The 144,179-nt window shown below is 46.1% G+C and overlaps 3 protein-coding genes and 3 pseudogenes across 4 annotated transcripts; 3 read left to right on the top strand and 3 right to left on the bottom strand.

The window, feature by feature from the left end:
- The first annotated feature begins 42,330 nt into the window (after positions 1 to 42,330).
- Positions 42,331 to 44,038, top strand: LOC136514183 (dirigent protein 10-like). The gene is made up of 2 exons (XM_066508175.1): positions 42,331 to 43,045; positions 43,932 to 44,038. The coding sequence occupies exons 1-2, from the start codon at positions 42,469 to 42,471 to the stop codon at positions 44,000 to 44,002; spliced, it is 648 nt and encodes a 215-aa protein (XP_066364272.1). The 5' UTR covers positions 42,331 to 42,468; the 3' UTR covers positions 44,003 to 44,038.
- Positions 44,039 to 58,618: 14,580 nt separating this feature from the next.
- On the top strand, positions 58,619 to 109,008 carry LOC136509930 (uncharacterized). Of its 2 annotated transcripts, none has more exons than XM_066504518.1 (8): positions 58,619 to 59,333; positions 72,190 to 72,266; positions 78,338 to 78,506; positions 79,742 to 79,830; positions 81,166 to 81,330; positions 81,410 to 81,487; positions 100,899 to 101,002; positions 108,391 to 109,008. In XM_066504518.1, the coding sequence occupies exons 1-8, from the start codon at positions 58,757 to 58,759 to the stop codon at positions 108,494 to 108,496; spliced, it is 1,365 nt and encodes a 454-aa protein (XP_066360615.1). In that variant the 5' UTR covers positions 58,619 to 58,756; the 3' UTR covers positions 108,497 to 109,008. The 2 variants fall into 2 exon arrangements, with proteins under 2 accessions (XP_066360615.1, XP_066360616.1); XM_066504519.1 differs by lacking the exon at positions 58,619 to 59,333 and adding an exon at positions 62,673 to 63,378.
- LOC136513510 (uncharacterized) lies at positions 64,780 to 68,924 on the bottom strand (annotated as a pseudogene).
- Positions 65,364 to 68,125, bottom strand: LOC136509903 (uncharacterized; annotated as a pseudogene).
- Positions 69,103 to 70,519, bottom strand: LOC136513509 (protein ALP1-like; annotated as a pseudogene).
- Positions 109,009 to 118,400: 9,392 nt separating the features above from the next.
- Positions 118,401 to 119,240, top strand: LOC136509876 (uncharacterized). The gene has a single exon (XM_066504457.1). It carries the CDS (start codon positions 118,409 to 118,411, stop codon positions 119,093 to 119,095), a length of 687 nt encoding a protein of 228 aa, XP_066360554.1. The 5' UTR covers positions 118,401 to 118,408; the 3' UTR covers positions 119,096 to 119,240.
- The last annotated feature ends 24,939 nt before the right edge of the window (positions 119,241 to 144,179 follow it).

The raw sequence follows: 144,179 nt of genomic DNA, 5'->3' as shown, positions 1-144,179 counted from the left end.
GACATTTATTCAATATTGTTGTCTGTCACTGACTTGTGTGCCACATATACATATTTGTTCTTTTGTGTGCCTCCCAAGCTCCACATATACTTCCGATCGGTACAGAAAAAGACCCTTGCAATCTCGGTACCACTGCCTCACAGGTATCACAAACCAGCCGCTGGTTGTACCGCCACTGCTTGCGTTGGTAAGAACTTTGTAAGAGCTTGGTAAGACGCTTCCACTTGTTGTGAAAAGTGACACCACTGCAACCACGTAGTCATTTGGTAGGGATAACTTTCACCGTTTGTTCCTTGTTTTTGTGTTTACAATGACAGGTTGTTCGTATCCACCGACTTATGATGGTATAGGTGCTGATGAGTACATGGAGTGGGAAATTGCCATCGATAACATATTTGCTACCCGCTTTATGTGTCCAAGGAGAAAGGTAAAAAATGCAGTTAGTGTTTTGCGACATTCTGCTTTATCTTGGTGGGAGTCTTTAGATCCTTCTGATAAGCCTCAAACTTGGAATGATATGAAACTTCTTATGCGAGAAACCTTTGTTAATCCACCTCCTATTTTGACTTCATATGATGAGGTGCACCATTTAGAGGAAGAGTCTGTTGTTATTCCTCCTACTATGCCTAACCTTTTGCAGGATAATGTAGAAAAGAGCAAAGATGACATGATAGAAAATGAGAAGCTCACAGCCTCATGTGAAAATTCAGAACCATCAACTATTACCCCTGCTGAACATGAGAGCAAAGGTAATGCCCATGATGCTAAACTCACAGAAGGTGAGAGTTCTCTTGATGTGCTGAATTTTTCCACCAATCATGCTATGATAGAGCAAATTTTAGTGAAGCATTCGCTTGATTTACCTTTGTCACAAGATGATTTGCTTGATGTTTCTTATGACGAAGATGAGTTGCATGATGATATTTATGTTATACCCATGCAATCATTGAAGAATGATCACGCTATATGTGTGCTAAAAATGAGCACTTGTGCTAAAAATAGACTTGTTATTCATAATGCTAGTGAAGTTGATGAGCTAAAATTGTTGTCTTCTTTAAATACTTTGGGTTACATTGAATTTGATGTTCCGTGTAATCTTAGTTCTTTAGAGGAGAAACTTTATGCATATGCTGATTTGCCATGGTTCTCTAGACATACATATCATTTTATTGGAAAATATAATTGTAAAGGAGAGTATATGGTGCATCGTGTCTATATTTGTTCAAATCTGAAATCTCCTTATATTGTGCAAAAGTATGATCAACCAAAGGATTGCAACTGCTATAATCTTGTCATGTCAAGTTCCCCTAGTTTTGTTATAAAGAAATATGTTAAATTTCAAGAAGGGGAGCAATGTTGGCTACTACCGACAACTTGTCCACCAGCTAAGCTCAAACCGAGGATGGTTTGTTGTCAAGAAGGGGAGGATGATGAGGACATGGCACCTTCGGATACAAACAATGATTATAAGGTGCGCTCGTTCCTACATTTGCATAGTGGCTTTGGTTATAATTCACTTGGTTCCACATGTACATGTCACTATTTGATTGTAGGTTCAAATGTGTTTCATAATGGAAGTTCATCAAAGTTGAACTTTCGGTTCGTCGGTAGCCCGATAGTGCCTCATTGGGAAGGCCATAACTCATCCATCCGGAGTGCGATCGAGGTCAATGAGCACTTGATGGAAATATTGTTTGATAAGCTTTCAAATAGATCTAGTTCCATCTCAATATCACATCAGCAAGGCCTCCAAATCACCAATATATTCTGTCGCTATTTCTGGCGGGAGCTATACTGTTGTCATGGGCTTGTTATTCATCCTTGGGACCCTGGCCCAAGTGGAAGCACACCCCAAGGACTTGGAGAACCCACCAAGAAAGCCCTTGGACGTCCTCCTCCTTGGCCACCACCTTAGGAGGCCAGCAAAGACGTCCAAGCCAAGCCAGAGGCCCAGTCCAATCCGAGTTCGAGTCTGCCTCGGCCTCCAGGAATAGTCTGCCTTAAACTGGTCGCCTAGGACGCATCCGGACTCCGTTTTTGATGATCCACATATGGATGGAAAGCTAATTTGATAAGGAAGCCAATACAAGTGGTTTCATGTCAAAAGCTATTCGGAATCAACAGGAATCGTCGAAACAAGTTAGCGTCCAGAATCTGCCAGGGTGCTACGACACCGTCTTTTGGTCCGTTGGACCATGTATCGAGTTTGGACCCATTAGGGGCGCATCCAGGGGTCTTGCACGACCCTAGAGTCTTCATAAACAGCCGCTGCCCCTCCATTAGGGTTTGGGGTTTTGCTTAGATTATTTTGTTAAGAAACAATTTCGCCGTTCTTCGGTTTGTGAGACCCCAACTCGTGAGATTAATCATTCATCTGCAATTTGGTTGCTATCTTTCTTGTTCTTGCTTGTGTTCTTCGTTGCGTAGGCAGGGATTAGCCTTCTTGGCGAGGTCAACCTAGTCCATGACTTGGTTGATAACCAGAGGAGCTGTGGTGCTAAGATTGCAGGGTTTGATCTTTCTATCTGAAGCCGGATCGGTGTGTCATTCTCCGCCACAACGATAGTTACCATCACCTGACGGAAGATCGGGATCCCCGTCCCCACTAAGTTCAATTTCGCTTAATAGAATGCTTGACTTGGATTGATCGATCGTTTGATCTTTGGAATGAAAAATTCATGAAGAGATGTTATCCTGACATCTGAATTTGATAGCCGATTCGTTCTTGGCTCCAACAGTCGGTACCAGGAGGGTATCGCCTCTAGTTCAAAAGGTAAAAATCTTCAAAGATAGTAAAAGCCGATATGATATGTATCGCCTATAGAGCAAGAAACATTCACAATCATACACAAAGGCATGGCATTAAAGCATATCCATAGAAGAACAGGGATCTTTGTTCAATGGATTACCCTAAGAACAAACTAATCAAAGACCTTGTTCACTACATCTTGAGCGGATGTGATGTCCACTGTGGCCTCTGCTGCCATGATGAACTCTTCTAGTAGGTCCTTGTGCTCCTTAGGGCCGTCGCCTACCAGGAAGCCGGTCTCCATGGCGTAAAGCTCGTGTCCTGTCTGAACCTACGCCGCGGTCAGCGCCACTGATGTGCCGTGGTGAACGCCATGGAGGGTGATTTCCTGAACATGGGCCAAGACGTCTTAGAGACAAGCATCGACAGAGGAGCCCCGGGCATTGATGGTGTTCATGGCCACGTTCGCTGCCAGTTGGAGATACTCCAATTGCGCTATCAGGGCTGATGATCACAGAAGAGGAAAAGTTATCAAGATAAAAATAACCAAAATCAGAATAAGGGCATCCCTGAGGCTCATCTTACCTGCCACCACAGCATTCGATTTAGTTAACCATGCTCGAGTGGCATTAGCCTCTTCCTCGGTCGCATGAAGAGCGGACTAGGAAACCCTGAGGCGAATCTCCAGTTGGCCGATCTCCCAAGTCACCTTGGAGTAATGGTTCTGAGCCATCCTCCACTCATGAAGGTAGCATCGGGCATCGTCGCCGTTGTAGGAGTCAGAAGAGTCCGACGACGAGGTCGGCAAAGAAGGTGTGGCGTTAGAAGGTTCGTCAGCCCTGGGAAGAGGATGGAGACTATCATTCACAACAAACCTATAGGTGAGTCAGAACTGCTCATCATCATAAACAAGAAATGTCAATCTCACCTCATGCGTCGGAGACGCTAGTTCATCGGCATATTCTCTTCTGGGATTTCCTCCACTGCGCGCTTGCCTCGGTTGTCTTTGCCGTCCATGAAGAATGATTGGATCTACGAAAAGGAGAAGAAAAACTGCAATAGGGTTTTTGGTAGGCGGAGAAGAGTAAAGGAATAGTTGCGAATAGAGATGTGTTCGAGGCAGAAGCCATCGGCTAGTATTTGAAGACATAAAGTGAAGGGACGGACGCCTCGGAATGCACAAAAGGCAACCGCAATTAATAGGAGGCAAAGCGTCACTTCACCAATGATGAAGAGAATACGGCACCAGATGACTAAGGATAGAAGATCAAAGGGCTCTCTTAATGAAAGCTGTGTTTTTAGACTTAATTAAATTTAGATCAGAGGTCTAGGATCGACTGTATCGAATTAGCTCTTTAGCCGAAACAAAAAATGCAATTAGACTACGGGGAATATGATCAATTCCACACAAGCTGGTGATCTCAAGGCTGATTTAGATAGCTCAACCCATTCTGACCTTGGCCAGCAGTTCTCATTTCTCTTGTTGAATGGCATCAGGCATCTTAGCCAGAATGGACTTGTGACAATCAGTGGCAGTAAGATTCTAGAAAAGACCTGGCATGGACTACTTTTGAGAGCCAAGAGCAGAGGGGCCAAATGATTTATCAACCGAAGACTACAAGAATTTTGTAATGGACAACTTAGAAGATTTGAATTACTTTCGGTTGCGTATTCTCAAAAACTTTGAAGCCGATAAACTAAGGATTAAGGGTCAAAATTAAGCAATTTTCTTAAGGAGACTTAGTCTGGAAAATAAAATCGTCGATCGAGTCAGGGAGCAATAGGTTTGGTGAAAAGTCACCCAACCGGGAAGGACCTTATCGGATCGAATGTTATGCGCCTGGCAATACTTGTATTTTGAAGATACTAAGAAGTGAAATGAAATTCGGCAGAGCAATCAAATGGGAAATATTTGAAGGAATATTACCCTAGCATTTGGATTGATACTTAACAACTGATTTGCTCGGCCATCAGTTTTAGTAGCCGATACCAGAAGGGTATCATTGCTAGCGAGAGGGTAAACCCAAAGGAGTGAGAGCCGGTGCAATGCGTATCAATTATGCCGATAGAGTGATGCGTGTAAAATGAAGCACAAAACAAAGGGAAATCACTCAAAGCAAGAAAGTTGTTTGCCAAATGTCACCTATTACAAGCTATGGGCTGGAAAATACTTTGCCTACTATATCATCGGCTAGGGTATTGAAATCTACGGAGTTGGTGGCCCTCATAAAATCCTCAACCAAGCACTCGTGCTCCCTAGAATACGTTGTGCCTGGAAAACCATGGGGAAGATACCGAAGATTATGACCCGAACAGGCTTGGGCAGCAGCCAACGCCACGGTAGCTCCATGATGAACTCCATGAAGGGTGACCTCCCTGACACGATTCGGGATGTCGTGCAAGCGAACCATAGGAACGGCACCCCTAGCATTGACAAATCCCGCTGCCTGATCCACGGCTGATCGAAGACTCTCCAACTAAGCGGTTAGATCTAAAATATTCAAGAAAAGAGTGATCAGAAATCTTGAGGATGAAATCAAGGAAAAAGAACAGAGAAATAATGGCAGAACATCTTACCCATGATTCTAGCCTTAGCCCTAGCCAACCTTTCTCTCATAAGGCTGATCTCAGGGGGTGATCGGTCTTCAATCATGGCCAGAGCTGATTCCGCTAAGGAGAGGCAGTTGGCTAGATGCTGGTCGGTCCAATCAATGGAGGCTAGTAGATCGTCGTTACTAATATGTTGCCTCATATGACGAGGAAGTTGGCGGTGGATTAGTGCCAAAGATGACCCCAAGGGCTTGGCGGAGTTTGCCCTTTGATCCAAAGCGATGTGAGCGCCCCAAGATGCATCCTCTTGACGACAAGGGCATTCACGTGATGATGTGGATTCGTTGAGGGCTTCTTTAGTAGACCTCTTGTTGTTCTCCATGACATCGAACCCACGAAAAGGCAGGAGATATGCTAAAGACGAAGAAGGGTTGAGACGAAGAGGGTTGTTTTTTGACTCACAGCCATAACCTGTATATGTAACCCGGAAGAGCGAGAAGATGGAGGCGTGAAATTGAAATCGGAAATAGAAATGGATCAACGCTCCAGAAATTCAGGGGACGGATAACAAAAAGATAACGGACTCGAATTTATTACTTCCCCAAATTACAAAATATCATGGGGTGGATACATTTACCAGGGATTAACTCACCAGAACTTCTTTGGATTGAAGGGAGTCCGAATTTCCACAAGGCCGAAACTCATTGTGAACTAAGTCACATCGGCCCATCAATAAAGTTATATCCAAGAGGAAGAAAGGTCGCCCACCTAACATGTGCTCAACAGATTTCTCAATAAATTGAGGAACTATGGGAAAGAAGCCTGAGGCTTTTCCGGTGGGCGTTTGGAGGAATAACAAGGGGAAGGTGATCACACATTCTAGCCCTCGCAAACACTAGAACAGCTTTGTGAGAATGGAGAGAAGACTCAGATGATATCACAAGAATTCTTCTAACCATAATGACTGGTCTTCTCGCTCAATGAGGTGCTAGGATAAGTAACGCAATCACCCTATGCATAAGAATGCTTCTAGCCGCTCAAGATCTTCATAACAAGAGGGCAGACCATGGAGGATCTGGTGGAACTAGAGGCACTTGAGAGAGTAGATGAAAACAAAGCATGGCTAAAGTGTCGAATTGCTCTCGCTAGGGTCAGACGAGCGTTTTATAGCCGGTCTGGGAAGATGAATCCAAATGCCCATGAAACAGTGGAGCTCTTACAAAAGTTTTGAGGCATGGGCTCGTGAATGGACGTAAGCGGCGACAAATGGTGGACCCTAGATCAAGGTTCTCTACCCATGACTGTGGACCAATCAGGGATGCAGATAGGATAATTTTGCAATAAAATTACTTTTATCCCAAAATTGGGGGGCATGTGTTTACACCAGAATTTGGAAGGAAGATCTCAGAAGCTCGAGAACTCCCAAAATCATGTCAGCAAGGAATCGATTGCGTGCAGATCAGAACCAGCTGATTCAGATATAGCACTAGAATCGGCTTTCATTAAATAGCGCCAGCAGATAACGATAGAGGCTATGATTGGCACTAGGACAAGACATGCTAGACTCTACAAAAAGGGAAAGATTAGTGTCCAAGTTATCTTAAATTCGGAATATTTTCATTTTATGCCAAAGGTTGTAACAAATCGTGCTTGAGTAGGATTCATATTTAGACTCCGGGTATAAATACCAAACCCTAGCTATTGTAAAAAACAACAATCAATCAAATACAAGTCAATTACTTTTTTCGACTCTGGCCACCCCTTAGGAGTAGGAGTAGAGTAGATCTCAGTGAGTTCTTCAGCGAGTACAACTGCATTAATCCGGTCGACCTTCACTGCTTGTCTGTAAGTACCGTCATGGTTTATACCTCTGTTCGTATGGCTGCATTGATTCGGTCAACCCCCACTGCGACTCTGGTATGACTAGTTATCGACTCTTGTCTAATTCAAGTATGGCCTGTGTGATTCTGCCTCACACCCCACTACTTGAATTAGATCGAGGGCAAGTTATCGGCTCTACCTTGGTATGGCAGTCTTTGGTAGATTTATTAAGTTACCGATATTGCTTATTGCTTTCATTGTTTATCTAATTACAGCAATATCACTCTGCCCGATTGAGATTGATCTAGATCAGCCTTATATCTTGTTTAACCTATCATTTGCTAATCTAAAATTGATCTAATCTACACCTTAAACGATGAGTTATGTTTTATCGGTTGTTTTATATCAATCTTAATCGTGCATAGCGTGCAGTTAAGGCATGTTCGATCTTGAGTAGATCTATTGGTTAGCAAGAACCATTTCATGGCCCGTTATCATAGCCTATGGGATTCTACCTCTCACCCCACTGTTAGCACCATGGAGTGGGATCGTTAGTTGGTAGATCCGTTCCTAAGAAGGCATGACCTTAACTATGCGCTATGCCTGAATTGGCTGTTTAGCCGATATCGAGCGCTTTCATGAACAGTTCACATTACAAGATCATTGAAGTAAAGATAAGTTGAAAGATATGTTAGCCCTATGATCTTATTATTGTATTATGGCCTGCATGATTCTGCCTCATGCCCCACTGATATTAGTAATGAGTTAGGGCCGTCGAGTCTATTGTTGTTTCTACGGCCTGCATGATTCTGCCTCATGCCCCACTGGTCATGACGATAGATGAGATCTAACATGTTCATTAGATTTATCTTTATTAAATGGTTAAGTGGTGTTGAATTGTTTCTTTATATAAAAAGAGTTCTTTTACTTGTAATCATTGGCTTAGTATAAACCGATCATCATTGATATCTTATTGCCATTGATTAATATTTGCTTAAATAATATTTATCCTGAATGATAACCGACTCTTCCTATACAACCCCATGAGCTTTAATCGATTTATTCTTATGAATATGCTGGAATTGACTATTTAGTCGATCTCCTCTCATATCGGCTCTCAGAGCCACACATTCGGGACTGTTTGGCAACACCGGCATGTTCCACCCTTAATTACTGATAAGCTTTCTCTCCTTGTCTATTGCAGGGTCAAATTGACTGGCATGTCTCGGGAGGATTGCGTAGGATTGACCACCCTTGTGCTGAAGCTGGGCGGATCTGCTCCATTAAGCGGACCCTTCTGGCTTGCTGTGTGTGTCCTCGGCATGAAGACGAAAATTCTATGTCCATAGGTCTTGAGGAGCCATCCACTAGAGTGGTGGCTCACCCCGCATGGGCGAGCGGCTGCCCCCGACATTAGGGCCAAGGGCGATCTCCTGCCGGTCCTCTCCACCACTGCCATGGCGCCTAAGGACCCTCCGACTGTGTCCTCCTCCATCCGGCCCACCTCGAGCTCCATCGCTTGGGCCACCAGAGGCGCAGATTGCGCCGCCCCCTCAGACACCACCATGGCCACGTCTGGCTGCTCCTAACTTGGCGCGATCATGGCCACCTCCGCTTGCGACACTGGGACCTCGACTTGCGACACCGCGCCCATCGTAGAGGGCACCACAAGCACGGGCGGTAGCCCCATCCGCTCTAATGTAGGCAGCGGTGTCACCTCCGCCGTCGTCTGCTCGGTAACCCCTGAGGGTGCTTCTTCAGCCCCAGTGCCTACTTGACCCACCGAGGGCACGGATGGCACCACAGGCGGCACTGGACTAGCCAACGAGGCTGCAACATCGGTTCCGCTCCTGCCCAAAATAGGGGCGACATCGAGCGACGGCGTCCCTCCCGCCTAAAGAGCAACGCTCTTCTTGGGCACCAGCGCCAAAGAATGGCCCCGTCCCAAGAATCTACAAGAGGTAAAAGGCATAAGGTCAAAATAGAAAAACAAAAAAAAGAAAAGGGGGGAACAGGGGAATCGGTGACCTACTCTGGCGCTTTTGGGTGGTAGGAACATTTTAGGGACGAACCCCCAGATCCCGCTCCAACTCGTCTAGGCGGGACCGTTTTGAGCCTGCCCCTTGCTCCCGAACAGGGGGGCTCATCTCCCTTATCTCCGAGGGCACAGCGATGGAGCCACCCCTCTCTGTCGATACCTTGGGCATGGTAGTAGGTCTGCCCACTCCCATCGGCTTATGGGACACGGCAGTGGAGCCACCCCCCTTCATCAGCACCTTGGGGGTGGCGGCAGATCTGCCTCCCCCCATCCACCGATCCTCTGCCAGCACCCCGGGAGACGCGATGGATCCTCTGGCTCCTACCGGACCCAAGGATAGCCCGGCTCCACCAGCCTCATGGACTCACTTCCCCCCATGTGGAACGGGAAGGGTCCCTATGTGGACAATTGGGTACCTATCAGCGAATCCTCACCCTCCAGGACATCCCAATCCATGTCGGCTGCTACCTCATCAAACTCATCGTTGTCACTGCCTATCACCTCTCCTCGATCTCGTGCTTGCTACTTCTGTATCATCTCCTTCTTCTTAAGCTCCCTTGTCCTCTTATCCCACTTGGCCACGATGCAATTCACTGCTGCCAGGATCTGGTCCTTCGGCAGTAGAGCTAGGCTATCCCTGAGGATGAGTCTCTTTGGCTGGTCCTGCTATCCCGAGGTTAGCATCAAGGGGTCAGAAATTCAAGTAAAGAGAAGGCGCGGGAAAGGGCAACTTACAAAATCGATGAACCCCGGTTCTAGCCGCATTGGAGGATGTCCTGACACCGGATACATGAAGTCAAGGACAACGCCAGCGGTGTCCTTCGAAGTCTCCATCGCCTCCTTGATCTACTACGCCACTTCGGTGGGGGGGAGCGCTTTGTCGGAGAGTGTCGTCCCTTCAGGCGATGCCCCGGGCGCCATCAGGTACAGGGGGAGCACGCGGCTCATCAGCGGTGCCACCCTCCACGTGTGGTAGGCACTAATGATCCCTGATCCCTTCACACCCCTATGCTTTAGAATTTGGAGGGTGATGAGATGGTCCTTGATCCTCTTTTTATCTTTGTCCTGGACACCCCACTTCCACGACCCTAGGACCTCTTCGATAAGGCGCCCAGAGTACACCGGCAAGGGGGTGGCCACGTCATCCTTGACGTAAAACCACTACGAATGCCACCCCTTGTTGGAGGTCGACAGACACATCAACGAGTAGTCATTCGCTTAGTTGTTGCGCAGATGAATGCTGGCACATCCCATCGGCATGCTCAGCTCCTACTTCCCAACCCGCTTCTTCGATAGGTTGATGACAAAGAAATGCTGCCATAGATCAAAGTGGTGACTAATCCCTAGGAACCCCTCACACAGGGCAACGAACTCCGCAATATGCTGGACCCCATTGGGATTAAGGTGCTGCAACTCCACCTGATAGTACTCCAATAGCCCCCAAACGAACTTATGTGCAGGTACGGTGAATCCCCGCTCATGGAAGAGAGCAAAGGACACGACATACCCTTTAGGTGGCAATGGCACGTCCTCATCACCAGGCAGCCACCACTCCTCGACGACGAACAACGGGCGAAGGAGGCCACGGTGGACGAGGCCCTCCAGGCGCTGAGGGGTAATGCTAGATCTATACCATGGCTCCATTGAAACGATGGGAACGGGGGTGGATGCAAGCTCGACGGTGGCTACAATGCTGATGCGAGCCTAACGGCGGCAGTAGTATAGGTGTGGGAGGCTCAGGCGATTGGCAGCGGACATTGGTAGATACAAAGGCGAGGAGACAAAGTATGGAACCATGGGGGCAAACCCCACAGTTTTATAGGGGCGATAGATGCGAGAAGGGTAACCATCCACCTTGATCTTCGAACCCACCACGACACACCACCATGTCACATCATGGGATACGCGCCCGCGATCCCTATCCTTTCCCACCAAAATCATGCCGGATGGTTCGCCTGCCCCAAGCAAACCAGGACTCTTTTCCCACCGAGGGAATACAGGTCAAAGGGCCTTTTCTCTGGCCCACCTAGGCCCAGAAGTCCAAGGGTCGGCCCAACAGTCTCAACGGCTATCCCAACAAGGGATGGGCCCACAAGCAACCACGACTCAGGAACACAAGCATCAGTGGGGCCTCGACCCATAGTCGAGCCCAAGCCAGGCTAACCCTGGACAAAATCCCTGTGAATGGGATATCAGGGTTCCCTTAAAACTATCCAGTTGACAAAAACCAAATCTCATAGCCTTACCCACGAAGGGTCCAAAATTACCCCCCAGGCGATTCTGCCCAAATCACCTGGGGGCTCGGGGGCTACACCCTCTAGCAAAATATCTCTGGCAGGTCAAAACACCCCCCGGGCAATTCTGTCCGAATCACTCGGGGCTCAGGGGCTACTATCGGGGACCTAATACCGGGGTACCCAATGAGGTGGAACTAATAACCATCGAACGTTGACACTTCCGGTCAGACAAGAACACTACTGCGCTTCTTGCTCGAACGATAGAAGATTGGTTTCGCCTCGCCCGATGGCTAAGGGCTGGCTCTGCTACGTTCGATGCCCGAGGATGGGCTCTGCCTCACCCAACCCTCGAGGGCTAGGCTCCATCTCACTCGATGGCTAAGGGTGGGCTCCGCCTCGCCCGGTGTCCGAGGGCTAGGCTCCACCTCGCCCGATGGCTAATGGCGGGCTCCGCCTCACCCGATGTTCGGGGGCGAGCTCCGCCTTGCCTGATGGCTAAGGGTGGGCTCCACCTCGCCTGACATCCAGGGGTGGGCTCCTCCTCACCCGATGGCTAAGGGCTAGACTCCACCTCGCCTGACGCCCGAGGGCGGGCTCGACCTCACCCGACGACTGAGGGCTAGCTCCGCCTCGCCCGACAACTACACCCGGATCCTTCGTAAAGATGAGCACAGGGTATGACAGGACATTCGAGTCAACCGCAGTATCGAGGGCCATGCCCTGTGTGCCTGCAGGAAGGTACCGTCAGGATATGATGGGACAAGCACTTTAAGCCCTTTCTGACATAACAGTGCCCGAATAGTGTTGTAGGCGCCGACTTTTGTCCCATAGTGTAGTAGGCACCGCCTTCAGCCCTCGGGCGCGGATACTAACACAGGCATACGACAACTGCTACAATCTAAGGAAGAACTCACATCATCTACAGTAATAGGCGTATAGTCATTTCCCCGTCTACCCCACGCAGAGTCATGGCTCGGCACCCTAACACCCTACACCATCTACCAGGGGAGGACGGGATGTAACCACTCGCTGAAGCAAGGCTAGGGCATGGTCCTGTTAGGGTTAGCGGACACACAATCCCTACCATGATATGCCATGATAGTGGAACAGGCTCAAGGGAAAAGGAAAGGTTGGCACCTCCGAAGGGCGACCACTATCATAGGTTTTTTCCTCTTTCTCCCAGCTGTAAACCCCCTGCTCCCCCTTGGTCTATAAAAGGGAGGGCAGGACACCCCATGTGGGAGGGATTAGTTCGACACACATACAGCCAAGCAGCGACTGAGCTCTTGGCATCCTTTCGACCATTCCATCAGAGACTTGGGACCTTTCCCTCTCTCGACCGTTTGTACCCCCTACTATGAACCTTTTTCGGTACTAATAACATGAGCAGTAGTAGACTAGACGTAGGGACATTCATCTCGAACCAGTGTAAACCTTGTGTCCTTTAGTGCACCATTCGGGCCTAACGCGCAACAATTATAAATTTACTAGCCGGTGTTTGTTCGAAACACCGACAACCATTCTATCTTGCAACCGCACATGAACTTGGAAAAGCTATACGCCCCACAGGGATCAAGATAAAGCGTGGATAAAATGCCAACTTATTTAAATTGTGGAAGAATATTGTGTTATAGGCATGGCACTTGTAAATTGTATCAGCATAGTAGCAACTCCTAATCAACAACCAAGTACTTAGCTATTTGCTCAGGACAAGCAAAGGTTAAGCTTGGGGGATTTGTTTGCGGTCACTAACGATCGAATCCGACCGCCAAATAATGTCCAAAACATGAGAATTAAACAATCTTTCAACACATATGCTTTTACTTTGACATAGTTCCACTTGTATTGGAAGAAATATGTTTTGCAGGACTCATATTCAAATACAAGTGGAAAACCAAGCAAAAGGCGCAAAGCAGAAAGTGTAAAGCAGAAATTCACAAGAGAAACGAATATACAAGCCCACATACACAACTTATCTGGGTAGAACACCACCAAGGAAGCGACCTAGACCTAGCCAGCAGCCCACCAGAGCAAGGCAGTGGTGAGCAGGCTAGGCCACCGCCCCCAGCACACCTCGGCCCCACCTCGCTCTAGCGGTAGCATGCCACCATGCTACGGTGGTTCCTGGGTGTTTCCTATTTTTCCCACGCCAAACCATCTTCACTTCACTATATAAGAAGGGGTGGAGCTCATTCTCAAAACACACACCATTTGGAGCTACACACCTCACCTCTCTCTACTTATACTCTCTTAGTTTTAGTAGTAGTATTTGGAGTTAGCAAAGATATCAAGGAGGGCTTTGCTCCTTGGAAGAAGAGTGACATCTTGGTATGAATAATACTATGAAGAGTTCCTCCATAGTCATGCTCTCATATCATTTATATAGTAGTGCATATGGACTAGAGTATAGTTGCCTTATTATAATCATGATATATGAACTGGCATATAGTTTTGTGTGTTATGATCTTAACATGTTCAACTTCATGCTTAATCATTCATATGGTTTGTATGACTAGAAGTTGGGTTAAGTTGAGGTGGTGATACGTCGTTCCTTCAGGTTTGCCCATATCCTTTACCTGTCGATCCATAGGGTCGGGGACCTAGGGGGATATGGATAGCTTCTCTATACATGGGCGTGGTGCTTGGGTGCATGGGAACCTTCGCATATGGTAGTACCCCATGGTTGAGGGGTAGGTGGCAGGTGGTGACAGCCCTGTCTGTCCCTTGCAATCCCCCACGTTCAGGTATAGTGTAGGAGTTTTAAAGTCTCTCACGCTTGCTAGCAGACCAGTGCTCGGAGATCTCCCCGTCCATCTTAAACTTAGTTCTAACTCTAATCATATAACTTGTATGATCATTAACTGTTCCTTGCATGGCTATATTTGAACATGTCGGTTGGATGTAGGAACATTCTTTTATTCTTTGTTTTCTACTTTATCCTTGAGGTTGGCTCAGATGTGTGTCCACTATCCTTAAAATACCATTTTTACCCCTGTCATGAACTATTGGTCCACTATGCAAGTATGTAATCTCGTTCATGCTCATGCTAGACTCTTATACCTTGCCCTCCTTTGGGAAAATATAAATAATGATACCCTGAATATGATGAGGACATCACTACTTCATCGCATACAAGCCAAGGAGAGGAGGAGGTCCAGCATGGGTGTCCAATTCATCTTTCTCATGGTGGAGGCCCAGTCCAACTAAAGTTGGAGCCCATCTCGGGTTCCAGGACCAGTCTATAATAAAACTGGTCACACGGGCGCATCCGGGCTCCATTTTCGACGATCCACATATGGATGGAAAGCTAATTTGATAAGGAAGCCAATGCAAGTGGTCTCATGTCAAAATCCCTTCGGAATAAACAGAAATCGTCGAAACAAGTCAGCGTCCAGAATCTGCCTAGGTGCTGCGACATCGTCTTTTGGTCTGTTGGACCGTGTATCGTGTTTGGGCCCATTATGGGGCATGTCTAGGGGGTGATGCCCAAGACTCTACAATTAGCAGTCGTCACTCTCCTTAGGGTTTGGGTTTTGTTTAGTTCTTGATTTCCTCGTGAAACAGACATCGTTTTGCTGCAACTGTGCCGCTAGGGCTGCTTGCAGTGAACCAGGGCCCCAGTTCTTGATCTTGTTCGCCTATGGCGATTAGTCCTTTCGAATAAAGACTTGAACTCCTTCTTGTTTTCATAATCCTAATACTTATTTGCAATTTCAGATTGCGTTCATCCTGTTCTTGCTTGTGTTCTTGATTCGCTTGCAGGAAAGCCTTCTCGGCGAGGTCAATCGCGTTCGTGTGGTTGATAACAAACGAAGTAGTGGTGTAACGGTTGCGGGGGTCTGAATCAGTCTTGGTTCGAAGCCTAGATCAAGAACATCGAGTCTCGACCAATCAACGCTATCATACCTATTGGAAGATCAGGCCTTGTCTTCATCAAGTGATATCAGAGCCCTTGTTGCCCGTTAGATATAACTTTGTTTCCCCCGTTAGATTGTTACTGTTTTTGCATTACCTATAGTCCACAAAAAGCCAAAAAAATATACCACCATATATACCCTATCCTATAACCTCGTTGTGCCATGCAATTTTGTCTCTGTTTCATGTTGTTGAGTTTGTGTCCTAGGGCAAGTTCTGGTTGCTGGTTTTAGATCGTTTTTAGTCCAGTTTGTGTCTTTCCCTTTGTTTTTCATCATAATCCATGAACACCTTCAAGTCTTATTGTGTTTCCTTTGTATCCATCAAACCCTAGTCCACGCCTTCTAATTTGTTACACTTATCTTCACTGTTTGCATCTATCCATAGCCGCCGCAACAACTTTTGCATGCATGGTTCCCGTTTTGTCCTCTAATTCGGAGTCAATTTTTAAAACTAGTCTAGTTTTCATATACGAACTCGGATTTTGATGTTCCATATATCAAAATCGATGAGAAAAAAATTTTGGATCCGTCTGTCCCCAATCTTACTGAGTTCAGAAAATTTTATTTTGGCCAAAAACTGGTCACAAGATCCTCTTTTCGTGGTCACAAGTTTTTTGTCGATTTTGAGCATGACTTCTGAATTTTCCACAGGCCACGCATTTCACTTATTTAAGCTCATATTTTCTGTGATTACTTCTTTTGTGCTCCTAAGTGAAGAAAAAATATAAAAAAAATAAAAAAGTCAAAGAATCCCAAAAAAACAACGACAACCCAAAAATAGAGAAAAAAGAGAGGGGCAAAAGTGGAATAATATCTAGAGGAGCACATAGAGAGCGTCATTTGAGCTGTGTTTGCATGTGCTAATTTCCACCTTGTTCCTAATCATATTCCTGTTGTTCACATCACTTGATACATCTAGTACTTGGAACGTTAATAGACCAGCAACTAAGACAAGTACTCGGAATACTTATTCAACTTTGCTATTTAGTTGCGAATATTGATATTCCTTGCTACTATATTATGCCTGTCCAAGCTCCACTTTCTTCTAACCAAGTACAGGTTCGCCTTGCAACTATTACATTCAAGCTACAATGGTATCATAGTCACCGACCGATTGCATCGCCTGTTGCTTTGGTAAGAACATTTGTAAGACCGTGGTAAGACACTTGAGAGTTGAGTGCTTTGTTTTTCCTTGTCCACAACCTAAGTAGTTGGTAGGGATAATACTATTTGTGTTGTCTTCTCCTTTCTACTAACCATGTCAGGAAAAGCCAGAGGCAGCGGCAAAGAAAACGGGGACACACCTATAGATTTCAATGACTGTGTTTCCAAGAATGAGCTTCGTGTCATTCTTGATGACAAGTTCAATGAGATCCTTCAACAAATCACCAACTTAGCCAAGAGGATTGAAGATGTTGAACAACGACATCCTGAACCATGTCCTAAAGATCATGATGATGATGATGATCTCTCTGAGGAGGAGGATGGCGACACGGAGGCTGAAGCCGAAGCTCGACGATATGCTGAGGATGCACGTAACCGTAATCGGTTGAACTTTAACCGACGCGGTATGGGAGGTAATAACCAAGGTAATAATGATTCTTTCTCTAAAACCAAGTTTAAGATACCTCCTTTTTCTGGTTCTGCTGATCCTAAAGCATATTTAGATTGGAAGATGGTTGTAGATCAAAAATTTAGCACCCATCAAGTACCTGAAGAATATAGAGTTAGACTTGCTACTAGTGAGTTTACTAGTTTTGCTCTTTTCTGGTGGAATGATATTTGCAATAATGTTAATGCTAATGCTAATGCTAATGCTCAAATACCTCAAACTTGGACTGTACTTAAACGATGAATGAAATCAAGATTTGTTCCTCCATACTATCAGCGTGATCTACAATTAAAACTACAACATTTAAATCAAGGTAGTAAGACTGTTGAGGAATATTATCAGGAGCTTTTAATTGGTCTAGCATGTAGTAACATACAGGAAGAGAAAATGGATAGGTGTTCTAGATTTTTTGGAGGTTTGCATCGTAAAATATAGGATGTTCTTGACTATAAAGAATGGACTAGATTTTCCCAAATATATCATTATGCTCTTAAAGCTGAAAGGGAAGTACAGGGACAACAACCTAGGCGTTCCATGACTCCGTCCACTCCTTCACATCCAACCAAGGTGAGTAAATTTTCTAATGTGCAGACACCACCAGCGCCTGTAAAGAAGAGTTCTCCGATCACACCTTCTTCCAGTGGATCAGCTACACCTTCCTCTAGTAGCTCTTCTAAAGTTGTTTGCCACCGCTGCAAGGGCATGAGACATATTGCTAAAGAATGCCCCAGCAAACGCACATATATTGCTACTAATGATGGTGGGTATGCTAGTGCTATTGATGAAGAAAATGAATTTGCACTTGCAACTGATCTTTATGTAGATAAATATGCGGATAGTGTTGAAGATCCTGGTGTTGTTGAAGATCCTGATGAGGTAATTGATAGTGTGGCATGCACTGCAAACTATAAATCAATCCTTATTCAGCGTGTTTTGAGTACACAAGTTGAGCCAGTAGACAAGCTACAACGCCATAATTTGTTTTAAATGTTCCTCATTGTCAATAATTTCTATGTTCATACTATAATTGATGGAGGGAGCAGCAATAACTTGGTAAGCTCTGAGCTTGTCAAGACCCTTGGTTTATCTACACGTGCTCTTCCACATTCATACCATGTTCAGTGGTTCAATAATAGTGATAAGGCAAAGGTAACATAATCTGCTTGTGTGATTTTTCTATCGGATCATACCATGATTATGCTGATTTTGATGTCGTGACTATGCAAGCTTATTCACTTTTGTTAGGCCGCCCTTGGCAATATGATAATAATGTTGTACATCATGGTAGGCAAAATAGACATGCTTTTATGTTTAAAGGAAAGACCATTACTTTACCTCCTTTAACTCCTGCTGAAATTATGCAATATGAAAAGGAGCTTGCTGAAAAGAAAAATAAAGGCCATGATAAAGACTTTAGCAAACCAGCACATGAACCATCAAGTAACATAAAAGAAGTTTTATTTGCTCTTAAATCTGCTCTTGCTGATCATGACGAACCATGTTATGCTTTAACTTGTATATCGACTATATGTCCACTTGGTCCTGCTTCTAGTGCTATGCCTCTTATTGGTACTAACCTTTTGTAGGAGAAGGAGGATGAATTTCCAGCAGGGAGGCTACCATGGCAGCCGCCTTTGCGAAGGATTGGGCGCCAAGATGAACGTCTTCTTTCGGGGGCCATCATTGTTGTCATCCAATGGAGGAGACGATCTACTTTAGTCGAGGATGACTTCAATTCAAGAAAGGGAGGATGATGAGGACATCACTACTTCATTGCATACAAGCCAAGGAGAGGAGGAGGTCCAGCATGGGCGTCCAATTCATCTATCTCATGGTGGAGGCCCAGTCCAACTGAAGTTGGAGCCCATCTCGGGTTCTAGGACTAGTCTATCATAAAACTTGTCACACAGGCGCATCTGTGCTCCATTTTCAACGATCCACATATGGATGGAAAGCTAATTCGATAAGGAATCCAATGCAAGTGGTCTCACATCAAAAGCCCTTCAGAATCAATAGAAATTGTCGAAACAATTCAGCATCTAGAATCTACCAGGGTGCTGCGACACTGTCTTTTGGTCCGTTGGACCACGTATCGTGTTTGGGCCTATTAGGGGGCGCATCCAGGGGGTGATGCCCAAGACTCTATAATTAGCAGCTGTCACTCTCCTTAGGGTTTGGGTTTTGTTTAGTTCTTGATTTCCTCATGAAATAGACATCGTTTTGCTGCAACTGTGCCGCCAAGGCTCCTTGCTATAAAACAGGGCCCCAGTTCTTGATCATGTTCGCCTATGGCAATTAGTCCTTTTGAATAAAGACTTGAACTCCTTCTTGTTTTCATAAGCCTCATATTTATTTGCAATTTTAGATTCCATTCATCCCGTTCTTGCTTGTGTTCTCGATTCACTTGCAGGAAAGCCTTCTCGGCGAGGTCAATCGCGTTTGCGTGGTTGATAACCAACGAAGCAGTGGTGTAACGGTTGTGGGGGTCTAAATCAGTCTTGGTTCGAAGCCTAGATCGTGGATCTCGAGTCTCCACCAATCGATGCTACCATACCTATCGGAAGATCGGGCCTTGTCTACATCAGAATACTTCTAGGTGAAATGCTACTATTGACACAAAAATGTGGCGATGTGATCAACACACAGCAAGTCAAAAGATCTGAGTGGAACGAGGCCAGAGATTTTCTTGGCTTCAACACAGAACCAGTCGATTCTGAAAACTCAACGACGTGCCAGTCAATTTGACCTGCAATTGACAAGTAGAGAAAATCTTAACAGTAATTTAAGGTGGAACATGTCGGTGTTGCACCAAATAGTTCCAAATGTGCTGCTAGATAGCCAATTCAAAGAGGCTATCGACTAAATAGTTGATATCCGACGTATCCATAAGAAGCGATATAAGAAAGCATCATCGGCTAAATGAAACATGATCGATATAAAGTGCCGAGCCGATAAGTTTGATGAAAAGAGTATAACATGTAAACAAATTGACTGCCTAATATAAATTCATCTACAAATAGTTTGAATCTAATCTATTATCATCAATAGTGAGGTTCGATCGGATTGATGCAACTATGATAATGATGATAAACTAAAGCCAAAGAATCTATAAAACCATCTATATGTTGACAGATTCATGAAAACATGCTATATGCGTGAGAGTATACGCAAAATCAGCTAAAATAGCCGATTGCAGTCATAGCAAACAAACAGAGTATATATCTTGATCATGAAAAGACCACTAATCGATAACTTCTAATCTAAAGTCTTACCAATGAGGTTCGACCAGATCGATGCAGCTATGGTAGTGTCATTCAATTAGATCTCATTAACTAGTGAGTTTATTCAAGATTGAAACATGTCTTTGGATGCATACTATGTTTGACTGGAATAAAGATAAAACAGTCGATCTAGCGGAATTAAGCCATCAATTATAAGATTTAAAGCATGACCAGATCAAAGGACGACCAATTAAGATGATACGATGCTGATCTATCTCTATCTCAATCGAGTGATTTTGTTATAATTAATAAAACATTAATTATAGCAAGATCGATAACTGGTGAATCAACCAAAAACAACAAGGAAGATCTTACAAATCTTAGCAGATTCGATAACTGGTGATATTGTATTAAACAACAAGTTATTTAACACAAGATTGATAACTTTGATCTATATTATGATTTGTAAGAGATCAATCAGCTGATGCAGCCTTACAAACTATGATACATATCGATAACTAACTTACATTATAGCTCATAAAAGATCAATCAGCTAATGCAGCTTCACCAGCACCATACAAGTCGTGATGGTACTCACAAGCAAGCTAGAGGTCGATCAGTCGATGCAGCCCTATTTGCTGAAGAACTCGCTGAGATCTACAGTACTCCAACTCCTAATGCGATGGTGAAAGCCAAAAAGATTGTGTTGATTGAGTGTTTGTCCTTTTTTACAATAACCAGGGTCTAATATTTAAACCTGGAACCTAAACATGAATTCTACTCAAATACAACTCACTACAATTCTTGGAATAAAAGAAAACTTCCTAACTTAATAATAACCTGGACCCTAATTTTCCTTATTTGTAGAGTCCGACACATCTTCCTAGCGCCACCCAAGTATAGCCCATTAACGCCGTCTACTGACGTCATCCATAAAATAGCCGATTCTAACATCACATCTAAATCAGCTGATACCGATTCACATCTAATCGATTCCTTGATGACACAATCCTAGATGCTTTGAGTTCTCGCATTCTTGTTCCTAAATTGTGCTGTAAACACATGCCCCCCAATTTTGAGATAAAAATGATTTTATTCCAAAATTCATATTCATCTGTTCACCGTGTTGCAACCACTCATTCTAAAATAAACGCATGGCTCCTAATTTCTCAGGCCAAATTCTATATAATGCCCTAATAATATTATTTCCAGCTCGCTCGGCCTGCTTACTTTCCCCTTCTTTCTCAAGCAAACTTCAACAGTCAAAGCTACCACCGCCAAAGCCTTAACCCTAGCAAATCCTCTATTCTACCAAACTACCGTTCAAGTAACCTTCCTCAGATTCAGGTCCATTTTGGCTACAATGGCAACCAGCGACCACGTTCCTTAGGTATGCCCTCAAACTTCTCTCTTTAAAGTATTAACCGCTACTCTTCACTTTCCTTTTTCTTAAATTCATCCCGACTGGTTTCTAGGAAATGAGGAATGAAATTTTGATTCCATCAACTATTGTTCCTAATGCCTATTATCTTGGACCCATGAGTGACCCTGATCCATCTGATTTTATCAATCAACAAACCAACTGAATCCCCTTCAAACAATCTATAGTAGATTTGTCTTCTTGGAACACCAAAACTCCCTTTAGAAACTGGCCCAAAATGCCTAAGGGATGGAGGGATTGGTTACATAGGGTATCAGAGAAAAAGGCTAGAGATTGAGAAATTTATGACTTGAATCAATGCCTAATACTATCACTGTCTGGAATGGAAAGGAATGACTCACTTCTGATTTCTACATCTTACTTTTGGTCCAACACTTTGAATGCCTTTGTTTTTTGTCATGGTCCAATGACCATCACTCTGGCCAATATTTACAAGTTGACCGGCCTTAGAATAACAGAATCAATGTAACCCTATGATTTCTTAAGTGTTGGGTCCAAGAAATTAGCCAAAATATCAGACTACATAGGATGGGCAAGCTATATTCTGAACCATATTGGGGATGGGTCGATTATTGATGAAAGAGAGCATGTAGCTTTCCTGAACATGTGGCTAGAAAAATTCATCTTTTGTGGGTCATCTTGTGGACCAACTTATAATCACAAATACATGGCAGAACGTCTAGCAACTGGCAATGGAATCCCCCTGGGAAAATATCTGCTGGGGTCTGCTTATCACCTGATGCACCAAGTATCTATTCAATTACTAAAAAATGAACCAGTGCATACCATCAGTGGCCCTTGGTGGTTAATACAATTGTGGCTGAATCTGTACATGCATAAAATTGTAAGACCCAATCTTAGGAATCTAAGCTTCCCTTCTTCCAACTTTGCTGAAGATTATAAAGGAAAAGAAGGAAGAGCTCGACAGTGTATGAATTATGGTGAAGCTGCATCAGCCATAATAATTATTGTTGATATAGGCCACCTTTTCAAGAAATTTTTCAGAGGGTTTGATGCAAACATCTTGACTTGGCTGCCTTATGATGAGGATGAAGAAAATGAACTAGTTCTGCCAGTCAAATTTTGGTTTGAAACAGGTTGCTCAGATGAAACAGCTACTGCAATCTTTAGTTGTATTATCAAACCCTATGTACTGCCAGCCGAATTTCGCCATGGCCGTGGGAAAATGGATACTGGTTCTTTTCTCCCAGATAACCTCCCAACTTATGAATTCTATAATCCTTCTTTTGTGACCCGTCAATTCGGCCTTGGTCAACTACCTCCTCAGCTATTCTTTAGGAACACTCTAAAGCCAAGAGAAGGTATCAGTGAGATGACGGAAGCTTCTAGAGTTTTTCAACTAGGATCAGACATTCCTTCTCTTTACCTGCATGAATGGACAAGAGCTACCTTCTCCTCAAATTTGTTTGATTCCTGGTGGCAAGAATGGCACTCGCACCTCTTCTGTAGTCCAATTCATCCCAACTGTTTAGCCCTAGATGAAGAATTTGCATCTCATAGTGAGGTAATTTACTACTTTTCTTTTAGAAGGATTATCCAACAAGTTCTCCTATTATTTCATCTAACAAACTCTTTTGCAGGATACCGACTTTGATCCACCAAGTGTGGACAGGAAAGGGCATCTCATAGAATATTATCCACCATGACCCGCCTCAAGAATGGGATCAACTGCACCCACTATAAAAAATTGATGAAAACCCCAGCTGCCCCAACAATACTCACATATTAGTCTTTAAAACACAAGACAACCTAAGGTGTAACTCAGAAAACCACCACTAGGAAGAGACTTTGTAGAACAAAATCATCAATTGCTCAGGTAACTTAACTTGTCCTCCCTCTTAAGATGATATCCAACTTCTAATTCAATTCCTTTCTTGCAGCCATTGACTATTGCATCTCAATCTGCCTTGGGTGCTGAATTGTTGTCCTAGGCATTTGAATCGGCATCTACCAACCTCTCATCGGCTAATCCCCCTAAGGAGCCGATCATAAATGAAATAACCGATGTTTCTAATAGACCCAAAACAATAGAAGATGAGAACCAATCTACTTCACCTCCTGATGCTACCAAGGTATCTCCTCAAGCCTTTTAATCTCATGTAATCCTCAATCTTCTCTTATCAGTCTCCTTTATCAGACACCACCTGAGAAAACAACTGCACAAGAGCAAAGGTCTAACAAACCAATAGTTGAAGATGATCATGTTGATGCTGATACCCAACTCATTGACTCTCCAACTCAACAAACAATCGATGGTAAGAAATTCGTATGCTTATTCTTGTCCTTCTATAACAAACATAAACCGAAAAACTTCTTGGTGCCTGCAGACACCAGCATCAAAATTCTAGAACCAATTCAACCAAATGTTGAAAAAGATGTTGGCACATCATCGGTTGTTCCTTCTCCTCAGCTAGAGTTTCTTCTAGAAAAGGTACTATGTTCTCCTCACCATTCATCTCATTCTCAACCCATCTACCATTTCTAATAAACCTCCTTTTGTTCACAGGTAGGCACTTAATTCTCTAGCTCTGAGCTACTCCTTTAACTTTGAAGAATACATAGATGAAAGTAAGATTAGCTCATCAGCCATTTCTTCCCAAGAGACTTTATCAGATGAGACCAAAAATCGGCTAGCCAATGCTCGAGGGAAACAAAACCAATTTGGATCAGGATGTAGACCCAATGAGAAGAATCTTCTTGGCCATCAAGGATAATTTGACTCCAAATCTTATTGAGGCCTTGATACCTATATCCAATATTGAAGACAAGGCTCTGAAGGTGAAAAAGGCTCAAAAAAATCTAACAAACAAGAAGCCAAAGAATTAGCACAACTGATCGACAATTTGAAGAACTCTTCTTCCAAAATTGAACTAGAACTAAATCAGCTGAGAGTTAGGCGTGCTGAGCTTAAAAAAGAACTGGAAAGTATGAAAGCCACCATCGAACGTCATGAGTCTAACTTGACTCAGATCCCCAATGCTATCAAACAGAAGAAGCAAGAAATGATAACCAAGGTCAAAGAAGGCAAAGCTATTCATAGCGGTCTTGATAGCATTCCCGTATCAGTCGAAGAAGATAAACAACAAATTGTAGAAGTTGATGCTAATCGGCTGAAAGCACTACGAGCAATTCATGATGCTCTTAACTTGTAATTCACATTCTAGTATCTGTAGGACATAAACCTGATGATAACTGTTACTTTTTGGTTCAGCTAGAAGAGCCAATTTGAATTAGCCGATTTTCGATTTCTGACTTTACTCTGGCTTAACTGAATCTAAAAACGGCTTTTATCACAAAACCCTTTCAATTCCTTCTTAGTCATCAACGCGCATTCCCCTCGGTATTAGTGAAGCGGTGCTTCCCCTTCCATCAATTGGGGTTGCTTTCACACGTCCCAAGATATCTACCATCTTGCCTTCGTGGCTATAAATACCAGCCAAGGGCTTTGGCCTCGAACACATCTATATTTGTATTTGCTCCCATTCTCTTGCATCCTTCCATCTTCATAGACCCTATAGCAGTTTCCTCTTCTCCTCCCAAGATCTAACAGCTCCCATGGCAGGCAAGGACAACCGTGGTAAGCGTGCGGCAGAAGATCTCCCAAAGGAGGAGATGCCGGTGACCAGCGGCTCCGCCACATGAGGTAGGACCAAATGACTCCTACTCCTATCAACATATCACCTTCTGACGTGTTTGCAGGTTTGTCTTGAACAACAGGCTTCCTCCCCCTCCTCCCAAAGCCAGCAAGCCCTCCAATGCTGCATCCACCGCCATCCCCACACTAGATTTGTCATCGGACTCCTTCAACTCCAACACCGACGATGACGACCGGCGCTTCCTCCAAGAATGCAGGGCGGCCAAGGACCGTTACTCCAAGGCAACTTGGGAGAATGGTCAGCTTGAGATCTGCCTCAAGGCCTCTCAAGTTGCCCTCCTCGCTGCTGAGGAAGAAACAAACACCCCCAGGCGCGGTTGGCTGAGTCCGACGCCATGGTGGCGGATAAGATAGATTTCAAGAAAACTTTTGTTCTTATTTTCTATACCTTTATCTTGATAGTTTCTTTGTTTCTGTGATTGCCAACCCTGACGATGCAGTTGGAGAACCTCCAACTAGCGACAAACGCGGCTATTGCGGCCATCAATGCCCGTAGCCCCTTACTCATCAACCGCCTACACGACGTCCCGATGCATGCCTAGGAGATTGCCCTCCACAGTGTCCATCGTAGCGCACCAATGGCCCTGGTCGCGGCACAGGTCTAGATTGGGCACGAGCTTCGCACCATGGAGCCAGGCTTCCCTATGGCTGATGACCCTGACATGCACGAGGAGTTGATCAAGGACTTCGATGATGCGGCTACGGCCATCGTGGACATTACATCCACCCAGGATGTGATTAATAAAGTTTTTGTTTAGTTTGTACTAGGAACAAACTATCAATGAATAAAATTTCTGCTTCTCTTTATGAATGCGTTTCCGAATCTACTGAAATATAAATATGATTGTCTTTGTGTGTGCTTTTGCTCTATAGGCAATACATATCATATCAGCTTTTACCCCTTTGGTTTAATCTTTCTTTTTGAACTAAAGGCGATACCATCCTAGTACCGGCTATTAGAGCCGATGACCAAACAAATCGACTATCAAGTATTAATCCAAACGCTAGGATAATACTTCTTTAGGAATTTTCCATTGATTGCTCTATCGAACTCCTCTTTCCCTTCTAGTGTTTCCAAAATATAAGCATTACAAGGTGCACAACGTTTAATCCGATAAGGACCTTCCCAATTAGGCGACCATTTGCCAAACCTGCTATCTTTAGACCCAATCGGCAATCTTACTTTCCAAACTAACTCTCCTTTGCAAAACTGTTTGTTCTTGACCTTTTTATTATAATGCCTTGCAACCCATAATTTATTGGCCTCAATATTTTCAAGAGCGCGCAGCCGATGACAACTTAAGTCTTCCAAATTATCCATCATAAGGTTTTTATAGACTTTGGTTGTCAAATTATTTTGCAATGTAACATGTCTTGATCCAGTCTGAATCTCCCAAGGAAGAACTACATTATGCCCATATACTAATTCATAAGATGATGATTTAATCGATCCATGGCAAGCCATCCTATATGCTCACAATGCTTCATTAAGTGTCAAGTACCACTTCCTTGGTTGCTCTTCAATTTTCTTCTTAATCAACTTAATCAAAATTTGATTGGATGCCTCTGCCTGGCCATTAGCTTGAGCATAATAAAAAGAAGAATTTAGTAATTTAATTCCCATACTAGCAGCAAAATCTTTGAATTCCTCTGATGTTAACATTGTCCCTTGATCAGTAGTAATGGTTTGAGGAATCCCAAAACGATAAACAATATGCTCCCTGACAAAATCAACCATATTCTTTGAAGTTATTGTTTTCAAAGGAATCGCCTCAACCCACTTAGTAAAATAATTTATTGCTACCAATATAAACTTGTGCTCTCTACTTGAAGGTGGAAAAATCTGGCCAATCAAATCAATTCCTCAGCCTCGAAATGGCCATGGCTTAATTATCGGGTTCATAGTTGATGCAGGCGATTTTTGAACATTACCAAAATGCTGACAACCCTAACACCCCTTGTAATATTCAAAATAATCTTCTAATATTATTGGCCAAAAATATCCAAACCTACGACTAACCCATTTTAATTAATAAGCCGATTGATGAGCTCCACATATTCCTTCATGCACTTCTCCCATCAATACTTTTACTTCTTCTGGACTTAAACATTTACGCAAAACTCCATCGACTGTTTTGTAATACAACTGATCATCCAATAAAACATACTTAGTCAATTTATACCTCAATTTTCTGGTAACTCTCTGTGATGGATTCCTGAGGTAATTGGCTATCTCAACTCTCCAATCATTAACCAAAGTTTCACTGCTTAAAATTTCTTGGAACACTTGATAGCCTAACGCATTCTAAGCTAACCTATTGGCCTCTTGATTCTGTGCTCTTGGAATATGCTGAAGGGAAACAAGAGGAAACCCCTCAAGTAACTTTTGACATTCATCAAGGTAACCCTTCAGAATATCATCTTTACATTCATACAGGCCAATCAACTGATTAATAATTAACTGTGAATCTCCAAATATTTCAATTGACTCAGCCTTTACTTCCTGAAGAAGTTGAAGTCTCTTAAGAATAGCTTCATACTCTGCTTGATCATTGGTGGTCATTGGTTTAGTCTGAAAGAAAAACTCAAAACTTGTCCCTTGAGGTGAAATAAAAACAATACCAATGCCACCCCCTTGCTTACATGATGATCCATCAAAGAATAATGTCCAAGGCATAGGTTCCACATAGCTGATGCTTGGTTTATGATGTTGAGTAATAAAATCAGCCATCACTTGCCCTTTGACTGCTTTAGCTGATTCATACCTCAAATCAAATTCTGATAATGCAAGAATCCACTTTCACATTCTCCCATTTAATATCAGCATTAACAACATGTGTTTGATCACATCAGCTTTAGACACAACTGTACACTTAGCCGATAATAAATAATATCATAACTTAGTGTAGGAGAAATACAAACATAAGCATAACTTTTTAATAGGAGAATATCTTGTTTCTGGATCCAAAAGCGTTCTACTTAAATAGAAAACAACCCGTTCCTTTCCTTCAAACTCTTGCATTAAGGCCGATCCAATTATTTGGCTATCGACCGACACATACAACTTAAAAGGCTTACCATGCTGAAGAGGAACTAGCACAGGTGGAGATTTCATATACTCTTTTATCTCCTCAAATGCTTTTTGTTGTATGTCACCCCATTTAAATTCTTGATCATTTTCAACTTCAACAAAGGAGAAAATGGTAGAATCCTTTCTAACATACTTGAAATAAACCTTCTGATGAAATTAATCTTACCGAGCAGAGATTGTAATTCTATTTTATTAGTTGGAGGTATTGCCTCATCAATTGCTCTCATACTTTTCTGACCAATCTCAATTCCTCTCTCGTGAACCATAAAACCCAAAAATTGTCCAACTGACACTCCAAAAGCACACTTATTAGGATTCATCTTTGAACCATGTTTTCTTGTGCACTCCAAAGTCTCCCGTAGATCAGCCAGATAGTCTTTGTACCCTTTGGATTTCACCACCATGTCATCAATATAGATTTCAATAATCTTGCGGATCAACTTATCAAAAATATAATTCACCGCCCTCTGATAAATTGCACCAGCATTCTTCAATCCAAAAGTCATCACAACACATTCAAATAAGCCGATTGCGTCGAGGCACCTAAAGGCTGTTTTTGCTATGTCTTCTTAAGCCATAAAAATTTGATTATAACCTACATTACCATCCATAAAACTAATTACCTTGTACCCAGCTGCTGTATCTACCAACATATCGGCTATTGGCATCAGATATCCATCCATCGGTGTAGCCTTATTCAAATCTCTGAAATCAATACAGACTCTCAACTTCCTATTTTTCTTATACACAGGAACTACACTCAATATCCACTCTATATATCGACAAGGTCGGATAAATTTTGCTTCTAGTAGTCTTTCATTCTCCTTCTTAATGTCATCAAGAACATTTGGATTGAATCTCCTTGGAGCTTGTTTAAATGGCAGATATCTAGGTTTGATTGGCAACCGATATTCAACAATTGACCGATCTAAACCAGGCATTTCATAATATTCCCAAGCAAAACAATCTTTAAATTCATTTAACAAACCTATCAATTCTTGCTTATACTCAGTATCCAACTTAGCAATTACATACGTTGGCCTAGGCCTATCTCCAGGACCAATATTCATTTCTTCTAACTCATTGGCCGACGTAAAGCCATGTCCTAATTTACCACCTATACCATCTATTGGATTATCCATTAAAACAAACATTCAGAACCGACTGCTCGGATCGGTTGTTGGCCTTCATCATTGATCTTAATAAAGTGTCCTTCCCATTGTTCGCCAGAAAAATACTCAAAATCTTCTAGTTCCCAATACATTGGATCAGTTGTTGCTATACTCACAGAATCATCAGCATGAACTAGCTCAACATTGTCTCCATGCCACTAAATCAAGCATTGATGCATAGTCGATGGTACACAACAATTGGCATGAATCCAATCATGACCAAGGAGTAAACTATATGAACCCTTTTTGTCAATGACAAAGAATGTAGTGAGCAAAGTCTTGCTTTCAATTGTCAATTCAACATTTATTGCCCCCTGGTCTTCGACGCATTACCCCAAAATCCTTAAGTATCATGTCAGTCTTAATCAGATCTTCTGGTCCTTTACTAAGCTTGTTAAAAGTAGTATAAGGCATTAGATTAATAGAAGCACCTCCATCAACTAACATTTTACTCATCGGCTTCCCATCAACAAAACATTTCACATATAAAGCCATTAAACGCCTATGCTTAATTGGTTTATCAAATATAGCTTGCTGTATCAATGTCAACTGGGCTGCCATCTCTTCATACTCTGATTCATCAAAATCCGAATAGACTTCTTGATTGCTGGAGCTTTAAATTCAAATGGTAAAAGAAAAGTCATTTGAATATTAGCCAATGGTTGACCCTTATCGGTTGTTTCTTTAGCACGTCATACTTGCGGTTTATTAGATTTATGAGCCTGTTCTAATTCTATACTCCTTAGGCATTGTACTCTTCTCTTCTGACTTCTTGTTAAACCTCCTAGACACCACTGTCCTTCCTAGCAAACATACTTTTCATTCTCTTCTTCTTCGTAATCAGCCCAATTCTAATCAACAACTCGCTTTCCAAGCCGATCATGAATGCTTCTATTTTTTAAGCGCTGATCCACATCATTACGTTGATATTCAATTCGATCATGGATAAACCGGCAGTTGACTTGAGATTACCTAAACTCTCAATATTGTTTGTTAAATTCTAGGCAATTATTCCTAGTAGGCAATCTCAAACCTTCGTTCCAACAATGTCTGAAGAAATGGCAATTCCAATGTGACTCAGCTTGTTCACTTTCATATCTGTCTTCTTCTTGTTGACGTTGATATTCCTTTTCTTCTAAACAATATTAATAATCTTTCTCCTTCTGTCATTGTCATTTATTCAATAGAATTCGAGATGTAACATGTGGTCTCATCGCACCATCTCTCGACGTTTCTCCCTTCTCATATCGGTTCTTTTGTTGATCACGACGCTTTTTGATTTCTCTATATTCATCAGCCAATATTTACATCTCCAGATCAACTATTCTAGTTTCTCTTGCTCTGGTTGATGTTAAAACTTTAACTTTCCCTTTGATCAACTTAGCATCAACCATATTCTGATCCTTTGGGAAAGGATTATCATTAACTTTTATTTTTCGAGCTGTATCAAATTTAAGCTTCCCTTGTTGAATAGCCCTCTATATATGCTGCTGAAAAATCCTACAATCATTAATAGTATGAGAAGTAGTGTTATGGTACTTGCTGAACTTCTTATTCTTCAACTGATCGGGAGGTAATATAACATGATTGGTAGGTAGTTTAATCTGTCCCTTCTCAAGCAAGAAATCAAAAAGTTTGTCTGCTTTTGTAACATCAAAATCATAGCTTTCTTCAACTTCTTTTCCCCAAGGATTTGGAACCATTACTATCTTTTTACCTCAATTCCAATCAGCTACAACAATCTCCTCTTCTTCATCACCATCATTGACTAAATATGGATTATAAGCATCAGCAATTGTAGCATTCTTCTAGAATCAGGTATCTCTACGCATATTCTAGAATTGGCTATTAAGTGTTGCCACCCATTGAGCCAACGGACCTAAATTATCAAATTCTTGCCCAAACAACTTTTCTCTCCATATCGATAACATTCCTTGAATGACCAATACAGCTAGTTGATCATTAGTCAAATTGAACAAAAAGCATAAGTTTCTTATTTCTCGGAATCTCTGAAGGAACTCAGCACCCGATTCATTAGCCCTTTGCTTTATAGTTGTCAAATATGTGATCTTTCTTTCCCTTGTCCTGGTGTAGAAATATGTACAAAATTTCTTTTCAAGATCACTCCAATTGGTAATAGAATTAACTGCTAGTGATGAAAACCAAGTGAAAGCTGGTCCTAATAGGGACAAAGAAAAGAAACAAACTCAATGCGCTTCCTCAATAGAGGCTTCACCCAACTGAGTAAGATATCAACTGACATGTTTTATTGTGCTTGTGCTATCTTAACCAGTGAACTTAGCAAATTCTAGAAGCTTGTAATTCGTATGAAGGGCCACTAAATCATACCACTCTGGATATGGACGTTTGTATGAAAAGTCTGCCCTTTTGGTTTTAAACCAAACTAATTTTTCATCATTTTAGTTACTCTGAGCAATAATTCATCAGCATTTAAGTTTGAATTTCTTGGCAATTGCTGACCCATTTGCAGATTGAAATTCTGACTACCTTGATATCCTGGATTTGGAATCATATTGAGAGTATTATAATCTGAATCATAATGATATTCTTGTGGAATATCTATCAGTCGAGCCCCTTGCTGATTTACTGCTTGAAATCTCTGATTGAAAACATTAGGATCTATATCTCTATGAATCCTTTAAACTGATGGTGCTATTTTTTGAGCCGACGGTGATATTTGGCCTGACGTACCAAAATTAACCATCTAAGTCTGAACTTGCCCTGTCGGTTGTTGCACATGCTGCATTGAAGATCCATGATTATATTGCATTTGATTAGTAGTAGCACCCTGAATTTGCTCAGATAAATTCTAAATTGCCTGGGCATCATCACTCTTAGCTAGTACTGCTTCTTGATGGCTAGTACCGCTTGATTAGTCCCCTAAGTCAACGGATGTGGAATATTGTAATAGGCCGGTCCAACTTGATTAAGTGGAAATCCATAAAACACCTGGTATTGTGAAATGTATTAAAGAAGGCTATATTATGATTCAACATTGCATCATGAATAGATTTGTTGACAGCTTCTACAAAGAAACACCTATCATCAGCTTCGTCTGTATCTGACTGTCTATTCATCAAAACTCTCGGCAGTGGATATTTCTAGATAACTTTATTATCACGTGTTTTGGTGTATGACAACAAACACTTATTCTGAAACACCTCTATAGCCTTACTAATGATATCTTTATCCTCATCAGGTAAGTCTTCATAAGGTACCATAAGAATGTTCTTGTTGTTGTGAACCGCCATGACGATAGTGGTCCCACCGGGCGTGCCAAAAAGTATGTTGACACAAAAATGTGGCGATGTGATCAACACACAGCAAGCCAGAAGATCTAAGTGGAACGAGACCAGAGATCTACTTGGCTTCAACATAGAACCAGCCGATTCTAAAAACCCAACGACGTGCCAGTCAATTTGACCTACAATTGACAAGGAGAGAAAATCTTATCAGTAATTTAAGGTGGAACATGTCGGTGTTGCACCAAACAGTTCTAAATGTATGGCTAGATAGCCGATTCAATGAGGCTATCGACTAAATAGTCGATATCCAGCGTATCCATGAAACGAAGATCTTTAACTCAAGGATTATCGGCTAATATTAAATGATAATGATACAAATCAAAATAACCAATACTCATAGAACATCAGAAAAGTGTCATCAGCTAGATGGGACATGATTGATGTAAAGCGTCGAGCCAATAAGTTTGAAGGAAACATGCGAACAAATCAATTGTCTAATATAAATGATTCTACAAACAATTTTGACTCTAATCTATTATCATCAACAGTGAGATTCGACCGGATCAATGCAGCTATGATAATGATAATAAGCTAAAGCCAAAGAATCTATAAAACCATCTATATATTGACAGATTCATGAAAACATACTATATGCGTGAGAGTATAGGCAAATCGGCTAAAATAGCTGATGCAGTCATAGCAAACAAACAGAGTACATATCTTAATCATGAACAAGACCAATAATCGATAATTTCTAATCTAAAGTCTTACTAGTGAGGTTCGATCGGATCGATGCAGCAATGGTAGTGTCATTGGATTAGATCTCATTAACTAGTGAGTTCATTTAAGATTGAGACATGTGTTTGGATGCATACTATGTTTGACTATAATAGAGATAAAACAGTCGATCTAGCGGAATTAAGCCATCAATTATAAGACTTGAAGCGTGACCAGATCAAAGGACGACTAATTAAGATGATATGATATCGATCTATCTCTATCTCAATCGGGTGATTTTGTTATAATTAATAAAATATTAATTATAGCAAGATCGATAACTGGTGAATCAACCAAAAACTGCAAGGAAAATTTTACTGATCTTAGCAGATTCAATAACTGTTGATATTGTATTAAATAATAGGTTATTTAACATAAGATCGATAAATTTGATCTATATTATGATTGGTAAGAGATCAATCAGCTGATGTAGCCTTACAAACTATGATAGAGATCGATAACTAACTTATACTATGGCTCATAAAAGATCAATCAGCTGATGTAGCTTTACAAGCATAATACAAGTCGTGCCGGTGTTCACAAGCAAGCTGGAGGTCGATCAATCGATGTAGCTCTGTTTGCTGAAGAACTCGTCGAGATCTACAGTACTCCTACTACTACTGCGATGACGAAAGCCAAAAAGATTGTATTGGTTGAATGTTCGTCCTTTCTTACAATAACCAGGGTCTAATATTTATACCCAGAACCTAAATATGAATCCTATTCAAATACGACTCATTATAATTCTTGGAATAAAAGAAAATTTTCTAATTTAATAATAACTTGGACCCCAATTTCCCTTATTCGTAGAGTCCGACACATCTCTTTAGCGCCACTCAAGTATAGCCCATTGACGTCGTCTACTGACATCATCCATAAAATAGCCGATTCCGATATTACATCTAAATTAGCTGATACCGATTCTCATCTAATCAATTTCTCGATGACACAATCCTAGAAGCTTTGAGTTTCCGTGTTCTTCTTCCCAAATTTTGGTGTAAACAGTGATATTTTCAGATAACGGTTCATTTTTTCAATGCTATTTCACGGATGAATAAACTTTTGATGGTATTTTTCGGATGTCGCAATCTTTTAATGCTATGGAACCAGTTTTCCCTTTATGATTCTGTGGATCTTTCGGTGCAACCAATTTTTTTTGCCAACATAATTTTTTTTGATTTGGTACAACTTGGATGCATATAACCCACACAGCTTCACACGCACACCACACGCACACACACGTGCGCACCATACACACGCAAAGAAAAGATTAGGAGACATGTTGCCTCCAGTGCATGGAAAATGGGCAGTACTACTGAACGCGTATGCGTACGTGTACCTTAAATTTTCTAAAAAAAAATCTAGAAAGAGGTGCACCCCACTAGACAGCCACTCGCCCACATGCCCATTCGCTTTGCCAACGTAAATGGGCAGAGGGTGCTATGGTGAAATTTTTTATTTTTAACACTTTTTATAAATTAATTTTAAATCTAACACTATTTTATTTTTTCCAAAACTAACGCTTTTACCTGCGCCTATTTTCCTGACGCAGTGAAACGCTTGTGCCGCGCCATGCATGGTGGTGCGGTGAGAGGGATGAAGTGGCAACGACCGGGGCACTGACCGGTGACGTGGCAGGGTCTGCCGCGCCACCGATCTTGCACGGCAGTGACGCGCCCTGATCGGTGGCGTAGCAGAGCTAGCTAAATATCGCCCACGAGCCACCCTCCCTTTGTCTACCTTAATGTGGTGGACCACTTCCGCGCTGCGCCCTTCCACCACTCCCAAGTGTTGTCGGCGCTTGGCCCTCCGTTGCCGTCTCCCTCCCTCTCTTCCCTTCTATTCCCTGGCCGCCTCCCTCCCTCTTCGGTCTCGTTCAAGGTAATGACCCACTTTTTATTTTTGTTTGAATGGTGGATTGAAATATTATGAATGGGAGTTAAGGTTAGGAGAAAAATTATGTTTGGAAACTATGGGCTATGGTTTGGAGGAAGATATTAGTTTGATTTTGTCAATGTTAAGGTTAATTATTTAGTTAGAAGTATGTTTACCATGTATATTTTTATTGCTATAAGTGTTGGTTATATTATTTAAGTTGCAATGCAAATGATTATATTTTACATTAATTTATGTTTGTTTTGATTGATGTTTAATTTGAACCATTTTATTAGATGGAAGACATGTTTTAGGAGCAGTTATGGCGAAAACGGGGTCATCCTAGAGAATTGTACCCCGATGAGTCTAGCAAAGATGCCCCCGTCCCTCCTAACTTCCCTATCCCTAACTGTGACTATGGTCGTCTAGCTGACGTGTTTCAATCGAGACATCCGAACACAACGGCTCATTACTTCTACACATATAGTCGTTTTAATGTAAGTAATTGTTTTTGTATATTTTTTTCTTCATTTGTATTACTAGGTTACTAATATTTTGTTGGAATTTTGTTGTGTAGGCCCATGAGAGGTGCTTTTTCTTTCAGTGGATCAACGGTGCAGACAAGTTTGACCCCAGGTACCTCCTTTTCGATGATTGGTGGAGAGGGCGACATCAACGAGAGCACTTCGAGCGGTGGGTTCCACCTCCCCCTAACCCCCCTCCAATGACGGCTAAAGAGAAGTACTTAGCCATAGTTAGATGACTCGAGGAACCTCCTCTGTGTGATTGCGGAGATCGAGCTGTGATAAACCCTGAGAATATGTTGGAGTCTGTGTGTCCAAACAAGCATGAAGTAAGTGCAAAGTGTATGTGTTAAAATGTTGAGCTATATGTGTTCATATACTAATGTCACCTTATTTAGGTGTTTTAATGGCAAAGTGTCGGTTTCATGGAGTGGTGTATGGTCCTAAGAACCAATGGCCAGAAGAACCGCCAAAGGTTAAGGAAAAGAAGAAAGAAAAGGTAATTTACAAAGCACCTCCTGTTATATGCGAATGTGGTGTTAAATCCAACTATGGCCTAGTCCCTTTGGAGCTTGGAATAGGCCATTATTGTGGCCATATGGTTGACTATGATGAGGTTGGTTATTGTTGTTGAAAACCTGAAATTATATTTTATGGATATTTTGAAGAATTATGATATAATTTTTCGTTTGAACAGAGCACTAGGAAATGCAAGTGGGAATCTTATGATGGTCAAGATAAGTTCTTGGATGACTTGAAGGGGATGCAAGTAATTGTACGGAAGAGGGGATATGGACGTGACTATATCGACCACTTTATTAAACTACGAAAGAAGAACATGCGTGAGTTTGCTAGAAAGAGCGGTATTCGTAACCCGATCGATGTCAGGCTTAACAAATGGGGGGCGGAGAGATGGAGGGCATTAGAGGAGGATAGGGCAAGGAAGGCTGCAATGGAGGAGGAAATAGTATAGATGCAGGTCTTGAACGACCATGTTGTTGCATTGTGTGCAAGTGAGGCATTGGAAGCCTTCTACTTTCGTTGTTTGCTTTTAAATGTACTATAATCACATTGGTAACTTGTTGCATTTTATATATGAAGGGATTGGATGCAGCGGGGACCATGCCGCAGAGGTGGCCCGTGCAAGTTATGTGGAAAACAAGTTACATGAGCACAGATTCCAAGCCAGTCGTAGCGTTCTATGTCTGATTGTGTTAGACAATGAGGGGACGGGGATGAGGACGACATTGCTAGGTTAAGTGATCTTATTGCTCTAGCGGAGGCGGGCTTACAGGTGGAGAAGGATAAGGACGACACTGGCAGACTAAGCGAGCTCATCGCTCTAGCAGAGGCGGGTTTGAAGGCGGAGGGGGATGAGGAAGTTTTCTTCTCTCAAGCCGTAGAGGCCGCAGATAAAGCGAAGGCCGCTTAGTACATGTGACAGGCATATTAGGGCAATACAGGTGAGCCTAGCCACATGAATGAGGAGGAAGAGAACGTGTTCTTATCTTAGGCCGTAGATGAAGCGGAGGCCACTTACTACAAGCGAAAGGTAGATCAGGGCAATGCAGGTGACCCTAGCCACAACAACAGGGTTGTGGTAGAGGATTGGTACTCGGACGATGAGTTGCTTACTCAGTATGTTTCTGACTGAGGGTTTTTGATTGCGCTGTCTGTTAGTTCCATGCTTTATTAATAATCAATGTAGCTATGTACTAGAACTTTCATTGTGTTGTCTTGTTTTCCATTTGAACTATTGATGTATTGTATCGATGTATTATGTACTCGGATTACCCATGGTCTATCTTAAGTGATCCCATTTGTTTGTCACCTTTCGACTCCATCCGTTTGTCGCTCTCCGATGCATCCAAGTTTTTTTAAAACGAACAAAATCGAGTGAAATTATTTCGAATACGGTTGGCTGGCATATATATCTTGCATGTTTCCTAGGTTCTGCCGCGCCATAGCCTATGGCGTGGTAGGACCTGGACGCAGATAGAAGCCGACCAGCCTTAATTGCAATTGAACGGGAGCTGCTGTCGGTGCTGTAAGCAACTACAAGTGCTGTCATGACGCATTGAAATGAATATGAAGCAAATAAATGGAGTCCGTGCGCAAGTTGATAAGTTGCCACATAACATTTTCATTGGTTCATGAGTCTACAAGTTTCGAACAACAATATTCGTTCAACATAACCAACTAAGTCCCAGGTGGTGTGCGTGCGGGGCCTCAAAGGAGGCAAGGGCACCTCTGCGTCGGTATTAGTCAAGAAGTGTGCTCGATGCGGGTCGTCATACTCCACCTCAAGAAGGGGGTACAACTGGTGCTGCGTGGGAGGAGCCATCCTGTTACAAATTGATAAACAAAGGGTTAGAGTATTCAAATTAACAATATTCAAATTAACATTATGTAGCATTGCAAAATTTGAAATACTTGTTATGCAATACGAACACAATATGAAAGCACAGGTATATATTCAAAAGTAACATAAATAGACATATTAAACAACTTCACTAGAAAAATAAGCAACTTCTATGTATGGACCTACTGCCCTCGTCTTCTATGCCTGCTAGCCTTGTGACCAGGGTCTTTGCAAATGGAGCAAAGATTCATGCTATGGGTCTCATTGAAGTCTCCCCCCGTACAAGTCTTCGCCGTACCCTCTCATAGCGTCCATGTCCCCCTTGAGTCGTTTCTTCTTCCCCTAACCTTCCCTACCTTCATTAGATCCGTATGCGGCACATAGTCATAACCATTATAAGGTGGCCACTATGTCGGGTCAAGGTATGGCTCAAAGCTCATCTCCCAAATACTAACGGTGTTCGAACGGAGATACAAGGGTAACATATATGGTAGATCCTCATAGTTGTACCCACGAACCCTACAGGCCGTGATCATCTGAGAGCAAGGGGCATGCATGATCTGAGGGACGTTGCAACAGCACTCTACCTTTTTAAGATCAACTCGGTAGTTTCATCCACCATAACATTTGCAACCCAAGCTTGTGTCACCCTTGCCCTGTACACTAAAGATATGGCAGTGGGGTCTATACGGCTTGGCAGTGTGCTGCTTGGCCAATTCCTCGGCCTCCTTCAAATGTTCTACTCCGACCTTTTCAAAATGCCCCTGCTCAGCTATATTCCTCTACACAAGTTCTCACCTCTTGACAAAATATTCATTGCACTTATGAAAGGAGAACTCAACAATTCTAGAAATAGGCAACGATCGAACTCCAGTGAATACACGGTTGAAGGACTCCGAGGAGTTAGTGGTCATGATGTCATACCTAAAATCCCCCTCATCATATGCTAACGCCCACTGAGCCTTCTGTTCCATCTGTGCCTCTAACCAGGCCTTTCCTGCTTCATTTAGCATCTTGTCTAGTTCTCTCTTTGTCTCCTTGAACTAGTGCTTTGTACGTACACAACATAGAGCCTTTACCTTGTCACATACCTCCTATTTCCTCTAACGTCGCAAGAAATTAGTGGTAAAGTGTCTCATGCACCATCTATGCACTAGAGGCGGGAACCCATCTACATGCTCAGCTACAGCATTAAGAAGCCCTAGGTGACGGTCTGAGATCAAACATATAATGCGAGATGGGCCAAGCACTTGTACACGTAGAAGTCGCATGAACCATGACCACGATTCATTGTTCTCTCCCTCTGCCAAAACAAAAGCCATGTGTACTATCTAGTCCTCAGGATCAACAGCAGCAGCCATCATCAAGGTGCCCCTGTACTTTTCTGTCAAGAAAGTGCCATCAACTAGTACGACTGGCTGACAAAACTGGAATGCATGTTCCGTTTGTGCGAATGACCATAACACACAATAGAGGACATGCCTCAACGGGTCCCAAAAATACATCCCTCCGGTGTCCACAAACTATTTCAAGCCAGGGTTATAGTAATGTATTACACATAAGATGCGAGGCACCCTGTTGTATGCTTCCTCCCAACTATCCCATCGAATCGTTAGGGTAATTTGCTTAGCATGCCAAGCCTTTCCGTACTTCATATCGTACTTAACAAATCCAGATATGGACTGTTGTAAAGAAGACACCGAAATGTCGTTATTGTCATCAACGAGCCCCAATATACGATGGGCAATGTAACGTGTAGTGAGCTGCTGATTATTTTCCTTCCCCCTATTTGTTAGGTAAGTGTGGGGTTCGACAACTTTACTTATCCTCCACTTGTCATCACTCTGTCTCTTTCGTGCATTTAACCTCCACATATAACCATTTTTGCATATCACGTGATACCTCAACTCCTGGTCCGAATGAGTGACGTTGTACGGCCTATGGTGATACACAACATAGTCCTGAAGGAAGAGCTTCATCTCTGACATTGTATTGAATATCATCCCCTTCCTAAGGGTTTCTTTCTCATGGTCATACAATGATTTCCTACACATCTGTAGACCGGTGTCACAAACTGTCATATCCGTCATGCTAACATCCCTATAGTTTAGAACGCCCCTGAAAGGTACGTTCATCGACCTTAGTTGCTCAAGCTCAGTCGCTGTGTAAGGTGGTGGTGGAACATACTGCTGCGCTTCGCCAATTCTGCCCTATGAATCGTAGGGGGTATCATCTGCTGGCAAATCTATGACTAGTCTATCCTGAGCCTAGATAGCATGCAAAATCTCAGTTGGTACTGGTAATAGCATACCATAAACAGGTACTGGTATGGCATCAACCGGTGTGGGCATAACATGTCTATCTCCCTAGTCACCATCTAAATCGTCCGAATCACTGCTAACTACATCACCGATCCTGTCCTCGTCCTCCTGCGCTTCCTCTTCCAGTTCGAACTCGTTCACATCAAAATCATTGCTTATACAACCTACTTGACTTGAATGAAACTGTTCCTGCGTCAACTGACCGTTCAAATCTATATTACCCTGAGCTGCTTCCCCTTCGACCCCCAATTCTTGCTCATTGCCTCCAACACCGTAAATGGACGACTCGTCCAGGACACCCTGTATCATGTACCCATTCTCCACCACCACCTCAGCCATGGGCACATTGGAACCTTGGAGCACCCTAGTGTAGCAGGACTAGTGAGCAGGGTCGCACAAGGGCATGAGGACATAGTGTGCCCTAGTCTTTCCAGTATCAAACCCCCCCTTCAGTGTGAAATCACCACCAAACTTTACATTCAAATGGACACGAAGGTCGTTGAAGCTAGGAGGTTCATCAAACCATTCAAATTCTTCTTCCATATCCTCAAACATACCATCTTCTCTCCTAACACTTTCTCCATAAAAAACTCTAACACAACAATACATCTACAAAAGCATTTCAAGAAACTTTATCAAGTCGTCGAAATCGTCGTATGTAATGTCTATAGTAATATTAATACCTATTCTAACTATAACTATACTAACTAATATAATATTAACATCTATACAAGGCTAACTACAACAACTAATTATACTAAATACAATATATAACTAGACTCACTAACTGTACTAACTAAACTAACTTTACTATCTATACTAACTTACTATATTGCCTATACTAACTAAACTAACTAGCTTTACTAACTATACTTTATTTATTTTACTAACTTACTATACTAACAATGTCGATTCAATCAACAAATATAGTAGGGGAGTACCTCGCGGCAGTGGCGCTCGTCCTTGCGGCAGTGTGCGCTCGTCCTCGCGGCGGTGGCGCGCTGGACCAGGCCGGGAGGCGCGGGCGCTGGCCTCGGCGGCGGCGGCGGCGGGTGGACACGGGATAGAGAGAAGGGCGTACGATAGTTGGGAGCGGTGTACAGCGCGGTGGTGAGGGCGGTGGCGGGCGCGGTGGGCGTCCATGGTGCGGCGGGCAGCCGCCGTGCGTGGCCGCAGGGCGCAGCGGGCGGCCGGCGGCTGTGGCGCTCCTGCGTTCATGGCGCGGCCGGTGCGGCGTGCGGCCACGGCGGCAGACGCGGCGGGCAGGCGCGGCGGCGGGCACGCATGGCGGGCAGGCAGGCGGCAGGCGGGCGCGAAGGTGCGGCGGGTGCGGTAGGCAGGCGGCCAGGCGCGGCGGCCGCGTGCGGGCAGGCGGGCGGGCGCGGGCGTGCGTGCGGTGGGCGATATTTATCTGGGACTGCCGCGCCGTGAGGGATGGCGCGGCAGACCCTGCCAAGTCACCGGTCAGCGCCCCGGTCGTCGCCACGTCATCCCTCTCGCCGCGCCACCATGCATGACGCGGCACAGGCCTTTTGCCGCGATAAGGAAAATAGCGCGCGGCCAAAAATGTTAATTTTGAAAAAAAATTTAAACAGTATTAGATTTAAAAATGTTAGATTTAAAATTAGTTTAAAAAAGTGTTAAAAATAAAAAATTCGCTATGGTGAAGGCAGACGCCGAAGCAAAACAGAAGGCGAAGAAGACCAACCCAAGAAAAGCCAACGTGATCTCCAAATCTCCCGTTCCAGAGGTCGTCTCCGCGTCGTCGGGCCCGCTCCGCGTGCGACGCCGGCATATAGGGTTTCGCCGGCGACGGCGATGGACCCACCGGCTGGGGGCTCCGATCGCCGGGGACCCAGTCAGAGCGCTGGCGTCGCGCCCTCTGGCCTCCGCCGATATGGCCTCAATTTCTCCGCCTCCAGCCTCCTCCAGGCCCCCCTCGCGGCCCTCCTCGAGTACTCCGGCGTCGTCCAGTCCGGCCCTGCCCTGGCAGCGCACCACCCGTCCGCGGGGCCCTCGTCGCCGTTGTCGGCGTCGGAGGTCGATGGCCTTCTCTCCGCCGCCGCCGCCGCCGCTGTGGACGGGGAGGTTTCGATCCGGATCCAGGGCGGCCCAGGCGACACGGAGGCCACGGGCGGGCCGGCCGCGGGGACCTCGTTGGAGGACTTGATCGAGACGACCGCCGGCCCGGAGGTTGACCAGGCGTCCGCTGCGGGCAGGGGAGCAGGCGCTACGGACGCGGAGGCAAACGGTGGTGGGGCCGGCACGTCGGGGAACGGGGGCGGGGACCGTGCGTACCAGCGGTACGACGTGCACCACGTTGCGCGGTGGATTGAACAGATATTGCCGTTCTCGCTGCTTCTACTCGTCGTCTTCATACGGCAGCATCTCCAAGGTTTGCTTCATATCTCTCTCGTTCTAAAGGTGCGTTTGGTACTTCTGGAACGTTGTGCACTTGTGCGACCTCACTGTGGCAACTCTAGTTGTTAACAAGTGGTAAGACTGTTAAACAAACGAGGAATTTGGTCTTAAATCCACAAGAACTTTGTTTGCTTATGTTTTAGTTTTTCATTAGGCTAGACTACTTTCTGCTATGAATTCTAAGGATGTAGATGTAGTTGAAGGAGCTTAGTCCACTTTTATTAATGTTTGAAGTTAGCCTGTGCTATCCTGTTGCCCTACTATGGTAGGGCATATAATCTATTTTGTATGTTGTGGTTTCAATAATCCATGGCTGTGGGTTTTACTTCTGTTGTTTTCAGCTGCATTGGTTGGGCTCCTAATGTTGTTAGAAATTATGTTTGTTGTGCTGATCTTTGATCTTATTCGGCTAATGAGTCCAATGTGGAAAAGCATTGGAGTTTGGTCTGGAATGTTAGCTGTGCTAGCGTAGCAATTGGACTTTCTGAAATCAGGCTCCTGTATAGTTAGGAGTTGTTGATTCTCCTTCCTTATCTGATCGAGCTTCTCTGCATCTCTGAAGTGATGGCTTGAAGGAGCACATCTACATTTACCACAATAGGCATTCCTTGTATGTGCTCATATCTTTCTAGCTTCGCAATGTAGATCAGATGCATGAACCTTTCCATGCATTTAATTTGTCTGTCGGGTCTGTTGCACCATACTTAGGTGTTTGGTTCCAAGAACTAAACTTTAGTCCCCGTCACATCGGATGTTTGGACACTAATTTGGAGTATTAAACATAGATTAATTACAAAACTAATTACACATATCGAGACTAATTTGCGAGATGAATCTATTAAGGCTCTGTTTGGATGTAGATATTGAGGCTGAGGAATTGAATTGGCCCAGAATACCAAAGCTGAGGGGAATTGGAAATGACCTCAAATAGCAATGCCATTTTTTGGATGTGCAAGTAGTTGATTGCTGGAATCAACCAATTCCAATTCCTGTTTGGATGTACAAACGTTGAATTGTAGTCTGGGTTGTCTACAATGATGTAAATGCATTGTAATATGTATTTCACAACTTGCACATTTATTGGATGATTATATTATCACTTTACACAAAAAAACATGAAAATATTCAGAAAAAATAGTAGAAACTGAAATAATATCATTAAAAACGTGGAAAATAATCGATGACAGCAGCACATAAATGTTGATCACAAGCATCTATTATAGAGTCAATACTTGATGATCAATATTCCAACTCTCTTACAAGTACCACGACATTTCACAACACCTAATTTAAAAGGGGCCATAACAGCAAGCGTACATAGGCAGTTCCATATTACATAACAGCAAGCGTACATTACATCCCTTGATTAGCCACCATTGCTCTAATTCAACGTAAGGAGCCATTCTTTCCTGAAGTCCATAGGCAGTTCCATAAGCGCTTGGAATAAACATTCATTAAGGATCAGCTTCCCATAAGCCCACAAAAGGTCACATCTAGCTAAATCTGGTATTTGTTCAAGTGCAGCAAGTATTTCAGCAGGAGGAGTGACCTGAGGCAATGGTAATGGCTCGGTGGATTTTAGAGCATCTCGAAATGAAGTCTTCATATCTCCAAGCATGCAAAGAATTGCTTCACCAGTTCACTGCTTTTTTTGTGGTAAATCTGGGGATGCTTGATTACATTCTTCAGGTGAATCTTGTGCTAAATTGCACGGATACGCGGATACGGATACCGGTACGCGATACGGCGATACTCCGATACGCCATTTTCCCCAAAATGCAGATACGGGGATACGGCAATATATATAAAAAATAAAAAATAAAACATACCATAAATATTACATAACATAACATGGTTCAGGGCATAACGTTCAACAGTTCAAGGCATAACGTTCAGGCCATCAAGCCATAATTCAAACTTAGGTACGACACACACACACATAACATAGCAACTAGATTAAGGACATGACATGATGAAATGATAAAACGATAACTGATAAAGTGATGAAATGATGATGCATGAACAGCAGCTGGCCATGGCAAACTGGCAATCATCCATCAATCCATCGATCCAACATCTTCAGTCAGACCCAGCAGCAACACCAGAGCTTTCAGTTATTCCTAGCGCCCCAAGATCTTCTAGAACTCTTTCAAGGTCTGGTTCATCAAGTGACAGATCAGCATGCTCAAGAAAATCAGCACCACCCTCAAAATCAGCCTCAAAAGTATCAGCTCCAATATCCCACATTGCTGATGGACCATGGTGGTATTCTTCAGTTTTCCTTGAAAGAAGGCGCAAGTTCCTATTTTTCTTATACACAGGAACTACACTCAATATCCACTCTATATATCGACAAGGTCGGATAAATTTTGCTTCTAGTAGTCTTTCATTCTCCTTCTTAATGTCATCAAGAACATTTGGATTGAATCTCCTTGGAGCTTGTTTAAATGGCAGATATCTAGGTTTGATTGGCAACCGATATTCAACAATTGACCGATCTAAACCAGGCATTTCATAATATTCCCAAGCAAAACAATCTTTAAATTCATTTAACAAACCTATCAATTCTTGCTTATACTCAGTATCCAACTTAGCAATTACATACGTTGGCCTAGGCCTATCTCCAGGACCAATATTCATTTCTTCTAACTCATTGGCCGACGTAAAGCCATGTCCTAATTTACCACCTATACCATCTATTGGATTATCCATTAAAACAAACATTCAGAACCGACTGCTCGGATCGGTTGTTGGCCTTCATCATTGATCTTAATAAAGTGTCCTTCCCATTGTTCGCCAGAAAAATACTCAAAATCTTCTAGTTCCCAATACATTGGATCAGTTGTTGCTATACTCACAGAATCATCAGCATGAACTAGCTCAACATTGTCTCCATGCCACTAAATCAAGCATTGATGCATAGTCGATGGTACACAACAATTGGCATGAATCCAATCATGACCAAGGAGTAAACTATATGAACCCTTTTTGTCAATGACAAAGAATGTAGTGAGCAAAGTCTTGCTTTCAATTGTCAATTCAACATTTATTGCCCCCTGGTCTTCGACGCATTACCCCAAAATCCTTAAGTATCATGTCAGTCTTAATCAGATCTTCTGGTCCTTTACTAAGCTTGTTAAAAGTAGTATAAGGCATTAGATTAATAGAAGCACCTCCATCAACTAACATTTTACTCATCGGCTTCCCATCAACAAAACATTTCACATATAAAGCCATTAAACGCCTATGCTTAATTGGTTTATCAAATATAGCTTGCTGTATCAATGTCAACTGGGCTGCCATCTCTTCATACTCTGATTCATCAAAATCCGAATAGACTTCTTGATTGCTGGAGCTTTAAATTCAAATGGTAAAAGAAAAGTCATTTGAATATTAGCCAATGGTTGACCCTTATCGGTTGTTTCTTTAGCACGTCATACTTGCGGTTTATTAGATTTATGAGCCTGTTCTAATTCTATACTCCTTAGGCATTGTACTCTTCTCTTCTGACTTCTTGTTAAACCTCCTAGACACCACTGTCCTTCCTAGCAAACATACTTTTCATTCTCTTCTTCTTCGTAATCAGCCCAATTCTAATCAACAACTCGCTTTCCAAGCCGATCATGAATGCTTCTATTTTTTAAGCGCTGATCCACATCATTACGTTGATATTCAATTCGATCATGGATAAACCGGCAGTTGACTTGAGATTACCTAAACTCTCAATATTGTTTGTTAAATTCTAGGCAATTATTCCTAGTAGGCAATCTCAAACCTTCGTTCCAACAATGTCTGAAGAAATGGCAATTCCAATGTGACTCAGCTTGTTCACTTTCATATCTGTCTTCTTCTTGTTGACGTTGATATTCCTTTTCTTCTAAACAATATTAATAATCTTTCTCCTTCTGTCATTGTCATTTATTCAATAGAATTCGAGATGTAACATGTGGTCTCATCGCACCATCTCTCGACGTTTCTCCCTTCTCATATCGGTTCTTTTGTTGATCACGACGCTTTTTGATTTCTCTATATTCATCAGCCAATATTTACATCTCCAGATCAACTATTCTAGTTTCTCTTGCTCTGGTTGATGTTAAAACTTTAACTTTCCCTTTGATCAACTTAGCATCAACCATATTCTGATCCTTTGGGAAAGGATTATCATTAACTTTTATTTTTCGAGCTGTATCAAATTTAAGCTTCCCTTGTTGAATAGCCCTCTATATATGCTGCTGAAAAATCCTACAATCATTAATAGTATGAGAAGTAGTGTTATGGTACTTGCTGAACTTCTTATTCTTCAACTGATCGGGAGGTAATATAACATGATTGGTAGGTAGTTTAATCTGTCCCTTCTCAAGCAAGAAATCAAAAAGTTTGTCTGCTTTTGTAACATCAAAATCATAGCTTTCTTCAACTTCTTTTCCCCAAGGATTTGGAACCATTACTATCTTTTTACCTCAATTCCAATCAGCTACAACAATCTCCTCTTCTTCATCACCATCATTGACTAAATATGGATTATAAGCATCAGCAATTGTAGCATTCTTCTAGAATCAGGTATCTCTACGCATATTCTAGAATTGGCTATTAAGTGTTGCCACCCATTGAGCCAACGGACCTAAATTATCAAATTCTTGCCCAAACAACTTTTCTCTCCATATCGATAACATTCCTTGAATGACCAATACAGCTAGTTGATCATTAGTCAAATTGAACAAAAAGCATAAGTTTCTTATTTCTCGGAATCTCTGAAGGAACTCAGCACCCGATTCATTAGCCCTTTGCTTTATAGTTGTCAAATATGTGATCTTTCTTTCCCTTGTCCTGGTGTAGAAATATGTACAAAATTTCTTTTCAAGATCACTCCAATTGGTAATAGAATTAACTGCTAGTGATGAAAACCAAGTGAAAGCTGGTCCTAATAGGGACAAAGAAAAGAAACAAACTCAATGCGCTTCCTCAATAGAGGCTTCACCCAACTGAGTAAGATATCAACTGACATGTTTTATTGTGCTTGTGCTATCTTAACCAGTGAACTTAGCAAATTCTAGAAGCTTGTAATTCGTATGAAGGGCCACTAAATCATACCACTCTGGATATGGACGTTTGTATGAAAAGTCTGCCCTTTTGGTTTTAAACCAAACTAATTTTTCATCATTTTAGTTACTCTGAGCAATAATTCATCAGCATTTAAGTTTGAATTTCTTGGCAATTGCTGACCCATTTGCAGATTGAAATTCTGACTACCTTGATATCCTGGATTTGGAATCATATTGAGAGTATTATAATCTGAATCATAATGATATTCTTGTGGAATATCTATCAGTCGAGCCCCTTGCTGATTTACTGCTTGAAATCTCTGATTGAAAACATTAGGATCTATATCTCTATGAATCCTTTAAACTGATGGTGCTATTTTTTGAGCCGACGGTGATATTTGGCCTGACGTACCAAAATTAACCATCTAAGTCTGAACTTGCCCTGTCGGTTGTTGCACATGCTGCATTGAAGATCCATGATTATATTGCATTTGATTAGTAGTAGCACCCTGAATTTGCTCAGATAAATTCTAAATTGCCTGGGCATCATCACTCTTAGCTAGTACTGCTTCTTGATGGCTAGTACCGCTTGATTAGTCCCCTAAGTCAACGGATGTGGAATATTGTAATAGGCCGGTCCAACTTGATTAAGTGGAAATCCATAAAACACCTGGTATTGTGAAATGTATTAAAGAAGGCTATATTATGATTCAACATTGCATCATGAATAGATTTGTTGACAGCTTCTACAAAGAAACACCTATCATCAGCTTCGTCTGTATCTGACTGTCTATTCATCAAAACTCTCGGCAGTGGATATTTCTAGATAACTTTATTATCACGTGTTTTGGTGTATGACAACAAACACTTATTCTGAAACACCTCTATAGCCTTACTAATGATATCTTTATCCTCATCAGGTAAGTCTTCATAAGGTACCATAAGAATGTTCTTGTTGTTGTGAACCGCCATGACGATAGTGGTCCCACCGGGCGTGCCAAAAAGTATGTTGACACAAAAATGTGGCGATGTGATCAACACACAGCAAGCCAGAAGATCTAAGTGGAACGAGACCAGAGATCTACTTGGCTTCAACATAGAACCAGCCGATTCTAAAAACCCAACGACGTGCCAGTCAATTTGACCTACAATTGACAAGGAGAGAAAATCTTATCAGTAATTTAAGGTGGAACATGTCGGTGTTGCACCAAACAGTTCTAAATGTATGGCTAGATAGCCGATTCAATGAGGCTATCGACTAAATAGTCGATATCCAGCGTATCCATGAAACGAAGATCTTTAACTCAAGGATTATCGGCTAATATTAAATGATAATGATACAAATCAAAATAACCAATACTCATAGAACATCAGAAAAGTGTCATCAGCTAGATGGGACATGATTGATGTAAAGCGTCGAGCCAATAAGTTTGAAGGAAACATGCGAACAAATCAATTGTCTAATATAAATGATTCTACAAACAATTTTGACTCTAATCTATTATCATCAACAGTGAGATTCGACCGGATCAATGCAGCTATGATAATGATAATAAGCTAAAGCCAAAGAATCTATAAAACCATCTATATATTGACAGATTCATGAAAACATACTATATGCGTGAGAGTATAGGCAAATCGGCTAAAATAGCTGATGCAGTCATAGCAAACAAACAGAGTACATATCTTAATCATGAACAAGACCAATAATCGATAATTTCTAATCTAAAGTCTTACTAGTGAGGTTCGATCGGATCGATGCAGCAATGGTAGTGTCATTGGATTAGATCTCATTAACTAGTGAGTTCATTTAAGATTGAGACATGTGTTTGGATGCATACTATGTTTGACTATAATAGAGATAAAACAGTCGATCTAGCGGAATTAAGCCATCAATTATAAGACTTGAAGCGTGACCAGATCAAAGGACGACTAATTAAGATGATATGATATCGATCTATCTCTATCTCAATCGGGTGATTTTGTTATAATTAATAAAATATTAATTATAGCAAGATCGATAACTGGTGAATCAACCAAAAACTGCAAGGAAAATTTTACTGATCTTAGCAGATTCAATAACTGTTGATATTGTATTAAATAATAGGTTATTTAACATAAGATCGATAAATTTGATCTATATTATGATTGGTAAGAGATCAATCAGCTGATGTAGCCTTACAAACTATGATAGAGATCGATAACTAACTTATACTATGGCTCATAAAAGATCAATCAGCTGATGTAGCTTTACAAGCATAATACAAGTCGTGCCGGTGTTCACAAGCAAGCTGGAGGTCGATCAATCGATGTAGCTCTGTTTGCTGAAGAACTCGTCGAGATCTACAGTACTCCTACTACTACTGCGATGACGAAAGCCAAAAAGATTGTATTGGTTGAATGTTCGTCCTTTCTTACAATAACCAGGGTCTAATATTTATACCCAGAACCTAAATATGAATCCTATTCAAATACGACTCATTATAATTCTTGGAATAAAAGAAAATTTTCTAATTTAATAATAACTTGGACCCCAATTTCCCTTATTCGTAGAGTCCGACACATCTCTTTAGCGCCACTCAAGTATAGCCCATTGACGTCGTCTACTGACATCATCCATAAAATAGCCGATTCCGATATTACATCTAAATTAGCTGATACCGATTCTCATCTAATCAATTTCTCGATGACACAATCCTAGAAGCTTTGAGTTTCCGTGTTCTTCTTCCCAAATTTTGGTGTAAACAGTGATATTTTCAGATAACGGTTCATTTTTTCAATGCTATTTCACGGATGAATAAACTTTTGATGGTATTTTTCGGATGTCGCAATCTTTTAATGCTATGGAACCAGTTTTCCCTTTATGATTCTGTGGATCTTTCGGTGCAACCAATTTTTTTTGCCAACATAATTTTTTTTGATTTGGTACAACTTGGATGCATATAACCCACACAGCTTCACACGCACACCACACGCACACACACGTGCGCACCATACACACGCAAAGAAAAGATTAGGAGACATGTTGCCTCCAGTGCATGGAAAATGGGCAGTACTACTGAACGCGTATGCGTACGTGTACCTTAAATTTTCTAAAAAAAAATCTAGAAAGAGGTGCACCCCACTAGACAGCCACTCGCCCACATGCCCATTCGCTTTGCCAACGTAAATGGGCAGAGGGTGCTATGGTGAAATTTTTTATTTTTAACACTTTTTATAAATTAATTTTAAATCTAACACTATTTTATTTTTTCCAAAACTAACGCTTTTACCTGCGCCTATTTTCCTGACGCAGTGAAACGCTTGTGCCGCGCCATGCATGGTGGTGCGGTGAGAGGGATGAAGTGGCAACGACCGGGGCACTGACCGGTGACGTGGCAGGGTCTGCCGCGCCACCGATCTTGCACGGCAGTGACGCGCCCTGATCGGTGGCGTAGCAGAGCTAGCTAAATATCGCCCACGAGCCACCCTCCCTTTGTCTACCTTAATGTGGTGGACCACTTCCGCGCTGCGCCCTTCCACCACTCCCAAGTGTTGTCGGCGCTTGGCCCTCCGTTGCCGTCTCCCTCCCTCTCTTCCCTTCTATTCCCTGGCCGCCTCCCTCCCTCTTCGGTCTCGTTCAAGGTAATGACCCACTTTTTATTTTTGTTTGAATGGTGGATTGAAATATTATGAATGGGAGTTAAGGTTAGGAGAAAAATTATGTTTGGAAACTATGGGCTATGGTTTGGAGGAAGATATTAGTTTGATTTTGTCAATGTTAAGGTTAATTATTTAGTTAGAAGTATGTTTACCATGTATATTTTTATTGCTATAAGTGTTGGTTATATTATTTAAGTTGCAATGCAAATGATTATATTTTACATTAATTTATGTTTGTTTTGATTGATGTTTAATTTGAACCATTTTATTAGATGGAAGACATGTTTTAGGAGCAGTTATGGCGAAAACGGGGTCATCCTAGAGAATTGTACCCCGATGAGTCTAGCAAAGATGCCCCCGTCCCTCCTAACTTCCCTATCCCTAACTGTGACTATGGTCGTCTAGCTGACGTGTTTCAATCGAGACATCCGAACACAACGGCTCATTACTTCTACACATATAGTCGTTTTAATGTAAGTAATTGTTTTTGTATATTTTTTTCTTCATTTGTATTACTAGGTTACTAATATTTTGTTGGAATTTTGTTGTGTAGGCCCATGAGAGGTGCTTTTTCTTTCAGTGGATCAACGGTGCAGACAAGTTTGACCCCAGGTACCTCCTTTTCGATGATTGGTGGAGAGGGCGACATCAACGAGAGCACTTCGAGCGGTGGGTTCCACCTCCCCCTAACCCCCCTCCAATGACGGCTAAAGAGAAGTACTTAGCCATAGTTAGATGACTCGAGGAACCTCCTCTGTGTGATTGCGGAGATCGAGCTGTGATAAACCCTGAGAATATGTTGGAGTCTGTGTGTCCAAACAAGCATGAAGTAAGTGCAAAGTGTATGTGTTAAAATGTTGAGCTATATGTGTTCATATACTAATGTCACCTTATTTAGGTGTTTTAATGGCAAAGTGTCGGTTTCATGGAGTGGTGTATGGTCCTAAGAACCAATGGCCAGAAGAACCGCCAAAGGTTAAGGAAAAGAAGAAAGAAAAGGTAATTTACAAAGCACCTCCTGTTATATGCGAATGTGGTGTTAAATCCAACTATGGCCTAGTCCCTTTGGAGCTTGGAATAGGCCATTATTGTGGCCATATGGTTGACTATGATGAGGTTGGTTATTGTTGTTGAAAACCTGAAATTATATTTTATGGATATTTTGAAGAATTATGATATAATTTTTCGTTTGAACAGAGCACTAGGAAATGCAAGTGGGAATCTTATGATGGTCAAGATAAGTTCTTGGATGACTTGAAGGGGATGCAAGTAATTGTACGGAAGAGGGGATATGGACGTGACTATATCGACCACTTTATTAAACTACGAAAGAAGAACATGCGTGAGTTTGCTAGAAAGAGCGGTATTCGTAACCCGATCGATGTCAGGCTTAACAAATGGGGGGCGGAGAGATGGAGGGCATTAGAGGAGGATAGGGCAAGGAAGGCTGCAATGGAGGAGGAAATAGTATAGATGCAGGTCTTGAACGACCATGTTGTTGCATTGTGTGCAAGTGAGGCATTGGAAGCCTTCTACTTTCGTTGTTTGCTTTTAAATGTACTATAATCACATTGGTAACTTGTTGCATTTTATATATGAAGGGATTGGATGCAGCGGGGACCATGCCGCAGAGGTGGCCCGTGCAAGTTATGTGGAAAACAAGTTACATGAGCACAGATTCCAAGCCAGTCGTAGCGTTCTATGTCTGATTGTGTTAGACAATGAGGGGACGGGGATGAGGACGACATTGCTAGGTTAAGTGATCTTATTGCTCTAGCGGAGGCGGGCTTACAGGTGGAGAAGGATAAGGACGACACTGGCAGACTAAGCGAGCTCATCGCTCTAGCAGAGGCGGGTTTGAAGGCGGAGGGGGATGAGGAAGTTTTCTTCTCTCAAGCCGTAGAGGCCGCAGATAAAGCGAAGGCCGCTTAGTACATGTGACAGGCATATTAGGGCAATACAGGTGAGCCTAGCCACATGAATGAGGAGGAAGAGAACGTGTTCTTATCTTAGGCCGTAGATGAAGCGGAGGCCACTTACTACAAGCGAAAGGTAGATCAGGGCAATGCAGGTGACCCTAGCCACAACAACAGGGTTGTGGTAGAGGATTGGTACTCGGACGATGAGTTGCTTACTCAGTATGTTTCTGACTGAGGGTTTTTGATTGCGCTGTCTGTTAGTTCCATGCTTTATTAATAATCAATGTAGCTATGTACTAGAACTTTCATTGTGTTGTCTTGTTTTCCATTTGAACTATTGATGTATTGTATCGATGTATTATGTACTCGGATTACCCATGGTCTATCTTAAGTGATCCCATTTGTTTGTCACCTTTCGACTCCATCCGTTTGTCGCTCTCCGATGCATCCAAGTTTTTTTAAAACGAACAAAATCGAGTGAAATTATTTCGAATACGGTTGGCTGGCATATATATCTTGCATGTTTCCTAGGTTCTGCCGCGCCATAGCCTATGGCGTGGTAGGACCTGGACGCAGATAGAAGCCGACCAGCCTTAATTGCAATTGAACGGGAGCTGCTGTCGGTGCTGTAAGCAACTACAAGTGCTGTCATGACGCATTGAAATGAATATGAAGCAAATAAATGGAGTCCGTGCGCAAGTTGATAAGTTGCCACATAACATTTTCATTGGTTCATGAGTCTACAAGTTTCGAACAACAATATTCGTTCAACATAACCAACTAAGTCCCAGGTGGTGTGCGTGCGGGGCCTCAAAGGAGGCAAGGGCACCTCTGCGTCGGTATTAGTCAAGAAGTGTGCTCGATGCGGGTCGTCATACTCCACCTCAAGAAGGGGGTACAACTGGTGCTGCGTGGGAGGAGCCATCCTGTTACAAATTGATAAACAAAGGGTTAGAGTATTCAAATTAACAATATTCAAATTAACATTATGTAGCATTGCAAAATTTGAAATACTTGTTATGCAATACGAACACAATATGAAAGCACAGGTATATATTCAAAAGTAACATAAATAGACATATTAAACAACTTCACTAGAAAAATAAGCAACTTCTATGTATGGACCTACTGCCCTCGTCTTCTATGCCTGCTAGCCTTGTGACCAGGGTCTTTGCAAATGGAGCAAAGATTCATGCTATGGGTCTCATTGAAGTCTCCCCCCGTACAAGTCTTCGCCGTACCCTCTCATAGCGTCCATGTCCCCCTTGAGTCGTTTCTTCTTCCCCTAACCTTCCCTACCTTCATTAGATCCGTATGCGGCACATAGTCATAACCATTATAAGGTGGCCACTATGTCGGGTCAAGGTATGGCTCAAAGCTCATCTCCCAAATACTAACGGTGTTCGAACGGAGATACAAGGGTAACATATATGGTAGATCCTCATAGTTGTACCCACGAACCCTACAGGCCGTGATCATCTGAGAGCAAGGGGCATGCATGATCTGAGGGACGTTGCAACAGCACTCTACCTTTTTAAGATCAACTCGGTAGTTTCATCCACCATAACATTTGCAACCCAAGCTTGTGTCACCCTTGCCCTGTACACTAAAGATATGGCAGTGGGGTCTATACGGCTTGGCAGTGTGCTGCTTGGCCAATTCCTCGGCCTCCTTCAAATGTTCTACTCCGACCTTTTCAAAATGCCCCTGCTCAGCTATATTCCTCTACACAAGTTCTCACCTCTTGACAAAATATTCATTGCACTTATGAAAGGAGAACTCAACAATTCTAGAAATAGGCAACGATCGAACTCCAGTGAATACACGGTTGAAGGACTCCGAGGAGTTAGTGGTCATGATGTCATACCTAAAATCCCCCTCATCATATGCTAACGCCCACTGAGCCTTCTGTTCCATCTGTGCCTCTAACCAGGCCTTTCCTGCTTCATTTAGCATCTTGTCTAGTTCTCTCTTTGTCTCCTTGAACTAGTGCTTTGTACGTACACAACATAGAGCCTTTACCTTGTCACATACCTCCTATTTCCTCTAACGTCGCAAGAAATTAGTGGTAAAGTGTCTCATGCACCATCTATGCACTAGAGGCGGGAACCCATCTACATGCTCAGCTACAGCATTAAGAAGCCCTAGGTGACGGTCTGAGATCAAACATATAATGCGAGATGGGCCAAGCACTTGTACACGTAGAAGTCGCATGAACCATGACCACGATTCATTGTTCTCTCCCTCTGCCAAAACAAAAGCCATGTGTACTATCTAGTCCTCAGGATCAACAGCAGCAGCCATCATCAAGGTGCCCCTGTACTTTTCTGTCAAGAAAGTGCCATCAACTAGTACGACTGGCTGACAAAACTGGAATGCATGTTCCGTTTGTGCGAATGACCATAACACACAATAGAGGACATGCCTCAACGGGTCCCAAAAATACATCCCTCCGGTGTCCACAAACTATTTCAAGCCAGGGTTATAGTAATGTATTACACATAAGATGCGAGGCACCCTGTTGTATGCTTCCTCCCAACTATCCCATCGAATCGTTAGGGTAATTTGCTTAGCATGCCAAGCCTTTCCGTACTTCATATCGTACTTAACAAATCCAGATATGGACTGTTGTAAAGAAGACACCGAAATGTCGTTATTGTCATCAACGAGCCCCAATATACGATGGGCAATGTAACGTGTAGTGAGCTGCTGATTATTTTCCTTCCCCCTATTTGTTAGGTAAGTGTGGGGTTCGACAACTTTACTTATCCTCCACTTGTCATCACTCTGTCTCTTTCGTGCATTTAACCTCCACATATAACCATTTTTGCATATCACGTGATACCTCAACTCCTGGTCCGAATGAGTGACGTTGTACGGCCTATGGTGATACACAACATAGTCCTGAAGGAAGAGCTTCATCTCTGACATTGTATTGAATATCATCCCCTTCCTAAGGGTTTCTTTCTCATGGTCATACAATGATTTCCTACACATCTGTAGACCGGTGTCACAAACTGTCATATCCGTCATGCTAACATCCCTATAGTTTAGAACGCCCCTGAAAGGTACGTTCATCGACCTTAGTTGCTCAAGCTCAGTCGCTGTGTAAGGTGGTGGTGGAACATACTGCTGCGCTTCGCCAATTCTGCCCTATGAATCGTAGGGGGTATCATCTGCTGGCAAATCTATGACTAGTCTATCCTGAGCCTAGATAGCATGCAAAATCTCAGTTGGTACTGGTAATAGCATACCATAAACAGGTACTGGTATGGCATCAACCGGTGTGGGCATAACATGTCTATCTCCCTAGTCACCATCTAAATCGTCCGAATCACTGCTAACTACATCACCGATCCTGTCCTCGTCCTCCTGCGCTTCCTCTTCCAGTTCGAACTCGTTCACATCAAAATCATTGCTTATACAACCTACTTGACTTGAATGAAACTGTTCCTGCGTCAACTGACCGTTCAAATCTATATTACCCTGAGCTGCTTCCCCTTCGACCCCCAATTCTTGCTCATTGCCTCCAACACCGTAAATGGACGACTCGTCCAGGACACCCTGTATCATGTACCCATTCTCCACCACCACCTCAGCCATGGGCACATTGGAACCTTGGAGCACCCTAGTGTAGCAGGACTAGTGAGCAGGGTCGCACAAGGGCATGAGGACATAGTGTGCCCTAGTCTTTCCAGTATCAAACCCCCCCTTCAGTGTGAAATCACCACCAAACTTTACATTCAAATGGACACGAAGGTCGTTGAAGCTAGGAGGTTCATCAAACCATTCAAATTCTTCTTCCATATCCTCAAACATACCATCTTCTCTCCTAACACTTTCTCCATAAAAAACTCTAACACAACAATACATCTACAAAAGCATTTCAAGAAACTTTATCAAGTCGTCGAAATCGTCGTATGTAATGTCTATAGTAATATTAATACCTATTCTAACTATAACTATACTAACTAATATAATATTAACATCTATACAAGGCTAACTACAACAACTAATTATACTAAATACAATATATAACTAGACTCACTAACTGTACTAACTAAACTAACTTTACTATCTATACTAACTTACTATATTGCCTATACTAACTAAACTAACTAGCTTTACTAACTATACTTTATTTATTTTACTAACTTACTATACTAACAATGTCGATTCAATCAACAAATATAGTAGGGGAGTACCTCGCGGCAGTGGCGCTCGTCCTTGCGGCAGTGTGCGCTCGTCCTCGCGGCGGTGGCGCGCTGGACCAGGCCGGGAGGCGCGGGCGCTGGCCTCGGCGGCGGCGGCGGCGGGTGGACACGGGATAGAGAGAAGGGCGTACGATAGTTGGGAGCGGTGTACAGCGCGGTGGTGAGGGCGGTGGCGGGCGCGGTGGGCGTCCATGGTGCGGCGGGCAGCCGCCGTGCGTGGCCGCAGGGCGCAGCGGGCGGCCGGCGGCTGTGGCGCTCCTGCGTTCATGGCGCGGCCGGTGCGGCGTGCGGCCACGGCGGCAGACGCGGCGGGCAGGCGCGGCGGCGGGCACGCATGGCGGGCAGGCAGGCGGCAGGCGGGCGCGAAGGTGCGGCGGGTGCGGTAGGCAGGCGGCCAGGCGCGGCGGCCGCGTGCGGGCAGGCGGGCGGGCGCGGGCGTGCGTGCGGTGGGCGATATTTATCTGGGACTGCCGCGCCGTGAGGGATGGCGCGGCAGACCCTGCCAAGTCACCGGTCAGCGCCCCGGTCGTCGCCACGTCATCCCTCTCGCCGCGCCACCATGCATGACGCGGCACAGGCCTTTTGCCGCGATAAGGAAAATAGCGCGCGGCCAAAAATGTTAATTTTGAAAAAAAATTTAAACAGTATTAGATTTAAAAATGTTAGATTTAAAATTAGTTTAAAAAAGTGTTAAAAATAAAAAATTCGCTATGGTGAAGGCAGACGCCGAAGCAAAACAGAAGGCGAAGAAGACCAACCCAAGAAAAGCCAACGTGATCTCCAAATCTCCCGTTCCAGAGGTCGTCTCCGCGTCGTCGGGCCCGCTCCGCGTGCGACGCCGGCATATAGGGTTTCGCCGGCGACGGCGATGGACCCACCGGCTGGGGGCTCCGATCGCCGGGGACCCAGTCAGAGCGCTGGCGTCGCGCCCTCTGGCCTCCGCCGATATGGCCTCAATTTCTCCGCCTCCAGCCTCCTCCAGGCCCCCCTCGCGGCCCTCCTCGAGTACTCCGGCGTCGTCCAGTCCGGCCCTGCCCTGGCAGCGCACCACCCGTCCGCGGGGCCCTCGTCGCCGTTGTCGGCGTCGGAGGTCGATGGCCTTCTCTCCGCCGCCGCCGCCGCCGCTGTGGACGGGGAGGTTTCGATCCGGATCCAGGGCGGCCCAGGCGACACGGAGGCCACGGGCGGGCCGGCCGCGGGGACCTCGTTGGAGGACTTGATCGAGACGACCGCCGGCCCGGAGGTTGACCAGGCGTCCGCTGCGGGCAGGGGAGCAGGCGCTACGGACGCGGAGGCAAACGGTGGTGGGGCCGGCACGTCGGGGAACGGGGGCGGGGACCGTGCGTACCAGCGGTACGACGTGCACCACGTTGCGCGGTGGATTGAACAGATATTGCCGTTCTCGCTGCTTCTACTCGTCGTCTTCATACGGCAGCATCTCCAAGGTTTGCTTCATATCTCTCTCGTTCTAAAGGTGCGTTTGGTACTTCTGGAACGTTGTGCACTTGTGCGACCTCACTGTGGCAACTCTAGTTGTTAACAAGTGGTAAGACTGTTAAACAAACGAGGAATTTGGTCTTAAATCCACAAGAACTTTGTTTGCTTATGTTTTAGTTTTTCATTAGGCTAGACTACTTTCTGCTATGAATTCTAAGGATGTAGATGTAGTTGAAGGAGCTTAGTCCACTTTTATTAATGTTTGAAGTTAGCCTGTGCTATCCTGTTGCCCTACTATGGTAGGGCATATAATCTATTTTGTATGTTGTGGTTTCAATAATCCATGGCTGTGGGTTTTACTTCTGTTGTTTTCAGCTGCATTGGTTGGGCTCCTAATGTTGTTAGAAATTATGTTTGTTGTGCTGATCTTTGATCTTATTCGGCTAATGAGTCCAATGTGGAAAAGCATTGGAGTTTGGTCTGGAATGTTAGCTGTGCTAGCGTAGCAATTGGACTTTCTGAAATCAGGCTCCTGTATAGTTAGGAGTTGTTGATTCTCCTTCCTTATCTGATCGAGCTTCTCTGCATCTCTGAAGTGATGGCTTGAAGGAGCACATCTACATTTACCACAATAGGCATTCCTTGTATGTGCTCATATCTTTCTAGCTTCGCAATGTAGATCAGATGCATGAACCTTTCCATGCATTTAATTTGTCTGTCGGGTCTGTTGCACCATACTTAGGTGTTTGGTTCCAAGAACTAAACTTTAGTCCCCGTCACATCGGATGTTTGGACACTAATTTGGAGTATTAAACATAGATTAATTACAAAACTAATTACACATATCGAGACTAATTTGCGAGATGAATCTATTAAGGCTCTGTTTGGATGTAGATATTGAGGCTGAGGAATTGAATTGGCCCAGAATACCAAAGCTGAGGGGAATTGGAAATGACCTCAAATAGCAATGCCATTTTTTGGATGTGCAAGTAGTTGATTGCTGGAATCAACCAATTCCAATTCCTGTTTGGATGTACAAACGTTGAATTGTAGTCTGGGTTGTCTACAATGATGTAAATGCATTGTAATATGTATTTCACAACTTGCACATTTATTGGATGATTATATTATCACTTTACACAAAAAAACATGAAAATATTCAGAAAAAATAGTAGAAACTGAAATAATATCATTAAAAACGTGGAAAATAATCGATGACAGCAGCACATAAATGTTGATCACAAGCATCTATTATAGAGTCAATACTTGATGATCAATATTCCAACTCTCTTACAAGTACCACGACATTTCACAACACCTAATTTAAAAGGGGCCATAACAGCAAGCGTACATAGGCAGTTCCATATTACATAACAGCAAGCGTACATTACATCCCTTGATTAGCCACCATTGCTCTAATTCAACGTAAGGAGCCATTCTTTCCTGAAGTCCATAGGCAGTTCCATAAGCGCTTGGAATAAACATTCATTAAGGATCAGCTTCCCATAAGCCCACAAAAGGTCACATCTAGCTAAATCTGGTATTTGTTCAAGTGCAGCAAGTATTTCAGCAGGAGGAGTGACCTGAGGCAATGGTAATGGCTCGGTGGATTTTAGAGCATCTCGAAATGAAGTCTTCATATCTCCAAGCATGCAAAGAATTGCTTCACCAGTTCACTGCTTTTTTTGTGGTAAATCTGGGGATGCTTGATTACATTCTTCAGGTGAATCTTGTGCTAAATTGCACGGATACGCGGATACGGATACCGGTACGCGATACGGCGATACTCCGATACGCCATTTTCCCCAAAATGCAGATACGGGGATACGGCAATATATATAAAAAATAAAAAATAAAACATACCATAAATATTACATAACATAACATGGTTCAGGGCATAACGTTCAACAGTTCAAGGCATAACGTTCAGGCCATCAAGCCATAATTCAAACTTAGGTACGACACACACACACATAACATAGCAACTAGATTAAGGACATGACATGATGAAATGATAAAACGATAACTGATAAAGTGATGAAATGATGATGCATGAACAGCAGCTGGCCATGGCAAACTGGCAATCATCCATCAATCCATCGATCCAACATCTTCAGTCAGACCCAGCAGCAACACCAGAGCTTTCAGTTATTCCTAGCGCCCCAAGATCTTCTAGAACTCTTTCAAGGTCTGGTTCATCAAGTGACAGATCAGCATGCTCAAGAAAATCAGCACCACCCTCAAAATCAGCCTCAAAAGTATCAGCTCCAATATCCCACATTGCTGATGGACCATGGTGGTATTCTTCAGTTTTCCTTGAAAGAAGGCGCAAGTTCAGCCTACAAAAGCAATTTGCAACCAGGAATCAAACTTCATGCAGGCAGCAAAAAATAAGGCAATTAAGAAAATGACAATAAGAGGTAGAATTAGAACCTGTTTCTCAAGGAACTATGGATCAGCCCATAGGTACTCCAATTTCTCTCAGCACAAGAAGATGTTGGCTGACCAAGTAATCTAAATGCTAACTTTTTCAGGTCTGGTGCAGAATGACCATGAATTCCCCACCATTGCTTTGGATCCATATAAGTTTTATCCTCAAGTGAGTCAAATGAATTGAATCCAGGCCCAAACAAAGAGAAATTAGCATATTGTTGCTTGATCTTTTTTAGTTCCTCACCAGAAAAATACCTCCTGAAACAAGCATTTCTCATTTCTGAAATTTCCTCATCATTGTGAGGGGCTACTCGGTTTGGAACCTCACTGATCCATGCATCAGTGTAGTACTTGGAATTTAGTGAGTGTGCTAAGCAGTGCAAGGGGGTGTTACTTTTTGCCCATCGACTCACCAAGATGTCTAGCACAGCTGAGAAGAAGGCAGATTCTTCATGTGGTTCTAGCCCTTCATGACCATAGATCACAGCCTTCACCTTCTCTATCATTGTATCCCACATTTCATATATCAGATGCAGGCATGGCTTGTCAGTATCAGCTGGCGGCAGGCGGGCGCGAAGGCGCGGCGGGGCGCGTGTGCGGGCAGGCGGGCGGACGCGGGCGTGCGTGCGGTGGGCGATGTTTATCTGGGACTGCCGCGCCGTGAGGGATGGCGCGGCAGACCCTGCCACGTCACCGGTCAGCGTCCCGGTCGTCGGCACGTCATCCCTCTCGCCGCGCTACCATGCATGACGCGGCACAGGCCTTTTGCCGCGACAGGGAAATAGCGCGCGGCCAAAAGTGTTAATTTTGGAAAAAAATTAAACAGTATTAGATTTAAAAGTGTTAGATTTGAAATTAGTTTAAAAAAGTGTTAAAAATAAAAAATTCGCTATGGTGAAGGCAGACGCCGAAGCAAAACAGAAGGCGAAGAAGACCAACCCAAGAAAAGCCAACGTGATCTCCAAATCTCCCGTTCCAGAGGTCGTCTCCGCGTCGTCGGGCCCGCTCCGCGTGCGACGCCGGCATATAGGGTTTCGCCGGCGACGGCGATGGACCCACCGGCTGGGGGCTCCGATCGCCGGGGACCCAGTCAGAGCGCTGGCGTCGCGCCCTCTGGCCTCCGCCGATATGGCCTCAATTTCTCCGCCTCCAGCCTCCTCCAGGCCCCCCTCGCGGCCCTCCTCGAGTACTCCGGCGTCGTCCAGTCCGGCCCTGCCCTGGCGGCGCACCACCCGTCCGCGGGGCCCTCGTCGCCGTTGTCGGCGTCGGAGGTCGATGGCCTTCTCTCCGCCGCCGCCGCTGTGGACGGGGAGGTTTCGATCCGGATCCAGGGCGGCCCAGGCGACACGGAGGCCACGGGCGGGCCGGCCGCGGGGACCTTGTTGGAGGACTTGATCGAGACGACCGCCGGCCCGGAGGTTGACCAGGCGTCCGCTGCGGGCAGGGGAGCAGGCGCTACGGACGCGGAGGCAAACGGTGGTGGGGCCGGCACGTCGGGGAACGGGGGCGGGGACCGTGCGTACCAGCGGTACGACGTGCACCACGTTGCGCGGTGGATTGAACAGATATTGCCTTTCTCGCTGCTTCTACTCGTCGTCTTCATACGGCAGCATCTCCAAGGTTTGCTTCATATCTCTCTCGTTCTAAAGGTGCGTTTGGTACTTCTGGAACGTTGTGCACTTGTGCGACCTCACTGTGGCAACTCTAGTTGTTAACAAGTGGTAAGACTGTTAAACAAACGAGGAATTTGGTCTTAAATCCACAAGAACTTTGTTTGCTTATGTTTTAGTTTTTCATTAGGCTAGACTACTTTCTGCTATGAATTCTAAGGATGTAGTTGAAGGAGCTTAGTCCACTTTTATTAATGTTTGAAGTTAGCCTGTGCTATCCTGTTGCCCTACTATGGTAGGGCATATAATCTATTTTGTATGTTGTGGTTTCAATAATCCATGGCTGTGGGTTTTACTTCTGTTGTTTTCAGCTGCATTGGTTGGGCTCCTAATGTTGTTAGAAATTATGTTTGTTGTGCTGATCTTTGATCTTATTCGGCTAATGAGTCCAATGTGGAAAAGCATTGGAGTTTGGTCTGGAATGTTAGCTGTGCTAGCGTAGCAATTGGACTTTCTGAAATCAGGCTCCTGTATAGTTAGGAGTTGTTGATTCTCCTTCCTTATCTGATCGAGCTTCTCTGCATCTCTGAAGTGATGGCTTGAAGGAGCACATCTACATTTACCACAATAGGCATTCCTTGTATGTGCTCATATCTTTCTAGCTTCGCAATGTAGATCAGATGCATGAACCTTTCCATGCATTTAATTTGTCTGTCGGGTCTGTTGCACCATACTTAGGTGTTTGGTTCCAAGAACTAAACTTTAGTCCCCGTCACATCGGATGTTTGGACACTAATTTGGAGTATTAAACATAGATTAATTACAAAACTAATTACACATATCGAGACTAATTTGCGAGATGAATCTATTAAGGCTCTGTTTGGATGTAGATATTGAGGCTGAGGAATTGAATTGGCCCAGAATACCAAAGCTGAGGGGAATTGGAAATGACCTCAAATACCAATGCCATTTTTTGGATGTGCAAGTAGTTGATTGCTGGAATCAACCAATTCCAATTCCTGTTTGGATGTACAAACGTTGAATTGTAGTCTGGGTTGTCTACAATGATGTAAATGCATTGTAATATGTATTTCACAACTTGCACATTTATTGGATGATTATATTATCACTTTACACAAAAAAACATGAAAATATTCAGAAAAAATAGTAGAAACTGAAATAATATCATTAAAAACGTGGAAAATAATCGATGACAGCAGCACATAAATGTTGATCACAAGCATCTATTATAGAGTCAATACTTGATGATCAATATTCCAACTCTCTTACAAGTACCACGACATTTCACAACACCTAATTTAAAAGGGGCCATAACAGCAAGCGTACATAGGCAGTTCCATATTACATAACAGCAAGCGTACATTACATCCCTTGATCAGCCACCATTGCTCTAATTCAACGTAAGGAGCCATTCTTTCCTAAAGTCCATAGGCAGTTCCATAAGCGCTTGGAATAAACGTTCATTAAGGATCAGCTTCCCATAAGCCCACAAAAGGTCACATCTAGCTAAATCTGGTATTTGTTCAAGTGCAGCAAGTATTTCAGCAGGAGGAGTGACCTGAGGCAATGGTAATGGCTCGGTGGATTTTAGAGCATCTCGAAATGAAGTCTTCATATCTCCAAGCATGCAAAGAATTGCTTCACCAGTTCACTGCTTTTTTTGTGGTAAATCTGGGGATGCTTGATTACATTCTTCAGGTGAATCTTGTGCTAAATTGCACGGATACGCGGATACGGATACCGGTACGCGATACGGCGATACTCCGATACGCCATTTTCCCCAAAATGCAGATACGGGGATACGGCAATATATATAAAAAATAAAAAATAAAACATACCATAAATATTACATAACATAACATGGTTCAGGGCATAACGTTCAGGCCATCAAGCCATAATTCAAACTTAGGTACGACACACACACACATAACATAGCAACTAGATTAAGGACACGACATGATGAAATGATAAAACGATAACTGATAAAGTGATGAAATGATGATGCATGAACAGCAGCTGGCCATGGCAAACTGGCAATCATCCATCAATCCATCGATCCAACATCTTCAGTCAGACCCAGCAGCAGCACCAGAGCTTTCAGTTATTCCTAGCGCCCCAAGATCTTCTAGAACTCTTTCAAGGTCTGGTTCATCAAGTGACAGATCAGCATGCTCAAGAAAATCAGCACCACCCTCAAAATCAGCCTCAAAAGTATCAGCTCCAATATCCCACATTGCTGATGGACCATGGTGGTATTCTTCAGTTTTCCTTGAAAGAAGGCGCAAGTTCTGGTGTGTGAAAACTAAATCCTCAGCACGACCAGGATTCAGCCTACAAAAGCAATTTGCAACCTGGAATCAAACTTCATGCAGGCAGCAAAAAATAAGGCAATTAAGAAAATGACAATAAGAGGTAGAATTAGAACCTGTTTCTCAAGGAACTATGGATCAGCCCATAGGTACTCCAATTTCTCTCAGCACAAGAAGATGATGTTGGCTGACCAAGTAATCTAAATGCTAACTTTTTCAGGTCTGGTGCAGAATGACCATGAATTCCCCACCATTGCTTTGGATCCATATAAGTTCTATCCTCAAGTGAGTCAAATGAATTGAATCCAGGCCCAAACAAAGAGAAATTAGCATATTGTTGCTTGATCTTTTTTAGTTCCTCACCAGAAAAATACCTCCTGAAACAAGCATTTCTCATTTCTGAAATTTCCTCATCATTGTGAGGGGCTACTCGGTTTGGAACCTCACTGATCCATGCTTCAGTGTAGTACTTGGAATTTAGTGAGTGTGCTAAGCAGTGCAAGGGGGTGTTACTTTTTGCCCATCGACTCACCAAGATGTCTAGCACAGCTGAGAAGAAGGCAGATTCTTCATGTGGTTCTAGCCCTTCATGACGATAGATCACAGCCTTCACCTTCTCTATCATTATTGTATCCCACATTTCATATATCAAATGCAGGCATGGCTTGTCAGTATCAGCTGCCCGTATCATAGAATAGATAGGTTCAGTGAAACTGAGGAAGTAGCGCACCTTATCCCACCACACATCATTCACAATCTTGTCTTTGACAAATTGGGCCTGACCTGGATTATCATCCCTGTAGGCAGACCACTTGTCACTCACTACCATCACTGAAAGAGCATCTTTTATAGCAACAAACCTCTTCAACATCACAATGGCAGAGGCAAATCTTGTCTCAGCAATGGCAAGGAATTTCAGCTTGCTATGCTCATTGAACATAAACAGCCTTATAGAGTGATTCATGATGTAATTCTTTATCATGCTGGCATTCATGATGTAATTCTTTATCATGCTGGCATCTGCAATAACCTCGCTGATCCACTAGAATTCATCATGAAGCTCATCCTCAGCGTCCCTAGGAGCACAAATGTTCTTCAAGGCAAGGTTCAAAGTATGCACAACACATGGGGTCCAGAAAATATGAGGGTGCTTCTGCTCAACAATGATACCAGCAGCTCTGCAATTGGAAGCATTATCAGTGATCACTTGCACAACATTTTGTGCCCCAACCTCATCAATTATAGCTAGCATCTTCTCTGAAATGTAATCCTTGGTCTTGGATATTCCTTCAGTGTTGATTGCTCTAAGAAACATTGGACCATCTTCTGTTACAGCCAAGAAATTCAAGAGTGGATGCCTTTGAGCATCTGACCATCCATCTGATACAATACTCACACCTTTAGAGCTCAATGTCGCCTTGATGGGCTGCAGCATTCTCTCGACATGTGTCTTCTCTTGCACAAGAAGAGTTGTTCTCAGCTTGTTGTAGCTTGGAGGGACATATCCTCCAATTGGCCGATTGGCAGCAAACATGAAAGCCTTCCTAAAATATGGGTTACGTGCAAGATTAAATGGCAGGCCTGCTGTATAAAACATTCTAGCTATCAGTTCATCAAGCTGGCTACAGACTTCTTGATTGAAGCTAGATTCAATAACTGAGACACCCTTCCTCTTTCTCATCTTCTCGTTGCCCTCAATAGGAAGTGGAATATCTCTAGGCATGGTCCTGGCAACAGCAGCATTGGCAGCCGCAACTTCAGCTTGCAGTTGTTCAAGAACATGTACAGTCACCACTCGACAAAACTTTACCCCAAAACCAGAAATCTTTAACAGATGTGCTTTAACTCTAGAGTAGCTTCCTTGAAAATGATGGTCACAAAGTCTACATCTCATCTTTGAGTTGCCCCCCTGACCCTTTCCAATTCTCTCAATTAACTCAACATACCTCCACAGTGGCTTCTTAGCATCATCATCTGAAGGTGGAGGAGTCATACGAGCAGCAGCTAAGACCTGACTTGCAATAGCAGGGTTGTTGGCGATAGGAAATCCTCCACTTTCAGAACCATCAGTAGATGCAGAAGCATTCGAAGAAGTCGCCATTGGATCTAATAACAAGAGGAGAATCAGACAAGGAGCAGGGAGATAGCTGAGAAGTGAAGGGAAGGACCAGATTAGAGAAGAGAAGAAAAAACGGACTCACCGTAGAAGGGGAAGGAGCCGCGGCCGCCGATGGCGTGTGGAGGCGGCAAGGGCTTGAGGACGTGGTCCAGGGAGAGAAGACACAGGCGGAGAGCTGGAGAACGAAGGGGCGGCCGAGCGGCGGCGGTCGAGCAGCGCTGCTGCCGCAGATCTACGGCGTGCTGCACGCCTGCTTCAGAGGAGCGTGTGTGCAGCGGCGGCGGCTGCTGTGGCCGCACGAAAAGGGATTGCGGAGGGGCACAGCTGAGCGGACGGCTTTTATATGAACCGAATGAGTGGTTTTAAGGGTTATCAGGTATCCTACAGGTATCGGCAAGGTATCCCGGGAGTATCCGCGTATTTTTATTATTTGAAAATTGTGTTAATTTCCGATACGTCCAGGATACGTATCCGGCAGTATCCGTATCTGATACGGTATCCGATACCGGTACGTGGGTTTTGCGAAGTATCCGCGTTTCTTAGATCTTGTGGACTCTCAGCAGCTGTCTTGGCACCATCACCATTGGCATGATCTGTAGAATAAATAGTGCTGATTGCATCCCAATTCTTCACCACCTTGTTCTTGTAACAAGCTGCAGCCTTGTTATTCTGCACAAAACATAGACACAGTACAAGTGACTTGTCTTTTTATAAAATTAAAACTGTTATTCTGCACAAAACATAGACACAGTACAAGTGACTTGTCTTATTATAAAATTAAAACAGTGAGAAACCAAATATCCATGTACTTACCGCCACATATCTAGACCAGACATCCTCACTATCAATTGATAGCTTATTATTTTCCCAATCCCAACCAAAACCACTCTGTGACAGGATCTTACTAATGACCTCATAGTGCTTGTCAAAAGTTTTGCACCTGGATGATATGTTTTCTTTTGTGATGTCCACATTGCATTGCTCGCGTACATTCTTGGTAGCAGCATTGTAGACATGTGGCTTCCATCCATTTTGGGAGCGGTCACCATTGTTGTAATGCTCAACAAGTACAGCCAACAATGCAGTGTCCATCTCATCTGTCCATGTGAGATAAACTCTCTTTGCCTTTGCTGCAGCCATGTGCTATAAGTAAAGGACAACGAAAGCCATGTGTTAGGATGATGCATTTACAAAATATCACAAAAGGCACCATCAGCTAGCTATCACAAAAGGTACGATCAGCTAGCTATCACAAAAGGCCCTGCTATATGCTAACCCACACAACCTACTCCATCTCTAGTTCACCATGCCTAACAAGGTATTCAGCAAACATGTCATTAGTTAGCTGCTCCCTAAAGGTGTTCCATTCAGTAGTAACTTGAACACTTGTAATTAAGGTAGCATCATCTATAGACTCATTGGTCATAGCTGCTAGTTCATCATCCACTTCGGGTAGCAATAAATCATCCATTTGATGCTGTCTATCTCTTGTAAAGTTGTGTAACACACAACAAGCATTAATAATTCGGATCTGCAACATTCATTTGATGGCAGTTAGCACTTGCAATTGAGATTTTTTTTCACCATATGTACACATTTGTTACCTGGTCCTTCATATCAAAGAAACTTTGAGAACGCAAAATTGCTTATTGTTTCTTCCACAAACCAAAAGTTCTTTCCATAACATTTCTAGCACGAGAATGACGCAAGTTATATAACTCTTTCGGAGTTTTAGGCTGTTGTTGACTTGAAACCCACTCTTTTAAGTGGTATCTAGTGGATCTGAATGGAGCTAGGAATCCAGGTCCATTGGTATAACCAGCATCAACTAAATAATATTTTCCTATTACGAAAAAACTAAATTATATAACTACCAAAACAAAGAAATAAAATGCCAAGTGAAAAGGTCATACCATGAGGTACAACAAATGCATCTTGGCGACTCATTACATCACGCAGAACTCTTGAATCAGAAGCTGAACCCTCCCAAGCAGGCAAAACATACAAAAATTTCATGTTCCAGTTAACCACACCTAGCATGTTAGTGGTGATTTGTTGCTTTCTGTTTCTATACCTCCCTTGGTCAGCCACATCAACATGACACCCATCAACATGACACCCATCTGATGCACCAAGAGCATTGCCAAACCACTTCCATTTGTAATCATCGGGAGGTTGATTTGAAGGATCAGGAAGCTTAATAAACTCTCCACTTAAAGATAGAATAGCTGATAACACATCAGAAAAGTGCCTACTGATAGTCTCTAAAGAGTGCTTATAAGTGCCACGCAACAACCTCATTTTTATACCATGCCCAACTACCAGCAAGAACATAGCAACCTTTTCTTCCACAGCGACATAAACACTCTCACGAAGACCACACCTTTCACGCAACATGATGCACGAGTCATGAAAGTTTCTTTTAGTTAAACGTAGCTCATCATAGCATATATAACTTTAGAACCATCATACATTTCCTTCAACAAATACTTCCTAAGAGTATGTCTGCGCTCATCATCATTAAAGCACCCTAAATCCCTTGGCCCCCGCTGCGAACTAAGATATGCAAGCCCAAAAACAGCTGCCTCAAAGTATAGTTCTGTGAAAATAATCCTCCTCTTTCTCCTTTTATTTTCTTCATTAATGAAGGAAACCAACTCAAGATCTGACATAGTGCAGCTACAATGCACACATGCACACATGATTTTTAAAGAGCAAGACATGAAACAAAAAAAATCATTCAGAAACACCAACAACACATCAATCTAGGCAGTACATACCTTCAATAGAACTGAAGAACAACGAACACTTGACATAAGTAACCTGCAAAATACAAAGAAAAGGGGTTAGGGTTTCGAAAGAGTGAATCGATGGAGGGAGAAGGAATGAAGGCCTCGATCGATCTAGATGCCGAAAGGGAATTGGGAAAAAGAGCAAGGATGAATCGGCGAGGGTAGGCGCGGATCGAAGGAGGAGGATTTGAGCAGGAAGGGGGAAGTAGATGAGACTAGCAAGAAGACGGTCCTGCAGGGAGGGATAACGACGGAGGTTGGTCGGAGATGTATGAGAACGAGGGCGTGAGGGAGAGCTCGCCGGCAGATAGCGCATCTGCGGTGGGATCAACCTCCCATCGCTTTCGCCATCGCCGCCTCCTCTCTCTGGAGTCGCTCGCTCGCGCTTCTTTTTTTTCGAGTCGGGTCACGAAGGGGTACGCACGGGGGTAGGGGAAGGGGAAGGGAAGTGATTTCGGGCGAATACAGAGCGGGAGACCTCGGAATCGTGGGCGGGCTCTTTCCTTCGTGCGGGAGAGGTGCGCGATATTGGGCGCCAATTCCTCCAACCAATTCCAGAACCATCCAAACAATGGGATAACAGGGTAGCCAATGCCAAAGCCAAATCCAGGGTCCCAATATCTACATCCAAACACTACCTAAGTCTAATTAGTCCATGATTTGACAATGTGGCGCTACAGTAAATATGTGTTAATCATGAATTAATTAGGCTTAATAGATTCGTCTCGCTAATTAGTCTACTCCCGTGCAATTTGTTTTATAATTAGCTCATGTTTAGTCCTCCTAGTTTTTTTTGAGTGATATACAGCAGGGGAGGCCCCCATTGTGAATTTTATTAAAACCCAAAAAGAGAAACAACACTGTACAAAGGCGACACAGCAAGGGAAGGAGGGGCTACACAATAAGCAGGCCCTGGGAAGGCAGAAGAACTAGGCTAGAGGGACCATACAGGAAAGGAACTCTAGACGCTTTACAACATTGAACCTATGAGCTTGAAGCCTAGCTTCTTCACAGAAGGAGTTCTTCCAGGAGATAAAAGAAGGCCGACCCCTATCAAAGATGAAGTTGTTTCTCAGCTTCCAAATTTGCCATGCCGCAATGGTGAAGAACTCCATGAAAAAGGGATTCTGAGATTGAGTTTTAGCCTGCTGCATCATCTCGTAAAATTCTCTTGTGAAATCCCAATTAATCCCAATTAGTCCTCCTAGTTAGCATCCGAACGTCTGATGTGACACGGCACTTTCTTTCAATAAGAACTTTTTACTCTTTTGGGGAATGGAACATGCATGTCAGAATGTCAAACTAAGGTTAAAAAATACGGTTACCTTTTTGTGTTGCTTCAATTGAGTGTGCATCAACCTGAGCATTATAGCAGTCATATCTATTCTGTTAGTGTCCAGCATTTCTTATACTTTCAATAGCCTGAAAATGTCCTTTTTTATTATTTCTGCCACTATGATGAATGGTCAGTTATCCATGTAACTCTATTATTCTAAGTTATTATCCTTTCAATCACTCTTTTTTTTTGTTGCAAAGGTTGTTTGGATTGCCCACTAATGGAAGAATTGTTTTGTGTGCAGGTTTCTTTGTCACAATTTGGATTGCTGCGGTAATGTTCAAGTCGAATGATATATTGAGGAAGCAAACTGCTTTGAAGGTTTGATGACGCATTACTTTATACATTGTTGAACTAGCTTAATGAACTATTTGACATATCAGGTGTGTACTTAGCCAGCTTTTTTCCTTTCTGTTACCTCATCAATTGGGATGACTGTCATAATTTATCTGCACCAAAGAGATGTTCTAATGGTAATTGAGATAAAATGAGAGTCATACTGCATTTTCTAAGACATCATTGTATTAGCTTAACATGTTCTCATCTCATAGTGACCTTACTTCTATGCTGTCCATTGTGAAATTAGAACGACAAATACATTATGCGATCTATATTAGCTCATCAGTTGATCTTGAGTTATGTTTTACCACTGTACCAGTTAGTGCCACGTGTTAGTCGCTGAATTCTTACTCTTGGTAGTAGCAGAATTCTTACTCTCACCGAGAGAGGATGACACTAGGAGCTGGGGCAATTTTCTGGTTTATTTCTCACACAAATACCATGCCAACCTGAGGGGTTGGGGATACATATTTATAGGCTGCTAGCCAGCCAAGTATATGCCAAGATGCTAGTCTAAGATGCTGTCCTAGATGTTGTCCTAGATGCTAGTCTTAGATGCTGTCCTAGATGCTAGCCCTAGATGCTAAGATGCTGTCCTCCAGTCAAGGATGCTGTTCTTGATGGGCAGCAAGACCACCATGCTACTGCAGCCTCACAAAGACCTACATAGAGACTTATCCATCATTCCCCCCCTAAGTCTTGTGCGTCGTCTTGTGGGAAAGTTGAACCATCCCGATCCTGGAGCAGAGCTCAAGGAACTTGATCCTCCCAAGAGGCTTGGTAAGTAGGTCCGCAAGCTGGTCCTTGGTGTTGATGTAGCTTGCCTTGATGCTCCCTTCCTCCAAACAGCCTCGGATGAAGTGGTACCTCACCCGGATGTGCTTACTCCGTTCATGGAAAACGGGGTTCTTTGCCAGGGCCAGAGCGGACTTGCTGTCCATCCTGAGCTCCACCGCTCTAGTGTCTCTGCCGAGGAGATCACCAAGCAGTCGATCGAGCTAGAGCGCCTGAGTCGAAGCGGTGGAGGCCGCTATGTACTCGGCCTCGCAGCTGGACAGGGCCACCACCTGCTGCTTGACCGACTGCCAGTTAACGAGGCACTTGCCGAGGAGGAAGAGGATCCCGCTCGTGCTCTTGCTGGTGTCGATGTCGCCGGCGTGGTCGCTGTCGCTGTACCCGACGAAGTGTGCCGCCCCAGGGCACCTAGGGTAGTAGAGGCCGTGGTTGAGTCCCCGCAACGTAGCGGATGATCCTCTTAACAGCCTGCTGGTGCTCCGTCGTCGGTCGCTGCATGAACCGACTAACGTAGCCGACGGAGAATGCCAAGTCCGGCCGTGTGTGGGCGAGGTAGCGAAGGCTCCCCACAAGACGCCGGTACTGCGTAGCGTCCACCTCCGTCGTGCTGTCGCGGCTCAGCTTCAGCCTCTCCTCCATCGGAGTGAGAGCTGGGTTGCAGTCGGTGAGCCTAGCTAGCTCAACGACGCGCTTCCCAGGTAGAAGGAGAGAGGCCCCAGGTCACTCATCTGGAAGGTGGCCTTCATCTCTTCCTTGAATGCCGCCACCTCCGCATCCTTGGTGCCGGTGATCACCAAGTCGTCGACGTAGACACCCACCAGCAGAGCATTTCCTCGACTGCCCCGTCGGTAGATGTCCGCCTCGTGCGGGCTTTGCTCGAAGCCCATCCCCTTTAGCGTGGAATCCAACTTGGCATTCCACGCCCTCGGTGCCTGCCGCAAGCCATAGAGGGCCTTGCGCAGGCGGAGCACCTTGCCCTCCTTGCCGGGGATCGCAAATCCTGGCGGCTGGTGCACGTAGACCTCCTCCTTCAAGTCGCTGTTAAGAAACGCCGACTTGACGTCCATGTGATGAACACGCCAGCCCTCCTGGGCAGCTAGCGCAAGGAGGAGTCGCACGGACTCCATCCGTGCCACGGGAGCAAAGGCGTCGTTGATGTCGACCCCCTCCTGCTGCACGAAACCTCGCGCCACCAAGCGAGCCTTGTGCTTGACGATGGCGCCGGCTTCATCCCTCTTCAGCTTGTACACCCACTTAAGGGTGATCGCGCGGTGACCACGAGGAAGGTCAGTAAGCTCCCAGGTGTGGTTCTTCTCAACCGCATCCATCTCCAACTGCATCGCGGCGCGCCATGCCGCATGTCTCTCGGCCTCTGCAAACGACCGAGGCTCGCCGTCGTCGCACGCAAGGTGCAACTGCGCCTCCAGGTCATGAGGCACCAGTCCTGGCACCGGCTGGTCGCCGAGAAGGTTCTCCATCGTACGGTACCGCAATGGCTCGCCGTCGTGGTACGCGTCGATGCGCTCCTCATCGTGAGAGAGTGGAGTAGCGAGCTCAACCGGGCTGTGCTCGACACGAGCTGGTGTTGGAGTAGACGTGCCCGGAGAGGTGCCTGTCGGTGCTGGAGTGCGTGGTGGTGCTGGCTGTGGTGGAGCCGGTTAAGAACTCATCGCAGCCGAGGTCCTGGCTGGAGAGCGTGGTGCTGTCGGAGTAGCAGGCGCAGGGGTCGGTGGAGGCTCGGGGACTGGGGTAGATGCGCTCATCGAAGAAGAGCTGCCTACTCCCCCAGCTCCCTCGAAGTGGACGTACTCGATAGTGAAGTCGTCGTACGTCGGAGCCGAGTCGTCATCCACCGCCTTGTCCCACGCCCATCCTCGCCCTTCGTCGAACACAACGTCGCGCGCCTTGCGCACACGCTGTGTCTTCGGGTCTAGGATGCGGTAGGCCTTCGAGCCCTCCGCGTAGCCGATGAACACTCCCGGAGTGCTCCTGTCGTCGAGCTTGCTGATGTGGCCAAGCTCCTTGGCGAACGCGAGGCAGCCGAAGACCCGCAAGTGGGAGACTGCCAGCTTGCGCCCATGCCAAGCCTCGTACGGCGTCCTGCCGTCGAGCGCCTTGGTAGGCGAGCGGTTGAGGATGTAGACGGCCGACACCACCGCCTCTCCCCAGAAGACAGCTGGCATCCCCCTCTGCCTGAGAAGGGTCCGAGCCATCCCAACAACCGTTTGGTTGCGCCACTCGATGACGCCGTTCTGCTGCGTGCTGTACGGCGCGGAGTAGTGACGCTGAATGCCCTTATCAGTGCAGTACGACGCGAATTCAGACGCCGTGAATTCGCCGCCGTTGTCGGTGCGCAGCACGCGCAGCTTGCGGCCGCACTCCGCCTCTGCAGCACCCTGCGCGCGCCTGATGGCGTCCGCAGCCTCTCCCTTGCTACCGAGGACCATCACCCACATGTAGCGGGAGAGGTCGTCGACGAGCAGCAGGAAGTAGCATCGTCCTCCCGGTGTGGCCGGTGTCACCGGGCCACACAAGTCTCCGTGCACAAGCTCGAGCCTCTCCTTGGCTCGAAAGCTCGCCCGCTAGGGAAAGGGGAGTCGCCTCTGCTTCGTCAACACGCAGACGTCGCAGAGCTGCTCCACATGGTCGAGGCACGGCAGGCCTCGCACCATCTCCGTGGCACTGAGCCGCTTCAGGGCCTCGAAGTGAAGGTGCCCGAAGCGCTCGTGCCACTGCCACGCCTCGTTGTCTCGACGAGCAGCGAGACAGAGGGGTTGTGCCACCTGCACGTTAAGGACGTAGAGTCGATTTGCGCTTCTGGATACCTTGGCAAGAAGGCGACGATGGCGATCCCAAATCCTCATGACTCCATCCTTAACCACCACGCGCGAACCGTTCTCATCCAGCTGTCCCAAGCTGATGATGGAGTTCCTCAACGCGGGGATGTAGTAGACTCCGGTGTGCTCACCAGACACGGCGGTGAAGATGACGGAGCCGACGCCCTTGATCTCCACGCCGGAGGCATCCCCAAACTTGACGGAGCCTCGGACGCTAGAGTCAAGCTCGGTGAAGAACTCCCGTCGACCGGTCATGTGATGGGTGGCACCGGTGTCGAGGCACCACCTGTCAGTCTTGTCGTTGCCGGAGCCGTCGCCGAGGAGGGCGTGTGCTTTTGGCTCGTCAAGGTGGAGGAGAGCCGCTGCGGCCGGTGCTGCTGGAGGTAGCTCGATGCTTGCATGTGCCATGAACAGAGCCGGCTCCTCCGCCTGTGCGACGTGGGCCTGACCGCGTCGTGGCTGTCGACGGTCCTTGGCCCAATGGCCAAGCTGGCCGCAGTTGCGGCAGGTGTCGTCTCGTGCCGGCTTGTGCTTGTCGGCGGTGCCGCCTTGGGCGCCTCCGCGGGCATCACCCTCGGCACGTCCTCGCGCCCCGGCCTGGGCGTCTCTGCGCGCCTTGCGCGGCTTGCCATGCTTGCGGCCGCCTGTCGCGGAAGAAGGCTCTCTCTTCTTCCGGTTACCTTGGCAGGCAGCCCACTGCTCCCGAGTGAGAAGGAGCTTCCCGCCAGTAGTGATGGGCCCCGAGAGAGACTGTGGCTCATCGCTGTCGACGACCTTGAGGCGACCTATCGCCTCCTTGATCGACATCGTGGAGAGATCCAGCAAGGATTCGATCGAGCGAGCCATCTGCTTGTACTTCTCGGGGACGCAGCGGAAGAGCTTTTCGACAGCTCTCTCCTCGCCGTAGGTGTCATCGCCGAACTGCACCATCTTCTGCAACAATGTTGAGACGGAGAGCAAAGTCTTCAACGTCCCCACCTGGCTTGAAGGCCAGGTTCTCCCACTCCTTGCAAAGTGCCTGCAGTGTGGACTTGCGGGCGCGGTCGCTGCTGATGCGTGCCGCAGCGATGGCGTCCCAAGCCTCCTTGGCAGTCCGCTTGTTGGTAAGCGAGAACTGCATCTCGGACGGGACTGCAGCGATGAGGGCATCCAGTGCCTGTCGATCCTGGTCGTAGTCGACGTCGCCGTACCGGACTGCCTCCCACACGTGCCGCACCTGGAGCTTTACTCTCATCACCGCAGCCCACTAGACGTAGTTGGTCTTAGTGAGGGTAGGCCACCCACCGCCGGGGCCGACGTCCCTGACAACAGCCTGGAGCCCGTGGGTACCGATCCGGGGAGAGAGAGCCACGCTGCCTGTGAAGGCCGCGCTCTCCATCGACCCGTCCGCCACCGTTGCCGTGCGCGCCACCTCCAGGAGCGCCACCGCCGTGCGCGCCTCCTCCAGGAGCGCCATCGCCGTGCGCGCCGCCTCCAGCAGCGCCGCAGTGCGTCCGGCCTGTCTGGGCTGCCGCCGCAATCGTGGGGCGTGCGCGGCTGCCCACTGCGCCGCCCGCGCTCGCGCTGCCTCCCTCCCCAGCAGCTCGAGGTCCGCGCCGGCGCTGTCGTTAGCAGAAACGGAGCTGCTGATGCTTCCGCCTCCGCTCTAGCTGCTGCCAGCCTCGACGCCCCTTGCCGCCGCCGCAGCGGTCTCTGCCGCCGCTCGCTCGCGTTTTCTCTGCCGCGGCAAGTTCGGCCTCCTGCCGACGCCGCGTGCTCGAGGCGACCGAGTGCTGAGACTGCCCTGCGGACATGGCGCGCTATCGGGGGGCTGCTGCGTGGGGAGAGGGCTGCTTCAGACACAGAGGGAGAGGAGTGAGCAGGAGCGACCGGAGCTGCTGCTGCTCCCAGCTGGGGCTGTTGCGCGGCTGGGAAAGGAGATGAGCAAGAGATGCTCAGGCTACAGGATAGTACGGCTCTGATACCAGTTGTTAGTCGCTGAATTCTTACTCTTGGTAGTAGCAGAATTCTTACTCTCATCGAGAGAGGATGACACTAGGAGTTGGGGTAATTTTCTGGTTTATTTCTCACACAAATGTCATGCCAATCTGAGAGGTTGGGGATACATATTTATAGGCTGCTAGCTAGCCAAGCATATGCCAAGATGCTAGTCTAAGATGCTGTCCTAGATGCTAGTTCTAGATGCTGTACTAGATGCTAGCCCTAAATGCTAAGATACTGTCCTCCAGTCAAGGATGCTGTCCTTGATGGGCAGCAAGACCACCATGCTGCTGCAGCCCCACAAAGACCTACACAGAGGCTTATCCATCACCACGTTGCTCAGTGTACTTGCCATGCTTGTGTTAAATTAATCTATTTGATAATGTAATAGCTGGTTATTACTAGTATCTTAATATTTCCAACTCGTGCTTGCTTTTACAGGGCGAGAGAAAAATATCTGTACTCATTGGTATTACAGTAATCTTCATGATTCATGTGTTTGGCGTATATTGGTGGTACAGGAATGATGATCTTCTCAGACCTTTGTTCATGCTTCCTCCAAAAGATATACCACCATTCTGGCATGCGATTTTTGTCATCATGGTCAATGGTATTACTAATTTGAATTTGGCCACATAGTTTCTCAATTGTATTACAGCTAAATATTCTTTAAGCTATATACAGTTGGCTTTCTAGAAGGGTAGGTCTGGTGCAGTGGTGAGAGCTGTCTCACTGAGTTACCAGGTCGCGGGTTCGAAGCAGCCTCTCCGCAGATTTTGCGCGGGGGAAGGCTTGCCTCGGTTTTTCCCTTCCCCAGACCCCACTCATGTGGGAGCCAACGGCACTGGGTCTGCCCTTTTATATACAGTTGGCTTTCTCTAGTTTACTATAGATTAGATATTGATGTACTGAAATATTTGGTTATATTGAACACATTTTATTGACTGCTGAAACTGCAAATGAACTTTCATACATTTTACTTCCCCAAGTGTTGATATGCTCTAGCGTAATTGATTTTTTTTTGTTCTTCGTTCATTAACCATACTGTTTGATTTTATAAGGTATGTGTTTGAGGGGAAAAAAAGGATTTTATAAGGTACAACAGTGTCAAGGGCGTTGGTGCCCAAGACAGCAGGTCCCTGACTCCGGAGTTCGTAGGTAGATTGGGTACTGGCGCTGGGATTCTTCCCTGGACGCCCTATGGTGAAAGGGGTGAGATTAAGAGCAGCAAAGGTAGATTAGGAGATAACTTGTTTCTTGATTGATTCATCATAAGCTGATTACAGAATATATAGAGCAGCCCCAGCTCCTGGGCGCCCAGCTCTGGTCTCTTCGTTTCTCTCCCCATTAAACATTCTCTCATTACTCTAATCCCTTCCCCATAAACCTTAATTGCTGCTGACTACAGCTGGTACCTCCTTGGATGCCGCTCTGGCCCTTCTGGCCACATCTCGAGCCCTGGGACGCCTTTCATAATGGCGCCCCCACATCACAAACAGAGAGACTACTATTTTACCTCTTTCACACAGACTTTTTTTTCTTGTCATCAACTTTTTCCACTGAGTCAATGTAGAATCTTGCAAATTCATGAAGTTTCCTTAAATAAAATCACAACACCTGATCCTGAGTTAATATAATTTCAACATGGAGCCATACAAGAAAAGAAGTAAAGCTTGAATGACAAACTGATTGGGATATTGTGTTCCCTTGAGCCTATTGCAATTCATTGTCTTTTATTTTTTTAAGAAAATATTTTTTTTAGAAATAAACAAAAATATTTGAATTTTTTGGGCTATAGCTGATATAGCTATGCACGTTTGATGTATAACCATGAGTTACTTCCAGATACAATGGTCCGCCAAGCTGCAATGGCTGTCAAGTGCATGATACTTCTTTACTACAAGAACTGCAGAGGTCGTAACTACCGTAGACAGGTGACATATTTTTCAAATTCTTATGATTTGTTGTGGATCATTTTTGGTTTTCTCATGTTCATAGTTCTTAGATCATGTCTGCTATTGGTTAATGTATAAACATAACTTCCACAAATTGTATGTGTTAAAAGTGGTGCTTCTAATAATGACTCTCCATGACTAAGTGATTGTTATACTTGCAAGGGTATGTGAACTTTGTAAAGACTGTGGAAACCAGTTAAAATGTCCAGAAATTGTTGCTGCCATTGTTGCGTATTTACACACATGTCAATACCTATGTTACCTCATCTTTTGCTCCTACACTGGATTATATTGTTTGAGCTATATGTCTGCAACTGTAGCTTTTCTAAAGAATAATTTTTAAACAAAAAAACTTCTAAAACAAACTCCCTAACATGTCCAAGTCTGAACCTACCAACCAGACAACTATAGTCCATGGTGTTGCCAAAAGGCAGATTCTGGTGTATAGTTAGTAACGGCTTATTTTGAAATTTTAAGGGAAGCCAAAAAGACATGATGGGACTGGCTTTGTTTCCTCAAATATAATTGACACCCTTCTACTAAATTAGATTGTGTAGTAGCTGGACAACATTAACAAACATGTACACTATACACATTTCTAACAATATTTTCAAACATTTAACTCAGCTTCAATGGTAATAAATTTCAATTTGTATCATATGTTGCGAATATCCAACGATACTGCCTCAACCTTCCACACGTCTGCTCCGATCATCCATGTCACCGCAAATAGTGGTCCTGCAGTGTCAGCGGTACCTGCAGAAGTAGCATAGGTTTCACCAAAACAGGAAGCGGAAGCAGCAACTGGAGTGTGCTTTGTGGGCGAAGGAGACTCCAGCGTGACGTTGTGTGCTCAGGATCATGTCCAGTCATGGCAGCTACCAACGAAGGAGTGGTGGGACCAGGAGTAAATGCAAGACATGCTGCCTTTGTTGAGAGGCTAGTGTCCTCTACTCATCTGTCTTCAACTTTTTCACAAGGCCAACATTTACCACTGCCCGTGTTGTACTGTACCTTCCTAAGTGTCGCCTTGATGAAATGGCACTGTGGCAGACCTAGGTTGACTGGTGGCTTGGCTGGCCCAGTCCCTTCTCCTTTGTCCTTTTCCTTTCCTCCTCTCCCTGCTGCTGTTTTTGCTGTTTCTAGGTTGCTATAGGTACTTGGAAAGGGACGGGCCACCACGCCTCACCTTACCTTACCACCATAAGAAAATTATTTTACAGTAACATGTGAGCAGAAATTTTCCATCTGTTAGAACAACTGATTAGTATTGCATAATGTTACAGTAACATGTCTACAATTCTTCCTTTTTAGGGCCAAATGTTAACCCTCGTGGAGTACCTTCTGCTTCTTTATCGTGCTTTGTTGCCAACTCCTGTTTGGTACCGTTTCTTTCTGAACAAGGAATATGGGAGTCTCTTCTCATCTTTAACGACTGGGCTGTATCTGACTTTCAAGTTGACTTCAGTTGTCGAGAAGGTACCACTGTTTGCCGCACCCCATTTATAAATCACTTACTTGAAAGCATACTTCTTGTTCTTGACATTGTGGCTTCCAGGTTCAGTCATTCTTGGCCGCGGTGAAAGCACTTTCACGTAAAGATGTGCATTATGGGTCTTATGCGACTGCAGAACAGGTAAAAGAGATCTTTGGCTGGTCATGTCACTAGCCTGTTCTTTCTAATAACTGGTAACAAGGTATTAGGCAGCCCAAAGTGATATTATTTAAACTGTTAACTGTTTTTTTAGAGTTTTAGGGCTCATGCCCCAGTCTTTCAACTAAAGTGAAAAGACATCCATTACAGCGTACTGGATGATATCTCATCCTGAAACAGAAGCTAAAAAGGGAAACCAGCTCACCACTCAAAGTTTCTGAAAACTAAAGAACATTACATCAACTCCATACTATTTTAAAAATCTTTTCACCAAAGCTCTGAAGAAGGTAACCACTTCTCTCCAGCGACTTCATCTTTGATTGCAAACATGTTCTAATCTTACCAATCTGCCCAGAACTGAGAAATCGTCTGCGGGTACCCCTGAAACTTCAGTTGTGCAGCCACAAGACCCTTCTTGCTGAAGACTTGATCTCCTCCAAAATGAGTTTCAACAGCTGTTTCTTTTCTGGTGGGCACAGAATTATCCAATTCTGGAGAAGCCCAGCTATACTGAACAGCAGCATCTCCATGCTTTTCCAGCCTGTTTTTTGAAAACAAATTTCATTTCTGAGTTTTCAAATACTTCACAGAAGTACAGAAGTAACAACATTAAGAGTACCATGCTTTTTAAGGCTAAGCCATGTTAGAAGTGCAGCAGCTGTAGCCTATAGGATGAGCAGAGGTGAATAGAGTAGCTGGAGTTTAGAAGACAGTTTCTTTGAAGCAAACTAGCTTGTCATTCATATTGAATATCCATACATATATATAGCTTGTCATTCATATTGAATATCCATACATATATATAGCAGTACCTAAGTTGGTTTTCAAACCGACCTGCCATTCCTAACAGTTGTATAACAGCTGTACAAAGTCAAATTAATTACTACTGCAGGCTGTCAGGACAGCTGCACTACTTGTACTGCCTACTCCATCCCAAAAAAAACACAATTATAGAACCGGGCACGGAAGCCAACGTGGTGGAGAAATGACAGAAATGCCCTATACTAAATGACAAAGAGCTCTCCATGTCTAGAACTCTAGTGCGGTAGATTAAAAAAACAAGTGAGGTGGCAACCTGGCAGGTGGCCTTTGGTTTTGGGTCCGACCCTAGGTTACCTAGCCCTGGTACCTAGATGTGCGTTTTTTCTGGTACAAATTTTGAACTCTTAGATTGCGTTTTTTTTGGATGGATGGAGTAAGCAAAACAACCGACTATACATGTGTTGCTGTTGTGCACAAGTAAAAACAAAATTGACTACTTATACCTGCTGTCGAAGGCAGCAGCTAGACTTCCTGTCTAAGAATAATATTCTTAGAATATGGTGTAAACCAACCTATATGTCAGCAGCCAGCTAAAAGACCATATACTACTAGAGTACTAGTACTTAGCTATATAAGCCTTAAACACAAGGATTACTTCTAACAAGCCAAAATTTCCCTATCTCTACCAGGTTGTCTCCTACTTTCACTTAACAATATCAGAGATCATACTCCAACACTGCTTTGCTATAGCACAATCAAAAAAGACATGCTGCATATATTCAACCTCAGAACAAACTAAACAACTACTATCCTCAACTTCTCTTCTTTTTGCTAGCTTGTCTCTAGTCAGAACTTTATTATTAGAGATTTACCAGAGAAATAATTGCACTCTAGGTGGGATCTTAATCTTCCATAAAGCCAACAAATGTACAGCTTTATCTGGACTCCAAATTGGATGTTCCATATATGTTTTTTTTTACCATCTCGACGAGAGGAACGCAATAGTGAAGTCCATTCTACATTTTGACAACTTTACAAAATGGACATTTTTGGTTGTCAATAGGCAACATCCCAAGAAGTGGACAAACATTTTGTCTATCGTAGCCATGATAAAATTATCCTGAGGCAAACTTTTTATTTGTGGGGTTGAGCTCTATCAAAGCCCATTTACTTATTGACCCGTTAAGATCAGCCCATTTGCGGTTTATAATACCATTGCTTTTGTCTCTTGTGAATGTAACGCAAGGTTCCAAAAAATGCTAGGCGTTGGGCCATATTATCAAAGTCCATTTACTTATCCATCCATTAAAAAGAGCAGCCCATTTTGTTGTTGTTGTTGTTGTTGTATTTGTGGTTTCTAATACCATTCCTTTTGTCTCTTGTGAATGTAATGCAAGGTTCTGAAAAAACGCTAAGCTCTGGGCATGTGTTGGGCCACCGCCTAGCGCCCAGGATGCTTAATCGTAGATTAATCATGCTTAAACATTACACATTATACATCAGCAAAGTAATAATAAAAAAGCGACTAGGAGGCGTGTAAATATATTATGCGTTCAAGAGACTAAATGGAAGGGTCAGAAGGCGAAGGAGGTGGACAATACATGTTTCAAGCTTTGGTACACATGGACAGTCGCGAATAGAAATGGAGTAGGAGTTTTGATTGATAAGAGCCTCAAGAATGGTGTGGTGGGAGTGAGAAGGCAAGGAGATAGGATTATCTTAGTCAAGCTTGTCGTTGGTGATATGGTCTTGAACGTAATTAGTGCGTATGCCCCCCAAGTAGGCCTCGACGAGAGTGCTAAGAGACAGTTTTGGGAAGACTTAGTTGGTCTGATTAGAGCTGTGTCTAGTAGTGAGAAGCTTTTTATAAGAGGAGATCTTAATGGGCATGTACGTACTACAAGCGTAGGTTTCGAGGCAATTCATGGAGGTTTTGGGTATGGTAGTAGGAATCAGGAGGGGGAGAAAGTTCTGGACTTCGCGGTAGCTTTTGACCTGATGATAGCCAACACTTTCTTTAGAAAGAGAGAATCTCATCTAGTGACCTTCAGTAGCGGACAACACTCTAGCTAGATTGACTTTGTCCTCGCAAGAAGAAATGACAAACGAGCATGCTTGGGTTGTAAGGTGATACTAGGGGAGTGTGTTGTTTCTCAACATAAGCTTTTGGTGGTAGACTTTCGTTTTCAGATGCGTGCCCGTAGGGATAAACAAGCTAAGATTGAAAAAACAAATTAGTGAAAATTGAAAGGGGAGACGTCAGAGGTATTCAGGGAAAGGGTTATCAAAGAGAGCTCTTGAAGGAAGAAGATGACATAAACAACATGTGGGAGAGGATGGCAACCAACATTCGGAAGGTGGCTTCAGAGGTGTGTGGAGTAACCAAAGAAAGTGGAGGCGAGGCTAAAGATACTTGGTGGTGGAACGAGGAAGTCCAAAGGGCTATTAAGGAGAAGAAAGAATGATATAGACGCTTGTACCATGATAGGAGTGTGGATAAGATAGAGAAGTACAAGGTGACAAAGAAGACTGCAAAACGAGCTGTAAGTGTGGCAAAGGGTAGAGCGTATAAGGATCTTTACCAACATTTGAGTACGAAGGAAGGAGAGAAGTATATTTATAGGATGGCTAAGGTTCGTGAGAGAAAGACAAGGGACTTCAACCAAGTTAAGTGCATTAAGGATGAAAGGGAGCATCTCTTGGTGAAGGAGGATGGAATCCGACATCGATGGCAAGAGTATTTTGACAAATTGTTCAATGGTGAGAATACGGACGCAACCTTTCAGTTGGATGACTCTTTTGATGACACCAATAGACGCTTTGTGCGGAGAATCCAAGAATCTGAGGTCTGAGAGGCGTTGAAAGGATGAAAGGAGGTAAGACGATGGGACCGGATGGTATCCCAATCAAGGTGTGGAGATGCCTCGGGGACATAGCTATAGTATGGCTAACCAAGCTGTTCAACCATATTTTTCGATCGAACAAGATGCGTGACGAGTGGAGGAGAACTATATTGGTACCGATCTATAAGAATAAAGGGGATATTCAAAGTGTACTAATTACCGGGGAATTAAGTTGATGAGCCATACTATGAAGCTATGGGAGAGAGTTATCGAGCATCGTTTGAGAGCAATAATGCGGGTCTCTATGAACCAATTTGGTTTCATGCCCGGAAGGTCAACCATGGAAGCCATTTTCTTAATAAGACAAGTTATGGAGCGGTATAGGGAGGAGAAGGACCTACACATGGTTTTTATCGACTTGGAGAAGGCTTATGATAAAATACCAAGAAATATTATGTGGTGGGCTTTAGACAAACATAAAGTCCCAACGAAGTATGTCGGGCTCATTAAGGACATGTGCAACAATGTTGTGACTAGTGTTCGAACAAGTGATGGAGACACGGATGACTTCCCGATTAGGATAGGACTACATCAAGGGTCAGCTTTGAGCCCTTATCTGTTTGCCTTAGTGATGGATGAGGTTACAAGGGACATACAAGGGGACATCCCTTGGTGTATGCTTTTCGCGGATGATGTATTGCTAGTTGATGAAAGCCGGACATGAGTGAATCAGAAACTGAAGTTATGGCGGGAGACTTTGGAGTCCAAAGGTTTTAGACTCAGTAGAACTAAAACTGAGTATATCAGATGTGACTTCGGCACTACTACTCGGGAGGAGGAAGATATTAGTTTGGAAGGTCAAGTAGTGCCTAGGAAGCATACCTTTCGATATTTAGGATCAATGCTACAGAGAGACGGGGATATTGATGAAGATGTTAGCCATAGAATCAAAGCAGGGTAGATGAAGTGGCGCCAAGCATCTGGTGTCCTATGTGACAAAAGGGTACCACAGAAGCTAAAAGGCAAGTTTTATAGACGGCGATTAGACCTGCTATGTTGTATGGTGCAGAATGTTGGCCTACGAAAAGACGACATGTTCAACAGATAAGTGTCGCGGAAATGTGTATGTTGCGTTGGATTTGCGGTCATACAAGAAGGGATCGAGTTCGGAACGATGATATACGTGATAGATTAGGGGTAGCACCAATTGACGAAAAGCTTGTCCAACACCGGTTGAGATGGTTTGGACATGTCCAACGAAGACCTCCAGAGGCACCGGTGCGTAGTGGAATCCTCAGCCAGGATAGTAACATGAAGAGAGGCAGAGGAAGACCGAAGTTGGCTTAGGTAGAGGCAATAAAAGGAGACTTGAAAGGATGGAATATACCCAAAGACTTAGCCTTAGATAGGAGTGCTTGGAAAACAGCTATTCACGTGCCTGAACCTTGATTGCTTCTGCTGGGTTTCAACTCTAGCCTACCCCAACTTGTTTGGAACTTAAAGGTTTTGTTGTTGTTGTTGTTGTTGTTGATCCATTCCCATGCCACTCATTCCACTATCGTACAATGAAAGGCTCATCTGGCCTCTCCCGTCATGATTTCCACGACATGGGCTGCAATTACTGGCCCATCTAGCCCTTGCCCTATTCCTAGAACTTCACGAGCAGCCACCACGCACTGCTGGTCCTCTTTCTCGTATCCTCGTATCTTCTCGATCTCATCGATTCTTCCTCTGCCTGTGGGGGTGGCGGGTAGGATTGCGCAAGCGGCGATGTGACGAGGCATAGGGGTGACGATGAGAGCATGCATGAGCTTGAGTGCAGCAGCCTGAGGAAGATCTGGCCCCTCTCGTAGACGGTGACGATGCAAGGATGATCTATTGCATCGGTAAACCTTGTTTGCCAGCTCTTTATCTACAACCTGAGCTTTGTAATCTTTGTTCTCGTTCTCCTGCCATGCTCCTGGCCTCCTCTGCACTCGCAACCGTCTGCTTGCCAGCACCCCCACATTTAATTGGGCACCTAGGGCCTAAACGACACCCTATGGCTGTGATTCACGCTTAAGCGTGCCTAGGTGTACGATTAATAACGCCTTTTAGAAGGCTGATGTAACAAGATTAAAATCTCCTCGAATAAGTATGGGACCTTGACACGATCCCAACACTGCATCTGACTCATCAAGAAAGCCTTGCTTCTTATCCTCATAGGGGGGAGGGGGACCATACACTACTACTAATTTCCATGCGAAGCCATTGCTTTTATTGGAAAGCATGACACTGCCTGAAAATTTCATAATATCACATAGACTAAAAAAATGTCTGTATTTGCACCTATCAAAATTCCACCTGCTGAACCTTTAGCCTCTAACTATGCAGCACGGATACGGATACGCGTATCGGTATCGGAAGGATACGGATACGCGGATACGGCAATTTCTCATAAAACCCGATACGTGGATACGTTTTACTATTTTTAATAAAATAAATAAAAATGCAAATTAAAATTGTGAAAGTGTAAAATTTGAGTAATCACTAATTGTTAGTTTAGTACATACAAATATACAATCATATATGATACATCACCAGATCACCTTGTAGGTTTCTTAGTTTTCACAGGAGATCCTAGTCCAACTATACTGGATGAATGCGCAATTACTAATTAAGTCTATCTATGCCGGTGGATCCTATGCTAGGACTAGCTGACTAGCACTAGCACTTGCGCCAGCACTGCTGAAATTTGGAGAGTCCATCTACTGGATGCAGGCAACAAGTGCAGAAGTAGAGTACATCAAGAATGAAAAGGGATTGTACTCATGGGAGATCGGCAGAAGCTAGCTTTGCTGCTGTGCTGAGTGCTGAACTGCTGAATCGTCCTCTTCCTTGCATCTGTCCCCTGCATCGCGGGAGCACCGCGTCCGTAGTGGACTGGTGGGTGCTCCCTAATGGATAAGTCTCATGTGTGGCTGGTCTTTGTGGGGCTGTGCTGCTCACATGGTCCTTGTGGCTGTTTTTCTGTTTTTAGGACAGCATCTTAGACTAGAGGACAGCATCTTAGACTAGAGGACAGCATCTTAGCTAGGACATCATATTAGCATCTTAGACTAGCATCTTAGACTAGCATCTTGGCATATGCTTGGCTGGCTAGCAGCCTATAAATATGTAACCCTAACCCCTCAGGTTGGTATGGCATTTGTGTGAGCTTGTGTGAGAAATAGACAAGAAAATTACCCTAACTCCTAGTGTCATCCTCTCTCGATGAGAGTAAGAATTCTCCTACTACCAAGAGTGAGAATTCAGTGACTAACAACTGGTATCGGAGCCGTATTATCCTGTAGCCTGAGCATCTCTTGCTCATCTTCTCTCCCAGCCCCACAACAGCCCCAGCTGTTGGCAGCACTAGCTCCTCCGGCCGCTCCTGTTCACTCCTCCCCGTCTGAAGCAGCCCTCGTCCCCACGCAGCAGCCCCCCGGTAGCGCGTCATGTCCGCAGGGCAGTCTCAGCGCTCGATCGCCTCGAGCACGCGGCGTCGGCAGGAGGCCGAACTTGCCGCGGCAGAGGAACGCGAGCGAGCGGCGGTAGAGACCGCTGCGGCGGCGGCAAGGGCGTCGAGGCTGGCAGCGGCGGAGCTGGCAGCAGCCAGATCGGAGGCGGAAGCAGTGGCCGCGGCGAATGCAGCGCATGCGGCGGCGGCGGAGGTCAAGGCTCTGCGCGGCAGCATCGGCAGCTCCATTTCCGCTGACGACACCGCCGACGCTGACCTCGAGCTGCTAGAGAGGGAGGCAGCGCGAGCGCGGGCGGCGCAGTGGGCAGCCGCGCACGTCCACCGAGCGTGGCGGTAGCCCAGACAGGCGGCGGACGCGCTGGCGGCGCTCCTGGAGGAGGCGCGCACGGTGGCGGCGCTCCTGGAGGAGGCGCGCACGGGCAACGGTGGCGGACGGGTCGATGGAGAGCGCGGCCGTCCACAGGCAGCGTGGCTCTCTCTCTCCCCGGATCGGTACCGACGGGTCGATGGAGAGCGCGGCCTTCACAAGCAGCGTGACTCTCTCTCCCCGGATCGGTACCCGTGGTACCACGGGCTCCAGGCTGTTGTCAGGGACGTCGGTCCCGGCGGTGGGTGGCCTACCCTCACCAAGACCAACTAACGTCGAGTGGGCTGCGGTGATGAGGGTAAAGCTCCAGGTGCGGCACATGTGGGAGGCAGTCCGATACAGCGACGTCGACTACGACCTAGATCGACGGGCGCTGGATGCCCTCATCGCTGCAGTCCCGCCCGAGATGCAGTTCTCGCTTACAAACAAGCGGACTGCCAAGGAGGCTTGGGATGCCATCGCTGCGGCACGCATCGGCAGCGACCGCGCCCGCAAGTCCACACTGCAGGCACTTCGCAAGGAGTGGGAGAACCTGGCCTTCAAGCCAGGTGAGGACGTTGATGACTTTGCTCTCCGTCTCAACACTCTGTTGCAGAAGATGGTTGCAGTTCGGCGATGACACCTACGGCGAGGAGAGAGCTGTCGAAAAGCTCTTTCGCTGCGTCCCCGAGAAGTACAAGCAGATGGCTCGCTCGATCGAGTCCCTGCTGGATCTCTCCACGATGTCGATCGAGGAGGCGATAGGTCGCCTCAAGGTCGTCGACAGCGATGAGCCACAGTCTCTCTCGGGGCCCATCACCACTGGCGGGAAGCTCCTTCTCACTCGGGAGCAGTGGCTTGCCAGCCAAGGTGACCAGCCTTCTTCCGCGATAGGCGGGCCGCAAGCGTGGCAAGCCACGCAAGGTGCGCACAGACGCCCAGTCCGGGGCGCGAGGACGTGCCGAGGGTGATGCCCGCGGAGGCGCCTAGGGCGGCGCCGCCGGCAGGCACAAGCCGGCACGGGACGACGCCTGCCGCAACTGCGGCCAGCTCGGCCATTGGGCCAAGGACTGCCGACAGCCACGACGCGGCCAGGCCCACGTCGCACAGGCGGAGGAGCCGGCTCTGTTCATGGCACATGCAAGCATTGAGCTACCTCCAGCGGCACCGGCCGCAGCGGCTCTCCTCCACCTCGACGAGCCAAAAGCACACGCCCTCCTCGGCGACAGCTCCGGCAACGACAAGACTGACGGGTGGTGCCTCGACACCGGCGCCACCCATCACATGACCGGTCGACGGAGTTCTTCACCGAGCTTGACTCTAGCGTCCGTGGCTCCGTCAAGTTTGGGGATGCCTTCGGCGTGGAGATCAAGGGTGTCGGCTCCGTCATCTTCACCACCGTGTCTGGTGAGCACAGGCTGCTCACCGGAGTCTACTACATCCCCGCGTTGAAGAACTCCATCATCAGCTTGGGACAGCTGGATGAGAACGGTTCGCGCGTGGTTGTTGAGGACGGAGTCATGAGGATATGGGATCGTCGTCGTCACCTTCTTGCCAAGGTATCCAGAAGCGCAAATCGACTCTACGTCTTTAACGTGCAGGTGGCACAACCCCTCTGTCTCGCTGCTCGTCGGGACGACGAGGCGTGGCAGTGGCACGAGCGTTTCGGGCACCTTCACTTTGAGGCCCTGAAGCGGCTCAGTGCCACGGAGATGGTGCGAGGCCTGCCGTGCCTCGACCATGTGGAGCAGCTCTGCGACGTCTGCGTGTTGATGAAGCAGAGGCGACTCCCCTTTCCACAGCGGGCTAGCTTTCGAGCCAAGGAGAAGCTCGAGCTTGTGCACGGGGACTTGTGTGGCCCGGTGACACCGGCCACACCGGGAGGACGACGCTACTTCCTGCTGCTCGTCGACGACCTCTCCCGCTACATGTGGGTGATGGTCCTCGGCAGCAAGGGAGAGGCTGCGGACGCCATTAGGCGCGCGCAGGCTGCTGCGGAGGCGGAGTGCGGCCGCAAGCTGTGCGTGCTGCGCACCAACAACGGCGGCGAATTCACGGCGGCGAATTCACGACGGCTGAATTCGCGTCGTACTGCGCTGACGAGGGCATTCAGCGCCACTACTCCGCGCCGTACAGCCCGCAGCAGAACGGCGTCGTCGAGCGGCGCAACCAGACGGTTGTGGGGATGGCTCGGGCCCTCCTCAAGCAGAGGGGGATGCCGGCTGTCTTCTGGGGAGAGGCGGTGGTGACGGCCGTCTACGTCCTCAACCGTTCGCCTACCAAAGCGCTCGACGGCAGGACGCCGTACGAGGCTTGGCATGGGCGCAAGCCGGCGGTCTCCCACTTGCGGGTCTTCGGCTGCCTCGCGTTCGCTAAGGAGCTTGGCCACATCAGCAAGCTCGACGACAGGAGCAGTCCGTGAGTGTTCATCGGCTACGCGGAGGGCTCGAAGGCCTACCGCATCCTCGACCCGAAGACACAGCGTGTGCGCACGGCGCGCGACATTGTGTTCGATGAAGGGCGAGGATGGGCGTGGGACAAGGCGGTGGACGACGGCTCGGCTCCGACGTACGACGACTTCTCTGTCGAGTACGTCCACTTCGAGGGAGCTGGGGGAGTAGGCGGCTCTTCTTCGGCGAGCGTGTCTACCCCAGTCCCTGAGCCTCCACCGACCCCGGCGCCTGCTACTCCGACAGCACCACACTCTCCAGCCAGGACCTCGGCTGCGATGAGTTCTTCGCCCGCTCCACCACAGCCGGCAACGCCACGCACTCCAGCACCGACAGGCACCACTCCGGGCACGTCTACTCCACCACCAGCTCGTGTCGAGCATGGCCCGGTTGAGCTCGCTACTCCGCTCTCTCACGACGAGGAGCGCGTCGACGCGTACCACGACGGCGAGCCGTTGCGGTACCGTACGATGGAGAACCTTCTCGGTGACCAGTCGGTGCCGGGACCGGTGCCTCACGACCTGGAGGCGCAGTTGCACCTTGCGTGTGACGACGGCGAGCCTCGGTCGTTTGCAGAGGCCGAGAGACGCGGCATGGCGCGTCGCGATGCAGTTGGAGATGGATGCGGTTGAGAAGAACCGCACCTGGGAGCTTGCTGACCTTCCTCGTGGTCATCGCGCGATCACCCTTAAGTGGGTGTACAAGTGCCATCGTCAAGCACAAGGCTCGCTTGGTGGCACGAGGTTTCGTGCAGCAGGAGGGGGTCGACTTCGACGACGCCTTTTCTCCCATGGCACGGATGGAGTCCGTGCGACTCCTCCTTGCACTAGCTGCCCAGGAGGGCTGGCGTGTTCATCACATGGACGTCAAGTCGGCATTCCTTAACGGCGACTTGAAGGAGGAGGTCTACGTGCACCAGCCGCCGGGATTTGCGATCCCCGACAAGGAGGGCAAGGTGCTCCGCCTGCGCAAGGCCCTCTATGGCTTGCGGCAGGCACCGAGGGCATGGAATGCCAAGCTGGATTCCACGCTAAAGGGGATGGGCTTCGAGCAAAGCCCGCATGAGGCGGCCATCTACCGACGGGGCAGTGGAGGGTAATGCCCTGCTGGTGGGTGTCTACGTCGACGACTTGGTGATCACCGGCACCAAGGATGCGGAGGTGACGGCATTCAAGGAAGGGATGAAGGCCACCTTCCAGATGAGTGACCTGGGGCCTCTCTCCTTCTACCTGGGAATCGAGGTGCACCAGGATGACTCTAGGATCACGCTTCGACAGACCGCCTACGCCAAGCGCGTCGTTGAGCTAGCTGGGCTCACCGACTGCAACCCAGCTCTCACTCCGATGGAGGAGAGGCTGAAGCTGAGCCGCGACAGCACGACGGAGGAGGTGGACGCTACGCAGTACCGGCGTCTTGTGGGGAGCCTTCGCTATCTCGCCCCACACACGGCCGGACTTGGCATTCTCCGTCGGCTACGTTAGTCGGTTTATGCAGCGACCGACGACGGAGCACCAGCAGGCTGTGAAGAGGATGATCCGCTATGTTGCGGGGACTTTCGACCACGGCCTCTACTACCCGAGGTGCCCTGGGGCGGCACACTTCGTCGGGTACAGCGACAGCGACCACGCCGGCGACATCGACACCAGCAAGAGCACGAGCGGGATCCTCTTCTTCCTCGGCAAGTGCCTCGTTAGCTGGCAGTCGGTTAAGCAGCAGGTGGTGGCCCTGTCCAGCTGCGAGGCCGAGTACATAGCTGCCTCCACCGCTTCGACTCAGGCACTCTGGCTCGCTCGACTGCTTGGTGATCTCCTCGGCAGAGACACTAGAGCGGTGGAGCTCAGGGTGGACAACAAGTCCGCTCTGGCCCTGGCAAAGAACCCCGTGTTCCACGAACGCAGCAAGCACATCCGGGTGAGGTACCACTTCATCCGAGGCTGTTTGGAGGAAGGGAGCATCAAGGTGAGCTACATCAACACCAAGGACCAGCTTGCGGACCTGCTCACCAAGCCCCTTGGGAGTGATGGATAAGTCTCATGTGTGGCTGGTCTTTGTGGGGCTGTGATGCTGACATGGTCATGGTCCTTGTGGCTGTTTTTCTGTTTTTAGGACAGCATCTTAGACTAGAGGACAACATCTTAGTCTCATGTGTGGCTGGTCTTTGTGGGGCTGTGATGCTCACATGGTCATGGTTCTTGTGGCTGTTTTTCTGTTTTTAGGACAGCATCTTAGACTAGAGGACAGCATCTTAGAGGACAGCATCTTAGACTAGAGGACAGCATCTTAGCTAGGACAGCATATTAGCATCTTAGACTAGCATCTTAGACTAGCATCTTGGCATATGCTTGGTTGGCTAGCAGTTTATAAATATGTGGGAACATATCTAGCGCAAACCAACCTCTCTGTGCAAACCGTGCAAACCAACTACGGGGGAGAGGTGGGAGGGGGGATTTGCAAAAGTGCAATTACGCCCGCTCCTAATCACACTTTTGCAAATCCCCCCTCCCACCTCTCTCCCGCAGTTGGTTTGCACGGTTTGCACGGAGAGGTTGGTTTGCACTTGATACGTTGCCTAAATATGTAACCCCAACCCCTCAGGTTGGTATGGCATTTGTGTGAGCTTGTGTGAGAAATAGACAAGAAAATTGCCCCAACTCCTAGTGTCATCCTCTCTCGATGAGAGTAAGAATTCTCCTACTACCAAGAGTGAGAATTCAACGACTAACAGGGAGGATCAAGTTTCTTGAGCTCTGCTCCAGGACCGGGATGGTTCAACTCTCCCACAAGACAACGCACAAGACTTAGGGGGAGAATGATGGATAAGTCTCATGTGTGGCTGGTCTTTGTGGGGCTGTGCTGCTCACATGGTCCTTGTGGCTGTTTTTCTGTTTTTAGGACAGCATCTTAGACTAGAGGACAGCATCTTAGACTAGAGGACAGCATCTTAGCTAGGACAGCATATTAGCATCTTAGACTAGCATCTTAGACTAGCATCTTGGCATATGCTTGGCTAGCTAGCAGCCTATAAATATGTAACCCCAACCCCTCAGGTTGGTATGGCATTTGTGTGAGCTTGTGTGAGAAATAGACAAGAAAATTGCTCCAACTCCTAGTGTCATCCTCTCTCGATGAGAGTAAGAATTCTCTTACTACCAAGAGTGAGAATTCAGCGACTAACACTCCCCAGCGCAGTGCTCCCTGGAGCGACGACCTGGAAGACGAGAGGTTGATTGATGGCACAGAGGGGGCGGAGGCTCGTCGCCAGCGGCCGGCGAGCGGTGGTGCATCTCCTGGGCAGGAGGCAGCGCAAGGGGGCGGGGGCTGGTCGCCAACGACTGGCGAGCCGCGGCGCATCTCCTGCACGGGAGGCGGCGCAAGGGGGTGGGGGCTCATCGCCAGCGGCGAGCGAGCGATGGCGCATCTCCTGCGCGGGAGGCGACGCGCGTGTGCAGCCATGCGAGGCGTTGCCATGTCGGGACATCGCGACAGGGGAGCGTTGGCTTCTTGTTGGACTGGGCCGTATCCCACGCCGGCGGTGAGCTGCACGGGCTGGCGGTGAGGGCGGAGGTTGGTCGCCGGCGAGGTCAGAGGCGGACTGGCGGCCGGCGGGAGGCGGACCTGCGCGAGGCGGAGGCGGAGGCGGCTGCGTGAGGCGGAGGCAGAGGCGGCTGCGCGTGGGAGAGACTGGGAGGGGTCGGGACTGGAGACAGGAGCAGGGCAAAGGTGATGGTATTAACCTATTGGGCCGGCTGGGCCGTATCGGCTGGGCCAAAACGTTTCCGATCGTCAGTTTTCGGCCCAACTAAGATGGGATACGCGGATACGCTGCGGATACGTATCCGGGCCGTATCCCAGGCGTATTCGTATCGGATACGTATCCGATACGGGATACGCCCCTTCCCTGCCGTGTCCGTGCTTCTGAGGCCTCTAAGCATGTGTTTGGTTTGGGGACGATGTGGGATGGGTTGAACCTATCCCAGTTTTGCGGGTTGGGTTGAACCCATCTCTTGTTTGGTTGAAAAGGTTCGGTCCATTCCAGTTTTACGTTTGGTTGGAAGTATATCTGGAAGTGGGTTGAGTCATTGACATGTGGGGTCCATTCTTGCGTCTCCTGCGCACGTGCACCTTCCTCGCATGGCCGCAAACTGCTTGCCCGCAGTTGCTCCTCCATGGCCGCAGCTCGCTCACCAGTAGCCGCCCAGATCTGCTGCTCCGTATGCCCCGACGGTCCGACCCGCCCTGTGGCTCCTCCGCCTGGCCATGGCTCACCCGCACGCCTCACCTGCTGCTCCATGCATGTGCCCGTGCTGCTCTGTAGGCCACACCGCCGCTGCCACCTGTGCTGCTGCCGCAGCCCCTGCTTGCTCGCGCCGCTGCCGCGGCAGTCGACTCGCTGCGCGCGCGGTCACGGCGAGTGCTCGTCCGCTCCGCTGCCGCTGCGACGGCCCTTGCTCCCCTGCACCTCAGCCGCGGCCGCCGGCTCGCTACGCGCCGGCTACTCGCCTGCATCGCCGCTGGGCCACCCGCGCTGTCTGTTCTCACGTGCGAGAAGGAAGTGGGTTGTCCCCGTCCCCTTGATTTGGAGAAATCAAACCAACCCGAATCAACACGGAATATTCCTTGTTGGGACAGACCCAACCCATGTCAATCTGTAACCAAACACTATGAAAACTGGGTCCAACCCAACCCAACCCACACCAACCTCCAATCCAAACACACAATAATATTCCATAACGGCCCTACCATTTCCTTCTTTCTCTATATTTTTTCGTAGGACCAACCTTATGTGAGATAATCTGCTGCTCTCCCTCTTTGTTTTGCTGCAGCAGGGGTTAGACCTTTGGTCAGCTCTTGCTGTCCTTGTATTGTATTATTAGAAGTATGGCAATAGGCCAACTTAGTAGTGGCATACATCAGCCATGTAGGGAGTAGTTCGGGCTAAGATCAGCCATACTCTTGTGTACCTTATAGCAATGGAAAACGTAGTTCAATTGCTGCACATATTCAGAGTTTCAGACTTTCAGTCTGTGTGTGTGCGCTCTGTCTCACCCCCTTCTTCTACCTCTAGCTGTTGTTGTGTGTGAGGGTGTTGGTGAGCTAGCTGCTCACCTGTGCAGGGAGATCGAGGGCCAACACCTTAGGCCAACCAGTCAAGTATTCCATGACTTCAGACTTTTTCCCACTAATAATAGGAGTACTAGGTGCCTTATCCTTGTCGCCCTGTTCCTTTTCTAAGTTCTTAAGGTCCATGCCAGGATCTAAAGTTTTACTACAGTCTATATGTTGGCAAGCTAAATCACAAGCTGAATCTCTATTATTGTCAAGTTCAAGCATTCTATCAACTATCAATTGAGAATGAATTTCCATCCCTCACCTCAATGCCAAGATCCTTGGCAACAGAAAGTACATGTTCTTTAGACACAAAACTAGAATACTGAATGGTTATACCTTTAATCTCTTACATATTCCATTTCCTCTTGAAATCTTGAGCTTTTTCCATCATAGTCTTGCCATTATCAATGTTCCTTTTACTCCTCGTTGGTAGAATTGAGCCTCATTTTTGTGATGTTCCTTTTACCTTTTCCCCCTCACTTTGTTCTCTATCTGATCATGTTTCTCCAGATCCTCCATTGTAGGTTGAGTGGCTGAGCTGTTATCTTCTTCTCTATCCGGGACTGCTCATCTTTCTTTTCTATGATGGGAATCTGGGATGATTCTTGATATTGTCCCTGCACACTAATATCTTGTACTGACTCGTGTTTTTGTGTTGAAGCTCATAGATCCATTCCTTAGGTAGCTGTTTGGTTTCTGCCTTTAGTTGACACACTGTTTGGTTTCTGCCTGCTCCAACTGACCCTCCTCTTCAAAGATCAGCAACCTCACTGTCTTGCTTCTAGCTGGGGTATTTTCTTCTCTAATTGTCCAGTTTCCTTGTTCTCCTTCCTGTCCTGTTTACCTGTAGATGTACCATTCAAATCTTCTCCAAGTAAGTCATCCTCTTCTAGCCCTTCTTCACCTCCACATTTACACAAGTCATCATCTGAAGAGTCATCTTTCTGCTCTACTCTTTCCGTCCCTTTTTAACTGTCGTTCTCACTTTCCGAGCTCAACTTGGACCAAATATATATACAAGAAAACCTTGTTATTTATGGTACATAATTAGTATCATTAGATAGATCGTTGAATCTATTTTCATAATAAACTTATTTGGAGATACAAATGTTGCTAATATTTTCTACAAACCTAATCAAACTTAAGAAAGTTTGACTGGCACGAATATCATAGAGACTTAAAAAGGGACAGAGGGAGTTCCCCTTTAGCTTTGAAGGAGACCAGGTATAGCTTCTTTTTGAAGAAAGATTCTCTCCTTTGGGATTCTTGTTGTTGGATCCTTACACTGTATCTTCACCCTCACCATGCTGAAAAAGCTGTTAAAAGAGTCTGCCAGTCCACTTCTACCATCAAGCCCAAGCTAGAAGCCATTTCTTTAATTGACACCCAGTCAACCCATTTTGGAGGCATCCCCTTAATTTGAACCCTACCAGGCTTCCCAATGGTTCCACATCTGCATTCCACACTTTCAGAAAGGCTATAATACTATCTCTATTCAGGTAGAAGACAGGCCTAACCTACCACAATGACCTTCCAAACTAATATCTTCCTCCTCCCGAGTAGTAGTGCCGAAGTCACATTTGATATACTCAGTTTTAGTTCTATTGAGTCAAACCTTTGGACTCCAAAGTCTCCCGCCATAACTCCAGTTTCTGATTCACTCATGTCCGGCTTTCGTCAACTAGCGCTACATCGTCCGCAAAAAGCATACACCAAGGGATGTCACCTTGTATGTCCCTTGTAACCTCATCCATCACTAAGGCAAACAGATAAGGGCTCAAAGCTGACTCTTGATGTAGTCCTATCCTAATCGGGAAGTCATCCGTGTCTCCATCACTTGTTCGAACACTAGTCATAGCATTGTTGTACATGTCCTTAATGAGCCCGACGTACTTCGTTGGGACTTTTGTTTGTCCAAAGCCCACCACATAACATTCCTTGGTATTTTATCGTAAGCCTTCTCCAAGTTGATAAAAACCATGTGTAGGTCCTTCTTATCCCTATACCGCTCCATAACTTATCTTATTAAGAAAATGGCTTCCATGGTTGACCTTCCGGGCATGAAACCAAATTGGTTCATAGAGACCCGCGTTATTGCTCTCAAGCGATGCTCGATAACTCTCTCCCATAGCTTCATAGTATGGCTCATCAACTTAATTCCCCGGTAATTAGTACAACTTTGAATATCCCCTTTATTCTTGTAGATCGGTAACAATATACATCTCCTCCACTCGTCAGACATCTTGTTCGATCGAAAAATATGGTTGAACAGCTTGGTTAGCCATACTATAGCTATGTCCCCGAGGCATCTCCACACCTCGATTGGGATACCATCCGGTCCCATCGCCTTACCTCTTTTCATCCTTTTCAACGCCTCTCTGACCTCAGATTCTTGGATTCTCCGCAAAACTGAAAGAGTCATCCAACTGAAAGGTTGTGTCCGTATTCTCACCATTGAACAATTTGTCAAAATACTCTTGCCATCGATGTCGGATCTCATCCTCCTTCATCAAGAGATGCTCCCTTTCATCCTTAATGCACTTAACTTGGTTGAAGTCCCTTGTCTTTCTCTCACGAACCCTAGCCATCCTATAAATGTCCTTCTCTCCTTTCTTTGTACTCAAATGTTGGTAAAGATCCTCGTACGCTCTACCCTTTGCCACACTTACAGCTCGCTTTGCAGTCTTCTTTGCCACCTTGTACTTCTCTATGTTGTCCACACTCCTGTCATGGTACAAGCGTCTTCTTGGCTCCACATCAACATGGTAAAAACCTAGCCCTCTGTTAGCACTACCATAGTCGTGCTTGTACCCTTGCTGGAGAAGAGCGCCGGTTGTGGAGTCTAGCAGGAGCTAAGGGTCTGTCCTCTTTTGACAGCCCCTCTCCTTAGTGGTTAGCTTAGTGCTAGTTTTTTTGGTCACCACTTTTTCTTTTTTTTCAGGCGCGAATGTAATTGCTGAGTTTTTCAGGCGCCAATCTCCTCCAACTGGGTAGCAATCGCTCACATTGAAGGATTTGGCCTTCCCCATCTTGCTTCTTATCCACATCAGATTCTCACGGCCCTCCCCTAGCCCTAGATCTGCGTGGGGGCGAATATGAGTCGAGGAGGAACCACAGCTGTCCCCAGAAATCCTGTAGCCTCCTTCCACTCGTGGGTTCAGGGTTCCGGGTGTCTCCCCTACTCTGTCCTACCTGGCTCCGCAAACTACATGGCCTAGGATGTGCCACTTGTCCTTCTCTCAGAGCTTTGCCTATACTGTTGGAGGCTGCCTGCAAGCCTTGCCCCGCCTAGTCATCGTGTGAGTCAGCGCCACGGTTTCTCAGTGACGTCCTGTGCTCCCTCATGGGACTCTTGGCCAGGAACTTGCTGCCGGTGAGCCTCTCATCATGGCCGCCTTGCCAATCCCTCATGTTGCTCTCGGCTCCCCCTCATCTGAGCCTCTATAGTCCTTAACTGATTTTTTTGTTCTTTCAAGGAGTGTTTTTACTATTATAGTTTGTAGATTTAGGGCAAAGGGTGGGCCTGCGGCATTTGTTGTCCTGTGTTCTAATTAGCCTCGCAGAAAGAGAGAGAGAGAGCAAGTGTAAACCTGACCTTTCAGCACCCGTTACAGCGGCTTGTAGATTTAGGACCTGTTTGGTGTGGACTGCAATTTATATATTTGAAGCTACTGTTGGGAAAGTAGCTGTTGAAAGAGTTTTTTAACAGAATTTCTTGTAGATCGTATATAACTTTAGTCACAATATGGGCCAAGATAGCTGCACATCATTATATTAAGAAGTGGTCCTCTGGAAATCAACATTATCTGTTATTTCGGTTATATTAAGAAGTGGTGTGGGTTTGGTTGGGGATTCTCCTCTCCATTACTCTTTCCTCTTAATGAAATGATACACAGCTCTCCTGTGTGTTCGAGAACAAAATATTAAGTGATCCTCATCCCAATATTTGAAACATATTGTGGTTGCTTCAGAAACCAATAATCTCTCTTTTGCAACTTGTTTTAGAAAAAGCAGCTAACCGAAATACCAAATGATAATATGTCTGAAAAAGTTTTCACCAAACAGATAATCATAATGCTAATCAAATAGATCCTTAAGTGTATTGTGACAGTAATATTTACATGTTAACTTCGGTTAATTAGCCCCAGTATTCAGAAAAGTGTGTTGTGGCACTTGCACAGTATACAAATGGAAAAATGTTATTGTGGTATCACTTGTATCCTTGAGAAAGCTTGCTAGATTATTGTTCATTTTTTTTTTGAAAAAGGACTATTTCATAAGTTCCCAATATATAAGTTATCCATGATTTTGTCGTGAGTCTTTAGGATTTGAATTTGAGAATCCTCTGTTACTAGGTTTTTTCTTATTGTTGGGACTAATGCAGGTACTTGCCGCTGGTGATATGTGTGCCATTTGCCAGGAGAAGATGCATGTGCCTGTTCTCCTTCGCTGTAAACATATTTTCTGTGAAGACTGTGTTTCCGAATGGTAACATTCTTTGCTTGCTGTTCCATATGCACTGTTCTTTGTCTTTGTTTTGAATCAGGCATCTAGTTGAATATGTTTACTGTATTCTTCTGTGTCCTTTAGAGTCTTGGAATGGGTATTATTCAAAATAGAAAGGCCATTCAATCTAAATTTAAGTACAACTCGTGCATCACGAAAAGATATGTGTGACTATACCACTACATTAGAGTCTAACCTCTAGAGTATCTTTACTTGCAAGAGGACCTTTGCTTCTGGTGATGCAACAGGAAATATATACAGTTTAAAATGGAGAAAGTTTTAGTATACCCAGGCAAGATAAATAGATTTGGCTTGTTTAGTTTCTTTATCACCCTAGCTACTTGTTATGAACTTGGGTCATGGGTGGAATGTGTGAGTTAGCTGAGGACAAGGTGGTTCACGGTGGAGCGAGGGGTGCTTGACAGGAGTGAGGTCAAGCCTTGCTACCTATGCAGCAGATACAGATACACCTCAGTATCGGAAGGATACGGATATGCGGATACGTTTTACTATTTTAAAATAAAAAAAGATAATAATGCATATTAAAACTAATAACAATAAAACATTCCAGTCTACTTAACTACTTAAGTACTTAAGTTCTATTAGTATGTTTTACTATTAATAAATGGCATTCAGGCTTGCATCAACTCTCTATTTCCTCATTTGTTTCCCTCGCATCCACAACATCAAGCTGCAGAGTAAAGAATGGAAAAAGGAGACGCCATCTACTCATATTTGGAGACGCCATCCACTGCATACAAAGAAAATCAAGCAACAAGAAATTAAGAAGCAAAATAGAGTAGATCGAGAATGCCAGAATGGGCAGAGGGAGAGGAAGTGGGGACCAACGAAATCAAGCAACAATAAGTCATGAACTGCAGAAATATAGTAGATCGAGAATGGGGAAGGGGATGAACTCACAGGAGGTTGTTGGATGCCTGGATCCACGTCGCGGGGGCAGAGATGTTGCCAGCTGCCGGTGGCAGGTGAGCACGGGCTGTTAGTCGCTGAATTCTTACTCTTAGTAGTAGCAGAATTCTTACTCTCATCGAGAGAGGATGTCACTAGGAGTTGGGGTAATTTTTTGGTTTATTTCTCATACAATGCCATGCCAACCTGAGGGGTTGGGGATACATATTTATAGGCTGCTAGCCAGCCAAGCATATGCCAAGATGCTAGTCTAAGATGCTAAGATGTTATCCTCTAAGATGCTGTCCTCTAAGATGATGTCCTAGATGCTAAGATGCTGTCCTTGTGGCAGCAACAGCCAGCAGCTCCACAAAGACTAGGCCAGCCAGACTTATCCGTCATTCTCCTCCTAAGCCTTGTGCGTCGTCTTATGGGAAAGTTGAACCATCCCGGTCCTCGAGTAGAGCTCAAGGAACTTGATCCTCCCAAGGGGCTTGGTGAGCAGGTCCGCAAGCTGGTCCTTGGTGTTGATGTAGCTCGCCTTGATGCTCCCTTCCTTCAAACAGCCTCGGATGAAGTGGTACCTCACTCGGATGTGCTTGCTGCGTTCATGGAAAACGGGGTTCTTTGCCAGGGCCAGAGCGGACTTGTTGTCCACCCTGAGCTCCACCGCTCTAGTGTCTCTGCCGAGGAGATCACCAAGCAGTCGAGCGAGCTAGAGCGCCTGAGTTGAAGCGGTGGAGGCCGCTATGTACTTGGCCTCGTAGCTGGACAGGGCCACCACCTGCTGCTTGACCGACTGCCATCTAACGAGGCACTTGCCGAGGAAGAAGAGGATCCCGCTCGTGCTCTTGCTGGTGTCGATGTCGCCGGCGTGGTCGCTGTCGCTGTACCCAACGAAGTGTGCTGCCCCAGGGCACCTAGGGTAGTAGAGGCCGTGATCGAGAGTCCCCGCAACGTAGCAGATGATTCTCTTCACAGCCTGTTGGTGCTCCGTCGTCGGTCGCTGCATGAACCGACTAACGTAGCCGACGGAGAATGCCAAGTCCGGCCGTGTGTGGGCGAGGTAGCGAAGGCTCCCCACAAGACGCTGGTACTGCGTAGCGTCCACCTCCATCGTGCTGTCGCGGCTCAGCTTCAGCCTCTCCTCCATCGGAGTGAGAGCTGGGTTGTAGTCGGTGAGCCCAGCTAGCTCAACGACGCGCTTGGCGTAGGCGGTCTGTCGAAGCGTGATCTCGGAGTCATCCTGGTGCACCTCGATTCCCAGGTAGAAGGAGAGAGGCCCCAGGTCACTCATCTAGAAGGTGGCCTTCATCTCTTCCTTGAATGCCGCCACCACCGCATCCTTGGTGCCGTTGATCACCAAGTCGTCGACGTAGACACCCACCAGCAGAGCATTTCCTCCACTGCCCCGTCGGTAGATGGCCGCCTCGTGCGGGCTTTGCTCGAAGCCCATCCCCTTTAGCGTGGAATCCAACTTGGCATTCCACGCCCTCGATGCCTGCCGCAAGCCATAGAGGGACTTGCGCAGGCGGAGCACCTTGCCTCCTTGCCGGGGATCGCAAATCCCGGCGGCTGGTGCACGTAGACCTCCTCCTTCAAGTCGCCGTTAAGGAACGCCGACTTGACGTCCATGTGATGAACACGCCAGCCCTACTAGCCAGCTCGCGCAAGGAGGAGTCGCACGGACTCCATCCGTGCAACGGGAGCAAAGGCGTCGTTGAAGTCGACCCGCCCCCCCCCCCCTGCTGCACAAAACATCGTGCCACCAAGCGAGCCTTGTACTTGACGATGGCGCTGGCTTCATCCCTCTTCAGCTTGTACACCCACTTAAGGGTGATCGCGCGGTGACCACGAGGAAGGTCAGCAAGCTCCCAGGTGCGGTTCTTCTCAACCGCATCCATCTCCAACTGCATCGCGGCGCGCCATGCTGCGTGTCTCTCGGCCTCTGCAAACGACCGAGGCTCGCCGTCGTCACACGCAAGGTGCAACTGCGCCTCCAGGTCGTGAGGCACCAGTCCCGGCACCGGCTGGTCGCCGAGAAGGTTCTCCATTGTACGGTACCGCAACGGCTCGCCGTCGTGGTACGCGTCGCTGCGCGCCTCGTCGTGAGAGAGCGGAGTAGCGAGCTCAACCGGGCTGTGCTCGACACGAGCTGGTGTCGGAGTAGATGTGCCCGGAGAGGTGCCTGTCGGTGCTGGAGTGCGTGGTGGTGCCGGCGAAGAACTCATCGCAGCCGAGGTCCTGGCTGGAGAGCGTGGTGCTGTCGGAGTAGCAGGCGCCGGGGTCGGTGGAGGCTCGGGGACTGGGGTAGACGCGCTTGTTGAAGAAGAGCTGCCTACTCCCCCAGCTCCCTCGAAGTGGACGTACTCGACAATGAAGTCGTCGTACGTTGGAGCCGAGCCGTCGTCCACCGCCTTGTCCCATGCCCATCCTCGCCCTTCGTCGAACACAACGTCGCGCGCCGTGCGCACACGTTGTGTCTTCGGGTCGAGGATGCGGTAGGCCTTCGAGCCCTCCGCGTAGCCGATGAACACTTCCGGAGTGCTCCTGTCGTCGAGCTTGCTGATGTGGCCGAGCTCCTTGGCGAACGCGAGGCAGCCGAAGACCCGCAAGTGGGAGACCACCGGCTTGCGCCCATGCCAAGCCTCGTACGGCGTCCTGCCGTCGAGCGCCTTGGTAGGCGAGCGGTTGTGGATGTAGACGGCCGACACCACCGCCTCTCCCCAGAAGATAGCCGGCATCCCCCTCTGCTTGAGAAGGGCACGAGTCATCCCCACAACCGTCTGGTTGCGCTGCTCGACGACGCCGTTCTGCTGCGGGCTGTACGGCGTGGAGTAGTGGCGCTGAATGCCCTCATCAGCGCAGTACGACGCTAATTCAGCCGCCGTTGTCGGTGCGCAGTACGCGTAGCTTGCGGCCGCACTCCGCCTCCGCAGCAGCCTGCGAGCGCCTGATGGCGTTCGCAGCATCTCCCTTGCTGCCGAGGACCATCACCCACATGTAGCGGGAGATGTCGTCGACGAGCAGTAGGAAGTAGCGTCGTCCTCCCGGTGTGGCTGGTGTCACCGGACCACACAAGTCCCCGTGCACAAGCTCGAGCCTCTCCTTGGATCGAAAACTCGCCCGCTGGGGAAAGGGGAGCCGCCTTTGCTTCGTCAACACGCAGACGTCGCAGAGCTGCTCCACATGGTCGAGGCACGACAGGCCTCGCACCATCTCCGTGGCACTGAGCCGCTTTAGGGCCTCGAAGTGAAGGTGCCCGAAGCGCTCGTGCCACTGCCACACCTCGTCATCCCGACGAGCAGCGAGACAGAGGGGTTGTGCCACCTGCACGTTAAGCACGTAGAGTCGATTTGCGCTTCTGGATACCTTGGCAAGAAGGCGACGACGGCGATCCCAAATCCTCATGACTCCATCCTCAACCACCACGCGCGAGCCGTTCTCATCCAGCTGTCCCAAGCTGATGATGGAGTTCCTAAACGCAGGGATGTAGTAGACTCCGGTGAGCAGCCTGTGCTCACCAGACACGGCGGTGAAGATGACGGAGCCGACGCCCTTGATCTCCACGTCGGAGGCATCCCTAAACTTGACGGAGCCTCGGACGCTAGAGTCAAGCTCGATGAAGAACTCCCGTCGACCGGTCATGTGATGGGTGGCGCCGGTGTTGAGGCACCACCCGTCAGTCTTGTCGTTGTCGGAGCCGTCGCCGAGGAGGGCGTGTGCTTTTGGCTCGTCAAGGTGGAGGAGAGCCACTGCGGCCGGTGGCGCTGGAGGTAGCTCGATGCTTGCATGTGCCATGAACAGAGCCGGCTCCTCCTCCGCCTGTGCGACGTGGGCCTGGCCGCGTCGTTGCTGTCGACAGTCCTTGGCCCAATGGCCAAGCTGGCCGCAGTTGCGGCAGGTGTCGTCCCGTGTCGGCTTGTGCCTGTCGGCGGCGCCGCCCTGGGCGCCTCCGCGGGCATCACCCTCGGCACGTCCTCGCGCCCCGGCCTCGGCGTCTCTGCGCGGCTTGCCACGCTTGCGGCCGCCTGTCGTGGAAGAAGACTCCCCCTTCTTTCGGTCACCTTGGCTGGCAAGCCACTGCTCCCGAGTGAGAAGGAGCTTCCCGCCAGTGGTGATGGGCCCCGAGAGAGACTGTGGCTCATCGCTGTCGACGACCTTGAGGCGACCTATCGCTTCCTCGGTCGACATCGTGGAGAGATCCAGCAGAGACTCGATCGAGCGAGCCATCTGCTTGTACTTCTCGGGGACGCAGCGAAAGAGCTTTTCGACAGCTCTCTCCTCGCCGTAGGTGTCGTCGCCGAACTGCACCATCTTCTGCAACAGAGTGTTGAGACGGAGAGCAAAGTCATCAACGTCCTCACCTGGCTTGAAGGCCAGGTTCTCCCACTCCTTGCGAAATGCCTGCAGTGTGGACTTGCGGGCGCGGTCGCTGCCGATGCGTGCCGCAGCGATGGCATCCCAAGCCTCCTTGGCAGTCCGCTTGTTGGTAAGCGAGAACTGCATCTCGGGCTGGACTGCAGCGATGAGGGTATCCAACGTCCGTCGATGTAGGTCGTTGTCAACGTCGCCGTACCGGACTGCCTCCCACATGTGCCGCACCTAGAGCTTTACCCCCATTACTGTAGCCCACTCGACGTAGTTGGTCTTAGTGAGGGTAGGCCACCCACCGCCGGGGCCGACGTCCCTGACGACAGCCTGGAGCCCGTGGTAACCACGGTAACGATCCGGGGAGAGAGCCACGCTGCCTGTGAAGGCCGCGCTCCATCGACCCGTCCGCAACCGTCGCCGTGCGCGCCTCCTTCAGGAGCGCCGGCGGCGCGTCCGCTCCTGTCTGGGCTGCCGCCGTGCTCGTGGGCGTGCGCGGCTGCCCACTGCGCCGCCCACGCTCGTCCTCCCTCCCTAGCAGCTCGACGTCCGCGTCGGCGCTGTCGTCAGCAGAAACGGAGCTGCTGATGCTGCCGCGCAGAATCTCGACCTTCGCTGCCGCCGCACGCGCTGCATCCGCCGCCGCCTCCGCTCTGGCTGCTGCCAGCTCCGCCGCTGCCAGCCTCGACGCCCTTGCCGCCGCGGGTAGCGGTCTCTGCCGCCGCTCGCTCGCGTTCCTCTGCCGCGGCAAGTTCGGTCTCCTGCCGACGCCGCGTGCTCGAGGCGACCGAGCGCTGAGACTGCCCTGCGGACATGACGCGCTATCGGGGGTTGCTATGTAGGGAGAAGGCTGCTTCAGACGAGCTGCGCAGAGGGAGAGGAGTGAGCAGGAGCGGCTGGAACTGCTGCTGCTCCCAGCTGGGGCTGTTGCGAGGCTGGGAAAGGAGATGAGCAGGAGATGCTCAGGCTACAGGATAGTACGGCTCTGATAACAGTTGTTAGTCGCTGAATTCTTACTCTTGGTAGTAGCAGAATTCTTACTCTCATCGAGAGAGGATGACACTAGGAGTTGGGGCAATTTTCTCGTTTATTTCTCACACAATGCCATGCCAACCTGAGAGGTTGGGGATACATATTTATAGGCTGCTAGCCAGCCAAACATATGCCAAGATGCTAGTCTAAGATGCTAGTCTAAGATGCTAAGATGTTGTCCTCTAAGATGTTGTCCTAGATGCTAAGATGCTGTCCTTGTGGCAGCAACAGCCAGCAGCCCCACAAAGACCAGACCAGCCAGACTTATCCATCACGGGCGGAGGCTCGTCGCCGGCGGCCGGCGAGCAGGACCAGACGTCACCGCGCGTGTTCGCTGGAGGCGGCGCGAGGTGCAGGAGTGCGGGTGTCGGGGGGCTGGCGTCGGGGACAGAGGGAGATGTGGGAGTGCACGCGTGTTTGTTGGGCTGGGCCGTATCGAATGGGCAGATACGTATTGGCTCACGTGCTCAATATTCGCTAAATTAATAAAAAAATTGGATACTCTGCTGGTACGTATCCGTCGCGTATCAACCGCGTATCCGTATCGTATACGTATCCGATAGGGGATAATGCACCTCCCTGGCTTGTTACACTGGAGCTGAGAGTGAAAGAGATAAACAAGGACTAGACTAACTTGTTCTTGCTTTATTTATGGCACTGTGTTTTCTTTGTAGTCTAGAGCAGCAAGTCAATCTTTCTTTGAAGAACCTCAGCAAACCAAAATCATAACAACTTTATATTAATCTTTTAGCTATCAAACCAAACAACTGGAACCAATTGAAATGACTTTAAAGAAAATGACAATCAGAGCTCATGTTTAGTCGGCGGCTGTTGAGCTGCTCTGCTTGTCGCGGCTGGTATAAATATTACATATGGCTCCACGTACCACTAGTGGGCAGCTTGTCTGGGTGAAGGTGTCATGGAACTAGAACATGCCCATAAATTTCTCTTGTTTTGAGTAGTATGTCAATGCTTATTTGTTTGCATTAAATTTGCCTGTGATCCTCCTATCTAATAACAAACGAGAAGTGACTGATTGCTATTATGCTGTTTTCTAGGTTCGAGCGAGAGCGGACTTGCCCCTTGTGTAGAGCATTGGTAAAACCTGCTGATATTCGGTCATTTGGTGATGGTTCGACAAGTCTATTCTTCCAGTTGTTCTGACTGCAAGAGGTAAAATCCTAACATAACAATGGACAAGCTATTGCATAAGGAGAACTCGAGTGGAGGTCCTTTTACGTTATCATGTGAAATCATCTTCCTCAATGTTGAGATCAATGTGAGAAGCGTTCAGGACAGTCACATGACAGTGCAAGTCGTTATGTTTGTCTATATCTTTAAGCAAATAGTTTACAGTGCTTTTTAGTTGCAACAGAGGCAAAATGTTTCCAGCAAACTGCTTTCAGAGCCAATAGAATTCTGCTGGACAAGCGATTTAAACGTTGAGGTCTGTTGAGACTGACAACTGTAGGCCTCATGTAAAACTCTGGTAATTTTTGCACATGTGGGCTTACCTGGGTTTAACTGAAATTCCAAAGTGCCGCCTGTGGCATTGACTGGCACAGGCAGCAAGAATTACCTGTCAGGATGGAAAGTGGTAAAGGAATGTAAAGCGTTGTTACATGGAAATTGTTGAAAACCATAATAGAAAATTTCACCCGTTGCAACATAGTAAATGCTGACAAACGCGACTTGTTTACAGATCTGCTAAATCATCTACAGTTCTACACTGCTTGTTATGTATAGTAGGGACCTGTTCGGCCGGCTCTTTCAGGCTTGGCTCCATGCTACAGTTCCGACAGAGCCAGAGTTGGAGGCCTTCACATTCATTTTTTCTAGCAGAGAAAAACGTCTTGTGAATAGTGCTGTCATAGTATGATTACAGGCTTAAGCTACGGGTGGTATGAAATTTATCTATGATGGTGCGTTGCTAATGGCAGCAAAATTATCACCCTTTGTCTTAAATTATAGGTTGCTTTGATTTTTTTTACGTAGTTTTGATATACAATCTAGATAGAGTGAAGTTCACAGACGGTCCTAAACTTGCACCGCTGTATCATCCTGCTCCTTCACTTTGAAAATACTACTTAAACACGGTTAGGGTCTAATTACTTGTCCAATCGGGTGCGAACCCGCTACCCACCTCACACCTTAGTTGCCCAGGCCGCTCTGCTCTTGCACCTCGGCGTACTTGGGCTGCGCTTTCCCAATCACTGTGCACCTCGACCCAGCCAGTAGCCCGTACGGTAGGAATGCCGCCGTCTGCCCGGCGCGGGTGCGAACAAGCTGGGGGCACTTGGCCACTTGCTCAAAGGAGCAACGCTAAGGCCACCGAGGCTGCGACTGCGAAGCTCACGGCCAAGCCCCATTCTTCCACCTCGAGTTGCACCTCGAGTAGATCTTGTCCGCGATGTCGCCTACTGGCGCATCGTGGGGCCATGTTGGGCAAGTCTGCCTGGGGTGCGACGGGGAGTGGGAAGGGGACTTGACCTTCTCGTTCTTGCCGGCGGCCGAGCGGACGTTGGTGCGGAGCCAGCCACTTCCTACCCCAGTGAATTTTTTTTGTGACGGAGGGACCTAAGTGGGCACCACATCGGCAACGCATCGTCATCTCGTGGTTCAAGTTCAAGGCATCCGTTGCAGGCGACGAATACATCCGGCACCGCGTCAAGGGCACGATCGAGGAGCCATACGCAGCGCCATCATCCTTGCACAGCATGTCGACGCACTAGACATCATCTGCTCCGGCGGAGGCATGCATGCTCAGATCGTGTGCACATGCACCCTGTATGCATAGCAGCATAAGCATATTGCGTACACGTACACGTACACCCCCATGGGCCGTGGCGCATGGATGCATGCACTCCTTGCCAATACAAGCAATAACTGAAAAGGGCATACAGGGCTACAGGCTGCTGGGCAGCGGAGCACTAGATACTTGGCGGACTACCGCTCTGCTGGCACCATGCTCGGATCGTCCTCATCTGGTAGACTAGAATTCTGCGCCAGGCATGGCAGAAGCTAAGGTGACCTTGCCACGGCGGAGCTCGGAGATGTTGACGCTGGCCCATGTCGCCTGAGGCGGTGAGGCCTGACCGGTGATTGTTGGTATTTCTTATACTCATGCATAATATCATTGTAGCATTCATCGAGTATACTAAGGTATCGTATTTATCCATAGGCAAGCAATGGTTAAAGAAAGTGAGTTAACCATCACATATTTACTAATTAATATACCGACTAGATTAAAGTGGGGGTAAGTGATATACGATAAGATAGGGTGACACACAAGTTGTTCTACTCATAGAAAGGTAAAGTGAACCCATAGCTAAATAGTAGGACAACGAGTGAGGGAGTTTCCTAAGTTTTTCTCACAAAGCTTCTTTCTTAGATATAGCTTAGCAAAGTAATTTAGCATACACTAGTAGAGAAACGGGCTCTAGTCCCGATTTCCAACCCCCCTTTAATTCTGGTTTTGGAACCGGGACTATGAAATCGGGACTAAAGGTCTTGATTTTTAGTCCCGGTTCCTCCAACCGGGAGTAGAGGTGTTTATTGGGTGAAAAAAAAGTTGCAGCTGTGGAGATTCAAACCTATAACCTCCCACTTCAGCTCTTGCACGCATTACCATCTCACCTACCACCACACATCTTACTTAGATAAGATACGCTTTCCTTTTAAATTCAGTTTGGAGACACCTTTAGTCCGGGTTTGAGATATAAACCGGGACTAAAGGTACCTTTAGTCCAGGTTCGTGTCTCAAACCGGGACTAAAAGTTGCACTTTTAGTCCGGGTTCATGTCTCAAACCAGGACTAAAGATTCTCGCACTGACGTGCCTCTGACACACCTCGGTAGCCGTTGGGCAGGGACCTTTAGTCCCAGTTGGAGCTACCAACCGGGACTAAAGGTTTCTCTAGTCCTGGGCGCGAAAAATACCGGGACTAAAGCCAAATTTCGAAGTGGATCAAAAGTCATTTCTCTACTAGTGATAACAAGATTAATGAGCACACACCAAGCACTTTGGAGCTCTGTTTCGGTTCATTTGATACTAATATATTGCATAAATAAAGTCTTACAAGAAAGAAGATACAAGAGCTAGCTCACCTTGCTAAAGACCAAGGCTAGTTCCACTCCACCATCCCTAAGAGGCATTGCTCCACTCACTCTAACTTCCACTAGCAGTATCACTAACACTAAAGCTACATCTTGAGAGAGTAGAGAGAGGTTCTCCTATGGTGTGTGTTGAGAATGAGCTGAACCCTCCTATTTATAGCTTGAGTGTAGTGAGGGGGTACTTGTAGTCGAATATGAGGCGGTTTGGAGCCGAGGAGGGGTTGGCCGACCTAAGGGCATTGGGCGACCGTCTGATTCCACCGACATAGCCCATGCATGGTTGGGATGCACTCCTAGAGGCGGTAAGAGCATGTCCAAGGCAATTTGGGCAAACCACCTCAGTTGGGCATTGGTCGACATGGCGGGAGGGTTGGCTACCCCCCCCCATCGAGGGCTAGGCCCCCCATCTTTTGCGTGGTGGATCTCCACGTGATGTAGAGTGTGGGTATGCAGATTTTGTGTCCATTTGATCACCGATGGTTAGATGGTGTAATGACCCACGATCGATCGTTCCAACTGAAAACTTTTTGGATTAAGTACTGAAAGATGGTTAGTTGCGCTCCTGTGGAGAACCCTGGCGCTTTGATCAGGAAATAAGACACGAGATTCAAATATCAATGTCGTTAACCCTTCCTAGGGGCATGGATGATGCTTACATCTAAGGAGATCAAGTTGGAACCCAATGCAGCAGAATCCTAGCAATTAACCGAAGATCAAGACAAGTCTAAGGACTAGCAGATTATCCGCCAAATCACGTGGACCATCCGCCAGCCAACTACATGTGTGCAAGATTTCAAGCCTCTCCAAGAGAAAGTCATTTGGAGGCTACAAAGAGAATATTGAGGTACTTGAAGCATACACAAAATGTTGGTTTGTGGTATCCCAAAGGAGCAAAGTTCGAATTAGTTGGATATTCGGACTCCGATTATGCGGGATGCAAAGTAGAGAGAAAGAGCACACCGAGCACATGTCAATTGTTGGGAAGGTCACTTGTGTCTTGGTCATCAAAGAAGCAAAATAGTATTGCACTTTCAACCACCAAAGCCAAATACATATCCGTCGGGAGTTGTTGTGCACAAATTCTTTGGATGAAGGCCACCTTGAATGATTTTGGAATCAAGTTCAAACAAGTGCCATTGTTATGTGACAATGAGAGTGCTCTCAAGCTCACCAACAATCCGGTTCAACATGCAAGAACAAAGCTCATTGATGTCCGCCACCATTTCATTAGAGATCATCAACAAAAAGGGGACATTTCAATTGAGAGTGTGGGCACCGAAGATCAACTTGCCAATATATTCACCAAGCCACTTGATGAGAAGAGGTTTTGTAAGCTAAGGAATGAATTGAACATATTAGATTTCTCAAATATGTGTTGATGCACCCCCACCTATATGACATGCCTCTCCTTTGAGCAAAGCAAGGTAAAATTGATTGGCATGACATACATTCTTTGTTAAAGACTTGTTTAGTGCATCTAGTCATTCCTATCATGTCTTAGGATCATTCATGAAAATCAAACAAATTTGATGCTTGTGTGGTACCACTAATGCTTATGTGATTGACTTGATCTAGTGGTAGCATATGACACATTTGTGGGCTTGTGAACCTAGTGTTTGATCTAGCTAATGAGCTAAAAGGGGTTTAACTCAACATGGGCAAGATAACCAATGAAAGTTGTTTGAAGAAGATTGTCCTTGGATCAAACCGAGTTAAATTTCTTTGGTAAAATGATCTAGATCGAACCAAATTTGGGAAAATGATCCTCACTTTCACCCTAACCTATCTAAAATTGGAGCTCACCTTTTGTGGTATTTGATGCCAAAGGGGGAGAAATAGTTCACAAAGATAAGATAGGATTGACAAAGGGGACAAAGGGGAGAGAAACAAAGATAAGGAGAGAAATGACAAAGGAAAGGGATCAATTAAAATTTAAGTACACAAGTAGGGGGAGCAAGCTCATAAACTTGAATGGTGCATTTGAATGTGCATTTCATATGTATGCTTGCATAATAGTTGTAGGTTTGATTGATGAAATGAAAAACTAGCATGCATAGGATAGTAGTTAGACACTTGAAATGTTTTATAAGTGGTATTAGAGCCTTGCTCCTAATGTTGATCTCACGAGGTATCTAGTTCTTTATCTTTTCAAGTGGTATCTAGCAAACCATGGTGCTAAGGATGGTGTTATTGGTGCACTCCGATTGGTATCACGCTTCAAAGGTCCATCTCTTACACCTTAGCATTATTTGATAGAAATTACTCTCCCATATTTCCTATCTATGCATATGTGCAAGCTTTAAATCCAAACTCTTAGCACATATGTAGGGGGAGTTAATGCTACCAATTCGGGTTCATGAAACTTGTCCAAATCCTTTACACATTGTAAAAATGCTTGGGCAAGCAACATGGATTCAAAATGATTTCAATTCATATCTTTGTGAAAGAGTTGTCATCAATTACCAAAAAGGGGGATTGAAAGCTCTAGTTTGGTTTTGGTTAATTGATGAAACCCTAGGTACTAACCTTTGGCTCTAAGTGAATATGAGATAAGTTAGTACATGCCAAGCAATGGAGCAAATGGATGATGATCATGATGATGGTGATGGCCATGGTGATGATCAAGTGCTCAAGCTTGGAGAAAAGAAGAAACAGAAAAACAAAATGGCACAAGGCAAAGGTATATTTGATAGGAGCATTTTATTTTACCACTCAAGACACCAAGTGGGTGTGAGTGGATTTAGGATAGATAGTTATACTATTAAGAGGGGTGAAACTCATATTAAAATATGGTTATCAAAGTGCCACTAGATGTTCTAACTCATTGCATATGAATTTAGATTCTACTGAGTGCTAACACCCTTGAAAATACTTTGTGAAAATGCTAACACATGTGCACTATGGTGAGACACTTTGTGGTTGGCAATATAGAAGCAAGGAAAAAAATGGTCACTTGAGTGACTGGACGTGTCCGCGGGAGGACCGGACGCGTCCGTTATGTGGCCCCAAGCTCAGCTACATTGGCCGAGATGATCGGACCCGGCTAAAGGAGAGGATCGGACCCTGGCAGAACATTGTTCCTGAGTCTGGTCAGCATGACATGGCACACTGGAGCGAGGCTGGAGAGGACCCGATGCAGGGCGAGTCCGGTCACCCTAGACCGGACGTGTTTGACCTGCAAAATGCATCTCTGGACCCTTACTAGAATCGATCGGACTCTAGCCAGTTAGGCATCCGGTCAGGTAGAGGCATGTCCGATCTCGGTACTGAGGGAGCTGGCGCGCGGGTGATCGGACTCCACGTAGGAGCGTCTGGTTGTGGACCTGTGCATCCGATCAGGTGTTGATTGCGCATGGCAGTGCTAGCCATTAGGCGCTAACAGCTCTATTCGTTTGAACATTACACGTGGCGTGCACATAGCGACCGGACGCTGTGACCGGACGTGTCCGATCAGTGCGCAGAAAAGGGATTTTGAGCCCAACGGGTATGTTGACTCTTGGGGCTCTATAAATAGATGTTGGCTGGCTTGGGCTCATTCTCTTGGCCATTTCTTTTGAGAATACACCCTAGTGAGCCTAGCCATTCCTCTCTAACTCATCTTGCTTGATTGATTCATCATTTGGTGAGATTGGAGAGCATCCAAGTGCATTGCTTGAGTGATTGCATCTAGAGGCACTTGGTGATTGTGTTTCGCTGTGGATTTCTCTTATTACTCTTGGTGTTTGCCGACACCTAGATAGCTTGGTGCAACGAGGATCGTTGAGCGGAGGATGGTGCTTGTCTCCGGCTCCAATCGGTGGATTGTGAGGGGTTCTTGTGCCTTCCCCGTGGGAGATCACGAAAGGCAACTCTAGTGGATTGCCCATGGCTTGTGGATCCCTATCTTGTGTTGGTTGTGTGGCACCCGGTTGCGGATTAGACGTGTGATGCCTATTAGCGCATGAACCTCCAAGTGGGTGAATCGTCACAATGGAGACCAGCTTGCCGGCAAGCAAGTAAACCTCGGTGAAAAATCATTGTGTCTATTGTATTCATTGTGATTGATTTTTCGCTTGCCAGGCTCGGTATAACATCTCTATCACTATCTTGTATATTTACATTCTTACTTACTTGTGTAGTGGTAGTTGTAGTTGTTAAAGTAGCTCTCTTGGTTAGCTAGTTGTCTAGCTTGTTAGTTAGTTGTTTAGTTTCTTGCTAGCTCAACTAGTGTAGCGAGTAGATACTTAGCCCTTGATTACTTAGTGATCATAGATAACTAGAATTGTTGGTAGCTGGCTTTCCTTTTGATTAGAGCTAGAGCAAAACGCTATTTCGCCATTTAGTGTACTAACCACTTGCTCTAGTGTATTTGTAGAATTTTTTAGGCTATTCACCCCCTCTAACCATTTAGGACCTTTCACCGGGCAGGGATCCTATGCCCTGAGTGTTGACCAGCCCACCGAGCGTCCAAGGCTCAGGGGCTCCCTAGCATTGCCTCGACTAACGGGCGCGTGGCCCTATCGCCCACTCCTCTGATAGAGACATGCAGGCGGCGTGACGCAAGAGGACAAATCCCTCCACCGGCTCCAGGGGCATGGGGGCTCCTAGGCCCACTTATCAGCCTCCCGAGCCAGGCACCTTCACCGCCAAGGAAGCCTTGAGAAGGCTCACCCGGTGGATGCCTGTCCAAGCAGACAGCCCCTAACGGTCAGAACGTTAGGGCCAAAAGAGCCAGGCGGCGCTCGAGGCTCCCTCGGCTCCACGACAACGCTAGGGTTCATCCATGCCGCGACAACGCCCTCTTGGACTCCGGTGCACGTAGATCATAGACTAAAACCCTGAACCACCTTGTACCCGACCTTCCTCGGAATATAAGGGGGAGGTCGGCTCCTAGAGAGAGAAGAGGTCGAACTCACCAAATAGACCAGAGCATTCCAAGCTCCGCTCAGAGCAAAGCAAGCCAAGAGGAACGACCGAGCGTTCTTTTTTCTGATCGGGGAAGAAACCTCGCCGCCGATGAGCCTTAGGACAGCATCGAGCGATCCCTTGCCAAATCTCTTTCTCTTTCGTTGTAACCCCCGAATTGGGGTGTTCTCGAATACAAAGAACAACCACTGCTGGACATAGGGCTTCGACAGCTTGAACCAGGATACGTCGCCGTGTCTTCTCTTGTGTTCTTGAGTCCACCCGAGTCACCAGAGACCCACACTCAGTGACACCCGACGAACAACGATGCTTGTCGCGGCAACTACCCCACGGCAGTAGTCGTCTGGTACTCACTACACTCATTTTCATTGTCTTCACTTATGTTGTACAATCAAAATTTTAAATCAACAAGACTTGTATATGTTTTTCGCTGATTTATGTACTCTGTTGTTGAGATATAATCTTGATATGTGGCGGCTATTGTGGTATGATACTCAACCGTGATCCTGATGTAGTGGATATGTGTATGGCATCTCTAGAGGATTACCAAGTTAGTTTGCTTAAATTGAGTTGGTTAAGTGGATGACACTCGATTTAGGTAAATTAACGTGGTGGATCCCTACGCCTTCCATCCTAAAAACAATATAAATCTCACTCTCTGAAAAATCAATCAATCCTAAGTTTGACTAATTATTTATAAAAAAAATACTAATATAATAAGTATCACTGAATTAATTATGAAACATATTTTCATAGTAAGCCTATTTAAAAATACAAATGTGATATTAACTGGTCAAACTTGGAATCGTTCGACTTCCATTCTTTTTAACACAAAAGTAGTACTCCCTCCGTTTCAAATTATAAGTCGCTTTGACTTTTTTGATATATCCATTTTACTATGTAACTTATAATTTGGAACGGAAGGAGTAATTGACAACAATCAAGTCCTATAACTGTTTGTCATGTAATGTCAGACTTCTTAATGGTATCTTCTTCCACTCGGGTTTTGGCTCGAGATGGCGTGATATTCTGTGTGGTCTATTGGTATCTTCTTCCACTCGGGTGCTCCTTAATGGTATCCCTGGAGATTTTATCCAACATAGAAGAGGACTTCGTCAAGGGGATCCCCTCTCTCCGATGCTTTTTATTCTGGTCATGGATGTTTTAAATTGGATGGTTACAAGGGCTTCTGAGGCAGGGCTGCTACAACCCCTATCTAGAAGACCAATTCAGCATAGAATTTCCCTCTATGCGGATGATGTGGCCCTTTTTCTCAGACCGGCTGCAGAGGACATCTCTCTGACTCTAAGCATGCTCCAACTATTTGGGGATGCGTCAGGGCTCAAGACTAACGTTTAGAAGAGTAGTGTGATGCCAATTCAGTGCTCGGAGGATGATATGGCTGTAATACAAAGCTTACTGCCTTGTGAAATTATGAATTTTCCATGCAAGTATTTGGGTTTGCCCTTGTCTCAAGAAACTAACAAAGGAGCAATTCCAGCCAATAATTGACAGAATCGCGGATCAATTACCGGGTTGGAAGGCAGATTTGATGACACGGGCTGGTAGGGTAGTGCAAGTGCAATTTGTCTTGACAGCCATGCTGATCTATCTAGCCATGGCTATAGATCTACCTCCCTGGGCAATTAAGGCCATTGATAAAATCAGAAGAGGGTTCGTGTGGAGAGGACGCAAGGAAGCAAAAGGTGGACATTGTCTCATCGCGTGGCCCAAGGTTTGTCGAGCAAAGGAGCTAGGTGGGCTTGGGATTTCTGATCTGAAATCTCTATGTATTGCACTAAGAGTAAGATGGCCATGGCTCAAAAAGTCTGAACCTAATAAACCCTGGGCAAGTTTGCCACTGCAAGTCAGCAAGGATGCTGAATGCCTCCTCTCCCTGGCCATTATTACTGAAATTGGTGATGGTGCCGATACCCTTTTTTGGAAGGATAAATGGTTGGCTGGTAAGAGCATTCAGGATCTTGCACCCAATCTGTATGTGCTAGTACCAAAAGGAAGGGCACGCAAACACACTGTGAAGACTGCTCTTGATGAGATGAAATGGACAGAAGATATCCAAGGGGAAATACCTGTGCAAGCTTTAATGGAATATCTTGAGCTATGGGATATGCTAGAGGATATAAGTGTACAGGAGGGGATCCCTGATAGGCATATTTGGAGGCTGTCCGCCTCAGGTAAATATACAGCTAAATCAGCCTATGGTGCACTTTTTGAGGGAGCCCTCAGTTTCGCCCCATTTGAGCGCATCTGGAAATCTTGGGCGCCCCCTAAGTGTCGTTTCTTCATGTGGCTGGTTGCTCACAATCGCTGCTGGACAGCTGACAGGTTGGCTCGAAGAGGTCTTCCTCATCCGGACCATTGTCTGCTATGTGATCAAGAAGAAGAGAACATCCAGCACCTTCTCATTGGGTGTGTGTTTGCAAGACAATTCTGGTATGACATCCTACATAGCATCGGACTGGCAGCACTAGCCCCGCAGTCAGATGTTTCCTCCTTTGATGATTGGTGGGACAAGGCGGTCTTGACAGTAAGCGAAGATGCGCGAAAGGGACTGAATTCCCTCATTATCCTAGGAGCCTGGACCATCTGGAAACATCGAAACGATTGTGTCTTCAACGGAGCTACCCCTAGATTATCTACAGCTTTGAACCTTGCTAGGGAGGAAGCCCTCCTTTGGTCTTTGGCTGGTGCTAGGGGACTGTCCCCGATACACAGCTCTTGATGTTTAGAGGGTCTCTGGTCATGGTTTTCTTCTCAAGCATAGGTGATTAGTTCCAGTCAGTAAGTGGAGGTGTGTTGGTGTTGTGTTTGTGGGTGTGGGTGTGTTTGGGTCTCTGTATGACTCCTTTCTCTTCTATTAATACAATGATACGCAGCTCTCCTGCGTATTCGAGAAAAAATGTCAGACTTCTTATATTGGATCTGCTGAGGCGGTTAAGCTCTTCACCTCTCCCCGCTGATTTGCAATCGCAAAAGAATTCTAAAAATGAAACTCCTTGGCATGAAAAATATTTTTGACACTGGATGATCTTCAAAGTTCAACTAAACAAGAATTAGATGACAAGCAGTCAAGAGAGTCGTTCTATTCAAATCCATTGGGATTTTTTTAGGCTAAATCTTTTGTCTCATTGTTCACCTTTTTTTCTTAAGAAAAAAGATGCCTGTTTAATTCTTTACAAAATTCTTCGAGGACACATGATGAGTAGACTTTCTGAAGAAAGAGCAAAGCATGTACTGAAGTACGCAAGACTATTTTTCATGCAAATCCGTTATCCTAACTGGGGCAGCAAGGAAAGTAACATTTGGCACCGACACAACAGTATAGTACTGAAGATGCCAAACAGTAACAGTAACAGTAACTCGTACAAGTTACACAGAAAGTGCAAGCATCCGAAGCATGAACACATTCCTTGGCATTTGGCCACAGCTCAGTCGCGACAACACACAGGCATGGCAACCGATCCTTGGTTACATTGAACAGTGCAGTATACAAATATGTGTTCCCGTCACAACCAGGCAACCACCTTACTCTTCTGTGAAGGTTGGAGGCGGGGGCTTTGCTCTATTGCTCAGAGATGACCGCGAAAGCATATTTGGAGAAGCTTGTACGACTGGGCAAGATTCTGGTACAACGACGGATGTTGACGTCGTCGGAGCAGATTTTGGTGTAGCTGGAGTGGCTGCGAGACTCACAGTGCAAGGTAGTACTTGTGTAGGGTACACCTCGGTGACCTCTTCGATGCCTTCGTCTACGTATATGACATCCTGCACAGTGAGCTGGTGATACTCAACAATTTCTCGCAGGAATCTGTTTTCTCGTGCGTATACTGAGTTCTCATGCGCAAGCCGTGCCTTCTCAGCTAGTAGTGTTTCCAACTGGAGGCGGATCTGCAAAAGAAATGAATGATAAGTGGCCAAACCTGTAGCAAGTACACCCAGCACTTGTTAATTCAGCTAGACATAATATGAAGTAAACTTCACAAAAGAACTACTCTTAAAATTATCACATTCAAAAAACAATTTCGGAGAACCTCACTATCATGTGCAATAATGCTTCACAAAACCAATGCTATGCACCACCATAATTTCCAGTGAGCTTAACAAGCCAGGTCTACTTGTTAACCTAACAAACTAGTATTAGATGTATATCCATCGGTGTTAGCACCCAAGGTGCCGATGGTAACCGAATACAGGAAGAACAGATTCTGAAATAAGCTACGAATGATTAAAACTGAAATTGAGTTTTACATCTCTCTGTTCATCCCTCTTTCTCCCCTCCTCTTGCTACTTATACAAGGTTCCTAGTTAACCCAGGATGGGCCAGACACCAACGAGTTGGGCTTCATGATTCTCTTGGGCCTGTTAGGAAGTGGGCCGGTTGTCAAGCTGGGAGTGGTATCTTCTTGATCAGGTGCCGCCGGGTCCGAGCTGCTGACAGTCCCCGGGTCTTCAGAGCCGGCATGTCCCCAGGCCGGTGCACGCGGAGACTGTTGTCGCAAGGTGACAAGGGACTCCCAGGTAGCCAACTCCGGCGGTGTGTGGGACCACTGTATGAGACCCTGCTCCAGTGGATGATCGCCCGAACTCCAGTGACGCTGTAGAACACGAAGTGGAACTTGGAAGGTCTGTAAGTTAGATGGCAAGGTAGTTGATACCTGTTGAGCACCTGGAGAAAACTTGAGCTGGGACACATGGAAAACCGGGTGAACAGTTGATGATGGTGGCAACTCCAATCTGTAAGCCACGGGTCCAATCTTCTCAAGAATTTTGAAAGGCCCAAAGAAGCGGAAGGACAGCTTGTGATTGGCGCGGCGCAACATAGAAGACTGCACATAGGGCTGTAACTTTAAGAACACCGAATCACCCACTGAAAACACTCTCTCGGAACGACCTTTGTCGGCTTGACGCTTCATTCGGTCTTGAGCACGCAGCAAGTGTTGCTGGATGAGCTCCTGCATGTGTCTGCGACCAGCGAGCCATGATTGCAGATCTGGGACAGGATCAACTGATTCCACATCGAGACCCATGTGTCAGCCATATAGGACCTCAAAAGGTGACTTGCCCAAAGCTGAATGTAAGGACGTATTGTACCAATACTCCGCGAGTGATAACCATTTATGCCATTGAGAAGGGCAGGAGTGAGCAAAACAGCGAAGAAAGGTCTCAAGGCATTGGTTTACCCGTTCTGTTTGGCCGTCAGTCTGCGGGTGGTAAGACGAACTGAGGCGGAGAGAAGTGCCAGCTGCCTTAAATAGAGCCTGCCAAAACTGACTGGTGAAGATCTTGTCGCGATCCGAAATGATGGAAGTTGGCATGCCATGCAAACGGTATACATTATCGAGGAACAGCTGAGCCACTGTCTTGGCCGTGAATGGGTGCTTCAATGCAATAAAATGAGCAAACTTGGAAAACTTATCGACAATGACCAAAATAGCATTGGCAGCACCTGATGCTGGTAGCCCTTCGACAAAATCCATGGAAATGATCGCCCAGGAGTTGGTAGGAACCGGCAGCGGCTGTAGAAGACCCGGGTATCTGGCTCGGTCAGGTTTAGCCTGTAAACAAACGGAACAGGACTGCACCATGTGCCAGACATCAGCTTTCATGCCAATCCAGAAAAACAAACGTTTCAGTCTGGAGTAAGTGGCTGGGGCACCGGAGTGACCTCCCAACGGGCTAGCATGAAAGGCTTGCAAGACTTGTTGCTGAATGGCTTTACTGGATCCCAGCCAAATACGTCCTTTGTATCGAATGACACCTTGGACCAGCGACTAGTGAGGAACAGCCTCCGGATTGACAGCCAAGTGTGACAACAGCTTGGTAGCCGCGGCATCAGCATGATAGCTAAGCACTACTGCTTCCAACCACTGGTGTGTAATAGAGGAGATAGCCATTAGAGGCTCGAGATGGCGACGCCGAGACAAGGCATCAGCCGCGCCGTTCTCGGTTCCCTTCTTGTACAGGATCTTGTATTGGAGCCCCATTAATCGAGCAAACACCTTTTGCTGCCATGCTGTATGCAAGCATTGATCGTTGAGGTGTGTTAGACTTTGATGATCGGTGTGAATATAAAACTCAGCTTGGAGAAGGTAGTGACGCCAATGGTCTACTGCCAATAGGATTGCCAAGTATTCCTTCTCATAGACAGTGAGACCTTGATTCCGCTTGCTTAGTGGTTTACTGATAAAGGCCAGAGGATGACCACCTTGCTGTAAAACAGCTCCAATCTCGTAACCGGAAGCATCAGTCTCTATATGAAAAGGCTGAGAGAAATCTGGAAGAGCTAGGACTGGGGCTGAACAGAGAGCAGTTTTAAGCAATGCAAAGGCTTCAGCATGAGCAGGAGTCCAAACAAAGACTTGATCCTTCTTGAGCAACTCAGTCAATGGCTTAGCGATGATACCGAAATGACGGACGAATTTCTGATAATACCCTGCCAGTCCAAGAAAACCACGAAGCTCTCGGATATTGGATGGTACTGGCCAGTCTGCCACAGCACGAACCTTTGCTGGATCAGTAGATAAACCAGCTGCGCTAATAACGTGGCCGAGGTAAGATATAGACTGCCTGGCAAAAGTGAATTTGGATTTTTTTAGTTTCCATTGATCACGGCGGAGCCAATCAAAAACTTGGCGAAGATGCTGGACATGAGACTCAAAGGAAGAACTGAACACCAATATATCATCAAAAAAGACAATGACAAACTTTCGTAGTCCAGGAGCAAGAGTGGCATTCATCGCACCTTGGAAGGTACCTGGTGCTCCTGTGAGTCCAAATGCCATCACCCGGAACTCGTACTGACCGAGATGGGTTTGAAATGCCATTTTGAATTCCACACCCTCACGCAATAGAATCTGATGGAAGCCGGCCCGGAGGTCCAGGGTAGAAAACCAGCGGGCATGTGCTAACTCATCCATGAGTTGATCAAATACCGGTACAGGAAACTTGGACTTTACTGTCAAGGCATTGAGGTGATGGAAATCCACACAAAAGCGGTAGCCACCATCCTTTTTCCGAACTAAGAGCACTGGAGAAGAAAATGAGCTCTGGCTGTGGCGAATCAACCCTTGTGACAACATTTCTTGCACCTGTTGCTCAATCTCGTCCTTGAGCTTTGGTGGGTACCGATACGGTCTCACCATGACAGGAACTGCTCCAGGAATCAGAGGAATCTCATGATCACAGGCTTTGGAAGGTGGCAAGGAAGTGGGTGGCTCGAACAGATCAGAATAAGTCTCCAACAGCGACTGGTTCTCAACTGGCAATGGCTGCAATTCCTACTTAGCGCTCTGAGCGGCATCCAGTGAAGCAATATGAAGCAACAGTTGCTGAGGAAATGCAGTTGGAAGCCCCTGCAACATAGTGATCTGTCCCTTGTATGGTATCGCCATCCACTTGTCCTGCCAATGAATCTGCATGGGACTGTGAGCTGCTAGCCAGTCCATACCAATCACCACATCAAAGGTACCCAGTGGTAGCACCCTGAAGTCAGACTGAAAAGAACATGCACCCACTGACTAGGGCACTTGAAGCAGAACAGCTGAGGTGGTAAGCTGAGTCCCACTAGCAACCAAGACAGAAGTAGACACTGGGACTGAAACCACACCCGTCAAACGAGGAACCAAAGCTTGATTCACAAAAGAGGATGAACTGCCTGAATCGACTAGGATCTGCACTGGTATGGACTGCAACAAACCGGCGAAGCAGATGAAGTGGGAAGTTGGCACACCAGACAATGCAGACTTGGAGAGAGCTAAGCAACACTGCTCCGGATGTGGAAACTCTTCAACTGAATCAGCCAACGAATCTTCTGAAGAAATGGACTCCCAGAGAGCATCTACTGCATGCAAGACCTCGGGGGCACATACATGATCCTTACTCCACTTGGCGTTGCATTTGAAACACAGACCCAAGGCCCTCCGATAAGCTTTGATAGCCGCCATTGTATGATTGTTGGTCTGAGCAGTCGCCCCAGTCGGAGCAACAGCAACTGGGCCTGCCGGCTTGTCAGCCCGTGGTGGAGGCGGAGGCAGCGACAGTGGAGACGCAGCGGCAGCTGACAGTCGTGGGCAAAAGGCAGCTGACCAATCACCTCCATGCTGGGCTCGCAGACTAGGAGCTGTGCCCACCTCTTCCTGTAGTAATGTGAGACGAACAGCAGTATCGAAATTGTGGGGACGCTGAACTAGAATTACAGCTCTAATGTCAGAACGAAGGCCATCAATGAAACGCTGAGTGAAAAATAGTGGGTCAGCATTAGGAGAATATGAGATGAGCTGATCGACCAACTGGGAGAAAGCAGTGACATGAGCTGTGACAGAGGTCTGTTGGCGGATACTGAACATTTGACGAAGGAGATGCTCATGCTGGTCACAATCGAATAGTTCGTGAAGCCATTGGCAGAATGAGTCCCAAGTAGCCGAGGGTAGTTGTGGGGCTATAGATTGGTACCAAATGGCTGCTGGTCCTTCCATATAATGTTCAACCAGACCAATCCAGAGAGATGGATCGACAGCATATGTAAGGAAATACTTCTCACAGAGGGATCGCCAACGTTTCGGGTTAACGCCATCGAACGTTGGAAAGGGAAGTTTAGGAAGTCTGCCAGTGAGCTGATTGGGGCAGTTGGGCTCAGGATAAGGAGGGTAAACTATTGGTATAGGAGGGGAATTGTGGGGATAGAGGGGTCTGTGATGAAAATTGGGATGGGGTGGCAGAGGAGGGTGAGACAGATGAGAAGGTGGATGATAAACTGGATCAGGCGACAGGCGTGGATGAACAACGACAGGAGGCGGGCGGAAGTCAGATACCAAAATACGAGATTGAGGATCAGGAAGCATACCATTGGTCAGGACATGGGTCCAAGTCGTGACGACTCCGGACCCAGCATCCCTTGGGTTGAGGTCGACGCGGTGCTCGTTGGGCGGCGAGGAGTGCGGACCGGCTGCCGAGGCCGACACGGTCGCCGCCGGTGATGAATGAAGAGTGACCGGCCGGTGAGACGAATCGTCGAACACCTAACGGTCGAGGGTCTTCACCAGCTTCTGGACGTCCTTCTGGATGTCATCCAGGACGCCGTCCACGCCTGGGCGCCACGCTGCCAGATCGGCCGAGACCTTCTCGAGCGCGACCGCCCGCGGATCGAACTCCGGCTTGACCGGCACATCGGTGGTAGGCTCCAGAGTGGTGTGGCGGTGACCGGGACCGACGGCAAAGGAGGCTTCGAGGGAGGCAAGGCGGTGTTCGACGGACGCAGACACCAGATCCGGAAGCCGCGACTCAATCCCCTCCAAGCGCTTCTCGAGTCCGATAGCTTGGGTGGAGATGGAGGTTTCCAGGGTGGCAAAACGGGAGTCGACGGAGCCGGTGCGGTCGGCAAAAACGTGGTCGCGGTCGTCGAGGCGGCGGTCGAACTCGTCGAAGCGGGCGTTGAGCGCGTCAAGGATGTGCTTCAAGGACGGCTCCATGGCGCTGCGAGCGCGATTGAGCCGGGTGTAGTGGTGATGCCGATTTGGGGGTGGCGGAAGAGGGGGCGGTGGTGGTGCGGATTTGGCCAGGATTGGGATGAGACGTCTGATACCAGGTGTTAGCACCCAAGGTGCCGATGGTAACCGAATACAGGAAGAACAGATTCTGAAATAAGCTATGAATGATTAAAACTGAAATTGAGTTTTACATCTCTCTGTTCATCCCTCTTTCTACCCTCCTCTTGCTACTTATACAAGGTTCCTAGTTAACCCAGGATGGGCCAGACACCAACGAGTTGGGCTTCATGATTCTCTTGGGCCTGTTAGGAAGTGGGCCGGTTGTCAAGCTGGGAGTAGTATCTTCTTGATCAGGTGCCGCCGGGTCCGAGCTGCTGACAATCAGCTGACCATTTCTAGGTGATTTTATCCTCGACCGCTGGTTGTAGAAGAATGTTCTGTAAGCGAATCAATAGGGAGATGAACTCTTCAACTTGCGTTGCTGTAGTGATCTTTCCCCTCAATGCTCTGATCCAGGTGTCGTTCATAATTTCTTGATGTATCGTTCAGTTTTCCTTCTAACAAGTTGGAAGAGATGGGGAGCAAGGTTCCTTGGGGCCTCTCCATCGAGCCAGCTATGGTGCCAAATTTTTTTGCCTTGCTCCCGTTTCCGAGGAGTATAGTGGTGGAGGGGTTGAAAAGGAGGCGATCCACGTTATTACAGGGGACCTCAGTGCCGACCCAAGGTTTATCATCCACCATCCACTCTTCCCAAATCTAGCGTAGCCGCAGGGCTCTGCTAAATTTGTGTAACACCCTAAAATTTACCTCGTTTGAAATAGAGTTAAAATGATTTAAGTTGGATTTTTGTGCTCATGAAATATAGGAAAATAAAATTTTCATTAAATTAAAATACATCATAAGGTAGCAACATGTTTGAGCATACATGCCATTGCATTTGATTTTACTGGTTGAGTGGTTTTAATTGAAAAGTCAAAATGGTTAAAATGCTCTTGAAATGAAATTAAAAATGGCTTTTGAATAAAAGAAAAGAAAGAAAAGAAAATTTAGAAAATTAAGGAATTTAAAAAGTTGTATAAATTATTTTTGAAAACTTACTAAAATTTGCTCATTTTTATTGGAATTGAAAAGTTTATTCAAAACTCTATTTGAATTTTGCATTTGGGTTACATTTGAATTTGGATTTGAAAACTAAAAATAGAAAAGAATTTCATTTTTTTTAAATCTTCCTTTCTTCCATTTCAGCCCAGCCAAGGAACCGGACGGCCCAGCATCCCCTCCCTTTCCCTCCTTCCGGCCTGCTCCGCTCGGCCCGCTGGCGGCCCAGCCGCACTCCTCCCGCATCGGCCCACTGCTCCGCGGCCTAGCTCCACCGTGTGGCCCAGCTACTGCCCCAGTCCGCTTCGGCCTCCAGACGCCCGCACGCGCTTCTCTTCTCCCCACTGCCCGCTGGCCCCACGCGTCAGCCACCCGCACGCTCCATGCCCATCTTTCCTTTCTTCTCCCCAGCGCCTTCCCATTCTTCGCCCGCCGATGGCGCTACAGCGACGGCAAGCCACCGCGCCACATGGAAAGCGGCCGGATGGAAGGCCATTGCCGTGCCCCGCTCACCTTCCTTCTTCGCCGCACCCCGTCCGGACTATAAAGCCCCGAGCCGAGCCCCGTCTTCTCCCCTTTTCCCGGCCGCGCTCAAGCAACCCACCGCCGCCGGAGCTCGCCACTGTCGCCCGTAGCCCCGCTGCTTCGGCGCCCTAAACTCGACGCCGACGTGTCCAGGAGCTCCTCCGCGACCCACCGGTGCCGTAGGTACCCCGCATTCTTCGATTTGACCTTCATTCGCTTGGATTCAACCTCACCGCGCCCTCTCTCTCTCCAGAGATCCGCCGCCGTCAACCCGTGCCTTCAAAGCCCTCCCGAACGCCGCGACCACCTCCGTGGAACTCACGGTGAGCTCCTCCGTCTTCCCGTGCCTTCCTTTCGCTGCTTCGTGCGCTAGACCGCCGCATCCGCAAGCTCATCTCGCCGCCGGCCATGGCGCCCTCGCCGGAGATGCCGTGCCACCGCTGGAAGTTCTCCCGTGTGTCTCTCGCCATCGGATTTCGTTTGGACGGCTAAGATTAGATGTACCTGTTCGTTATGTAATCGGTCCACCGTGGACCCATGGACCCGGTCCACGGTGATGCGTCAGCGTGTCCACTGCCCGCGTGGTGCACCGAGCCAACCAGAGCGCGCCACGCGTCAGCCTAGTCAGCATGCAGTCAACATCCGGTCAAAGCCGCGCGGTTTTGCAGATTAGCCCCCGGATTTCCATGTAACTAACCCGCGGTCCGATTCAGTTCAAAATGATTTCTTTTAGGTCCTGTTTTTATTCGGTTAGGACTCTGTATTTTCCAGAATTAGTGTGCCCAATCCAAAATACATTTAAATGCAGATTTTTAATTGTTTTAATTCAAAAATGAGTTCAAATATTTACAGGAATGCCACTGAATCTTATTTTATGCGTAACTTTTGCGTTTTAAGTCCGATTTGACCCGTTCGAATTGCGTTAGGATCGTATTTACATTTTCTATATGTTTATACGACTGTTAGGCATGTTTTCAACACTTGAAATTCATGGGTAGATTTAATCTATTATTTAACTAAAGCAAAACTTGTTTAAATCATAACTTATTCATTCTAACTCCGAAATAGTCCGTTCAAGTTGCATTAGGTTCGTAGTGACGAAATCTATGCAGTAGTAATAGTGTTTACTATATTGATATTTCTGAAATAACATGGTTTAAATCATATCTTGATTAATAATTATGCAACTGAGTTTTATACATAAAATATGATTTGTTTTACTTTTGTTTTATAATTTAAATCTAAAATTGACTTAATTTAATCTATATTGTTTATAAAATATCTTTTGTATATGAATTCATATAGTTGACATAAACGAAGCCTATAGCTTTCTTTTCCACGTGTCGAGTAAATCTTTCGATAGTTGTAACTTTTCAACCGTAGCTTCGATTAGCGTGCTTCTCGCGACTGTGTGTTCGTAGTGATGCGTAGAATCGTATATCAATCTCCTTTACTTATTTTTCTATGATTGGTGTACTGTTCTGATATAGATGCAACTGTATGCTATGCATGTATGTGTATGGATGTTTGTGTGGTGTTCTACGATTGTCCAGTCGGTGAGATACACGTGGTGATCCAGAAGAAGAAGAAGGACATTAAGGATTAAAGCTTACCGAAGGATAGGTGTGTAAGGCAAGTATAGCATGGGATTATCCTTGTTACCTATTCACATTTAAACACTTAATTCATATTGCATGTGTCTACCTTGGCAACTGTAATAAATTCCCTAGCTAATTGATATCCTGGATTCCTTGACACCTTTGGGTAATTGCATTGGATAGTTTTTGCTAGTGCTTAATCAAAACCATGATCTTGTAACTTGACTAATGGTATATGCAATAAACATTAAAACATAACTTTTTAGTAACATTGGACACAGGGGGCTGGAGTGTTTATATGCTTTAGATTCCTCTCCCTAAGGACTTATCTGTAAGCGATCATCCGGGACTTACAGTACAACTGTGAGGGCCATATGGCTCTGGCTTTAGCTTAGTATGAGGATCTTTTCTAGCTTGTTAGTGGTTACCTTTCAGGCGCGGGGTATGTTTCCTTTGCTGCTAGGAAGTGTGTACCGTGCTGCGATGCCCACGCTTGCCACTCCTAGAGATGGGCCACATACGCCTGGTGGCCCTAACTTGTTAGACGAAGTCTTTTGAAAGGCTTTATAATGAACCCTGCCGACCTTCCTTGGAAGTGGGTCAAGAGAATAGCTACCTCGGGCGAAAGGGTAAATCACAACTCACAGTGAACGTGTACAAACTCTGCAGAGTATAAAACTGTTATAACAGCCGTGCTCACGGACACGAGCGGCCTTGGACCCTTATGGAATAGAGATGATCACTAATGGATAATGGTACTAATGATCAACTGTTTATGCTATACATTATTCATATTTACCTGATCATGTATTTATGGGAATGATAAATCCTTTGCTACCCAACTGCTTAAAAAGATGAACTATTAAAGCTAATCGCAGTAAACCAGTGTCAGCCCTTTTTAGCCTCATGAGCCCCATGATATAATTGTTAAGTACGACATGTACTTACGCTTGTTTTATTTTTCTATACATTGGATAAAAATCTCGGATGGGTACCAGATTGCTGGTTTTGGAGGAGTTAGGCTTATGGTCAACCAGTCAGTCGTCCCTGTGGATTTGAAGTCTTCGCCAGAAGATCAGAGTCAACTTTCCGCTGTCTTTACTCTGAGGTTATTTTCCTTTTTACTAATACGTTATGTAATAAGTATTGTCTTTTGATATTACCCTTATTTGTGGCTATATGTGAGATTTGACTTCCTGGGCTCACATATAGTGTGTATCTGGTTTTGTCTTTAAAACCGGGTGCTACAATTTGTCAAGATCTATCACCCCACGAACTCCCATGTCCTTCAGCATGCAGACCGTTGGCCAATTTACTAGATAGTGGCCTCCATTGGCCTTGTCGTCAACGGTCCAAAGGAAGGAGCAATGAATCTTATCGATCTTTTTTCTAGCCCAGACGGCCAACGGCAAGATGGTCAAATGGTAAGTTGGAATGAAAGACAGGACCAAAGTAGACAAGAGTGTGTCGCCCTGCTCGGTTTAGGAGCATCCCTTTCCACCAGGGCATACGTTGGCTAACTTTTTGAAGAGCACGGATGTGCAACTGTAGCGACATGGGAAATCCATTTGAGCTCCCTGGAACGGTTTTAGAACGTGTTAGTCGAAGGCCCTCGCATCGAATCGGATGTACCGAGCTCTTGTCAAAATTGGCAACGTCATCAGCGTAGAGGGTCGTTGAGTCTCATTGAGACTAAGGGGAGCGGTGTTAGAAAGCCTTGTTGTGTTGCTGCATCTAGGATTCTTTGGAGCGGATCTATGGCAAGTATGAAGAGCATTGGCGAGATTGGGTCTCCCTGTCACACCCCCACCCTTTGGTTGAAAGTCTCACCCTGATGGCCATTTACTGTAACCCTCGACGATGATGTCCCGAAGAGGCCCTCCACCATTGGCCGAAGCCAAGGGCCTACAGGGCCTCAAGGAGGTAACTCCAATTTCAAGTGTCAAGACTTTTGGATGTCGAGTTTGAGGAAAAGGGCCGATATCTTCCTCTTTTGGAGATTTTTACCGTATTTTGCACATATAGGAAGTTATCTTGGATGCAGTGATGCTTGATGAAGGCGCTTTGACACTTGGATACTATTCCCTCGAGCAGTGAGGCCAGTTTGTTTGCTAGGAGTTTGGAGAAGATCTTGGCTATGCTGTGGATCACACTGATTGGTGTGTAGTCGCCTACCCTCGCAACATACAGCTTCTTGGGATTGAGGATGATGTTGGCCGAATTCAGCAAATCAAAGTTTTGATTGTTCATGTCGTAGAGCTGGTTAAAAGCGGCCATGAGGTCAAATTTGATAGTTTCCCAGCAATGTTTGAAGAAGGCACCAGTGAAACCCATCAGGGCTAGTTGCTTCATCTCCCGGCATTGAGTCGATTGTTTCCTTTATCTCATCTTGGGAAAAGGGGGCTTCAAGGATCGAGAGGTCTTGTTGTTGGTATCCTAGGGATGTCCAGTTAAAGGTGGAAGATCGGGTAGTGTTGCTCCCAAGTTGTTTCTTAAAATGTTCTGAGACAATTTTCTCTTCCTGTGCAAATATCATAGCATGTTCAGATTGTACTTCCTCAATGTCACGGTGACCCAAAGCTAGAAAAATATGGTGTTGGTATCACCGAGTCAGATGTTGGTCGTCATCTTAATTTTTCAATGAGTGCCAGGCCTATGGAGCGTGCTTTGAGGCACTTGAGTAAGCTTACTTCTTCCTGGGTGAGAGACCTATCCTCCTGTGCAGTCTCCACACGAAGTAATACTTCTTTTATGATTGCAAGTTTTAGTGTCGTGTCCCCAATTTTTTCTTCTTCCACCGCTTGATGGCCTTTATCATGCGAGCCAATTTAATGTGAAGGCGTTTTAGGGTTGTGTCAAAGCGATGACCGAAAGACGTTTGCTGGTTCTCTTTGCATCTCTCCTTGCAGGAATATGGGTGTGTGGTCGGACATTAGGGAAGGCACAGAGTGGAGCGGGAAATAAAAAAAAATCTCTTAATCAGGTGTGTAGATCGTTGTCATGGTTGGGCTATCTTGCCCATTTGACCATGTGAATTGTTGTCCATTCAGGCAAATTTCTTTGAGCCGTAGGTCATCTAACACCACTTTGAATGAGCCCATCAGTCTCTTTGTTGAGGTTTGAATTATTTTTGCCTTTGAGCCATAGGTCATCTAACACCACTTTGAATGAGCCCATCAGTCTCTTGTTGAGCTTTGAATTATTTTTGCCCGCTACTTGATAAATTAGATTAACTCCGCCTATGGTGGGGCGCCTTTGGTGTCCCAGTATAGCAGGTCCCAAGCCCTGATAAAGAAGGAGGGTTGTGTTAGGCGCGGCGAGCCAATATAAAAACTGAGCCACTTTTATGGAGATGAAACCCAAAAGAATACCGTTGGGGCATAACCCTCTTAGTGATGCGCCATGTCGGAACCCGGGTATGGTGTTAAATGAGCAAGGGCCGGGTCATCACCTCCGTGACGCGCCGTGTTGCAATCTGGGCACGGTGTCAAGTGAGCAAGGATCGGGTTGTCGCATCCTTAGTGGCGCGCCATATCGGTGCCCGGGTGTGGTGCAAAATGAGCAAGGGTCTTCACACCTACCTCGGCGGGTGCGAAGAGTAAGAAAGCTAGTCGAGCCAACTAGGATCTGTTTAGGTAGCTGGAATGTAGGGTCCCTTACGGGTAAGTTAATGGACACAGCGGTTAGAAGGCGTGTAAACATCTTATGCGTCCAAGAGACTAAATGAAAGGGACAGAAGGCGAATGAGGTGGACAATACTGGCTTCAAGCTCTGGTACACACGGACAACTTCAAATAAAATAGAGTAGGAGTTTTGATTGATAAGAGCCTCAAGGATGGTGTGGTGGAGGTGAGAAGGCAAGTGGATAGGATCATCTTAGTTAAACTTGTCATTAGTGATATGGTCTTAAACGTAATTAGTACGTATGACCCCAAGTAGGCCATGATGAGAGTGCTAAGCGGCTTTTCTGGGAAGACTTAGATCGCTTGGCTAGAGTTGTCCCTTGTAGCGAGAAGCTCTTTATAGGAGGTGATCTTAATGGCCATGTAGGTACATCAAGTGCAGGTTTCGAGGCGGTTTATGGGGGTTTCGGATATGGTAGTAGGAACCAAGAGGGAGAGAAAGTGTTAGACTTCGCTAAGCTTTTGATCTGATGATAGCTAACACTTTCTTTCGTAAGAGAGTCTCATTTAGTGACCTTTAGTAGCTGCCAGTACTCTAGTCAAATCGACTTTGTCCTTACAAGGAGGGATAAACGAACATGTGTGGACTGTAAGGTGATACCTGGAGAATGTGTGGTCACTCAACACAAGCTGGTGGTGGCTGACTTCCGCTTTCTAGTGCAAGCTCATGGAAACAAACAAGCTAGGGTTGCTAGAACGAAGTGGTGGAAATCAGAAGGGGAGGTATCAAAGGTCTTTAAGAAAAAAGTCATTAAAGAGGGCCCTTGAAAGGATAAAGGCGATGCAAACAGCATGTGGGAGAAGATGGCAACATACGTTCGGAAGGTTGCTTCAGAAGTGCTTGGAGTGACCAAAGGGAGCGGATGCGACTCGAAAGACAGTTGGTGGTGGAATGAAGATGTGCAAAAGGCTATTAAGGAAAAGGAGTGCTATAAGCGCTTGTATCATGACAGTGTGCAGACAACATAGAGAAGTACAAGGTGGCAAAGAAGACTGGAAAACGAGCGGTGAGTGAGGCAAAGGGGCAGGCCTATGAGTACCTTTACCAACATTTGAGTACGAAGGAATAAGAGAAGGACATTTATAGGATGGCTAGGGCTCGCGATAGGAAGACAAGGAACTTCAACCAAGTCAAGTGCATAAAGGATGAGAGGGAGCAGCACTTAGTGAAGGAGGATGAGATCAGACATAGATGGCAAGAGTATTTTGATAAATTGTTCAATGGTGAGAACGAGAACACCACTGTTCAGCTGGACGACTTGTTTGATGACACTAATAGGCACTTTGTGCGGAGGATTCAAGAATCGGAGGTCAGAGAAGCCTTAAAAATAATGAAAGGGGCAAAGCGATGGGCCCTGATGGTATCACAATCAAGGTATGCAGATGTCTCAGGGATATAGCTATAGTATGGCTAACCAAGATGTTCAACAATATCTTTCGATCGAAAAAAATGTCCGAGGAGTGGAGAAGAAGCAGATTGGTACTAATATACAAGAACAAAGGAGATATCCAAAGTTGTACTAATTATCGGGGAATTAAGTTGATGAGCCACACTATGAAGCTATGGGAGAGTCATCGAGCAGCGTCTGCGAGGAACAACGCAGGTATCAACAAACCAATTTGGTTTCATACCCGGAAGGTCAACCATAGAAACAATTTTCTTAATAAGACAAGTTATGGAGCGGTTTAGAGAGCAGAAGAAGGCCTCCACATGGTTTTCATTAACTTGGAGAAGGTTTATAACAAGATACCAAGAAATGTTATGTGGTGGGCTTTGGACAAACATAAAGTTTCATCAAAGTACGTGACCCTCATCAAGGACATGTACAACAATGTTGTGAATAGTGTTTGAACAAACGATGGTAACATAGATTACTTCCCGATTAAAATTGGGCTTCATCAAGGGTCAGCCTTAAGCCCTATCTCTTTGCCTTGGTAATGGATAAGGTTACCAGGAACATACAAGGGGATATCCCTTGGTGTATGTTGTTCTCTGATGATGTATTGTTAGTGAACGAAAGCCAGGCAGGAGTAAATAGGAAACTAGAGTTACGACGACAGACCCTTGAGTCTAAAGGTTTTAGATTGAGCAGAACTAAAACTGAATACTTGAGATGCGACTTTGGCGGAGCTACACAGGAGGAGGGAGATGTGAGTTTGGAAGGTCAAGTAGTGCCTAAGAAGGATAGCTTTTGTTATCTGGGATCGATGCTACAGATGAATGAAGATATTGATGCGGATGTTAGCCATAGAATCAAAGTAGGGTGGATCAAGTGACAACAAGCTTCTGACATTCTATGTGACAAGAGGGTACCACAAAAGCTAAAAGGCAAGTTTTATAGAATGACGATTAGACCGGCTATGTTGTATGGAGCAGAATGTTGGCCTACAAATATTCGACATGTTCAACAATTGAGTGTTGCAGAAATACATATGCTGCGATGGATTTGTGGCCACACAAGAATGGACCGAGTTTGGAACGATGATATACGTGATCGCCTAGGGGTAGCACCAATTGAAGAAAAGCTTGTCCAACATCGGTTGAGGTTGGTTTGGCCATATCCAAATGAGACCTCCAGAGGCGCCAGTGCATCGTGGAGTCCTAAGCCAAGCTAATAATATGAGGAGAGGTAGAGGAAGACCGAAATTGAAATGGGGGGAGACAATAAAAAGAGATTTGAAGCTTGGGATATACCTAAAGATCTATGTGTTGAATAGGAATGCTTGGAAAACAGCTATTGAAGTGCCTGAACCGTGACTTGGGGCTCTTGGTGGGTTTCAACTCTAGCCTACCCCAATTTGCTTAGGACTGAAAGGCTATGTTGTTGTTGTTGCTTGATAAATCAGATTGAAGTCACCAAGGACCAGCCAATGGTCTCTATTCTACGCTGCTAAATCCCTTGTTCTTGTGGGAATAGGAGCTTGTCATTCTCGATTTGTGGTCCGTACACTACAATGATGCACCAATATGCGGCATCAGCTCTCGGGGTGATTTTAGCGGTGATTGCATTGGTTGTTATGTGCGTTTCTAAAAGGGTAAAGTGATCTTGCGAGACCACCAACATGATTTCACCTCTTGTTTGGATCGCTGGTAGTGCTATGAAATTGTTTAGGAATTTTGGTCTTGGTCTTCATGAGTTCCTCTCTCAACTTCATCCTGAGTTTGAGCCTATTAGAGAGGAGTTGCTGACTCGTCATCTGTGCCATTCGCTTGAGTCGATGCCTAAGCTGCGATCCGAGGAGTCATCTTCAGTCAGGAAGTGTGAGCGAGGCTCAGCAAACTTCGGTTCTAGCGACCATACTGGTAGGTGGGGGGTAGGGGGGCTATTGTGACAAACTTGGCCATGATGAGGACAACCCCAAGAAGCAACACCAAAGAGGATCCTCTCCTCAGAATCCTTGATTGGTGCTTGTTGCTAAGCAAGAGGTCTTACCTTGTTTCGTCACCTTACTACCTCAGCACATAGGAGCCAAGCTTCTAGTTCTCCTCTACCTCCTCGCCTAGGTATATCATCTAAGTGCTTCCTTGATTCTGGTGCTTCTTTTCATGACCCCTGATTCCACTGATTTGTCCTTTGTGTCTTCACCCAATCCACCTCTCATTCAGGACATTGATGACACATCTTTGATTGTTGATGTGTCATTCTTCCTACCTCTTCTTTTCATGTTCCTACTATTTCACATGTTCCTAAGCTCACTATGCAATTGATATTGATATCTGCTAGTCAAACCACTGGCCACAGCTATTGTATCATTCTTGAGGATGATTCTTGTCTCGTGTTCACGATATCCATACAAGTCTTCTAGTGGGGACTGGACCTAGTGTTCCGACTCATCTTCTTTGGGAGCTTGACTGGTTGTCTTCCTTTGCCTTCCTTGATTGGCAAATCATCTAGTCCTCCTGCCTCCATATCAATTGCTTCATCTACCACTACTTTTACACAGTGGCATCGTTGTTTAGGTCATCTCTCATGTTCTAGATTGTCCACTTTAGTTGGTAGTTGTGGTGATAATTGGTATGAACCCGCTAGGGTTGAATCCCGATCTTTCGATGAGAGGGCGTGGGATAACTCGATTGGTGGATGGAGACAATGTTCACGGCCCGACTACAGCCTTCCAAGCTATGCTTTAGCAACCGATAGACCACGTCCAATGACTGTCGTGATCTTGTGGAGCGCGTCACCACTAAGGCACTTGTCCTGCAAACAATCGAACAACTAGCAAGAACAAGTATAACAAGTACTGAATTTACTAGATGAAGATGAAGGTTTCAAACTCAATCTCAAATAAGGTGGGGTTCCAGAGACAAGAAGTCGGTTGGCTGATCCAGCACGCGCGCTTACAAGCAAGTAGCGAGAGCTAAACTTGATCTAAACAAAACCCAATTGTTCTTGATGGCAGCTAAGGGGTATATGAAGGTGAAAGGACGACCACTAGGGTGTTGGGGTCATTCTCCAACCCTAGGACGCATCCCTAATGGACCCGACTTGATACATGGCCCATTGGGCCAAACTAAGACGACGCAACACCTTTGGACAGAAAACCTCTTAGTAGTAATTCGATCATTGCGGCCGCGTCAGAATAGATATGGACTTGAGTCTAGATCCATGTGAAAATAGACTTCATAAGGATTCCATGAAGTAGTTGAACACCCCAATCCGAGTCCGTATGCGACCGTGGTGACCATCACAAGTTGGAGCTGTCCTGGAGTCCGAATCCAGCCTGCGCGAATCCTTTTCCCTTTCGGTCCTCTCCCTGGTTCCTAACTAAAATAAGAGTGCACGCGTCTCTATGGTCTAAATATGATGGACAAGAACTCAATAGTGAACTTACTTGATGATTAAGTTGATGAGCATGGGCGCGAGTAATAGGACCAGAAACAGGTACTTGTGTCGGTGTGGATGTATCGTTGGTGTTGATGTCCTCATCAATAATGCTCTCCATTGTACCGGTTGCAAGCTTGGCAAATAGCTGCAAAACCATTAACCCAGTCAATTTATGTCCTAGCATCCTTTTGATCTTATTCACTGTGATGTATAGGGGCGTGCTTACTTTGTTTTGAAAGGGGGTGACTCATAATGGCCTTGTTTGCTAGAGCGATAAAAAGCACTTCCCTAATAAGCTATACAAACAAAGCAAAAGTGCGGCCAAAATAAGTTGGCATTTTAGAACAAATGTATGCTCTAGAGAGAATCATGGCCAAAAAAGCCTATAAAAAGCATGTTGTTTAGCTTTTAATCTCATTTTATTTTGACCATAAACAACTTATAAGTTGTAACAAACAGAGCAATTACGCTATCTTCATTGTGATTATTCACGCTTTACTGGGATTTATCTAATTTCTTGTGGTTAGTTTCTTTCCATTTACTAGCAATTTGCCACTATGATCTACAATCAGTTTAAGTCTCCCATTCATGTTGATTTTGCTGGTGAATATATTTCTAATACACATAGGCGCTATCTTGCTGACCAGGGTACTCTTGCTCAGTTCTCCTTCCCTAGTGCTCATGCTCACTCGCCTTCTTCGGTTCTTCATGGTTCTACTCCCTACGAGTGTTCTACTCCCTACTTCCTGTTTTAGGAAAATAACAATTTTGTTAAAATTAAAATCAAATATAGGGCTACAAACATGTATGTGCATTCATGCTGCTGCATATTATTTTTGTATTGTGTGGTTTGAAATCAGATTTCAAATTGATTTGAATTTGCATTCAAAAGTTGTTTGGAAATTAATTTGGAAAATAGGAAAGGATTTCATTTCCCTCCCTTGATTTTGGGCCGCCACAGCCAGCTCGGCCTGCCCCCTGTGCCCGTGGCCCGTTCTAGTTGCCCCGCTTCCCCGGTTTTCCTCTGCGCGGCCTAGCTCTCTCTCTCAGCCCACCTCTGTAACCGGCCCAGCTTCGCTCGGCACACAGGCAAGCACGCCGTGCGTCTCCTTCCTTCCTCTCTCGGTCACTGATGAGAGGGCCCGACATGTCAGGCACCCCTTCTTCCTCTCACGCGTGACTGGGAAGGACTCCACCGCGCCGCCGTGTTCGTCTCCGCTACGCCCTCATGGTGGCGTGCTTCCCACGTCGCCCCGCCTCATAAAAGTCGAGCTCGTGCCTGTGCCGCTCCCCTACCTAACCCTAGAGCAAGCCTCCGCCATGCCTAGAGCTCACAGTCGCCATAGCCCTAGCGCCGCCGCACGCCGTCATCGTTTCCCCACTCGTGTTTTCGGTTGCGGTGAGTCCGCTGTCGTCCTCTCTTTCTTCTTGTGCTTTTGGTTCATTAAACGGTGGACCGTTGGCCACAAAGCGCTAGGCCGCCTGCTCCGGCCATGGCGCCGCCATCGGAACTCACCATCAGCCAGCCGGCAACATCTCTCCCCTGCCCTATTCAATCCCGGCCGTCCGAATCTAATCCAATGGCCCAGATTCCATAATACCCCTTCGCCGGTCTATTTTGCAAAAGAGCCCATACAACTATTCAGATCTCAACCCGTCGTCCCTGGTTACTTTCAAAAGGACCCCTGCCTTTTTAGATAATAGCACCCACAGTCCTCAGTCAGGTCTAAAAATCAGGTTTTATTTATTTTAATCCAAAAATCATAAAAGTTCCACTTATTTACAGAATTGCCACTATCTTCTATGGGCCATAAAATCTCCGTTATAACTCCGATTTGATCCGTTCAACTTGCGTTAGGCTCGTAATTCCATAATCTACATGTTCATACTACTGTTAAGTATGTTTTTAACTTTTAAAATTTGAAGTTAGATTTAATCTATTATTTTACTAAAGTAAATCTTGTTCAATTCATAACTTCTTCGTTTTAGCTCCGATTTTTGTGATCTTCGTGTCTGTGTGTTCGTAGTAAGATGTAGACTCATTTTACAAACTTTTCATCTTGATTTTATGTTGATTGGTGTACTATTCTAATCTATAGCTTTTGTTTGCTATGCATGATTACTTTTGGATGCTTGTATGTTACTATGATTAACGAGTATAGACGGTGAGCAATTCATGGGAGACCAAGAGTATTACTTTGACGAGTAGGTTCACCAGGAGCAGTTTGTTCAAGGCAAGTATAGCTTGGGATCATCCTTGTTTCCTATCAACTTTAATACATTTAAATCATGTTGCATGTGTCACCTTGATAGGGATTCCCTAGAATTAAACAGATACCTTGTCACCTACGGGATATGCATTGGGTATCTTTGCTAGTGCTCAATCAAACCATGATCTTGTAACTTGACTAATAGTATATGCAATAAACATTAAAATATGACTTTTTAGCAACTTGGAAATAAGGGGCTGGAGTATTTATCTACTTTCTAAATGCTTCAGATTCCTCTCCCTAAGGACTTATCTGTAAGTGATCATCCGGGACTTACAGTATAGCTGTGAGGGCTATATGGCTCTGGCTTTAGCTCAGTATGAGGACCTTTTCTAGCTTATTAGTGGTTACCTTCATTGGCATAAGAATGGCTTGATGAATCGTGTATAGGACAACCTCTGCTCTTATGTGTATAGCCACGATGGAATTGTGCCATTCGATAGGGGGGTTCCTACATCTGTTTGCTGAGTGAATCTAATGGCCCTAACTTGTTAGAGGAACCTTTGAAAGGCTTCATAGTGACCCCTGCCTGCTCACCTTGGAAGTGTTTTGGGAGTAATTAACCCGGGCATATGGGTATCACGACTCACAGTGAAAGTGTACAACCTCTGCAGAGTGTAAAACTGGTATATCAGCCATGCTCACGGTCACGAGCGGCCTTATGGAATAGATGATCACTAAGAATTATTTGTTTATGCTATTCATTATTCATGTTTACATTGATCATGTGTTTTACTTTGGGATTGAAACAACTTGTTGCTACTTTTATGCTAAAATTGTGACAACTAAAAGCTGAATGCAGTTAAACCTATGTCAAGCGTTTTGAGCCTCATGAACCCCATGTTACACTTGTTGTGTACGTCATGTACTTACGCTTGTTCATTTTCATTATTTGGATAAAAATTCTGGATGGGTAACAAATGGCTATGGTAATGATGACTTTCCTCAGGACTACAAGACTTGTGGTCAACCAGTTGACATTCCTGTGATATGGAGCTTCCACACAAGATCTTTTCTTTATACTTCCGCTATATTTATGTGAAGACTCTGTCTTATTCATGATGTAATAAACACTTGTGATGATACTATTTATAATTTGTTGGCTTATGTGTGTGACTGATCTCTGGGCACACATAAGATTATGCGTCCCTATTTTATCCTTAAAATCGGGTGTGACAGATTGGTATCAGATACGTGTTAACTGTAGGACGCAAGTCTAGTTAGCAATGGTCATTTTAGCTTCTTTTGCTTCACTCATTTCATGCTTTCCATCTCACCTTTGTTATTTGCTAAAGTTTTATGCTTCTTTTGCCTCACTCTATTATGAAAATTGTTGCTTCTAATCTGACTAAATCTAATTCTGTAAATGTCTCATGCCAATAAGACCGCTCGCATCAGCACCGGAGGCTACTACCCGCCACGTGGCTTGTCCATGGAGCCACATGAGGAGGAGGAACCCCAGGAATAAGAAGTTGATTCGCCAACACCTACGTCTACGCCGGAGCCAGTCCAAGAAGAGCCTGAAGAAGAAGAACCCAAAGAAGTAGAGATCATCTTATTGTCTGATGATGATGATGATGAGGAAGACGCCATTCAAGAGGATGAGTTGATCCCTCTCCTGGGTTGGACTACGAAGGTTTGGTACAAGACGGGGTGTGAAACCTCCATCTCGCACCACCAACTTATGGGGATTCTTCAGACCTACTACGGTGATTGGGATGCAGCTGTGGAGTATGTCTGCACCAAGCGTACGCACCCTCTAGAGGACACCTATTGGAAGACTAGGGTGTGCATCTCCATCAGGGATGAACAGAAGGAAGCATATCAGCTGGACTCAAACTATGCGCATCACGCTCACTATGCAACCATGGAGGATAGCATAGAAGGTGCAGCCGCTGCAGCTTGCATGGGTCTCCATGGTCATCGCTTTGAGGATATGAAGGATGACCAATATTGATTCCTCCCTCGCCAACACCCTGAATTGGAATGGGCAATGATGGACCCTCAAGGCATGGATCCAACTACCCAAGTGATGGTACACTTTGGCTGTGAGTCAGTAGAAAAGATTCACCGTCTGGAAGATCAGTTGAAGGCACAGCAGAAAACCCTTAAGAGATACCGACAAGTGATAGATGAGCAAAAGGTGTGCCTCAACCTGCCAAGGATGTACGAGGATCTTCCCCATAAATTTCGCCCATAGGTGTTGGAGTCCCTTTTATATGTAATAAGACGTTAGTAGCACGATTCAAGTCAAGTCTAGAAGTGCGGTGTGAACTTTGGTATGCCTAGTTGGATTATTATTATGTTTATGTGTGAGTTGGATCTTTGTAATGAGTGCTGGGACTTTGTGGGCATGTCCGCAAGTTCCATAGTTAAGAATATTAAAGTTTGAGTCAATAAATAAATAGTTGGGTTTGATATATCTTGTTCTCTTGGATCTGTTTTTTGGAGCAGTATGCTCTTATCTCAATGCCAATCTAAATCTACTTGACAAAAAATTATGAAATTTTTATGGGTACAACTAGACTTAATTATATTTTCAATGCCTCTAGAATCACCCCTATATTGGATCTGGTTTATGAGATATGGCTGTTTCAAGTTAAAGTTTCTGCACAGTCTGGAATCTGGAACAGTTTCGGTTGTATTCTGTTTTTGAGTAACCTAACGACAGAATCTGGGCATGTGTTCTAAATAAAAGTTGTAGATAATTTCTTAATATTTCCAGCCATGTAAATCACGCCTCTTTTGGATATATATAACTTGAGATATGATTGTTTTACCGAGCTGTTGATGTTCAGACTCATCCAGAAAATTTTCAGAATGTATTCTATGTCTCTGTAAGTGTCTATAACTTGGAAATCTCTAAATTTTTAATATTTTCGTGAATGTCAGATGTCTGGGAGAGGAAGAGGCCGAGGTCGTCGAGGTGTTCCCCCACATCCACCACCACCACCACCTACTATTGAGCAACTTCTGGCAGTGCAGACGCAGCTTATGCAAGCTCTGGTGCAGAATTAGCAGAACCATCCAATTGGTGGAGCACCGTGTGACAAGCGTGGTGAATTCTTGAAGGGCCATCCCCCTATGTTTTCTCATGCCACTGATCCACTGGAAGCAGATGATTGGCTTTGTGTAGTGGAAAAGCAACTCAACATAGCGCAGTGCGATGACCAATAGAAGTGTTGTACGCATCAGGACAACTTCAGGGAGAAGCCCAAGACTAGTGGGAGGCATTCGAGTATGGACGTCCCGCCAATGCTCCTCCTATCACCTGGTAGGAATTTAGAGAGAATTTCAGATCCTACCACATACCTGAAGGATTGATTAAGCTCAAGTAGGGGAAATTCAGAGCTCTGAAATAGGGATCTATGTCTATAGCTGAGTATCGTGACAAATTTGCTCAGTTGTCATGTTACACTCCGAATGAGGTGGCTGATGATGCTGATAAGCAACGCCGCTTTCTCAAGGGTTTGTATGATGGTCTATAACTCCAATGTATGTCCAATACATACCCTAATTTTTAGACGCTGGTGAATCATGCTATTGTTATTGACAATAAGCGCAAGGAGATGGAGGCCAAGAAGAGGAGGCTTCAGGGATAGGCCTCTAGAAGTAATACCCATCCATGCACCAACCCTCAGCAAGGCTTCCAGCAGAGGTACCAGGGACCACCCAATTAGTGGAATCGTGGTCAGTACCCTCAGCGCAATCCAAACCAGTAGCATAATGGCAATCAACGTCCCTAGCAGCAGAGTGGTTAGCAGACACCACGACAGGGAACACCCAACAACACTCCCATGAAGACTAGTGCACCTAGCACCCCCAACATATGCTATCATTGTGGAGAAGTTGGGCATTATGCTAACCATTGTCCCAGGAAGTAGAATCAGCAAACACCCCAGGGTCAGCATAGTAATCAGAAGGGAACGCCACAGAAGCCAGCACCCAACATAGGAAAGGTGAATCATGTGTCTACAGAGATGGCGCTTATAGAACCAGAAGTCATGCTCGGTACGTTCAATGTCAATTCCACTCCTGCCACTGTTCTTTTTTATTCTAGAACTTCGCATTCATTCATATCACAAGCATTTGTTAGAAATCATAGTATACCCTTATGTGCCATGCCAAATCCCATATTAGTAAACTCACCAGGAGGTAGTATGTAAGCTTCTTATCGTTGTATTCTGACTAGTCTATCCTTAACGTGGGTAGAGTTTAAAGTGAGCCCCATTGTGTTGAGAACATCTAGCATTGATGTGATTCTAGGTATGGATTGGATGATGCAACAACAATCAGTGATTTAGTGTAAGGAAAAGGTAGT

Source organism: Miscanthus floridulus, chromosome 16 (assembly GCF_019320115.1).
Source record: "Miscanthus floridulus cultivar M001 chromosome 16, ASM1932011v1, whole genome shotgun sequence".
Lineage (NCBI taxonomy): Eukaryota > Viridiplantae > Streptophyta > Magnoliopsida > Poales > Poaceae > Miscanthus > Miscanthus floridulus.
The sequence above is the reverse complement of the archived record's forward strand: the minus strand, read 5'-3'. Positions and strand labels throughout refer to the sequence as shown.

What these genes read in the sequence shown, in the direction of transcription:
- LOC136509876 (XM_066504457.1), top strand. Translation starts at nt 118,409, where the DNA reads ATGAAATGGACAGAAGATATCCAAGGGGAAATACCTGTGCAAGCTTTA.
- LOC136514183 (XM_066508175.1), top strand. Translation starts at nt 42,469, where the DNA reads ATGGACCCACCGGCTGGGGGCTCCGATCGCCGGGGACCCAGTCAGAGC. An exon ending in CATACGGCAGCATCTCCAAG is followed by an intron (nt 43,046 to 43,931) that starts GTTTGCTTCATA and finishes GTTTGGATGTAG; the next exon opens with ATATTGAGGCTGAGGAATTG.
- LOC136509930 (XM_066504518.1), top strand. Translation starts at nt 58,757, where the DNA reads ATGGACCCACCGGCTGGGGGCTCCGATCGCCGGGGACCCAGTCAGAGC. An exon ending in GGAAGCAAACTGCTTTGAAG is followed by an intron (nt 72,267 to 78,337) that starts GTTTGATGACGC and finishes TTGCTTTTACAG; the next exon opens with GGCGAGAGAAAAATATCTGT. An exon ending in TTTTGTCATCATGGTCAATG is followed by an intron (nt 78,507 to 79,741) that starts GTATTACTAATT and finishes AGTTACTTCCAG; the next exon opens with ATACAATGGTCCGCCAAGCT.